The sequence below is a fragment of the Oncorhynchus masou genome, chromosome 11 (assembly GCF_036934945.1).
Source record: "Oncorhynchus masou masou isolate Uvic2021 chromosome 11, UVic_Omas_1.1, whole genome shotgun sequence".
In the NCBI taxonomy this organism is placed as follows: domain Eukaryota; kingdom Metazoa; phylum Chordata; class Actinopteri; order Salmoniformes; family Salmonidae; genus Oncorhynchus; species Oncorhynchus masou.
The window spans coordinates 53,712,491-53,856,669 of NC_088222.1; the positions used below are offsets into that span (position 1 = coordinate 53,712,491).

Here is a 144,179-nt window from a genome sequence, read left to right on the forward strand (position 1 = left end):
GAAATTAAGATAAAGAGGTCAAATTCTGATTAACAAAAAAAATTGAAGTAAGATAAAGAGAATATGATTTAGTAATCAGTGCTGACATCCTGTCAAATAAGTCTATAGGAGTTCCCTGAGAAGAGGTTTCTGTCATTAGAACTGGCAGGGACAAAGGTGAGTGGTATATTAGGTGGATGTACAGGATATGTAAGGTATGAATTTCCCATGATCCTATGGGCTTGGTTTTAGATGAGCCTAGAGGTCGACCGATTAAATCAGAATGGCCGATTAATTAGGGTCGATTTCATGTTTTCATCGGAAATCGGTATTTTTGGACAACGATTTCGCCGATTTTTACACCTTGATTTAATCTTTATTTAACTAGGCAAGTCAGTTATGAACACATTCTTATTTTCAATGACGGCCTAGGAACAGTGGATTAACTGCCTTGTTCAGGGGCAGAACAACAGATGTTTACCTTGTCAGCTCAGGGAATTCAATCTTGCAACCTTATAGTTAACTCGTCCAACGCTCTGACCACTTGATTACATTGCACTCCATGAGGAGCCTGCCTGTTATGCGAATGCAGTAAGCCAAGGTAAGTTGCTAGCTAGCATTAAACTTATCTTATAAAAAAAATCAATCATAATCACTAGTTAACTACACATATTACTAGTTTATCTAACGTGTCCTGCGTTGCATATAATCGATGCGGTGCGTATTGTTGCTCCAATGTGTACCTAACCATGAATATCAATGCCTTTCTTAAAATCAATAAACAGAAGTATATATTTTTAAACCTGCATATTTAGCTAAAAGCAATCCAGGTTAGCAGGCAATATTAACCAGGTGAAATTGTGTCACTTCTCTTGCGTTCATTGCATGCAGAGTCAGGGTATATGCAACAGTTTGGGCTGCCTGGCTCATTGCAAACTAATTTGCCAGAATTTTACGTAATTATGAGATAACATTGAAGGTCGTGCAATGTAACAGGAATATTTAGACTTATGGATGCCACCCGTTAGATAAAATACCGAACGGTTCCGTATTTCACTAAAAGAATAAACGTCTTGTTTTCGAGATGATAGTTTCCGGATTCGACCATATTAAATGACCTAAGGCTCGTATTTCTGTGTGTTATTATGTTATAACTAAGTCTATGATTTGATAGAGCAGTCTGACTGAGCGGTGGTAGGCACCAGCAGGCTCGTAAGCATTCTTTCAAACAGCACTTTCATGCGTTTTGTCAGCAGCTCTTCATTGTGCTTCAAGCATTGCGCTGTGTATGACTTCAAGCCTATCAACTCCCGAGATTAGGCTGGTGTAACCGATGTGAAATGGCTAGCTAGTTAGCGGAGTGCGCGCTAATAGCGTTTCAAACGTGGGAATATTGAAGACTCATGTTAAAAGGAACCAACAGCTTTCATATGTTCTCATGTTCTGAGCAAGGAACTTAAACATTAGCTTTCTTACATGGCACATATTGCACTTTTACTTTCTTCTCCAACACTTTGTTTTTGCATTATTTAAACCAAAATTGGACATTTTTCATTATTTATTTGAGGCTAAATTGATTTTATTGATGTATTAAGTTAAAATAAGTGTTCATTCAGTATTGTTGCAATTGTCATAATTACAAAGCAATTAAAAAAATCAAAAAAATATGTAAAGAAAATATGCAGATTAATCGGTATGGGCTTTGTTTTGGTCTTCCAATAATCAGTATCGGCATTGAAAAATCATAATCGGTCGACCTCTTATACAGCCTAACATTATCCTGCAAAATGTCTTGATAAACTTGGGAATTCATTTTTCTGTCCTGACCCTGAGGCAGCAAAGCAGCCCCAAACCATGATGCTCCCTCCACCATACTTTACAGTTGGAATGAGGTTATGTTGGTGTGCTGTGCCTTTTTTCCTCCACACACAGTGGTGTGTTTCTTCTGTCCACAGAACATTTTGCCAGTAACACACTCTTGCAAACTTCAGACGTGCAGCACTGTTTTTTTTAAACAGCAGTGGCTTCTTCTGTGGTGTTCTCCCATTAACACCATTCTTGTTTCGTGTTTTAGGTATTGTAGACTCGTCAACAGAGATGTTAGCATGTTCCAGAGATTTCTGTAAGTCTTTAGCTGACACTCTAGGATTGTTCTTAACCTCATTAATCATTCTGCGCTGTGCTCTTGCAGTCATCTTTGCAAGAAGGCCACTCCTAGGGAGAGTAGCAACAGTGCTGAACTTTCTCCATTTATAGACAATTTGTATTACCGTGGACAAATGAATCATCAGGCAATGCCTCTTGTGAAAAGCAAACTCAAATTATGTGAGGGTTTTTTATAGGCCAAGGCAGCTCTAACCAACATCTCCAATCTCGTCTCATTGATTGGACTTCAGGTTAACTGACTCCTGACTTCAATTAGCTTTTGGAGGAGGCATTAGCCTAGGGATTCACACAATTTAAACACTCATAGTGTAGGTTGGGAAAAGTACGTTTTCAATATAGACAAGAAAAATAAACTAATAACACACAACACACAAATTATTGTAAGCACACTATATTTGTCTATTGTTGTGACTTAGATTAAGATCAGATCAAATTTGATGACCAATTTATGCAGAAATCCAGGTAAATCCAAAGGGTTCACATACTTTTCCTTGTCACTGTATGCTCCCAGCAGGCCCAGTTATTCAGGAAAGCTTGCTCTGCCTTTCCGTTCTGACCAGCTATTCTTTATGTGTGGCATAAACACAACCAGTCAAAGTAGTAATCTGGTTAAACTAGTTCAAAAGTCTCCTGTTGGCTACTTGCGCACATTCATCCAAAACATACGGAACAAAAATATAAAATATCTAAAGTGTTTTGTCCAATGTTTCATGAGCTGAAATACAAGATCTCAAAAATTTGCCATATGCACAAAAAGCTCATTTCTCTCGAATTCTGAGCACAAATTTGTTTATATCCCTGTTTGTGAGCACTTCTCCTTTGCCAATATAATCCATCCATCTGACAGGTGTGGCATATCAAGAAGCTGATTAAACAGCATGATCATTACACAGGTGCACAAAGGCTACTAAAATATGGAGTTGTCACAACACAATGCCAAGTTGAGGGAACGTGCAATTTATATGCTGACTGCTGGAATATCCAACAGAGCTGTTGCCAGAGAATTGAATGTTCAATTCTCTACCACAAGCTGTTTCCAACATCTTAAAAGAGAATTTGGCAGAGCATCCAACTGACCTCACAACCATAGACCACGTATAACCACGCCAGCGCAGGACCTCCACATCCGGCTTCATCACCTGCAGGATTGTCTGAGACCAGCCACCCAGACAGCTGATGGAACTGAGGAGTATTTCTATCTTTAATAAACATTTATGGGGAAAACTCATTCTGATTTGCTGGACCTGGCTCCCTAGTGGGTGGTCCTATGCCCTCCCATGACTACGCCACTGCCCAGTCATGTGAAATAAATAAGGCCCTAATCTATGCATTTCAATTGACTGATTTCCTTATATGAACTGTAACCCTGTAAAATCATTGAAATTGTTACATGTTGCGTTTTATATTTTTGTTCAGTATATAATTCCAGAAGCCAAAATGTGCAGATTGTAGTGTTGAAAATGCAAACCATGTTGAAGCGCCTAAAGTCGGTTTTGCCTATTGGTTATGGTGCATTTGGAAAATTTGTTGCATACATTTTATATATTACATCAAAATGTTGAAAATTAGATGTGCACCAAACTGGTCATTGTCTGCAGCCGGCTCTGATTGTATTGTAGGTCTAATGAAACAGGCAGGGAGAGTTAGCTCATCCGTAGTGGTCTGTGAACCCTCAACCTTCTGGCCCGGAGCTCTGTGTGGCATCGACTGTGCCACAAAAGCATTCTGAAGTGGTAAAGTCGATATCCACGTTTATAAACACAGGGTCACTACAGTTGTTATTTGTGGCCATAAAATGTTGAACTGTCCCTTAGGTGACTTGGTGAGCGGTATCAGCAGTTTAATTAGCTGAAACTTAATTACTCTTCACAAAAAAATATCCATAAAGGCTAGAACACTTTACAATGCAAGATGATATCAGAAGCTTCCAGCTTTGTAGGCTAACTTTCCTTGCTATGCTAGCTGACAGCTAAAACGAACAAATTCACTGGCCTAGTAGTTTCTTGTTGATAATGTGCAAACCATAATGTAACATATGCTGGTTTCAAAGATGATTGCCACCAAAACATTACTAATCAACTTTATAAAAAATAAAAAAAAATAAAAATAGGTCTCTTTCTCACATCTCTCTAAGATGATCTACTGCCGCATCGAACTAACTGACTGTAGGACTCCGATGGGCAGATTTGGATACAAGGGATCTCAGAATTTACTTTTCGTAGCAGGTTAGGAGAATTTACGCATAAGGTTAGGATAATTACTGTAGCAGGTTAGGATCATTTTGTATTTATTTATTTTTCATTTAACTAGACAAGTCAGTTAAGAACAAATTCTTATTTAAAATGACGGCCTATCCCGGCCAAACCCCAACGACGCTGGGCCAATTGTGCACCACCCTATGGAACTCCCAATCACAGCCGTTTGTGATACAGCCTGGAATCAAACCAGGCTGTATCTAGCACTGAGATGCAGTGCCTTAGACCACTGCGCCACTCGGTATCGGGTTAGTAGAATTAATGTAGCACGTTAGGATAATTAGTTTAAGGGTTAGTTTTAGCTAAAACGAAGAAAAAAAAAACGTGATGTCAATTTGATAAACTGCATCCCAAGATTACTGGTTAAAGACAGTGCAAAATGTTTAAAAATAAGCTACTTCTACACAAATAAGTCCCAAATTTTAGAGAAACAGATTTCCATGAGGCTACAGATGACATCAGCCAAAACAAGCTCAATAACTCTATGCATGCACACACTCCTACTGAATACACATTCACCTGTATTGATTTACCCAGAGATGCCATTCAAATAAATTACCATTATGTTATGTCGTTAAATTGGTAAAAGTCAAATAGATTTAATGAATACATGGCCTTCTCTGAAAAATATTGACGTAACATTTTTCTAATGTAATGATGCCCAACGATTGCAAAGAGCTGTAGCTGAGTTTATGTCTGGATCAAGTGCCATTCTGTGCCTTTGGCTAATATGCCTTGTTTTTTGCTGTGGTATCGTTCTGGTATTGAGTATTGTGATACTTAACATGGTAAAGAAATGCTCTCATAACAGGTTAAATGCAGTAGGATGACAGATGGGCTCTTTCCGTAACTCAAGAAACTATGGGGGCAATCACATCTGCCAGCACAAGGCACAGTGAATGGGCTACTGTTGAGAATGACTAGACTGTTATGGATAGATAGCATGTCATGTCAATTTGGATGGTAGGAATAGGCCACATGGTTTGACTTTCCATGAATGTGGCATCATGCAATGCTCCTAAAAAAGGAACTCATAGCAGTTCGGCTTTAGCACAAAAGGGACATGACTAGCTATATGAGACGATAAGGCCAGAGTTGTAGTTTTTTCTCCAAAACAATCTGCTCTGGTATCGAAAAATGATATTTTCCTCGTCCTCAAGACATTTTCAGAAGGCAATAAGGACCTTGGAAAAGTATTCCAATGAAGATAAAAGCTCTATATCAATACCATATACAGCATTATCAAGTAAAACATGTTGATATTAAAATGATGTACAGGCAGAAAACGAAAATATTTTATAAGTAGGCTTGTGATAAGGAAATAATTTTGTTGACATTTCCTTATTGGGCCTCCGCTTAGAGAAGTGTTTCCATTTCACTGACAGAATGCTTATTATTTCAGATACATGGTGAGGGACACCTGGTCGGACAGTCCAGTCCAGTTTCTCTCAGTCAAACCTGGAATTAGAGTCCAAGACCCCAAAATAACTCGCTAACTGTAGCTGGCTTGTTACCACCAAAATAGTATCTATAAAGTGGGTTTTCTAACCATTGAGATGATATTAAATTCATATTCGAATAATTAATTATATGATACGAACACGAAAGCATTGTGCTACTTGCTAGCTAACTACCAATTATCAGCAGAATCGTTGACAAAATGAATCTTTACTTTCACTCTGACGCCAAACTAGCGAACCCGCTGTGGCTAGGATTGGAAACTGTAAGGTTAATGGTCACTGATGACAGATTAGATGATTAGGCCTGTAAAATTTTAACCCGGACTTCTATTTCTGACAGAGTTGGCTGCCATGTTCCTCATCTGACACCTTGGCAAGTCACTAGGCGGCACCCATATACCTCAGTCGGCGGCACAGCAGGAGCTGGTCGTCGACTAGCTACTGTAGCTAGGTGAAAGCTGAACGCAGATACTAATTCAGGTGAAAGCTAGCTACGTTAGCTCATATAGCTCCCTCTCAACATAAAACTAACCATAAAACATGGTAACTTCGTTTTGAATATTAAACATACCGTTTTGGGTTGCCGGCGGAGCCGAAATACAGTTGGGAGTAAACAGTTGTAACAAGATAAACACGAAACATTGAATTTTCCAGCTACGTCTCATCTTCCTGCAAGCCGCCATCTTGTTTGTGAGGGCTCATTAAGGGGCGTGGTTAAAATGCAAAAAGGTGACGTAGAACAGATGACAACCGAAACTGAACGATCCTTTGTACTTGATACCTGAGTGGGGATTAGGACTGTCTGATCAGTTGGAAAGGTGGCTTTATGTATACTGAACAAAACTATAAACGCAACATCAACATTTTTACTAAGTTACAGTTCATATAAAGGAAATTAGTACATTTAATTAATTAATTAGGCCCTAATCTATGGATTTCACTACTGGGCTGGGGCCCACCCACCGGGAGCCAGGCCCAGCCAATCATTACAGACAGAAATACTCCACAGTTTCATCAGCTGTCCTGGTGGCTGGTCTCAGACGATTCTGCAGATGAAGAAACCGGATGTGGAGGTTCTTGGCTTGCATGGTCACACATGGTCTGCGGTTGTAAAGCCGGTTGGACATACTATCAAATTCTCTAAAACGATGTTGGAGGAGTCTTATCGTAGAGAATTTAACAGTTATAGTCTAAAGTAGATATGAATATAGGCCTACAGCAAATCCAAGGTCTTTTATTTCCATTATCAATGCATTATGGGTGGGAAGAAAAGCAACGAGGCATTCAAGATGTTGTTCTTTATTTAACAGAGTAACAACGTCAGGTACACAGAGTTTGTCTGTTCCAACACCATCATCGGAAGACTAACATTCCTTGTAAAATCATTTGTGTTAAGAGGGATGTTGTATAGTGTGCAGGACAGGTTACCTTTCTATTTGGGAACAATTGAGGTTTGCCTTAAACTTCACAGACAGGTTAAGTATTCAAGAACATTGTTAATATATTTTTGCTATATGTAATACAAAATAATTCACACCAAATGCACAGACAGACGAGTCAAAAACAGGTTTGATCCTAAATGGCACCATATTCCCAAAAAAAGTAGTTAGTGCCTCAGAGCTAATGCTGCTTAAGTGAAGGACCACTTACCCATCCCACAATAATATAATATCTTAGACACTTCCCTTGTTTGTCAGAGGGTTTACAAGGAGAGAACTCTCCAGTACAGAGGAATATTTCACCTTGGCCAAGGAATGTTTATGTTGTAATCCAGTACCAGTGATCTGTTTAATGCAACAGCCCCACCATGTGGACAAAAAGTAAACTGTATGTTTACCAAATCCTTTAATTTTTTTTAATCTACAGTATCTTATTCTCTTATCCGCTTTGAAAATATATATAAATAAATTATTGTTTACATGAGACCTTAACAGATCTTTATCATTTTTACATTTTGCCGACCATTAAAACATCTTAGTTTTATTCTAAACTGGGCCCTGTATTCCAAAATGTTTTATCTGAAATGGTCCTGTAAAAGTGGAATATCAACTGTAGTGCGATTTCACCACGTGTGCCGCCTCAACCAAAGCACATCTACTGTAAGGGAAACAAGGTTGTGAGGATAGCTATTTGGTTGTTGTAAAAGGTTTGGGGTTGTTGTGTTCCTTGCCTTCTTATGCCTCAAACTCTAGGCCAAGGCCGAGCTTGTGCCCACCGGTGTTAATGTTTTTCCCATCCAGGAGAGCAGAAAGGGTCAGCTTAATGCCTGTAGACAGAGAGACAGAGACAATACATCAACAAGGGGGAGTAACAAGTACAGCTGTGGTGATCACGAAATTTCGTCAGCCGGTAATTGTCAAGTTAATATAAAATTAACATTTAGCATCTCCTGGCTTCCAGACCTTTGGAACATCTACATTTTTAAAAAGTCTAAATCCATGTAACATAGCCTACACCTTCACAATACATCCATTATTTATTTTATACAGATCTAAAGAAGCATGATATGAATAAAATGTAGGCTATTTCAGAAGAACAGAATAGCATACTCTGAGTTGCCCTTATGTTAGGTCCTGATCTGGCTATGCCAAATGGCTATAGGCTACACTAGTTCATTTAGCAGACAAGATTTGCTAAGAATTCGGGTGGCATTATTTGTATTTTATAGTATGAAAAATGCAATTGAAAAAAGCTGAATAAAATAGGATATTTTCTCCAAACTATTTGAGGGAGTGCGCACATGCGGCTATTCTGTGTTGAGCGGTTAACAAAGAAAGGTACTCCTATGCTTAATTTACAGTTATTAATATAACTTTAGTTGTTCTACATTGGGGTATATGTTTGATTTTTAAAACATTGTAAGGCTGCATGATGCGACTAATGATGATTTGAAAAAAAGTAGCTTGAAAGTCATGAGCTATGCCTTGTTACTTGTGCTGGCTGTACACGCTACATCAGTCACTCATTCGCACTTGATATTGCCTAGAATTTCACAGCGGCATCCCCTTTCTGTGGCCATAATGCACCCTAAAAAAATCCAGGACGTTTGTGGCCAGTGGCCGTTGTGCCCTTCTCCCTGAGTGCTGTGCCCTCCATCACGTGATCGGGTCTTTCTCACAAGCTACAAGTGAAGATCCACATCGGGGACACAACTGCACGCGTCCTTATCCAATTACGAGGTGCGTATTGAAGATATTGGAAGAACTGTCCACATTTACTTTGTCAGCCAACAAGATGAGTAGGCCTAACGAACAGCAAAAGCACTAGCCTGTCAATCTACTATTCCCCATCGTAAAAAGATTGACCTATTATATTCTAAACGAGAAATAAATATTCCAAACAGTCTGGGACAGTTGTGGGATTCGATAGATCCAAAATTAATACAACCACTAGCACCAAAAAAAAACGTTTTTTACACAATGTGGCTGACGCAACAAATCAGAACGTTTAGCTTTAAATGTTGATTAACTATTAGGCTATTTCTTCACATTATAGGCGCAGCAATGTGCACATGGTAGTAGGCTATAAGAGCAAATGTTCCATAAACAGAAAACACCATTATCAAGTGACCACAAATGCAATTTTATTATAAAAAGTGCATTTTTATGGTGAAAATTATCATCCCCAAACTTGAAACCCACGTGCTGCTTATGTATGCGTTAGGCTCTACACCCCTTGTAAAGCGGATTCATGTGCTTCATTTTAAGAAGTTATTTGGTCACTTAAGTTGTGATACAAACCTTATTAAAACATATAGGCCTATGGGCTAGGCTACTTGAGGTGTGCGACTGATTCGAAAAAGTCACACAAATTGATAATATATAATGCACAAGTGATAGGCCAACATTGTCACCCATTAGACTATTATTGATTTAATCTTGTCTTTACATATACTAAATAATATGTGAATGGATCCTTATCATGCACCTGTATCGAAACAGGCGCAGCGGGGGGAAAAAATACATGGAATCTATGCACTTAAATAGCCCACAAGGGTGCGTTCTGAGCCCTCTCCTGTACTCCCTGTTTACCCACAACTGTGTGGCCACGCACTCCGCCAACTCAATCGTCAAGTTTGCGGACGACACTACAGTGGTATGCTTGATTACCAACAACGACGAGACGGCCTACAGGGAGGTGGTGAGGGCCCTCGGAGTGTAGTGTCAGGAAAATAACCTCACACTCAACGTCAACAAAACAAAGGAGATGATTGTGGACTTCAGGAAACAGCAGAGGGAGCACCCCCCTATCCACATCGATGGGACAGTAGTGGAGAGGGTAGTAAGTTAAGTTCCTCAGCATACACATCACGGACAAACTGAATTGGTCCACCCACACAGACAGCATCGTGAAGAAGGCGCAGCAGCGCCTCTTCAACCTCAGGAGGCTGAAGAAATTCGGCTTATCACCAAAAACTTCTACAGATGCACAATTGAGAGCATCCTGTCGGGCTGTATCACCGCCTGGTAAGGCAACTGCTCCGCCCACAACCGTAAGGCTCTCCAGAGGGAAGTGAGGTCTGCACAACGCATCACCGGGGGCAAACTACCTGCTCTCCAGGACACCTACACCACCCGATGTCACAGGAAGGCCATAAAGATCATCAAGGACAACAACCACCCGAGCCACTGCCTGTTCACCCCGCTATCATCCAGAAGGTGAGGTCAGTACAGGTGCATCAAAGCTTGGACCGAGAGACTGAAAAACAGCTTCTATCTCAAGGCCAACACACTGACTCAACTCCAGCCACTTTAATAATGGGAATGGATGGAAAATATATCACTAGCCATTTTAAACAATGCTACTTAATATAATGTTTATATACCCTACATTACTCATCTCATATGTATATGTATATACTGTACTCCATATCATCTACTGCATCTTTATGTAATACATGTATCACTAGCCACTTTAAACTATGCCACTTTGTTTACATGCCCTACATTACTCATCTCATATGTATATACTGTACTCGATACCACCTACTGCATCTTGCCTATGCCGTTCTGTACCATCACTCATTCATATATCTTTATGTACATATTCTTTATCCCTTTACACTTATGTGTATAAGGTAGTAGTTTTGAATTGTTAGGTTAGATTACTCGGTTATTACTGCATTGTCGGAACTAGAAGCAAAAGCATTTCGCTATACTCAAATTAACATCTGCTAACCATGTGTATGTAACAAATACATTTGATTAGATTTGAGAATGGAGGACGCTTTTCCCTGTGGTTTATTTTCATGCCAGCCAGGTAGGCTATACTCCTGTTGTAAATATAAGCAATGATATTAGGGAAGTTGAGAAATAAATATAGTAGGCTTAGCCTATAGAAAGCTGATGCTCCTCTTTTTAATAGAGGCCATCACTCTATTGAAATGTTGCACAACATGAGCTCATGGGCTCTCAAGAAGTGTTTGATTAGATTTGCATTGATGTCAGAGTGATTAAAGGGACAATAGGGTGCTGTGAACGAGGCAGTTAGCAAGTTTGGTAGGCTACTAATGACCATTAGCAACATCAAAGCTTAGAGAAGCCTAATTACCGTGACTAAGTCATGTGGAATTTGCCTGCCTTCATTACTCGTGACCGCCGGTGTGGTGGTAATCCGGTCACCGCAACAGTCCTAGTGACAAGAACAGGGTCCATTGACTGGCTGAGGAGGTCAAAGATCAAGTGCACGCTGCTGTTCTGTCATTTCTTCCCAAAATAAAGTAGAAAGGTATTTCAACTGCACATTTAATCTACACTGGCATGGAGAAAAATAATATTTCGCAAAACATTTTAATAAAACATTTTAAAATTACTAACCAGGCTTCAGAGTCTGAGTGTATCCCAGGCCCACAAGGCTAGAGTTGTTCACTCTGGCCTGTTGGAGAAATGTATAGATTAGAAACAGGATTCAAAATCAATTTAAAAAATAGGACTCAAAATGTACACAACAATACTTCCACAGATCATTTTAAACTTATTAGCCTAGTAACTCCCTCTACCAGTCCCCTGAATGTGACCCCAGGCGGAGGTCATGTCTCAGCCAGTAAGAGGACTAGCTAGAGTGGCCCCTTACCGAGAAAGATGCGTCGGCATCAATCTGGTACTTGGCTGCAATGCCAAAGTGGGTGTTGCTGTTGCCAGCGGTCCAGGCCAGGTTGACTGCTGTCTCCAGCTGGTCGTTCACCTTCTGGTAGATGGAGCCCCCGAACTCGGTGCCGTCATTTCTGTCATAGGGGGAAAAAAAACGGTTGGTCATTATTATTATGAGAATGGGGAACTAACATGTATGCAAGTACATTGCAACATCACTATTCATTCCAGTATTCATGTTCAACAAAAAAACTGAAACGAGAACTGTTACAACTACCAAATATCACATGAACTGCAATCAGAAGATTAATATTCACAGTCTAAACTAGCAAACTGAGGGTACAAAACATTAGGAACACCTTTCTAATATTGAGTTACATCTCCCTTTTGCCCCCAGAAAAGGTCTCAATTCGTCAGGGCACGGACTCTACAAGGTGTCGAAAGCGTTCCTCCGGGATGCTGGCCCATGTTGATATTGATTCCTCCCACAGTTGTTACCACAGTTGCCATCCTTACGAACCTCATACCCAGTACGTACTGGTGTAATGATATGCTATGTTTAGCTACCTACTGTAACTTCAGTTGGCTACTAATAAGTCGGACTTGCCAGTGTATTTACTTTATGCTATCTAACCACCCAACATTTATTCACTTGATTATTCACATAATTTATAGTTTAGCTAAGTGGTAAAGTGGTTTGGGTGTCACTGTAAATTCACTCTGGCTACCTACTCCGATTTCAGAGCACTGTCTGACTGTGCCAGAGCGCAGAATAACTGATGAATTTACAAAAAGCTCAACACCCGTTGAATGTGGCCGGTGTCAGTAAATGTCGGCAAAAAAGTAATTAAATAGTTGCCAGCAGCACCATTACAGTTACCAACACTCTGGATAACTGCCTAACCAGCTCTGCTAGGGTGAGTAAAATGGTTAGAGTGAGGTGTTCTCTCATTTATGTCTGGAAGCAACTAGCCAGTTAGCTTAGGTGCTTGACTGCCAGTGTGTGGTCAGAACACTCGGATCATTCCTAGATCCTAATCCTCGGCCAGAGATTCTAGTATGCGCTCCAGAACACACTCTGACACTCCAGATTGAATTTACAAACACACCTGAAGTCTAGATAGTAATTTGTTATGCTAACAAGCAAGCAAGAGGTTGCATAGCAACAGCATAAACCTCCAGTAGACAAAGTATATAGTAAGTAGTATACACTCATTATGTAGTATACAGTATGTACGTATGTGTATGCGAACACAGATCAAGTCTCAATTGTCTCAAGGCTTAAAAATCCTTCTTTAACCTGTCTCCTCTTCATCTCCACTGATTGAAGTGGATTTAAGAGGTGACATCAATAAGGGATCATAGCTTTCACCTGGATTCACCTGGTCAGTCTGTCATGGAAAGAACAGGTGTTCCTAATGTTTTGTACACTCAGTGTATATCAAGGATCAGCTGTCAAAGGATTAAATAGCCATGTCTCAGAGCTAATTGACCGTAGCTCAAAAAAGTCAAAAAAGTGATCATGAATGGAAGGCCAGGTCGTGGCAGGAGGTTAGCTTACTATACTATCCTACCAACAAAGCCCTATGACAAATCCCATCACTGTGGGATACAGTGCCTTGCGAAAGTATTCGGCCCCCTTGAACTTTGCGACCTTTTGCCACATTTCAGGCTTCAAACATAAAGATATAAAACTGTATTTTTTTGTGAAGAATCAACAACAAGTGGGACACAATCATGAAGTGGAACGACATTTATTGGATATTTCAAACTTTTTTAACAAATCAAAAACTGAAAAATTGGGCGTGCAAAATTATTCAGCCCCTTTACTTTCAGTGCAGCAAACTCTCTCCAGAAGTTCAGTGAGGATCTCTGAATGATCCAATGTTGACCTAAATGACTAATGATGATAAATACAATCCACCTGTGTGTAATCAAGTCTCCATATAAATGCACCTGCACTGTGATAGTCTCAGAGGTCCGTTAAAAGTGCAGAGAGCATCATGAAGAACAAGGAACACACCAGGCAGGTCCGAGATACTGTTGTGAAGAAGTTTAAAGCCGGATTTGGATACAAAAAGATTTCCCAAGCTTTAAACATCCCAAGGAGCACTGTGCAAGCGGTAATATTGAAATGGAAGGAGTATCAGACCACTGCAAATCTACCAAGACCTGGCCATCCCTCTAAACTTTCAGGTCATACAAGGAGACGACTGATCAGAGATGCAGCCAAGAGGCCCATGATCACTCTGGATGAACTGCAGAGATCTACAGCTGAGGTGGGAGACTCTGTCCATAGGACAACAATCAGTCGTATAGTGCACAAATCTGGCCTTTATGGAAGAGTGGCAAGAAGAAAGCCATTTCTTAAAGATATCCATAAAAAGTGTCGTTTAAGGTTTGCCACAAGCCACCTGGGAGACACACCAAACATGTGGAAGAAGGTGCTCTGGTCAGATGAAACCAAAATTTAACTTTTTGGCAACAATGCAAAATGTTATGTTTGGTGTAAAAGCAACACAGCTCATCACCCTGAACACACCATCCCCACTGTCAAACATGGTGGTGGCAGCATCATGGTTTGGGCCTGCTTTTCTTCAGCAGGGACAGGGAAGATGGTTAAAATTGATGGGAAGATGGATGGAGCCAAATACAGGACCATTCTGGAAGAAAACCTGATGGAGTCTGCAAAAGACCTGAGACTGGGACGGAGATTTGTCTTCCAACAAGACAATGTTCCAAAACATAAAGCAAAATCTACAATGGAATGGTTCAAAAATAAATATATCCAGGTGTTAGAATGGCCAAGTCAAAGTCCAGACCTGAATCCAATCGAGAATCTGTGGAAAGAACTGAAAACTGCTGTTCACAAATGCTCTCCATCCAACCTCACTGAGCTCGAGCTGTTTTGCATGGAGGAATGGGAAAAAATTTCAGTCTCTCGATGTGCAAAACTGATAGAAACATACCCCAAGCGACTTACAGCTGTAATCGCAGCAAAAGGTGGCGCTACAAAGTATTAACTGAAGGGGGCTGAATAATTTTGCACGCCAAATTTTTCAGTTTTTGATTTGTTAAAAAAGTTTGAAATATCCAATAAATGTCGTTCCACTTCATGATTGTGTCCCACTTGTTGTTGATTCTTCACAAAAAAATACAGTTTTATATCTTTATGTTTGAAGCCTGAAATGTGGCAAAAGGTCGCAAAGTTCATGGGGGCCGAATACTTTCGCAAGGCACTGTACATAAAATAACTGCCAGTCTGCATCTGAGGGGACCAGAGAGACAGCAAGGGCTTGGGGCTGATAGTGTCCAGACAACGTCAGCTCTCATAGTTCAGAGCTGGAAACAAAATGTTAGTGACTCGTCGTTCAAAAAGCTCAGTTGGTTGGAGCATGGTGCTTGCAACAAAGTTGGGGGGTGTGCCGAAAATACAAAATACTTCACTGTAAATCATTTTGGATAAGGGTCTTAAAGACCATAAATATGGTCCCTAAACCCCATCGCTGGCTTACTGTCCGTGTTGTTGAGCCCCCATCGCTGGCTTACTGTCCGTGTTGTTGAGCCCCCATCGCTGGCTTACTGTCCGTGTTGTTGAGCCCCCATCGCTGGCTTACTGTCCGTGTTGTTGAGCCCCCATCGCTGGCTTACTGTCCGTGTTGTTGAGCCCCCATCGCTGGCTTACTGTCCGTGTTGTTGAGCCCCCATCGCTGGCTTACTGTCCGTGTTGTTGAGCCCCCATCGCTGGCTTACTGTCCGTGTTGTTGAGCCCCCATCGCTGGCTTACTGTCCGTGTTGTTGAGCCCCCATCGCTGGCTTACTGTCCGTGCTGTTGAGCCCCATCGCTGGCTTACTGTCCGTGTTGTTGAGCCCCCATCGCTGGCTTACTGTCAGTGTTGTTGAGCCCCCATCGCTGGCTTACTGTCAGTGTTGTTGAGCCCCCATCGCTGGCTTACTGTCAGTGTTGTTGAGCCCCATCGCTGGCTTACTGTCAGTGTTGTTGAACCCCCTTCTTACTTCCATTGTTTGCTGAAGCGCGGAGGCCTACCTGAACCATATTTTTGCATCTATACAATGACGGGGTAGGCAGTCATTGTACATAAGAATTTGTTGTTATCTGACTTGCCTAGTTAAATAAATATATCTACTCACACATTCGTGTGGAGCTGGAACTCGTCGGTCTTGTAGCCCACGGCGAAGTTGCTCTGGGTGACCCTGTTCTTCCCGGCCTCGAAGGTCATCTGGTAGCCGGCCAGCCAGCCCTCGTAGCCCACCACCGCCATGCCGTGCACAGCCGTCCCGTTAATGTCGTAGTCCACATCACACCCCAGGTTGATGTGCTCCCTCTTGTAGCCAGTCTTGATCTTACCACTCTTCTTGCTGGAGGTAGGGATATGAGAGGAATGAAAAACTTGTGAGTATGAGGTAATATAGGAATCACAGTGACAGAATGGCAAATACATCCAACAATCTACATTGAGCTGAGCAGGACAAAATAAAATGGCAACATGTATTGTGTGACATCATTGATTGCAATTAATTAACATTATGAAACAATTAAATGCTACCTTCCCTGAATTAATTGGATAGCCACTTCTTACCCCGTGTTTGGCGAGAAGGAGGAATCGAACGTCAGTTTAAGCCCTTTGGTCAACTGAAGGGAGAAGGTGAGAGAAAGATGGAGAGGATAAGAAAGCAGGAATGATTCATAAGTAAATTAATTTCAGAGGCAGACGGAAAGAACTATTAAGAAAGCATTGTTGCGTAATTAAAAGTTATATTGCTCTGAGCATTTCACCCCTTAATAGGGTGGGGGTCCTTAGGGAACAGACTCCCACACGAAGAAGACTAAACATGTAAAGTTATGTATATATTGTCTTAAAATATATAATAAAATCAATGAAACAAGTCAGTGACTGCTGATCTTTTTTATATTTACACGAAGGGATTACTCGTTGGCTTATAGCACCCTTCAAACAATGACAGATTGAAGAAAACAGAATAGAGTACACCCTGATCTAAAGAACACAGTCCTGACCTGGTCCTCCAGAGTGATCTCAGTGCCCAGAGTGTTGTCGGTGTTCCACTTCTCAGTGAAGGTCAGTCCGTGTTCGGCCCACTTGTACTTGGTCTCCAGGGTGCCGGCCACTTTGCTGGTCTCGGTGTTGGCAGAGCCCGTGCTGGTGAACTCCTGGGATTGGGGTCAAACAGCGGTCAGATGTGATCACGTTATTTTAGCATCAGACATTATTAGTGAGGATTTGGATGGCTGAGGACCACATTGGCACGTCACAAGTGACGGAGACAATCCGAGAGGTCTTTCACGGGTGTTGATGAGTCAGATAACTAAACAGAAGAAAAATAGAAAAACAACAAGTGTTGGTTCCATGTTTCATGAGCCGAAAATAAAAAAAAAAAGAAATTTGCTATATGCACAAATTGTTTATTTCTCTCAGATTTTGTGCACAAATGTGTTTACATCTCTACTGGTGAGCATTTATTCTTCCACCTGACAGGTGTGGCATATCAAGAAGCTGATTAAACAGCATGATAATTATACAGATGCACCTTGTTTTGGAGAGAAATGTGCAGTTTTGTCACAACACAATGCCACAGATGTCTCAAGGTGAGGGAGAGTGCAATTGGCATGCTGAATGTTCATTTCTCTACCATAAGGCTGCCTCCAATGTCATTTTAGAGAATCTGGCAGTACATTCAACCGGCCTCACAACCGCAGACCAGGTGTATGGCGTTGTGTGGGTGAGCGATTTACTGATGTCAATTTTGTGAACAGAGTACCCCATGGTGGCGGAAGGAGTTATGGCATGGGAAGTCATAAGCTATGGACAACAAACCCAATGCATTTTATCAATTTCAATGCACAGAAATACCGTGACGAGATCCTTAAGCCCATCGTGAGTCCCATTTTTTTTTATGGTATCTGTGACCAACAGATGCATATCTGTATTCCCAGTCATGTGAAATCCATTGATGAGGGCGGATTTCCTCATAACAACTGTAACGCAGTAAAATCGTTGAAATTGTTTAATGTTGCATTTATATTTTTGTTCATATTTTTGATATGACGAACATATCAAGGACAGCTTTCTTCCATCTACGTAACATTGCAAAAACCAGAAACTTTCTGATGCAGAAAAATGAATCCGTGCTTTTGTCACTTCTAGGTTAGACTACTGCAATGCTCTACTTTCCGGCTACCCGGATAAAGCACTAAATAAACTTCAGTTAGTGCTTAACACGGCTGCTAGAATCTTGACTCTAAAAAAAATTACTCCAGTGCTAGCCTCTCTACACTGGCTTCCTGTTAAGGCAAGGGCTGATTTCAAGGTTTTACTGCTAACCTACAAAGCATTACATGGGCTTGCCGTATATACCTGGTCCTGCCGTACATACCTACACATACGCTACGGTCACAAGAAGCAGGACACCTAATTGTCCCTAGAATTTCTAAGCCAACAGCTGGAGGCAGGGCTTTCTTCTATAGAGCTCCATGTTTATGGAATGGTCTGCCTACCCATGTGAGAGACGCAAACTCGGTCTCGACCTTTAAGTCTTTATTGAAGACTCATCTCTTCAGTAGGTCCTATGATTGAGTGTAGTCTGGCCCAGGAGTGTGAAGGTGAACGGAAAGGCACTGGAGCGACGAACCACCCTTGCTGTCTCTGCCTGGCCGGTTCCCCTCTCTCCACTGGGATTCTCTGCCTCTACCGCTATTACGGGGGCTGAGTCACTGCTTACTGGTGCTCTTCCATGCCATCCCTAGGAGGGGTGCGTCACTTGAGTGGGATGAGTCACTGACGTGATCTTCCTATCCGGGTTGGCACCCCCCCAAGGGTTGTGCAGTGGGGGAGATCTTCGTGGGCTATACTCGGACTTGTCTCAGGATGGTAAGTTTGTGGTTGAAGATATCCCTCTAGTGGTGTGGGGGCTGTGCTTTGGCAAAGTGGGTGGGGTTATATCCTGCCTGTTAGCCCCTGTCCGGGGGGTATTGTCAAACGGGGCCATAGTGTCTCTCGACCCCTCCTGTCTCAGCCTCCAGTATTTACGCTGCAATAGTTTATGTGCCGGGATGCTAATATATGCTGTTATATCTGGAGTATTTCTCCTGTCTTATCCGGTGTCCTGTGTGAATTTAAGTATGCTCTCTCGAATTCTCTCACTAATTCTCTCTCTATCGGAGGACCTGGGCCCTAGGACCATGCCTCAGGTCTGCCTGGCCTGATGACTCCTTGTTGTCCCCAGTCCACCTGGTCATGCTGCTCCTCCATTTTCAACTGTTCTGCCTGCGGCTATGGAACCCTGACCTGCTCACCTCTTTTGGCTCAAGGGGTATACAGACTGCAGTGGAACTTACCAGTCCATTATCTGACTTTGTTTTCAAGTCCAGCTTGATGAGACCAAAACCTGAAAGGCACGGAAGAAAATGAAATCAAACTGTTGTAATTACAACATATTCTATGAGTGCTTTTTACACTGATGATACATTCCTGTTCGGGTCATTGTTTCCACTAACATTCCTAGCAATCCCCATTAACGCATGGCCTCTGTTGTTTTCAAAATAAGCATGCCGTCTCTTGCAGACTTATTTTATCACTTCATAAACACAGTGCTTATGAAGTGACATAACGTAATAAAATGTGGAAAAAGTCTGAATACATTCCAAATGAACTGTAAACCATTGTTCAATAAATCCCTCTCTGAGAAATACCAGTCTAGGCTATCACACATTACAACTATTACATAACATTGATAGAGTTTATTGATTTGATGTGGTTTCTACTAGGGCTGTGACGATACCAGTATCACAATATTCTTTTCCAGAAATGTGACTCAGGATGACTACATAATGGATGTTTGTTTCCCAACATTTGGGCTGTTGTCCTAAAGTTAAATCTGCTTTGTTTCCTTGTCACGATACTAACGAGTCTCGCGATACTGGTATCTTCCCGGCCCTAGTTTCTACACTAGAGTACATTGTCACGTCAGGCACAGTTCACCGCCCCAGCTTCCTTCCCATCCATCCATCTCTGGGAGGCTGTGTGCTGGTCGTCCCACCCTCGCCTAGGGGGGAATTTACCTGGGAATCCCCACAATAAGGCCTAGACCTCAATAGCTCAGTACAGCTGTGTGTCTCTCAGTCAATAAGCTGCCTAAGGACAGCCAGTCTAAACTAGAGGGTTTACCAAATGGCTATAACACTAGGCTAGTACGACTACAGTCCACTCCTGATTCTCTGCAGGACAGGAGCAAAGGCTGAGTTGAAGAATGATCTAGGAAATAGTGGGTAGAAAGTAGTACTGCTCAGTGCTCACCGTATCCCTTGGTAAAGACATCCTTGGCGGACTTGCCAAGGTCAACATAGGTAGGAGGAACGGCCATTATCTGTAAAAAATAAAAATCATAAGAAAAAAAGCAGACAGCTTTGTGTTAGGCTACTGCTTAGCACAACGCGCTGTGAGATAGCAATGGGGCAATGGCATACATAAAGCATTAGCAGTGTGCTAGGCCTTCACTGACATAGCAACTGAGGAGAGAGCACTGCGTGTGGGGGAGGAGGTGGGAGAGGATTGAGGTCATTGATGGACGGGGTGGGCCGGTAGGGGGAGGGGCAGGCAGACAGAGGGGCAGACAGACATGCCTCACATCTGCCTGAACAGACTAACCCATTTGCTCTGACTCATCAGAAAAAGAGTGATGTGCTTGCCTTGCCAGGCTAGAGATTTCACAACAGCAGCCAAACCTGATACACTGGACTGACAGCCAAATTAAAACGCAAAACACAGAAGGGGCAGCTTATGAATCAATAAGTGATTTCTAAATGGAAGGTTAGACGTGATTTAATATTTGTTAGATGACCTCAACTCCACTCTTACTATACGAGAATGTGTGGGCAGAGACTTCAATGTTGAGTAACAGGAGGGAAAAATCTGCTTGTTGCAGATTCCAAAAAGGATTTCAGCATTAATCGTGCTTTTTCATCCAAGACTAGGCTTAAACTGGAACACTTGCCCTCTGCCCATGTGCACAATGCTAATTTTCAAATAGAATAGCCAATAGCCCAAATGGCTATTTTGTACATCAGCGCATGCCACATAGCCTACAGCCTCGATCACTTCCTTCCAACACTATTTAATAGAATATTAATGATAATTACTACAACTTTCTCCCGGTCATACACTTAACAAAAATTTAAATGCAACAATTTCAAAGATTTTACTGAGTTACAGTTCATATAAGGAAATCAGTCAATTGAAATACTTTAAATAGACCCTAATCTATAGATTTCACATGACTGGGAATAAAGACATCTGTTGGCCACAGATATCTTAAACTCAAAGGGTAGGGGTGTGGATCAGAAAACCAGTCAGTATCTGGTGTGACCAGCATTTGCCTCATGTAGCCCGATACATCTCCTTTGCATAGAGTTGATAAGGTTGTTGATTGTGCCTGTGAAAAGTTGTCCCATTCCTATTCAATGGCTGTGCGAAGTCGTTAGATATTGGCGGGAACTTGAACTCACTGTCGTACACGTCGATCTAGAGCATCTCAAGCATGCTCAATGGGTGACATGTTTGGTAAGTATGCAAGCCATGGAAGAACTGGGACACTATCCGCTTCCAGGAATTTTGTAGAGATCCTTGCGAAATGGGGCCCATGCATTATAATGCTGAAACATGAGGTGATGGCAGCGGATGTCACAGTATCTCTGTGCATTCAAATTACCATCAATACAATCCAAATGTGTTCGTTGTCCGTAGCTTATGCCTGCCCATACCATTACCCCATAGTGGTGGTGGGGTTATCTGCTCAAAGTTGACATCAGCAAACCGCTCGCCCACACGACGCCATATACACTGTCTACACCATCTGCCCGTATCAGTTGAAACCGGGATTCATCCGTGAACAGCACACTTCTCTGGCATGCAATTGGCCATCGATGGTGAGCATTTGCCCACTGAAGTAGGTTGCAATTCCGAACTGCAGTCAGGTCAAGACCCTGGTGAGGATGACGAGCACGCAGATGAGCTCCCCTGAGACAGTTTCTGAAAAACGATGTTGGAGGTGGCACATGTTAGAGAAATTAACATAAAATTCTCTGGCAATAGCATATTAATTGCATGCTCCCTCAAAACCTGAGACATCTGTGGCATTGTGATGTGACAAAACTGCACATTATAGAGTGGCCTTTTATTGTTCCCTGCACAAGGTGCAGTGATCAGGCTGTCAATGATCAGGCTGTCAATGATCAGGCAGATTTGTTCCCCTGGCGCCAAAGATGTGGATGTCGATTAAGGCAGTCCCCGCACCTCTCTGATTCATTGGGGTTAGGTTAAATGAGTTAGGCACATTTCAGTTGAAGGCATTCCGTTTTTAATACAAGACATCTACAGTGACCAACAGGCACTCGCTCGAAGGGGACCACGGTAGGAGACAGGAAGTGTCCAACATCAGGCATTCCAGAATACACACACATCCCGCTCACACACATTACAAAAATACACACACAGGAAGGAGCACTGAACCTTTGAGGATCATTATTGGTGGGAGAGGTTAGAATATTAGGCCATACAGAGAAGAATGTCTGTGGGGTCTTGAGGAATGTACTAGCGAGTCTACATAACCGGGTCTTCAAGGAAAGCCACACAATGTGTCCTTCTGGTCCCTCTTAGACAGAAATACTCCATTGCAGAAAGTCAATGAAATCTCATCAGACGATAAGCTTGTACTATAGCTAGACTAGATTTTTTTGCGTTGTTTAATTTTCAAATAAGCATAGCTGAACAGAAATGTTAAGGGAACGTCGACTGAAAGGACCTTGAGAAAGGAGATTGAGAACGTTAGCATTGTTGCATTAGACCCGTGTCAGGCAGGTGGTTTCACGTTCCACATGCACTAGAGAGATGGAAATGCAATGTACATGTTTCCCAGACAGTTGTCACAGAATCTGCAACCTGCTGCCTGGTACGAGCAGTTCTTCTGCCTGGCTGCCTGATGATGTCCAAGGGGTTATGCAACAACGCTGCAGACACATCACTGCTTGCGCTTGAACATCTTTAGCTTACTTGCTAACGAAGTAGAAAACTAGCTAGCTGCTGAGGTTAGCAAGCAATTGGTGGAGAGCGGGACAAGCGCATACACTGCACATGATTGCTGGCTATAGCGAGTAACGTTAATCAAATTGCAGAGAACAGTACCTAAACTCATTAAATTCAAATAATAATGCGTCAGGTTATTAGCTAGTTACTCGAGGCCATGTTCACATAGCCAGCTAGGCAGAGAGCTAACTCATCAGGCTAGCTAGCTGTATGCTGATCAGCATTTATCCTCCTGGACAGTTTCTAACGCAACGTTACTGGTTGCGTGGTGGATGAGCGTGCTACCTCTTCCGATTCAAGCCAAGGAAGAGGTCCATGTCTATCACAACAGGGATACAATAGTGCACCATAACATGCCACAATATTAGCTTCATTTCAACATACCTCTGTCAGTGCTTTCCAATCCTGCCTGAGGAGATTCCTGTCAACTAGACAACGGGAGGGGTGAGAGGAGGTGCCACAGCGTTACACACGCTTGAAGTCAAACAAGCTTATGAAAAAAAAGAGGCATGACTCTGGCGTTGTCTTGGTGGCGCACGCGCTGTTGATCGTTTGACGTCCGCATAGCGCGTCATCGGTAGGCTTCAAACCCCGCCACCGTTAACAGCCGATCTAGAATCAGATCGTCCCACCTCATCACCAATCCCCATCATTATGTGCTTATAACAAAACCGTCCATAGTCAACGGGTAGTCTAATCGCTGGAATGCAGGAATGTCGCATCAACGCTGCACAGGAGAAGAGCCAGGATGTTACGTTGAGTCGACTTCTGTACGGCACTATCTGTAACCCCAGCAAATCCTGCCTGTTTAACGCAGTTTAAACATTCAAAATGTGCATATTGTGAAGGCCTTTGTATGTGTAACCCTATCATGCAGTTGCTATTTTGAACTTTTTTTTGTCATATACAAATCACTCAGTGCCAGTTTTCATACTGTGTTCTGCATTCCTGTGAGCCTTATGAGTGTAGTGTATGGCAGCATGGGTGCAAAGCTTTTTGCGAAGTAGTGTGTAACTTGTTTTCATAGAATAGTGTGGAAGTGGTTGTGTGGAACCCTGCCAAACCCCATGACTTCCTCTGTCATAGTTAGGGTGCAGCTGGCAGCAAATACCTCCAGGTATTATCTAGTGAAAATAACTACAATGTCTATAGCAGTTCACTTTCGATGTCAGATAAGTTATATTATGCTCAAGATAACATTTTTTATATATATATTTTTAAATATTAATTCAATCGCTGGTTACAGTACGTGTCTATAGGCACACAGGTAACCCAGGAAGTAGAAATGCAAAGCTCGGCCAATAGAGAGCATGCTCATCTTTGAAACTATGATATGCACCTACGGTAATTATGTCTCCCTTTATCGAATTATGTTTCTATCTTTGCTGCTACGAAATAGGCAAAATACCCTACAAATAAAGACATTTGGAAAGCCGTTTGTTTTGCAATCCCAAATGTGCTCGAGTGGCTTCTAGGAGGGTTAGTAGCACTACAATATCTTCAGAGGACAAGGAGACCATGAAACTGCCTAATCAAAGAACCAAAGGAGAGGCCGCAAACTGAATGAGGGAATTGGAAGAGGCTTTGAGCTGTTTTGGCCAGTAGGTGACAGTGTAAGCAATGTAATGTGACTCCTCTGTTTCCAGAAAGCACAGTGAAAGTCTCCTCAAATTACAAAAAAAAGCAACTAAAAACTTCAAAATAATTTGATATGTTGTGGTAATCAGTCACTCTCGAAATATTCATATAGTATTTTCTTGAAGTTATTTGATTGATTAGAAAAGGTTAGTTACTCTATGAACTTAAAATATTTGTATTTCTAAAAAAGATAATCGATTTGGTTTCAATGTTAATGATAAGATGAATATACTGCTAAAAAATAACATATACTGTTGGGTTTTAGCTCAGTTGAAAAGTATAAGGAACATGTTGTATTTCTCTGACTAATAAACACATTCATATCACATAAAATAGCAACACCTCAAATTAAATAAAAAGTCTCAGCATTTTCAAATAATTTATGTAAACATTCTCATACTGTCAGCCAGAACATAACAACTACTATGAAAATGATTTCAGTGTTATGTAGCTACCTAACCATCTGATCGATTAATTTACATTTGCCTTAATCTTAATAGCAACATTTCAATTATTATTTTAATTGATAATACTTTGTGGCATTTATGTTATTTCATTTGAGCTAATTCCTCAAAGTAAGTAGGAGCTGTTTTTGTCATTTCATTTCTGTAATAATTGATTAATTCCAAGATAATATCATGCAGTGTTTGAGGCAGTTCTTTTGTGATTTTATTTTCCTTAAGATGGCTTGTAGTAAGTCATGTCAGTAAACAATAATTCATTATGTTAATTATAACACCAGAGCAGTTATAAACAGCATGATTCATAACTACCAAACAGTCTGTCATTGATGCAGAGACTCTTATATTTATTTATTTCCCAACAGTGACTGATTATTTTAATCAATTCAAGTTAGAGCTACAATCCTTAGTTGCTACATCCATTTTTGGACTTATAAATGTATGATATACACCAATTGATTCTTCAAGAATATAACTTGTAAATGCCTCATGAGCTTAGTTCAACTGTTTTACCACATCAGAACCCAAAATATAATCTTGTTTTGCTGCAATATTTGTAAACAATGTAAATGAAAAACAAACACTGTATAGCTTCAACATGGTTTAACTCAAAATGTTCTACCGTGGGATAGTTAGTCCTTGCATCCATAGCTCTGTCTATGAATTTAAGAGTGGTTGCATTTCTTAGTTTTCTTTCCCAAAACAGAAGCAGTTTTGTTATTGTTGTAATTAAGGATTCTAGCTTTGAGGTATTTCCTTCAATTCTTGCACTGCTCTTTTGTCTTGAACATGCAAAATTGCATTTTGTTGTTCTTGTGCCATTGAATGCTGAATCACATTTTACCAACAATTTCTCATTTGTCGCCTTTCAGTCGCCTGCAGATGAAGCCAAATTCATTTGAAAATGATCCTCAAGTAATATCTGGATTCTCCTTTCATCAAAGCCAACCAATGCACACTTCAAACAGCCATCACCAACTGCCAATCACGTATCTAAAGATGACAAACACAACAGAAAATGCTAATCAACCCAGGGCCCGCATCTACAAAGTAAATAAAGAAATTATAAACAGATGCCATAATTTACAACATATGGATAAATAAAGCACTATGTCATCTTTTTCAAAACAGTGGTTCAAGCGAGGTCCAAAACCCTCCCTTCCAACCAAGCCTCTCATTTGTTCACTGGAGCCTGGTGTATGTTGATGATTTTTCCATTCAGCACTGAATGGAAGTCCGCAACCCAGACTCTGGTTGTGTAAATAATGTTATTTTCCCCAAGTTCCTACTCAAACAGCCACTCTCCAAAGACCTTCGAACTTCAATTAACTATCGGCAGCGATTGAATATGGTAACTGACGTTTTTGAAGATGGGATGGTTTATAGTCTCGCACTTTTCTAAGTAAAACATCATTTCTATCAATGATTGGAAATGTTTTTTAGAGAGGGGGTGACACAGAATACAATAAGTAGTTAGCAGGAGATTCAGTCAACCTTTTCGTGACTTCTTGACTTTTTGAAATCCCCATCGTCCACTGTTGGCTGCCCTGACCTAGCACATAAAGTTAGTGAAGCCAAAGACAAGCTAAAACAATATGAAAGTTGTACTTTGAAAGGCTTTTTTTTTCTCTTCAGTTCAACGTCGCAGAAGTTGATAACATTATAGGGGGGGAAAAATGTGTGTGTTTCCTGACTGAACTTTGGTAGAAGGTACGAGAAATGTCAAGGCTTGACTGTGGTCAAAGCTGTTCTCGCATACGTACACACACACACACACATTTGAGCCTTGAGTCACTCTTGCTATGCCTGCTTGTTTTGTTTTGTTTTGTTTTGCTCTAAGTGTGAGAGACTGAGATCTTTATCTAGCTACCATGCACTGTGGTCCAAGGAATGCAGTAAGATGGGTAACAGACAGTTTCACAGTAGTGGAGAGATCTGTGCTGATAATTGGGTATGCTCAGACACACCTTTTTCCAGTATAGAACACGCTTTGTTGTGGGAACAAAAGTATTTCTGCAATCGCTCACTTTCTATTTCCCAAATCAAATAACAAATCAAATAACACTGTGGTAATAATTCCATAAATATGTCATCAATCTTTCTGTTTACTAATAGAAACATATGAAGGGCCAGGGTGTCTAGATTCATATTTTCAACACTAAACTGTGCTTGATCAGCAACAACTGATCATTCACACAATTAGGATATTTTTTTTGCCATTGATAATAACAGCACAGGTTTGGCTCAGAGAAGGGAGAGATGTTCAGCATTGACGTTATTGAACAACCGCTATGAAGTTCATCAGAGAGGCCTGCACCTCACTGTACCCAACATCAACATGTGTACTGAATATGTGATCATCTAATCAACAGATTCTCCATATTCTCCCCGCAGGTGTCTGCACATCAAAGGGGCAAAGGGTGGAATGGTTTCTCTATGCCTGCACTTACAACTGTGAACAAGCCTGGTTTTAACCCCCTAGACATGGCCAAGAAGAAACCTAGGAAATTGAATTTCCTTACTCTACTGCTGTCTGGTTGATGTGTTGGTATCATTTGCAACCTTTAGGTAAGGTTGGACAACAAAAGAAAAAGAGAAACAAAGCCCTAATTAAGATTCATTGTCAAGTAAATACTACAATACTTTGACAAGATGTAGCACAGAGAAAGGACAATTTAATCAATCACACTCAACCCTTTTGAAATGAACATATTTTCAAACGCAGCAAGCAGCAACTGAGAGGCCATAATGGATGATAACTTCCAAACTGTTATGCAGTGGAAACAAGCTTTTTGCTTGTTGTGTAACACCTTACTGAGAAATTTGCAGCTCCTTTATCTCAAGTGTAAAGAAATCAGACAACAAAAGGAAATGTCTACTCCAATGCTTGGCACTAGCTTTGAGGAGATAGACAGGAAACCTTAAATGCCAATCTTGCGTCTCTGAATAACGAACACACAGTACATCCTCAGACCGTCTTGTCACAACCCTAAAACAATACTTCTTATATACATACATCATTGCTTTTCCCCTCAGTATGAGAAATATCAGTCTCAGTCCATCATCTTTTATAGTTCCGAGAAGGAGACGTTGTGTTCCCCAAAGGCCCCAATAGATCCCCTTTATTAATTCTGGTCCTGGAAAACGAAATGACATATATTTTTTTAACATGATGTATTTCTGTCTTTCTCGTTCAAGTCACTATGGACTGTAAAGCCAACTTTAGTGTTGGTGCGTCTTTGGCCTGCTCAGTGTGAGAGTATCACATTTACAAAACTCTATATACAGTGGGGCAAAAAAAGTATTTAGTCAGCCACCAATTGTGCAAGTTCTCCCACTTAAAAAGATGAGAGGCCTGTAATGTTCATCATAGGTACACTTCAACTATGACAGACAAAATGAGAAAAAATCCAGAAAATCACATTGTAGGATTTTTAATTAATTTATTTGCAAATTATGCAAATGATGGTAGAAAATAAGCATTTGGTCACCTACAAACAAGCAAGATTTCTGGCTCTCACAGACTTGTAACTTCTTCTTTAAGAGGCTCCTCTGTCCTCCACTTGTTACCTGTATAATGGCACCTGTTTGAACTTGTTATCAGTATAAAAGACACCTGTCCACAACCTCAAACAGTCACACTCCAAACTCCACTATGGCCAAGACCAAAGAGCTGTCAAAGGACACCAGAAACAAAATTGTAGACCTGCACCAGGCTGGGAAGACTGAATCTGCAATAGGTAAGCAGCTTGGTTTGAAGAAATCAACTTGTGGGAGCAATTATTAGGAAATGGAAGATATACAAGACCACTGATAATCTCCCTCGATCTGGGGCTCCACGCAAGATCTCACCCCGTGGGGTCAAAATGATCACAAGAACGGTGAGCAAAAATCCCAGAACCACACGGGGGGACCTAGTGAATGACCTGCAGAGAGCTGGGACCAAAGTAACAAAGCCTACCATCAGTAACACACTACGCCACCAGGGACTCAAATACTGCAGTGCCAGACGTGTCCCCCTGCTTAAGCCAGTACATGTCCAGGCCCGTCTGAAGTTTGCTAGAGAGCATTTGGATGATCCAGAAGAAGATTGGGAGAATGTCATATGGTCAGACGAAACCAAAATATAACTTTTTGGTAAAAACTCAACTCGTCGTGTTTGGAGGACAAAGAATGCTGAGTTGCATCCAAAGAACACCATACCTACTGTGAAGCATGGGGGTGGAAACATCATGCTTTGGGGCTGTTTTTCTGCAAAGGGACCAGCACGACTGATCCGTGTAAAGGAATTAATGAATGGGACCATGTATCGTGAGATTTTGAGTGAAAACCTCCTTCCATCAGCAAGGGCATTGAAGATGAAACTGGCTAGGTCTTTCAGCATGACAATGATCCCAAACACACCGCCCGGGCACAGGAAAGAAGCATTTCAAGTCCTTGCCAGTCTCCAGATCTCAACCCCATGAAAATTTTGGCAATGACAAAGGTCAAACGTTTTCTGGAGGAATGGTCTTCAAAATACCAAACAGTGTTTTCACACACTTTGTTGGCTGACAAAGTATTTTGGCCCATTCCTCCATGCAGATCTCCTCTAGAGCAGTGAGGTTTGGGGGCTGTTGCTGGGCAACACGGGGTATTGAGATAAACTTTTGTTATTGACCAAATATTTATTTTCCACCATAATTAGCAAATAAATTCATTAAAAATCCTACAATGTGATTTTCTGGATTTTGTTTTTCATTTTGTCTGTCATATTTGAAGTGTACCTATGATGGAAATGACAGGCCTCTCTCATCTTTTTAAGTGGGGGAACTTGCACAATTGGTGGCTGACTAAATACTTTTTTGCCCCACTGTAGCTATCTCTTTCCCCAAAACCATAACTGCTTAGCCATGACAAAATATTTAAAAAACTGCCGTTTGGAGCAGATATGTGAAAACCAAGAGTCTGTAACACCATGCAACAACAAAGGCTATTATACCAACCACTGCTCCACCAACCACCATTCAAGACCAATACAATACATATATCAGTAGTAAAGATAAGAGGTCTATCTAGCCTCAATAAATATTTTCAGTTGTTCCAGTTTAGAAAATCAAGAAAAATAACAACAGTTGATATATGTGTGGTGAATCTCTTGGTGCCATTGCCAGAGCAACCCTGTAATCTAGCCCATCATAAAACCAGAACAGATTTGGTTTAGCGCTTCCAGGGTGCCATCACTTTAAATTATTTTGAGCCAATCAGAAGGCCTGGGAGAATACTGTTTGTTCCCAAGATTGATTCTAAACTAGATGATATACTGTGAGAAGCAGCCCATTCAAATCTATTTCTCACACATATGCAGACAAACTCTCACCAAACTCTCACTCTCCCAAATACACAAGTATGGTTTAGGGTTGAGTTTCCCCTGTCATTACAGGGACAAGGTTAGTTGACTATGAATCACACTCTTCAATGGTCATTGTTTCTTTTCTGCAAGGATTTAACCACCACACTATTATCACAACATTATCCTCCAGCTTCCTGTGTAACACGGTCGTAGATTTGCCTCCTGATAGTAGTTCCATGTAGTAACATCCCAGATTAAAGAAAATCCCAGCTACATGAAACCCAGATGTCATAAAGATGAAAGTACAGTGTGAGCATTTACATTTTAATGAGTTGCTGAAAGTTATGTCAATCTTTCAATAGGCTGTTTGAGTTTAAAAAAGGCAAAAGAGTTTAGCACCAGTTGGGACATTGTCACGTTCTGACCTTTATTTCCTTTGTTTTGTATTCATTATTTAGTATGGTCAGGGCGTGAGTTGGGGTGGGCAGTCTATGTTTGATTTTCTATGATTTGGGGATTTCTATGTTTCGGCCTAGTATGGTTCTCAATCAGAGGCAGGTGTCATTAGTTGTCTCTGATTGAGAATCATACTTAGGTAGCCTGGGTTGCACTGTTTGTTTGTGGGTGTTTGTCTATGTTAGTTGCTTGTGTCAGCACAGTCCTTATGATAGCTTCACGGTCTTTATTTGTTTATTGTTTTTGTAGTCAGTGTTCAGTTCTTTCTTTAATTAAACATTCATCATGAACACATACCACGCCGCATTTTGGTCCTCTGATCCTTCTCGCCTCTCCTCTTCAGATGAAGAGGAGGAAGATCGTGACAGACATCCAATCTCTGTTCTCAGTCTCTGAATCAAGTCAAAACCATCAAAGCCTAGACTTTAGGAATCTAAAGTCGGTTCAATCTCAGAACGTTTCCCGCGGCCTTTCATGTGTTGCCAAACATTTATTTGCTTTGGATTAGTTGAATTAACCCCACCTTTCCCTGTGTCACACAGAATAGCCCCAGTCACAGCGAAAATATTACAAGGCCCTCCCTCATATATCCAACTCAACAACCGGATTGTACCGTACACAGCTGCAAAATATTTAATATCACTGGATAATATTTTGTTTTTGTTTGACAAGTATATGGCCCTTTGAGCTGACAGTTCCCATGAGCACAGATCTGTACCCTTGGTGTCACCTTGGCAAAATGCTCATGATATCTTGACTTTACTGTACTTAAAGCTCTATAATACAAAGTGTAAGGGCACCAAAAGAACTGTTAAGTATCTTTAGTCCCAAGGCATTGAGTAGATTGGGCTGTTCTCATTCAATGTAAAATAAATTAGAGATGATGAAATTATGAATTATAGATATTTTTTGAGGGGGAAATTTGGAGATGATTTCTATAAGTGTCTTGGTAATAAACATGTAAGCAAACACCACAAACAGTTGTCAAAACATAATTGTATTGGAAAGCGGTTCACTATTGTGGAAAAAGTTTTGGGGATTCAAAAAAACTCAAGTGCAGACTCATCATTTGAGGCATAATTCTTTTGGCGTCAATGTTTTTTCACATGACAAATGATAAAAGAGACGTGTGAATATGTAATGTATTAGTGTTCCAACTGTAGTGAAATGTTGAATAAATACAATTTTCCTATTTCATATATATATACTATATCTCTTTCCATGGGTAAAAAAATATATCTGTTGCAGGGAATTGGGATCAATCCCAGATGGGACCAAATCATTTTTCAAAATGTGGTCAAATGAATCCCGTGGCTTCGAATGTAGCACTATAGCACATGCAAGTTCAGTTTGAGAGAACTTTCCTTCGAATGCTCAGGCAGAGACACAGACCAGAACAATAATTAAGACTTTAAAGCACTGTTCCTAAGTAATTATATCAAACCAAAAACAGAACAAATCACATATTTTATTTGTTGAAATTCGAAAGTTGGCATTGTGCTCTCTGAGCCTGAGCTGTGTTTTTACAGTCATAAAATGGGGCAAAAATCAAGTGTTTGTCCATCGATAGACAAGACCAGGTTGGTAATGTACAGTAGGCTACTGTACAACTAGTTTCCACTAATTCCCTTCTTGTTCCTCAAGGGGTCAGCCTTATTCACTTTGCTGAGTCCTGGGTCCTATCAATTATGAAGTTGCTCACTGACCAGTTCCGCACAGTACATTGGTACGATAAACGAGTCCTGCAGTTCTGAAAGAAGCAGTAGAATATTATATATAAACACATGAAATGTTTGACATGTTGACTACTTTGTGCAATGGTGTACTCCATGTAAATAATATGGGACACAACAGAGCTCTCGCTAGCCTACATTGATTAGCACCATTGGCACAGCCACAGTACATGTAGCTGCAGTGATTTCGTTTCATCACACATCTCATCGTCATTTACTTAGCCTTCACACCACTAATTCTGTCCCTGAGTGAGAAGTCAAGTCTGATCCTTGGCTTTCACCACTCCTCAGGCAGCCAATTAGCAACAGCTCTCTTAGTATTTTCCTTGTACTTCCATGGCTTTTGCCAGCTGGTTAAAAAATCTGGGATGTTTTCTTTCTTTTTTTCCTTTCTGTGCGACACTCCCCACTTTTGACCTTGGCTTCAGAGAGGATGTTTGGAGCCCAGTCTCTCATAAGTCTTGGAAATGAACAAGATCACACAGAGGAGTTTTCACTGTGTTCTTTATGACTCTGTGCTTGTAATAATCTCCCAACACTTTCAGTCCATTATCTTGTAAACACTACTGGTGCTGGCAGGATAAAGAGCTGAAAATCCACCCCTTTATTCATCTTCATGCTATTGTTCTTTTATGAATGGCTCGTATCCATTGCTTCTTGTGTCGGACAAAATCTGTGCAGAGCACAGGGGACATGTTGTACAATTTTCTCTATTCCTTTTCATGTTGATTGATACTCATGTATGGTCTTTGTGGATATCTTGTCTTGAAGGGAGACCCTGTGAACAGGAGTCTAATGGGGGATGTCCCCCCTGAGGATGGGCATGCGGTCTGCCATTTCTGCCATCTCATTTGCCTAAAGCAGGAATAAGAGCAATTCAGAACACATGAACAATTGCTTTCTTGCCTCTTGGTATCTTGGCAGGTATCAATTGGTGGCTTCTCTATAGGTCTTGGTACATTGGTACCCAGATCATTGGTGTGTGTGTGTGTGTGTGTGTGTGTGTGTGTGTGTGTGTGTGTGTGTGTGTGTGTGTGTGTGTGTGTGTGTGTGTGTGTGTGTGTGTGTGTGTGTGTGTGTGTGTGTGTGTGTGTGTGTGTGTGTGCACCTACATGCATGTGTGAGACTAAGCATGTATCCCCTTGATAGATGTATACATCCTCTACTTTGCCACATCAGTCCACTAACAGCGGAAAAAATGATCCCGGAATCTGCTGTTGACTGTCAATTCAAAAAATCCAACACGCCCACTCACCACTAGAAAGCGACCACCGTGAACGCACACATTTAATAGCTCTGCCATAAGTCCCGTGGAAGGCCACGCAGATCTTTTTCTATCTATGACATTAATTTGTTTCACTCTCCAAACCGAGAAAAAATAAACAACGCAATTGCGGAATTATAACTGCCATTTCTTCATTCATTGCGATGTATGACGCTGTAGTGAGACGGCTTATTTAGGTGGCTTTCTAAGGGACGTCATATTCATCTCCATGCAGTTTCATAAGTAATAACACAGGTAAATAATCAGAGTGTGCGCGCGTGATTTGAGCGGCGATCTAATGGGCCACTCAACTACATTGTAATAACTATATAGTTAAAAAGCGGACCCATATTTTCTTGTTAGTTGTTCTCATTGTACCACTGTTGCCACTCCACTAACATGCTGAAGTACACTTATTCCTTTTGTGTTTCCTGATGTCCGCTGATGCCTGAGCCCCCCTTGACTTCCATTTATGGTTTGACTGGGGAAGGGAGTCCGGGGGTCCTCAGGCATCAGCCTTCAGCTGCCCGCCACTGTGGTCAGAGCCTGCTGCTGGCCCACCAGGGTTCTCACGCTAGTCCTCTACCTCTAAAGAGGCACAAGCCCCAGAGCTCTGGCCACACACACACACACACACACACACACACACACACACACACACACACACACACACACACACACACACACACACACACACAAGGTGATATATGCTGTACATGAACACATATACATATGACACATGGTCATACATACAGACACACACACATACAAGTACACACAAATACACATGTAGGAGCTTTATGCACACACAAGCACATAGAGCACACACATTTTCATACACTCATACACAAACGTTTCTTTTCAATGTAAAATGTGACCTATATCCTGAGGGACAGACTTTAGAGAGAACATATCAAAACCAAATCAGACGTGACTTTCAAGATTGATTAGCAATTGAATGAAGCTCATCTGAGTCAATGGCACTCAAGCAACAATCCAAAGTGTTTATTAGCAGAGACTGATGAGGTTAAATTAGGGCTTTCATGGTATCTGTGATGTAGTTAGATTGTGCCTGGGTGAAAATGTAATCAGGAAGAGTTATTTAACAACCCACAGCAGACCTTGCTGGACTGTGGTAACAAAGAAAATGCTAATATCAGTAAAACCGCTAATATCATGTCAGGTGCCGAGGCAAGGCAGGGCTGACTCACTTTAGCGCAAATCCAAGCTACAATTTTGTTAATGAAAATAGTCAGTGACCTTAGTGTACTGTTGTGAAGTTGTGGGGAGGTGCCAAAAAAAGCTGCACTTACTTTTTTTTTAAAGAATTGCAACATTGGCATGTTGGCATAAGTTCAACAAGTAATGGAATAAATTCAACGAGGGGAAAAGGTGCTGTAGAAAAAAATATCTTTCCACTGAAGCGACTTGCTGCTTGTGCCACATCTTTGTACAAGCGTACATCGTTGTTTCAATCTAGTGTGTCTTTAAATAGCAGTGTGTGTGTGTGTGTGTGTGTGTGTGCGCATGCACGCCTGTGTGTGTGGAAGGAGCGAGGAGTGAATGGCTTGGCTCCACATCAAAGGCCCCTGCAAGACTCTGCATTAACGAGGCCCTTTGTTTCCTGCCTCACAGATTACAACAGGTTTCTCCCTCCACTGCAATGGTTCAGGCTCTGCTAGGGAGAGCACAGTAACCTCAGGACCCAGGCCTTTTCCTCAGTAACAGCCAACACTACAGCCCTGTAGAGTAGGGGAGAGCAAGGGTAGAACAGTCATCACAATACCCCACTCATAGAAATGAATAAAGATCATTGTGATCCAACTACTATACCTACATCTGGTCCATAGCAGATTCACCCGTCCATAAACTTCCCTATCCCTCATTAACTCTGCAACAGCAAATGGCTGCTCCTTCAGCAAACGTTGTGTGATGTGAGACAGTTGGGTTGGGGTGCGTCCCAAGTGTCACCCTATTCCCTATACAGCGTACTACTTTTGACCAAAGCCCTATGGACCCTGGTCAAAAGTAGTGCACTATATAGAGAATAGAATTCCATTTGGAACGTAGAGGTATGGTAGCTCCCATCAGAGAGCATTTTTAATGAGCCAGTCCAGCTCTTTTAACTGTAACATCTTTAGAAGCACATGAGCCAAAGCAGTCGCGAGACAAGATGGAACCACTCCAATAATGGTTTGCTGCTTTCTTCTCCTCAAAACAAGTCCTCCCTTTACTCAAAATGGGGCAGAAGTTTAGCTTACTTTTTTACATAGCATTTTACCTGCCTTCTTAACCTTTTTGAGAAAGGATTGGTCCAGCATTTAAAGTAACATCACTTTATTGAGCACATTGCATAATCACTGTTACATTCCTTATGGCTCCTTTTATGTGTTAATTAACTTCAGATTGGCTCGGCATTACAACGTACTCAGAGGGGACATAATGTATCAATAATGTAGACTTCGGAGATGTATTCAAATAGCGTTTGTGTAAAAGTCCTAGATATAACGTCTAAAAACTGTCCTGCATGCTAGAGGAGATAAACAGACAGAAAGGCAATTTTTCAGCAAACACCAGTTTAGAAAAGGAGAGAGAACTGACCAGGTCACAGCGACAATGTAGTAACCATGTATGCATCCCAAATGGCACCCTATTCCCTATATAGTGCACCACATACAGAAGGGAATATAGTGTTATTTGGGATGCATACAATTTACATAAACAATTCACTCATCCAATTGAATTATTGTCATTTACAGGGTTTCACATTCAAGGGTGCTTGATACTTCATTCATACTTGTGTTGAAGGGTGTCATATTTCATGGGGAAAACCTACTTAAAAATGTAGGCTGTCGAAAAGATTTAACCTACAGTTAGGAACTGTTTCCCTTCGATGTGGCCTAACCTCAATGAAAGGATGGGATTTAATTAGTTTGCTGCTTTAATGTGCCTGAAGTTTATTTAGAAAGCGGAGTATATCATTTTTTTGTAGGAACGGCAATTTATCCATTGTGCCGTAAAAATCTGTGCAAGAGAGAATGGTTTCCCTTACAAATGATTAAGAAATGGAAAAGGGGTTACTCAAATCCAAGTTTTCACTTGAAATCATTCCATGACTCCAAATTGTTTGAGCTTGCTGATATCTGAGAAGGGAAAATGGAAGAACTTTGGATTTTTGTTTGGTATTCCTCTTCTCCATCTAATTTCCCTCTCTGTTCATTTCAGCTGATGTTCAAAGCTTCATTCCGACTTAGACAAAAGTATTACATGAGTGGTTTAAAACATGACTTAAGTTTACAGAAGACTGCTCACTAGACCGTTGACTGGTGTGTAGGGTAGGAGGAGTTTGCACGTTTGGGACTATTCCATTGCTTCAATAGTACCAGTCAAGCTAAATCAAGCGCTCCTGAAGTATTTGATTAATGTATTTGACTCGTGTCTGCCCTGCTCAATGACTAAATGTAAATGAAATGTCACTTAATATGTCAATGTTGTTCACAATAGACAACAACGCACTAGAGATGACATATACAAACACAAACAAAGATACAAACACGTTTAACGCGTGTGGAACTTTAGAAATGTACGTTGCAGGATTCCACATCATTGTAAAGCCACATATTTTGCTTGTAAAGTGTACAACATCACCACCCCAGACATATTTCGGTCTTAAAAACGTGCTCTAAATTTAACCCCTAAACATTCAAGTGACTAATTTATGTGCCATTAATATTTGCATTGAGTTTCCATAAACTGTTGCCTGAAGCAATATTACCAATTGTACATATTTTTCTCTCGACATGAAGTGCTAGTGTCGGCAGACAGTGATTTTTGTTGTCTGTTTTCTTTCCTTTTTTGGCGTTTCCTGCCCCTAAGGCAGAGCAGAGAACTTACTGACATCTGACGTCACGTCTCCAATTCCCATAGAGGAGATAAGAGATGGGGATACAGAGGCTGGTGTGTGAGTGAGTAATGCACACACAAACACTGATAAGGAACGATTTGGAGTCCGACAAAGATAGATCTATGATATTAATCAAATCCAAAACTCACACACGGTCAAGTCCAACAAAGGAACGAGTGCATACGCCACCTCAAGGATATTTGAAACCAATGTGAGCAGGTAGAGACACACACACACACACACACACACACAAAGTGCCAAAGAATCAAGAACTTGTGAAGTAAGCCACATAGTGAAACTGGTTCTATGGAGAGAAAAAAAACAGCTGTGTATATTTAATCAAAGCGAATAAACAAGGAGTTTAAACAACTCATTTATAATTTAGATTTGCATACATTAAGCAGCTCATTTTAATCTTTTTATTCATATGCATGGCCGATATTGCATAAATATGCAGCTTTATGCAAATACTAGGCACATTTTCTGTTTGTATTTAATTCTATTTCCCAGTTGAGGTTCATCATTTTCATTCAAGGCAACAGATTAAGCCAAATATTAAGTCACAGCATGGGAGCGTATAAATATTTCTCAATTAAAACTCAGAAGACCATGCTACTGTATCAGCATGAAAAAAATGCGTTGATGTGAAGAAATTGAAGAGACAGATGCTTGTTTGACAAGATACCAGACTCCTAGTCTACATCTTTTCCCTTCCAAGTTGTGTTTTTCCATCAATCAAAATCCAAGTGCTGTCGAGACTAGCGAGCCATGCCATGTCTCTTTTATTGATGAGATTGAGTCTTTTTCTGATGGTACAGTGGATGTCCTTACACGTCTCTGGTGTTCTCACTACATAAATACAAATGTCAAATAAATATTTCTACAACTTCACCAAATGTTGGGAGAAGATGATTTTAGATGTTGTATCTAAATACACACTGTTTACGAAGGAATCAAGTTTTACACTCTACATCCCCGATCTCTCTCTCCTGTGTGTGTGTGTGTGTGTGTGTGTGTGTGTGTGTGTGTGTGTGTGTGTGTGTGTGTGTTTATAACAATATATAACAATGCTATAACAATGTTACACATTAGATAACGTTGTGGGAGATATCCATCAATGCACAATAATCTGAAAGATTACAAAGTGTCCCCTTTTGTTAAAAACAAGTAACTCTATCCATGATGAGGTGTTAAAACGTCATGAATGGGCTAATGCCCAGGTTCTTAGGTGATGTCTCTTTAAGAACTGTACCCTCTGCGGAAACAATTGTACAACCCCCAACAAGTCATTGAATCTGTCAATCACCGGTCGGCGCTCTTTGATGTTGGGAGTCCTCGCCTTGTCTTGAGCTCAAATGCACTATTTGTTGCTGCCTGGCTGCATTACATTCAACGTGCAGGGCCGCTCCACAGCAGAGCAACTTTTGTTGAGTTTTATACTTTGGCCGTATCTGAGTGCAACAAACTTGGGAGGTTTAGGTTAATAGAAAGTTTCGGGTTTTTTGTAAGGAGCGCACCGCTGATTAGGCTAGGACAATATTTTGTTATTTTCAAAGCAACATGCCTCAGCTCAGCAGCGGCGGAGGAGATGATCTCGGAGCGAACGATGAAATGATATCCTTTAAGGATGAAGGCGATCAAGATGAGAAAATTCAAGAAAACGCTTTCACAGAAAGGGACTTAGCTGACCTCAAGTCGTCTCTGGTGAATGAATCCGAGACGAATCAAAGTCCGAACGCAGCGGTAGGTACAAGAGAGATAGTTCTTATGCGCTGTTGGTAAGGTTGAAAGCGGTTGTTTAAGGGGTCTTGGTATGAAACTTTTGTCGCCTGGCCTGTTCAAAGTTATTCTCAGGTTACTAATCTATGTCTACTGTCATTGCTTTGGACACTTTCAGGCGGTCAGACGGGGACAGCAAAACGAACACAGAGGTTATCAAGAGAAACACCGGGAGCATCTAGACGGCGGTAAGAACTAACGTTAACAAACTCGCATATTTCCAGACAGCAGCTGAAGTAGGCAAATTGCATCGCAGTGAGTGAAATACGTTCCCTGGGATTTCTGACAATATTGTGTGAACATGCTTTCATTCCCTGGGCTACATGGGTTATGACATGGTAATAATGTTTCAAGTAACTTCATTCTGAAAGACCTAACTAAAACCAAAAGCATAATGTAGCCATAAGCTTTTACTTTAGGTTTATTTCTTGCCCCTATATGGGGCCAATTCTGTCAAAAACACAAATATTTTTTGGGGGCTGTGCTGAACCTCAAGGCAGGTAAGTTAAACGCTATTTAAAGTTTATAAGGAGCTCTAGTTCAGTATAAATGTTTGAATGTAATAAATCACCAAGATGTGTCCACTCATGCAATTACCTGAAAGGGAGTTGAAAAAAATATTCTGTGGATCAATTACCTTTTTTTTGGACAGCCTGTAAAGATGCATCACACATTTTGTTACCATCAACAGTCAAGACTTGAGAGATCAGTGGTTAGCCCGCTGTGGTGTGTGACAAACAACAACAACAACAAGGGATGGTGGTTTGTCTGTTTTTGTGATGCAAGATTAGGGCTGTCACTTTGTCACACAAATATGTGACAGTAGTAAAACAAGTCTGTAACCTAGAATCTGTCAAAGAACTCTCGGTCATTATTTGTTGAAAATACTTTTGCTGAGCTATACCAATTTTACCTACAGTAGGGCAACAACAACAAAAATGAAAGTCATTCAGAAGGTAAGTGAACATGAGAAAACATGTTATCTCACTTGTTGTTGTTGTTGGTCTCACTCCACAGTTTCCAAACATCAAGATGGAGGGATGTATAAAACAGCGTATCCGGGGTACCCGTTTCTCATGCTGCCTGACCCATACATCCCCAACGGATCAATGTCCCCATCTGTAAGTCCACATCACCTTACCTTCCACATCACAATGTGGAGTTCATCACTCTGTTTCATTATTATGGGTTGGTATTCCAGGTCAGGCGCACCATCAGTGAAACGTCTATACCTGAAAGTAAAATTGCGAGGGCAACAAACTGTAAGGGAATGAGAAAGTCTGGAAAAAGGGATTCCAAGCCACGTGTACTCCAGTAGATTTTGATTTCTGTACTGCCATGGTATTACTCTGATATGAAGTATACATCCGCACCCTCATGCAAGTTTGAGTATGGCCTGAATCAGTAGAAGATCACAAAACAAAGTTTATTTTGCACACACTGTTGTATGTTTTCTGTGTATTGGTATCTTATAACGTTAAAGGGAACTATGCATCTTTGATGAGGTGAAGCACATTCTGTTATATCTGCAATAAATAGAAGAACAAAAATGCTCATATTCGGCATGGCTTTTCTTTTCTTTTCTTACAGCATACTTTTCGGTCTTCTTTTCGGGTCATAACGTTTCTTTCATCAACACTCCAAGGGTTCTGAAAGAAACGCTCGCACAATCAGAAGCTCAAGTTGAAACGGGGTCGGATATGAGGCCTAGTCATGTTGCCACTCAAATGACCAAAAAGTATCAAGTGTGTGTTTTGTGCCTGTGTGTGTGTGAGACACAGAATTGTATACAGACCAAAAACAGTCTTCCAGTTGTTAGGCCCCACGTAGTGGCTTTATATGCCTCCAAAATGCATCAGACATTTATAAAAATAATGAACACATTTTATTGAGACGTTCTAAAGCTGTCATTACAAAGTAAACACAATACTCTGAATTGTTTTCCGTGTTACACCCAGAAACTAATGTGTCGCTACCTCTTTCTTCTTATAAATCAATTCCCCCGTTTTATCCTTAAATGCCCCGCAGTGCAAAGCACATAGGTTCTAAAGATTGTTTTGGGGATAAAGGGCACTTTCTTCCTTGTGTGTTTATGTGTCTCCACGGCTCCACACAATGCTCACTTGTTGCTCCCCTTGTAATTACCCGGCAGCAATAGCAGTACTGTAGCTGCAGATCTATCTACCTGCCACTTCAAAAGGAAGGGAGGATGGTGTAGATGGTGATTATTGCATGGGACATGGCAGTGGGGCGCGAGGGGAAACAGGGTGGTGAATCCCCTTCTGTTTGGCCTACCAGTTGTGATGTTTACGTTGAACAAGGTGATGCCTGTCTTCACCTTGCCTCACCCAGAGGCAGGCACTCTGCTTCTATCTCAGCTCAGGCGCTCTATCACCTCATTGTTTTAGCTGGGTTCATTTTGTCGGTTTTTGTCTTGGTTGATGCTTGTCTTTGTTATTTGTTTTGGTAGCAATTTGTGAATTTACCTCACGGGAAACTATGAAAGAAATATTCTCTGTTTTTTCAATTTATTCTTGTCTGTTGAACTTTTGTTTAGGCATGTCAAATGACCTTGTTAAAACTCTAGACTATCCACAGGGTAACAATTCATTTTGTTAAAATATATAAGACTAGTATTCGACTATTGAAAGGAGAATTTGAATCCATTTTGTTAAAAAATATGTACATTTCTTCAATTAGTTGAAATGCCTCACGAAACAGATTGTCTAATGAGCTGATTCTTCACCCCAGACAGTTGAATCGCACCCCTTATTGTTTTAGAATTAATGTTATTAACTCTTCAAAAGAATTTCACAAAAATCTATTCTCTTTACAGAAATGATTTTACAATGTGTAAAAAGAAAACACAAAGCTGGAAAGCGTGTTCCTTCTAAGCCAAACGGGTCCTAATACAATTGTTACAGCGTTGTTTCATGGGACATGCCAGGGAATTATGTTCTGGCTGTAACATTAATGTAGATATCAGTTGTCCTTCCAGATACAGTGTCAAAAGAAGGCGATTTGAGACAATCCCAGATGCTTCACTAGATTTCCCGAGCTTTTCTGTGAACAAAGCTTCCTCCTGAGTGTGTAGCGGTGACGCGAGAAGGGTGTAATGCTGTGGATTACCAGAAGACATTGTTTCATTTGAGGGGATCAGTAGAAGAGGGTCGTTTGAAGGAGCCAAACCCCTGCGGAGGAAGGGTTCTAAATGAGAGCCACCAGAATACACTCCTCCTGATCTGTCTATTTCTCTCCTCTCTCTCTCTCCCTCTTCATGGTATCCTCACCACAATACACTCCTCCTGATCTGTCTATTTCTCTCCTCTCTCTCTCCCTCTTCATGGTATCCTCTACACTCCTCCTGATCTGTCTATTTCTCTCTCTCTCTCTCCCTCTTCATGGTATCCTCGCCACAATACACTCCTCCTGATCTGTCTATTTCTCTCCTCTCTCTCTCCCTCTTCATGGTATCCTCACCACAATACACTCCTCCTGATCTGTCTATTTCTCTCCTCTCTCTCTCCCTCTTCATGGTATCCTCACCACAATACACCCCTCCTGATCTGTCTATTTCTCTCCTCTCTCTCTCCCTCTTCATGGTATCCTCGCCACAATACACTCCTCCTGATCTGTCTATTTCTCTCCTCTCTCTCTCCCTCTTCATAGTATCCTCACCACAATACACTCCTCCTGATCTGTCTATTTCTCTCCTCTCTCTCTCCCTCTTCATGGTATCCTCGCCACAATACACTCCTCCTGATCTGTCTATTTCTCTCCTCTCTCCCTCTTCATGGTATCCTCACCACAATGCACTCCTCCTCATCTCCTCAGCCGTCTCTCTCAGCCCATCGTCTCGCTCTTCGAATCTCCTTTGCGATCACCCCTTTCCTTCTCTTCCTTACCTTCTGTCTCGCTTCTACAAATACACTTGTTTTCTCTCCCCTCTTCTTCATTCCCTCTCCTCTTCTCCTTCTGCCCTCTATCCTCTTTACTCCCCGTGTCACTCTCCTCTTTATCTCCCCTCCTCTTTCCTCTCCCTCTCTATCTCCTCCCTTTCTCTCCCTCTTCTCTCTGATGGCCTTGCATCCCAGCGGGTGGTGAGGCCCCGGGTGGAGGATGTTTGCGGTGGGCTGTGCTCATGGAGGGCTAGAATGTCAGGACAATCATCAGAGCCCAGAGAGCCTGTGATGTGGAAGATGTGGTTCACCGTGTGGATCACAGGCGCTAACATGTCTAGCGGACAGACTGGGGCGGCTGTAAATCATATCCCACTTACCCCTGTTCAATTGGAACGTAACGAACAGTTCATCGCGGACGTGTTCACATTGTTTCTTCAATGTATTGAATCTTGAGCAAGTGAACATTATTAAAAGGCCAGCTCGTTGTTTCAAATATTGGATAGTGAATTTTCACGAATACTCTTAACTGAGCTTTTTGGTGTTCCGCTTAAATTCCGTCAGTCAACTTTTTGAGTATCGTCATACAGGAAACAGGATACAATCTTAAAAAAAAAAAAAACTTTACCAGTTCAGCCCTCCCTCTCCGTATCTCTCCCTCTTTCTGTCTGTGGGTGTGCCTCTGCATTGCTTCTGTGCTGAACTATCTGTGCCTTAAGTGTTAGTCCTTCCCCAGATCAAGGGATTCATTACAAGCAAAGCCCAGGATCGCACGTCCCCAGATCACACATCCTTGTCTGGCATTGTGAAGTGCTGTTTACACTGGCTTGTTCAACTAGCCCCTAGTCCCTAGGTAAACAATAGCAGAACACTGACTTAGGCCCTGTAATCCCTGCATACAAGCCCATGGGCTGGGGCTCTGTGCCTCTGACTGACAACGATAAGAAACTGTGGTGCTGGATTATGCTCCGCTAAAGAAAAGCAGCTTTTCCCGGCCCTCTTGCGCGTGCGCGTGTGCGTGCAAAAAAACTCCTTGGAAATGTTTGACTGCCCCAAAATGGCTCCTTATTATGTAATTTAACATTATATGAGATTATTGAAATGGACAAGGATGATGGTGGCGGTTCTGGCAGAGTAGCCGAATGAAAATCAAATCAAATCTCACTTTATTTGTCACATGCGCCGAATACAGCAAGTGTAGACCTTACCGTGAAATGCTTCCTTCCAAGCCCATAACCGACAGTGCGGCTCGAATAGATGTATGGACCGCAGTAGAACATTCAGAGAAAGCCGTGTCAGTCAGAGAATGTTTAGGACAGCAGGAAATGACAGAGAGGCTGCAGATTTAAATACAAATGATGATAAGGGGCCCTCATCCTCAGCTCTTTGAAGTAGTTGTCTATAAAGAAGCCTCAAGAGAAAATGTGTACAAGCCTATTTTAAGAGGCGGAAACATTTAGAAAATATAAGAAACCTGTTGAATCCCCTGAGGCGTTTATAGCTGTAATTATTAATGCACTTATTTCCTTGTTCCTCCCCACCCCAATTTTGAGTCCATTAAAGAGCTCTCCTGAAAGTAGTCTTTGACTCAAAATCACAGTTTCAATGACTAACATGTTTTATAACTCCACCGCTTTTTTTTTTTTACAAGAGTGCTACTCACGAATCTGAGAGAGTCTCAGTTGGAAGTGAGCGCCTCTAATAAACCCTCCTCTTTAGTCTACTAGAGGCTTCCGCCGCTCGCCGCTCGCCTTTGGGTCCCTGTTTCTATTTGTCTGCGAGGTCTTTACAGTTGGGGTGTATGTGGGGGGGTGAAGAGATGTTGCACCCAGGTGACTCATTGGCTGACGGGAGCAAACCAAACGGAGGCTCAATTGCTGTTGTTGACAGCCCAGATGCTCAGGTGGATGATAATCACACAGGCCGGCACAGCACAGGGGGGTTTAAATAGAACGGCTTCCTTCCTAGTCTCCACCTTGCAAGCAGGACTAAATATAGGCCTCGGGAACATGCGGTAGCCTGCTTTGTACACCTTTGATGTGTAATTATCGAATCGTTGACTTTTCCAAATTCCAATCCGGGGTTGAGGTCCCCCGTGTTACTAGGACACTGTAGTTGTAGACAGGTTCATATTGCTTCCTGTTGACCTACCTGAAAATAAATGACAGGGGTGTCTGCTAGGCCGCTCGAAGGTTAATGGTCATGTGACATATGGGAAGCAGGTTTTGTATCATTTCGTGTTACTGTACTTCATAGTGCCGTTACATGGCACTTTCATACAGCATCACCTTCCCCAGATGAATCATATTTTAAGTATATACACACAGCCTGTACTTTTTCATCAAAAGAGAGAGAGAGAAAAATCCCTCGGCTTATATAACCATAACTTTTGATTCTTGATGTCAGAGGGTGGTATCACTTTGATGTTTCAGGATGATGTTTCTGAAAAAGAGGGATTGCCGGGGAGGAAAAGCAAGAGGAACGAAGATGAAGGAGGCTGAACATAACATGCGGGCACCTTTGAGTTGGCCTGAGCTCTGTGCTATAGGGGACTGGAGATAATATAACAATTAAGGTAGATAGCTAGATAGGGAGGAGACGGTTCGGGTCGGGGACTGCAGTGTCCAGGCTGGGGACACTGTAACCTGGGTAGAGTGAGTGACAGTCTCCTGGGCCACTTGGCCGATTGTCTCCGTTTTAATGGCCTGCCTTCCTGGGCCACAGCTGTCTCATTCTCACCCTGTTGTGTCTGTGTCCCTGGCCAATTGGTATTTGTCAGGCTGGGGGTGAGAACTCAGCAGCGTGTCCCACCACTGGTGGAGGGCCAGGGGGAGATGGAGGAGGGTGGTGCCTGGGTGGGGGTGGTGGTGGTGGGAAGCTAGGCCCTGGAGGGAGGGGTGGGGGAGGTCACCCCTTCAGTGGTGTGAAGTTCAGGCAGGTTACCGTTGTTTTCCTGGGCGCTAGCTAGTAGAATACGAGTGACTGAGGCCTCCATTGTGAATGAAGCCGTTGTTTTTGGCCCGTCCACTGTGTTGTCATCTCATCTACAGCATCTGGGCGTTAAGATAGGAAATCAGTCTTCTGTTTTCCCAACTATGAAATACCAGTGTGTTGGGTGATGGGGTGTGTCTGTTCACAAAGCCTGTTAGAGAGAGAGAGACGGAGAGAGAGGGAGAGAGAGAGAGAGAGAGAGAGAGAGAGAGAGAGAGAGAGAGAGAGTCGTTATTGTGGGGTTTGTTGTCTTCTCTCAATCAATCACATTTATTTATAAAGCCCTTTTCGCATCAGCAGTGCAGAAACCCAGCCTAAAACCCCAAAGATCAAGCAATGCAGATGTAGAAGCACGGTGGCTAGGAAAAACTCCCTAGAAAGGCAGGAACCTAGGAAGAAACCTAGAGAGGAACCAGGCTCTGAGGGGTGGCCAGTCCCCTTCTCTCTTGTTGACAGGCATTTTATAGATGGGTGGCTGAATGGTTTCTGCATGGCCTTAGATGACAGGTTGCCATGTGCTCTCTCTTTTATCTGGCTCTGTAAGGAACTTTATGACCCGTTTGCTCTTGTGAGTCTTCTGTCTTGCATCCAAACTACCATGTGTGCTCAGAGAAGGGTGGGAGCTTTCATCTTGATGTGTCCGTTATTGCTCAGGTGGAATCCCCCCCCCTGACACATGAAAACTGTGTCCGTTATTACTATTGCCCTAATCCCTGTCATTTCACAGAAGGTCCATAGCATCACACAGTGAAGCATGTAACTGAATGCTGCTCGATGTTTCGTCTGAAAAGTTTGCGAGGGAAGTCGTAGTGGGTTGAGCTGTGTTGGACACACACACAATACTGTGTTGCTTGCTTCTACCCAATGTGGATGAGGCGTGTTATAAAATTGTGTGTCATGGACGTCATTCACAGTATTACAATTATGTGTTTGGGTGTAGGGCCTATCTTATTCTAAATGGTTATAGTTATAACAAGTGACTAGAAATGCATATATTACATACATTTAATTCTGTCACATGATTATGAATCACTGTACATTATTGCAAGCTGTTTTGGTGCCTTTCAAGAGGCCACACAGGAACTCAGCCCTCTGTCACAGGTTGTTCTGCCCACTTCTGCTGTGGTCATGTGACGTGCGTCCCCTGCTGGGACAGGCCCAGTCGTGGAGGAGCAGAGCGGCAGAACCACACAGCAGCAGCAGCAGGAGAGAACCAGACCAGAGTTGAGCGGTGGTGGTGTGTGGGTGAGGGTGTGGGTGGAGCTGCTGGTAGATGGGTATCAGATGGGGCAGGATTAGGTCACTGTGATCGCACCCATGTGTGCCTGCCCCATGTGGCTGGGGTGGCTCCACCGGGTCTGGGGCTGGGCACCGGCTCACTTAGGGTGCGGGGCCCGGCCTGGTGGATGGGTGGGGGAGGGGTAGCTGGGCAGTGCTGGTGGGCCGTGGCTTGACCCCAGCAGTGGGAGGTTCAGCCCAAGGCCTTTGCTGCATCCCTAATGGGCTATATAGGGAACAGGGTGGGCGTTTGGGACACACACACCTTGTCCCAGAGCTGCGCTGGGTAGCTGCACTGGCATTGGAAGTTGAGAAATGGAATGGTCACATGTTGAACTGTATTGTGTTGAAGGGGAGGTGGGAAGTGGAGTCTGTGGTGACATGCAAGGCTGGTGGATTTCTTGGCTTCAGCCTCGCCATCCAAGAAAGAATAGGCATGTTAGGGTATGTATCAGTAGCATCGAATCAGATCAAATCTAATCACGTTTTATTTGTCACATGAGCTGAATACAACAGGTGTAGTAAGACCTTACAGTGAAATGCTTACTTACAAGCCCTTTTTACCAACAATGCAGTTTTAAGAAAAATAAGTATTAATAAAAAACTAAAAAATAAACATAACAAATAATTAAAGAGCAGCAGTAAAATAACAGTAGCGAAGCTATATACAAGGGGAACCGGTACAGAGTCAATGTGCGGGGGCACCAGTTACTCGAGGTAATTGAGGTAATATGTACATGTAGGTCGAGTTAAAGTGACTATGCGTAGATAATAAATAGAGTAGCAGCAGCATAAAAGAGGGGGACAATGCAAATAGTCTGGGTAGCCATTTGATTAGTTGCTCAGGAGTCTTATGGCTTGGGGCTAGAAGCTGTTAATAAGAAGCCTTTTGGACCTAGACTTGGCGCTCAGGTACCGCTTGCTGTGCGGTAGCAGAGAGAACAGTCTATGACAAGGGTGGCTGGAGTCTTTGACAATTTTTCGGGACTTCCTGTGACACCGCCTGGTATAGAGGTCCTGGATGGCAGGAAGCTTGGCCCCAGTGATGTACTGGGCCGTACGCACTACCCTCTGTAGCGCCTTGTGGTCTGAGGCTGAGCAGATTCCACACCAGGCAGTGATGAGACGAGTCAGGATGCTCTCGATGGTGCAGCTGTAGAACCTTTTGAGGATCTGAGGACCCATGCCAAATGTTTTCAGTCTCCTGCGGGGGAATAGGCTTTGTCTTGCCCTCTTCACGACTGTCTTGGTGTGTTTGGACCATGATAGTTTGTTGGTGATGTGGACACCAAGGAACTTGAAGCTCTCAACCTGCTCCACTACAGCCCCGTCGATGAGAATGGGGGCATGCTCTGTCCTCTGTTTTCTGTAGTCCACAATCATCTCCTTTGTCTTGATCACATTGAGGGAGAGGTTGTTATCGTGGCACCACACGGCCGGGTCTCTGACCTCCCTATAGGCTGTCTCGGTCGGTAGTCATTTAGGCAGGTTACCTTAGTGTTCTTGGGCACAGAGACTATGGTAGTCTGCTTGAAACATGTAGGTATTACAGACTCAGTAAGGGACAGGTTGAAAATGTCAATGTAGACACTTGCCAGTTGGTCAGCGCATGCTCGGAGTACATGTCCTGGTAATCCATCAGGCTCGGGAGCCTTGTGAATGTTGACCTGTTTAAAGGTCTTACTCACATAGGCTGCAGAGAGCGTGATCACACAGTCGTCTGGAACAGCTGATGCTCTCATGCATGCTTCAGTGTTTTTTGCCTTGAACCGAGCATAGGAGTAATTTAGCTCTTCTGATAGGCTCGTGTCACTGGGCAGCTCACGGCTATGCTTCCCTTTGTAGTCTGTAATAGCTCGCAAGCCCTGCCACATCCGATGAGCATCGGAGCCGGTGTATTACGATTCAATCTTAGTCCTGTTTTGATGCTTTGCCTGTTTGATGGTTCGTTGGAAGGCATAGCGCGATTTCTTGTAAGCTTCCGGGTTAGAGTCCCGCTACCTTTTAGCTCAGTGTGGATGTTGCCTGTAATCCATGGCTTCTGGTTGGGGTATGTACGTACAGTCACTGTGGAGACGACGTCATCATTGCACTTATTGATGAAGCCAATGACTGATGTGGTGTACTCCTCAATGCCATCAGAAGAATCCCGGAACATAGTCCAGTCTCTGCTAGCAAAACAGTCCTGTAGTTTAACATCTGCTTCATCTGACCATTTCTTTATTGACCAAGTCACTGGTGCTTCCTGTTTCAGTTTTTGCTTGTAAACAGGAATCAGAAGGATATAATTATGGTCAGTTTTGCCAAATGGAGGGCGAGGGAGAGCTTTGTATGCGTCTCTGTGTGTGAAGTAAAGGTGGTCTAGAGTCTTTTCCTCTGGTTGCACATTTAACATGCTGGTAGAAATGAGGTAAAACGGATTTATGTTTCCCTGCTTTAAAGTCCCCGGCCACTAGGAGCACCGCCTCTGGATGAGCGTTTTTCTGTTTGCTTATGGCCGTATACAGCTCATTGAGTGCGGTGGTAAATAGACAGCTAAGAAGAATATAGATGAAAACTCTCTTAATAAATAGTGTAGTCTACAGCTTATCATGACATACTCTACCTCTGGCGAGCAAAACCTCTATAGACTATTAGATTTCGTGCACCAGCTGTTGTTTACAAATATATACAGACCGCCACCCCTTTTCTTACCGGAGGCGGCTGTTCTATCTTGCCGATGCAGCGTAAAACCCGCCAGCTGTATGTTATTCATGTCGTCGTTCAGCCACGACTCGGTGAAACATAAGATATTACAGTTTCTAATGTCCCGTTGGTAGGATATTCGTGATCGTAGTTTGTCTATTTTATTATCCAATGATTGTATGTTGGCTAAGAGTACTGATGGAAGAGGCAGATTACCCACTCGCCATCGGATCCTTACAAGGCGCCTCGATTACTCCCTCTCTTTCTCATGCGAATCACGGGGATGTGGGCCTTGTCGGGTGTCTGAAGTAAATCCTTCGTGTCCGACTCGTTAAAGGAAGAAAAAATCTTCCAGTACGAGGTGAATAATCCAGGTCCTGATATCTAGAAGCTCTTTTCGGTCATAAGACACGGTGGCAGAAACATTTATATACAAAATAAGTTACACATAATGCGAAAACACACACACATAGCACAATTGGTTTGGAGACCATAAAACGGCAGCCATCTCCTCTGGCGCCATTGTACTAAAGCCATAAGGCCATATGTTTGTGCTTGGCTATGTGTGGGTTCTGGTCGAGAGCAGGCTGGGGACAGTCGGCCCCATACTTACCAACATTAAAATAACTTTATTTGAAAGGTATTTTAGATTCATTTTCATTGAATTATAAACATTTTCGTGTTTGGAAGAGCATGTGACTGCCCTGTAAATCTTATGGAACAAAATCCCAAAGAGAGAGAAAGAGTAAAAGATTCCACTCCCGTGCAGACAGACAGGCAGAACATTTTGCCCATTTTCCAACTCCAATCACAACATGGAGTCCTGTTGTTCTTCATGGATGGAATTCATTTGTTTGTTTATTTTTCCATCATTGACTCCAAAGGGGAACTCAGCCAGTCTTTGTTCAACATTAAGAGCAATGCCCCCTAACATTTTCTTCTCTAACGATCTGATATCCATTACCATGTTCATTTCAAACCGTTTTTTTTTTGTCATCACAGTGTTTCTGAAACAACGTGTAGTTCGGCAAAGAAGACTATGAAATGAGTGACTGGCTGGGTGGTTAGACGGTGGTTTGTTTGAAGCGTTGAGCTGTATCATTCCCGTAGGTCTCGGTCTCAGACATTCCCTGAAAAGTAAGCTGATATGTTTTGTCAGAGCCGATTCCTCGTGTGTATACTCATCCCTGAGAAAGAGGCCCTGAGATAATGACACCCTGCCTACTACAGGCAGGGAGGGCTCTCCAAACACACATAGCCGTAAAAAAAAAGCAGGTGTGAGAAAGAGATAGAGAAATAAAGAGATAAATTACGTAACCAAGTTCATTTCTACTCTTTTATTTTTCTTAGATGGGAAAGCACACATGGTCCCATAAATAATGTGAATATATGCAAACTGGCCCATAGCTCCACCTACACAACAGCATGGGCCGAGGACTATGCATCCTTTAAGCGTGGTTCATAAAGATATTGGCAAGTCAAATTCAAGGTCTTTCAGGGACCTTTTCAAGCACTTCATTGTCATTTTCAAGGATGTCAATGTTATACAATTGTATAATTTATATAATTGTACATATAGGGCCTTATACCCCCTCCCGCCCTCCCCCCCTCCTCCCAAAGTGCATGCAAAAAGTGTCAACAAAAAAAGTAGGCCATTACCACTTTAAGAAAAACATTTTTGGGGGGGCCTTGCCAATACATTGCTATTCAAATTTCATTCTAAAACATGTGATGACTAAATAGTTTGGATGCATGGAGATGTTTCTGCCTATGTGGCCGACACAGGGTCACATAATAAAGCTGTGAATAGTTTGGATGCATGGAGATGTTTCTGCCTAGCTGTGAATAGTTTGGATGCATGGAGATGTTTCTGCCTATGTGGCCGACACAGGGTCACATAATAAAGCTGTGAATAGTTTGGATGCATGGAGATGTTTCTGCCTATGTGGCCGACACAGGGTCACATAATAAAGCTGTGAATAGTTTGGATGCATGGAGATGTTTCTGCCTATGTGGCCGACACAGGGTCACATAATAAAGCTGTGAATAGTTTGATGCATGGAGATGTTTCTGCCTATTCATCTCACATAATAAAGCTGTGAATAGTTTGGATGCATGGAGATGTTTCTCACCATCACATAATAAAGCTGTTTTTATAATGTTTCTGCCTAGGAAGTGTCACAAAATAAAAATAGTTTGGATGCATGGAGTTATTTTTAATAAAGCTGTGAATATTTGATGCATGGAGATGTTTCTGCCTATGGAAAGGCACATAATAAAGCTTGAAGCCAACAGATGTCCTCATAATAAAGAATAGGGATGCATGCATGGTCAATCCAAAATAAAAATAAAGCTGTGACATCTGCATTGGCCCGTACAGTATTTCCGGCGATGCGGCCTCCGCAGAAGTCAAGGGCATTCTGGGAGCTGTCATAAGCATCCAATAAATTGGTCTGGTCCGCCCCACTCGTAGGGATTCAGGGCTGATCTCTACACCAAATCAACATGCGAATTCTATTGAATATAGCTATGGTCCCCCTTATATCATAATGACATAAACAAAAATTGTAGATTATTATCAAAGACAGTGTAGGAAATTTTCACTGTTGCCCTAGTACATAGAAAGACCCACATAGTAGACTAACAGTGAAATGCTTACTTACGGGCCACGCAGAGAGAGAAAAGTTGAAATAACAGACAAATAATAACACGAGTGAGTGAGTAGGCGGGTGTGGTGGTAATTACCGACGCTGTACCCCAGCGTTGTGAGTGATGATGTAAAAGCCATTTCATCTCAAGAGCCCGAGCCTCTGTTGCTCCTCAGACCTCCACAAGTTAAACAAGAGGCATCCCAGTTCCGCCAAGCTGCTCGCTGCCTTTCAAATGTTATGGAATGTGGTTCACTCTGTGGTTTTCCCCCTATGATCGTCTGGAGCCAACTGGAAACCATTTCACGTCTTAAAATAGGGCTTTGCTTTTGGGATAGAGAGCAAGGTCTTTGTAGATATCAAACAAGCTGTGGCGGGTAGGAGAATGGAAAAAAAGAAAATCTTGCTTCAAAAAATAGCATCAAGATTTTTAATGGTGGACATGAAAGTTATTAACGTAAACGCTCTCCCCATTTCAGCTGGAACCGCAGCGCTCTGTGCCGCAGAGCTGAGCTTTTAGTGCCTGAGCTTAAAGGGAGGTTTTAAGGGAACAACTGTGTGTAGTGGATACAGAAGGGATGCATCCCAATTGGCACCCTATTCCCTACACAGAGCGCCAATTTTGACCAGAGGGTCTGGTCAAAAGTGGCGCACTGTGTAGGGAATAGGGTGCCAATTGGGATGCAGGCTGTGTGCTGTGGATACAGAGGGAGACCCTTTCTGCCTCAGAAGTGATGACGCCTGTTTGAAGTCCCTCCCACCCACCTCTGTCGCACCTAGGCTGGTTGCAGTCTGAGTTAAGAAACGTTTTGGTTCACTGTTAGGCTGTGAGACCTAGTTCAGGTGCAGGTTTCATAGCATGAAAGTGTGTGTGCTTGTGTTCACATGTGGTATATGTGTGTGTGCATGTGATGTGTTCATTTGGGTGGGTGTGTGTGTGTGTGTGTGTGTGTGTGTGTGTGTGTGTGTGTGTGTGTGTGTGTGTGTGTGTGTGTGTGTGTGTGTGTGTGTGTGTGTGTGTGTGTGTGTGTGTGTGTGTGTGTGTGTGTGTGTGTGTTTGTGGGTGTGCGTTCATTTTGGTGTGTGTGTGTGTGTGTGTGTGTGTGTGTGTGTGTGTGTGGCGTGCATGTGTGCATAGAGAACACAGTGATAGCGGAAGGGAGTTAGCAGTAAACATTGAGAAGCAGGTAACCGCGTATGCACCTGGTATACCTCACCGCAAACGACTTCAAACAGTCAGAGACACCTTCGCAGCACCTTAACCATTTCACAGCCATCCACGGCAGACAGCATTCAAGGAACAGCGCCAACAATGAACGCCTCGATGCCTTAATCAGTTAAGGCAGGGCCACAGCAAAACTTCCTTGTCAGACACTCCCTAACTAACTATCCGACAGGCCTATACACAGCCCAGCCCTACACAGTCCAGACCTGCACAGTCCAGACCTACACAGTCCAGACCTGCACAGTCCAGACCTACACAGTCCAGACCTACACAGTCCAGCCCTGCACAGTCCAGACCTACACAGTCCAGACCTGCACAGTCCAGACCTGCACAGTCCAGCCCTACACAGCCCAGCCCTACACAGTCCAGACCTACACAGTCCAGACCTGCACAGTCCAGACCTACACAGTCCAGCCCTACACAGTCCATCCAGCCCTACACAGTCCATCCAGCCCTACACAGTCCAGCCCTACACAGTCCAGCCCTACACAGTCCATCCAGACCTACACAGTCCAGCCCTACACAGTCCATCCCAGCCCTACACAGCCCAGCCCTACACAGTCCAGCCCTACACGGTCCAGCCCTACAAATTACAGCCCTGGAGAGTCCAGCCCTACCTAGTCCAGCCCTGCACAGTCCAGCCCTGCACAACCCAGCGCTACACAGTACAGTCTTACACAGTCCTTCCAGTCCTGCACAGTCCAGCCCTGCACAGTCCAGCCCTGCACAGTCCAGACCTACACAGTCCAGACCTACACAGTCCAGCCCTGCACAGTCCAGACCTACACAGTCCAGACCTCCAGTCCAGCCCTACACAGTCCAGACCTACACAGTCCAGACCCACACAGTCCAGACCTACACAGTCCAGCCCTGCACAGTCCAGACCTACACAGTCCAGACCTACACAGTCCAGACCTACACAGTCCAGACCTACACAGTCCAGCCCTACACAGTCCAGACCTACACAGTCCAGACCTACACAGTCCAGACCTACACAGTCCAGACCTACACAGTCCAGACCTACACAGTCCAGACCTACACAGTCCAGCCCTACACAGTCCAGACCTAGCCAGACCACACAGTCCAGCCCTCCAGCAGTCCAGACCCACACAGTCCAGACCTACACAGTCCAGCCCTACACAGTCCAGCCCAGCCAGACCTACACAGTCCAGACCCTGAGTCCAGCCCTACACAGTCCAGACCTCCAGACCTACACAGTCCAGCCCTACACAGTCCAACCCCTACACAGCCCCCTACACAGCCCTACAACCCACCCTACAGTCCAGCCCTACATGGTCCAGCCCTACAAATTACAGCCCTGGAGAGTCCAGCCCTACCTAGTCCAGCCCTGCACAGTCCAGCGCTACACAGTCCAGTCCTGCACAGTCCAGCGCTACACAGTCCAGTCCTGCACAGTCCAGCTCTACACAGCACAGCCCTACACAGTACAGTCTTACACAGTCCAGCCCTACACAGTCCAGCCCTACACAGCCCAGCCCTACACAGTCCAGCCCTGCACAGTCCAGCCCTACACAGTCCAGCCCTACACAGTCCATCCAGCCCTCCAGTCCCCCTACACAGTCCAGCCCTACACAGCCCAGCCCTACAGTCAGCCCTCCAGTCCATCCAGCCCTACACAGCCCAGCCCTACAGCCCCCTACACAGTCCATCCAGCCCTAGCCCCCACAGTCCAGCCCTACACAGTCCAGCCCTACACAGTCCAGCCCTACACAGTCCAGCCCTGCACAGTCCAGCCCTACACAGTCCATCCAGCCCTACACAGCCCAGCCATACACAGTCCAGCCCTACACAGTCCATCCAGCCCTACACAGCCCAGCCATACACAGTCCAGCCCTACACAGTCCAGCCCTGCACAGTCCAGACCTACACAGTCCAGCCCTACACAGTCCATCCAGCCCTACACAGTCCAGCCCTACACAGCCTAGCCCAAAGGAGTCCAGCCCTACACAGTCCAGACCTACACAGTCCAACCCAGCCCTACACAGCCCAAGCCTACACAGTCCAGCCCTACACAGTCCAGTCCTGCACAGTCCAGCTCCTGCACAGTCCAGCCTACTACACAGCCCTACACAGCCCTACACAGTCCAGCCCTACACAGCCCAGCCCTACACAGTCCAGCCCTACACAGTCCAGCCCTGCACAGTTCAGCCCTACACAGTCCAGACCTACACAGCCCAGCCCTACACAGTTCAGCCCTACACAGCCCAGCCCTACACAGTCCAGCCCTACACAGTTCAGCCCTACACAGCCCAGCCCTACACAGCCCAGCCCTACACAGTCCAGCCCTACACAGCCCAGCCCTACACAGTCCAGACCTACACAGCCCAGCCCCCTACACAGTCCAGCCCTACACAGTCCAGACCTACAGTCCAGCCCAGTCCAGACCTGCACAGTCAGTACACAGCCCCTACACAGTCCAGCAACCAGACCTACAGTCCAGACCTAGTCCAGCAGCCCTACACAGTCCAGACCTACACAGTCCAGCCCAGCCCTACACAGTCCAGACCTACAGTCCAGCCCAGCCAGCCCTACACAGTCCAGCCCTACACAGTCAGCCCAGCCAGACCTACACAGTCCCCTACAGTCCAGCCCTACACAGTCCAGACCCTACACAGTCCAGCCCTACACAGTCCCAGCCCTACACCAGTCCAGCCCCCTACACAGTCCAGCCCTACAGTCCAGCCCAGCCAGCCTACACAGTCCCCTGCAGCCCCTACACAGTCCAGCCCTACAGCCCTAGCCCAGCCAGCCCTACACAGTCCCCTACACAGCCCTGCACAGTCCAGCCCCTACACAGCCCACAGTCCAGCCCTGCACAGTCCATCCAGACCTACACAGTCCAGCCCTCACAGCCTTCCAGCCCTGCACAGCCCCTAGCCAGCCCTGCACAGTCCAGCCCTGCACAGTCCAGCCCTGCAGTCCAGACCTACACAGTCCAGCCCTACACAGCCCAGCCCAAAGGAGTCCAGCCCTACACAGTCCAGACCTACACAGTCCAGCCCTACACAGTCCAACCCAGCCCTACACAGCCCAACCCTACACAGCCCAGCCCTACACAGTCCAGCCCTACACAGTCCAGCCCTACACAGTCCAGCCCAACAGTCCAGTTACACAGCCCCTGGAGTCCAGTCCAGTCCAGCTCTACACAGCACAGCCCTACACAGTACAGTCTTACACAGCCCAGCCCTACACAGTCCAGCCCTAAGGAGTCCAGCCCTACACAGTCTAGCCCTACACAGTCCAGACCTACACAGCCCAGCCCTACACAGTCCAGACCTACAAATCCCAGCCATACACAGCCCAGCCTGACACAGCCCTGCACAGCCCAGTCCAGACCTACACAGCCCAGCCTGCACAGCAGCCCAGCCCCTACACAGCCCAGCCCTACACAGTCCAGCCCTCCAGCCCTACACAGCCCAGCCCTACCAGCCCTAGTCCAGCCCTGCACAGTCCAGCCCTACACAGTCCAGTACAGCTTCCCAAAGGAGTCAGCCCAGCCAGTCCAGCCCTACACAGTCCAACCCAGCCCTAGCCCAGCCAGCCCTGCCCTACAGCCCAACCCTACACAGTCCAGCCATCCAGCACACAGTCAGCCCAGCCATCCAGCCCTACAGTCCAGCCCTAAACAGCCCTTCAGTCCACAGCACAGCCCTAGTCCAGCCCAGCCCTACACAGTCAATGTCCAGCCCTACACAGTCCAGTCCTGCACAGCCCAGCCATACACAGTTTAGCCCTACACAGTACAGCCCTACATAGTCCAGTCCTGCACAGCCCAGCCCTACACAGCCCAGCCCTACACAGTACAGCCCTACACAGTCCAGTCCTGCACAGCCCAGCCCTACACAGCCCAGCCCTACACAGTCCAGCCCTACACAGTCCAGTCCTGCACAGCCCAGCCCTACACAGCCCAGCCCTCCACAGTCCAGTCCCCAGCCAGTCCAGTCCATGCACCCCAGCCCACACCACAGTCCAGCCCTACACAGTCCAGTCCTGCACAGCCCAGCCCAGCCATACACAGTCCAGCCATACACAGTCCAGCCCTGCACAGCCCAGGCCTGCACAGCCCAGCCCTACACAGTCCAGCCCTACACAGTCCAGCCATACACAGTCCAGCCCTGCACAGCCCAGGCCTGCACAGCCCAGCCCTCCGCAGTCCAGCCCTACACAGCCCAGCCATACACAGTCCAGCCCTACACAGTCCAGCCCTACACAGCCCAGCCTAACGCCTCTCTCTGGCCACTCACACTCTCTCATACATCAAACATTTGATTCTGTGAGTCTCTGTGTCAGAATATTTTGTCTCCGTCTTTTTCCTGTCCAAAGATGAAATAAGAAGGTTTAGTCCGTGGATTTAACTGATGTTAACTGAGGAACCAGCAGAATGAAGAGATGAGAAAACAGCCCTTGCCTTAATTGTCTAAGAAAAGTGAGGAGAGAGGAAACCATAACTTAATTAGGTCTATAATCAATAGCCTAACTGTTAAATGTGCCTGGCTATGAAAATCATCCATATATATCTAAGTATGTGAACATCCCTTCAAATGAGTGGATTTGGCTATTTCAGCCCCACCATTGCTGACAGGTGTATCAAATCCCACAGCCATGCAATCTCTATAGCTTGCAACACTCACTACCGAGTTCCAAACTGACGCTGGAAGCAACGTTAGCAAAATAACTGTTCGTCTGGAGCATCATGAAATGGGTTTCCATGGCCGAGCAGCCGCACACAAGCCTGAGATCACCATGCGCAAGTGCCAAGTGTTGGCTGGAGTGGTGTAAAGCTCACGGCCATTGAACTGGAGCAGTGGAAACACGTTATCTAGAGTGATGAATCACGCTTCGCCATCTGGCTGCTAAATGACAGAAATGTCATCAAACAGTGTGCTTAAAGCATCAGACAAGCTCAGTGAATATAGTTGATTTGATTAAAAAACATTTATGTTTGTCCAAAGAACAGATAGCCCTAATATACACAGGGTAGCAGTACAGAGTCGATGTGCAGGGGCTCCTTGCACTCTACCTCTTTCTCTGCCTCTTTAGTTTACATGGTTGCCACCATTTCCTCGACGTCCTCTTCCTCCTTCAGAGGAGTACATCAGCTGTACCTTCTTCGGTGTCTTTCCAGGGGTACGAGGTAATTGAGGTAGATATGTACATATAACTAGGAATAAAGACACTCGGAAACAGGATAGATAATTAACAGTAGCAGCAGCGTATGTGATGAGTCAAAAAAAGTTAGTGAAAAGGGGTCAATGCAGATAGTTAAATAGTTAACCAAACAGCTACCCGGACTAAGTATTTAGCAGTCATATGGCTTGGGATTAGAAGCTGTTCAAGGTCCTGTTGGTTCCAGACTTTGTTCATCGGCACTGCTTGCCATGCGGTAGCAGGGAGAACAGTCTACTACATGGTGGCTGGAGTCTTTGACAATTTTTTGTGCCTTCCTTTGACACCGCCTGGTATAGAGGTCTTGGATGAAAGCGAGGGCCCATGCAAAATATTTTCAACCTCTTGAGGGGGAAGAGGCATTGTCTTGGCCTCTTCACAACTGTGCTGGTGTGTGTGGACCAAGATAGATTCTTAGTGATGCGGACACCGATGAACTTGAAGCACTCAACTCGCTCCACTACAGCCCCGTCGATGTAAATGGGGGTGTGCTCGGCCCTCTGTTTCCTATAGTCCACGATCAACTCTTTTGTCTTACTGAAGTTGAGGGAGTGGTTGTTGTCAAGTCCAATCCAATGTATTTAGAAAACCCCTTTTTACATCAGCAGATGTCACAAAGTGCTTACACATAAATCCAGCCCCAAACCCCAAAACAGCAAACTATGCAGATGTAGAATCACACTGCCAGGCCTCCTGACCTCCTCCGTGTAGGCCGTCTCATCGTCGTCGGTGATCAGGCCAACCACCGTTGTGTCAGCCAACTTAATAATAGTGTTGGAGTCGTGCTTGGCCACGCAGTCGTGGGTGAACAGGGAGTAGTGGAGGGGACTAAGCACGCACCCTTGGAGGGCCCCTACCATCATCACCTGGGGGCGGCCCGTCAGGAAGTCCAGGATCCAGTTGAAGAGGGAGGAGTTTAGTCCCAGGGTCCTTAGCTTAGTGATGTGCTGGAGGGGACTATGGTGTTGAACACTGAGCTGTAGTCTATAAACAGCATTCTCACATAGGTGATCTTGTCCAAGTGGGCAGTGTAGAGTGCAACACAAAGTTGCTTCATCTGTGGTTCTGTTGGGGCGGTGTGCGAATTGGAGTGGATCCAGGATGTCTGGGATGATGGTATTGATGTATTGGTATTGAGACATGACCAGCCTTTCAAAGCATTTCATGGCTACAGAAGTGAGTGCTATGGGGCAATAGTCATTTAGACAGGTCACCTTGACGTTCTTGGGCACAGCGTCTATTTTGGTCTGCTTGAAACATGGTAAAGAAACGACTGATGTTTACAACGCACTGGGAGAGCGTGTTTTCAGTGTCTTAGCTGTCACTGATCTGTCATTGATCCACTGATATTCATATGTGAACCCCCCCCCCCTCCCCCCCAGTTTCTAAATCAGTGAGGATCCTCAGCAGCGTCTGTCTCTGAGGAGCAGCAGGTGCCCTGGTGACTAAGAGAAAGAGCACTCTGTTGTGTTCCTGGAGGCTTCGGCCACTCACTGCAGTTGGTTGTCTTTTCTGAATGGGAGCGCAGACAGTGAATGGTCTTTATCAAGTCAAACTGACTGGGAGCACAGAAGTCAGCTGCGTCCCAAATGGCAACCTATTCCCCACATAGGGTGCCATTTGGGACGCACGGACGACTCCCCGGCGTTTTACGCTCCCACTTGCTTCATCTCCTTTCCAGAACGTGTCCAACGCGGGAGATTTACAGCAGCTAGTCGTATTTGAATGAAATCATTGTGACTGGGGACCCAGAGCCCCCTCTCTGCGGTCCAAGTCTCAAAGGGACGCCATCGTCTTCCCTCTCCTCCCTTCCATCCCGGGGGGGGAGGGGGGGGTAGAAAGAGGGCTCCAAGTTAATGTGTCCAAATTAGACGTCACCACTTTGCCTTCATTAAAAGCAGAGAGCTATCCCAGCTCAAGTAGATTTCCCTCCTCATTAATTCAAGCCAACCCAGGGAATACTGTTTTCAATTATACATTCATTAACAAAACATTATGTCAATGTGATACATTTTTGATGAGGGGAAACAAGGGAGATGACTGTTGATGTTTTTTAGGTTAATTTTACCACAGGGAAGGAAGAAAGTCCCGAAAGTCCCTTATGCCCGTAGTACGCTCTGCTTCTAATGCAAAGTTTAGAAGGGGACATGATATGTATAGGGTGCGTAATGTTATTTAACTTAAGTGATATAATGAGCTCATGTTCATTATTAGCACTTAAACAGCCTGATACCTTTTGTAGTGTTTGTTTCAGGCCTTATTTTCTTCGATCCTGGGTTAGTTCTTTCGCCACCGTCCCAGAGAGAGCTGCCTTCGAGGGAATTGCATGGGCGGCATGGAGGAGGGCACAATCAAAGCCGTCAGACACAGCGCGTTTCAAACGGATTGAGATGGAAGACTCACTGATCCACGGCTGCTGTGTAACAGTGTTGTGCGGGAATGTGCACGCAGCATAGGGCTGAGTCCCAAATGGCACCCTATTCCATATCTGGTGCACTACTTTTTGACCAGGGCCCCATAGGGTGCCATTTAGGACATAGGCAATGTCCTTCCTGCTAACTACCATGTGATGACGTGCATGAAGGATTTTCCTCTATAGGACATGTTTTATGTGATCGTGATCTCTGGTCTTTGTATTGCCCAGTGAACGTTACCTTTCGAATGTACAGAATACTGCACCTGTCTAGGCGTTGCGGCTTGGAAGTTGTGTTAAGACTCCGTCTAGATGGTTTTGCCTGCAGCTTGTCTGTGTGCCTCGCTCGTCTCGTCGTTTACAGTGGTGTGAGGTTAAACCTGTTGTGGTTCACCATGGAAAATAAAGGGTCTGACACGCAGTGTCACTGTGTGACAAGTGAGCAACACAAACACAGCAGTTCGTCGACCGGGCACAGTGCGCCGGAAAACTTTCAATGGTCCGATCCGCTCTTGGCCTCAGCCCTTGCTACTGCTGCTGTCACAAAAGGAGCAAAATGTGCAAATACCTATTTTATTTGACCTTGACAGGTTATTTTGAACCCGGTTGTCAGGTACTATCCTATCTTCGACCTTGCTCTTTGTTGTATGTCCATCCCAGCACCTGTGGCCCCTCAGCTCTGAATGAAGAAGTGAGTTAAATGCAGTGGATAAAAAAAATGCTCCCTTTCCCAGAAGGGACAGCACTAACTCCTTGAATAAGAAGGTAACAATGTCAGATGTTAGCATTGTGTGCTGTGGTCATGTTTTTTGTTGTTGTTTTGCAGCAGTGGGGGGTCTTCAGTTGTGTAATGGATCAGGTGACGTGAGTGAGTGATGGGTCTGTGTCAGCAGTCAGCACCATCCCCACTCCCCAGCAGCCTCCCTCCCAGCATATCCCAGCTCCCAGGTGCAGTAGCAGGGAGGGAAGCCTGCCTGGAAGGAGTGGGCTCGGCCGGCGCTGTAAAGGCAAACACACCCGTCTTTTCCATGTTGCTATTGGAGCGTGATGAAACAAGGCCGATGGACTTATCCCAGGCAGGGAGGCAGTCGGGTCCCAGGCAGGGAGGCAGTGCTGCAGGTCCCAGGCATCTGAGGACCACACTGTGGCCTTAAAGGAGGCTGACAAGGGAGGCTGCTCCTGGCAGGGAGGCAGTGCTGCAGGTCCCAGGCAGGGAGGCAGTGCTGCAGGTCCCAGGCAGGGAGGCAGTGCTGCAGGTCCCAGGCAGGGAGGCAGTGCTGCAGGTCCCAGGCAGGGAGGCAGTGCTGCAGGTCCCAGGCAGGGATGCTGCAGGTCCCAGGCAGGGAGGCAGTGCTGCAGGTCCCAGAGCAGGCAGTGCTGCAGGTCCCAGGCAGGGAGGCAGTGCTGCAGGTCCCAGGCAGGGAGGCAGTGCTGCAGGTCCCAGGCAGGGAGGCAGTGCTGCAGGTCCCAGGCAGGGAGGCAGTGCTGCAGGTCCCAGGCAGGGAGGCAGTGCTGCAGGTCCCAGGCAGGGAGGCAGTGCTGCAGGTCCCAGGCAGGGAGGCAGTGCAGGTCCCAGGCAGGTCCCCCAGGCAGGGAGGCAGTGCTGCAGGTCCCAGGCAGGGAGGCAGTGCTGCAGGTCCCAGGCAGGGAGGCAGTGCTGCAGGTCCCAGGCAGGGAGGCAGTGCTGCAGGTCCCAGGCAGGGAGGCAGTGCTGCAGGTCCCAGGCAACTTTTTGAGAGGCAGGGAGGCAGTGCTGCAGGTCCCAGGCAGGGAGCCCTGCAGGTCCCAGGCAGGGAGGCTTTAGGTTTTCCCAGGCAGGTGAAAAGGCAGTTACACAGTGAGGTCCCAGGCAGGCTTACCCATGGCAGGGAGGCAGTTATTTGTCCCACTGATTATCCCAGGCATCGCTCAATGCCACCCTTTTGCTAGGCAGCTTGGCAGTGTCCCGAGAACCGCTGGCAACCTTGTTCTCTAGGGAGGGTAGTGTCCCAGCCAAACGGCCCTGAGCCTGGAGGAGTATAACCCAGTGATGACAGTGGTTCTCTGTGATGCTGGACCACAGGGGGGCCCCCTGGGGCTGGGAGTGCTGCTCTGTGGTTTTGCCCTCGTTGGGTTGGCTCACTGCCGACGGAGCTCTGCCGACTGCTGGAAGACCGACTGCTCATGGAGAAGCTGACTCTGCTTTTAGAAGTGGCCAGTCAGAAAGGCGGGGCACTAAATAGGGAATAGTGCGCCATTTGGGATGCACCCGGTGCAAGTCACTCCTGCTACACAGAAGTCAGGGGAGAAGCTGCCCTTTCTGCCTTCACTCACTGGACCAGCCTGAGGTTTCCACCTCGCACAGCCGTGATGAGCAAAGGTCCTGAGCTGCTCACAAGCAAAACGCTGCCCATCTAACTCTGTCTCGTCTACAAGGTCTTAGCAGCTGTCATTAAGGGTTAAAGACATGCTGGGGATGGGGATGACTCTCCCCTGTAGGTCTTTGCGTCTCCGGTGCCCCTGGATATAAGGGAGAGCTTGAACATCTCCTGAAGATTAAAGGCACACAGAGATGGAATGACACGAGCTAATAGTGTACAAAGGCAGGCAAATGGAAAGGCTTTAATTGACGTGTGTGTGGGGACAGACACACACTCACACATTGACCCTCGTGACGAGCAGCGCGCCCTCAAAAGGATCTGTGTGTCCGGTCGGTGTGTCTCAGTGCCATTGATCTCTTTAATCAATTGATCTGGCTCTTGTTCGCCACTCAAAATGCATTAAGGTGCCACTCCATGCACCTTGATAGCTCTGTTTGGTTGGTGGCCTTTTTTTATGCTATTATTTGGTATAAACATGATGAGGGTTTTTCGAGGGCTCATAGAGTACTTGCAGTGTGTGGATTTTCTTAGTGATGCACCGATATTACATTTTTGGCAGATGCCGAAATTTGATATTATCCTTGCCAAAAAAACGATACCGATAACCGATGTGTAACATTTTAGCGGCTTTTAAGCATTCTAGTACAGTTAAATAGTTAACACACACACATGGACGCAGTGGTCTAAGGCACTGCATCTCAGTGCAAGAGGCATCACTACAGTCTCTGGTTCGAATCCTGGCTGTATCACATCTGGTCGTGATTGGGAGTCCCATAGGGCAGCTCACAATTGGCCCAGCGTCGTCCGGGTTTGCCGGGGTAGGTCGTCATTGTAAATAAGAATTTGTTCTTCACTGACTTGGCTAGGTACATAAAGATTACACACACCACACTGGCCAAAAAGTTATTTTGTTGGCATTTACGCATGTCCCCATTACCAGTAAAACATAATCAAAACCTATTTCTTTCACCTACTTGCTGTGCTATTTTCATGGTTCTTTTGTTCAGTTGTTTATTTTTTAACCAAGATTGCATCATACTGTACATGTCATGCAAAGTTTCAGCTCTGTCTGTCCGTGGCCTCATCCTCGGTGTGCACTGTCGCTGTGTCCGTTTCCATCTTGTCCAGCTGTGTATGTAACATTTCATGTAAACCCTGTTTCTTGTCTGCATCAAAGTAGCGATCCTTGTACATAGTATCGAGCATGGTGGTGAAGAGAGAATGCCACCAAATTGCCTGTTCACAGCCTTTGTGGGCATGTTTGCTGCCGGGGAAAACTGTTGTCAAGGGCAACTGTTTCATTCGCAAATGTGGGCCAGTAAAAACATCCACCTCGTCGGGAAAAGGGGCCATCTTCACTCCATAGAAACCAGTCAGCACTAATGTTGCACACTAGCTGCTAGCTAACTGTTTAGCTTAACATTGACAAAGTCAGAATAGGCATGTGCACTCCACTGTCATGTGACAGAATCGGTAGCGCTACAATTAGGAATTAGAATACGAATACTACACTGAACAAAAATAGAAATGCAATATGTAAAGTGTTTGTCCCATGTTTCATGAGCTGAAAATAAATATCCCAAAAATGTTCCATACACACATAAAGCTTATCTCAAATGTTGTGCACATTTGTTTACATCCCTGTCAGTTTAGTTGAGCAGGCGTTTCAATGCCATGACAGAGGGTATCACGTCTGCTGCAGACGCAGTTGATGAGCTTATTTCTCCAGTCAGTTGTTCGAATGGAGCTGGGAGTGTGTTTGTTTCCAAGTTTCAAACATGTTGTCAAATGCCATTGAAATGGCAGCAGCGGTACGACAACCAGCATATTCATGAGCAACGCAATACGACTTTCCTCAGTAGGAAACCCTTGACGACCCACTGCTGTCAGACTCACCATGCACATGGGGCTGATATCGCTGATCCAAATGTCAGTCGTGAAGCTAATAGCAGTGACTATGTTACTGTGTTACTCCGCTAGGGCAACTTATGAAAAATAGTGTACCGGTGCTCGACCAATCGGCGAAAGCCAACATCACCCACGACAGAGAACGGTTGATTGTCAAGGGCAATGAATTCCATTATCTTGCCGTTAATGGATTTTTCCTTTGAGTTGTCTCGCTGACATTTCCTTACTCTTTCAGATGACTGCTGGAATGACTTGCTGACTGCTCAATTCACACAGCAGACATTGTGGACGAGGTTAGGAATGCTGTGTTGCATGTGCAGCGCAAAATTGTAGGCAGCGTCATTATGTCATGTACCTACGTTGTGTACAAAGATATTCTCATCTTTCTGTGCTATATAGGCAGGCACGTCAGCTTTGACTTCGATTTTGCACATCGGCGTTAAACTAGATATTGGCATTTTTAGCTAATATCGGCCGGTCTGACATGTTCACCGATATATTGTGCATCCCTAGATTTTCTATTACAAATTAGATTTTGTAATAAGAATGGTTGGTAATGAGACGTGGTGAAGAAGAGAAATAGGCGAGTTGATTTTGAATCCTGCCTTCTTCATAGACCAGGGCGGCTGTAGATGTTGACAACCTGTTGTTTATTCATTTTGTATTTTCTGCTGCAACTAACTTTATGGTGCCTCAAATGCATTTTGTAGATGTAGTGACGAAAACGAGAGATGACATTGTTTGCATGCGAAGCCAAATGACTGGCTCATGTGCTCACTGGATAGAACAGAGACATCAAATTACAAGGAGACGTATGAACTAAGAATGTGTTATTTGTGTGTCGTGTCACCTCTACTTTGTGTGTGGTCGGGCTCTTCTCTGTGTTGCTCTGAGGTCTGCTCAATCTCATCACAGATGTTGCGTTGTGTGAAACACCAAGAACAGAACGGTCTTCACCAAACCCCTTGATAATATGGGCTGTTTGACGTCACGATGAAGATCTCATATACTCGAAGGCCTGGCTGTGTCGTGTCATTCTCACACACCGTGTCTTTTCTCCTTTCTTGTGCTGGATACAGCTCTGAATACATAAAGGTGGGGATGCTCATCTGACAGATCTGAAAGCTTTTTTTATGGTGCCCACTGCAATTGTTTAGGGGCTTTCCCTGCACTCAACATAGCTCCTAAATCCAAACTGACATTGGTTATCTTAGCACGAAAGACACTCTACACTGTTGCGAAACTCTCCGTCCCTTGAAGGAAAACCGTTGAAATACTGTACGCATGCATCACTTTGACAAACTTGTCATAAATACTCACCACAATATTCCTCGTCTGGAGTGATGTCAGGCGATGGTATTTTTTAAATATGAAAAGCCATTGGTAAAATGGGAACAGCATGTCGGTCCCAGCTAGGGGAGTTCTGGCTTGCAAATATACAAGCGATTCCAAAATATTATTTCATAGACAGAACCCACAGGACAAGGCTCCTTCGAGCCGTCTTCTTCTTGGTTGAGTTCCAATGATATCTGTGGCCACATCAGAGCGTTGGGCCCTGTGATATCTGAGCCTGGTGGCTTAAATTGGAATGGCTGGTGGACTTAAAGCCTACCATGAGGTCCAGCTCTGGGAGACTGGTCAATGATGTAACGCTCATTCAATAACAAACCATTAGCCTTCCAGGCAGGCACACAACGTCTTTTTTAACGGTCCCGTTTCCACGGGGGGACGGACTCTTTCCTTCTTTCTTTCTCTCTCTCTCTTTCTTTCCATCTCGCTCTCTGTCTTTCTTGACTCTCGTCACCGTTCTCCCCTCACTCAAAGGCTTGAACAAACAAACAGCGCGGGGTTTGAGTCTCAAATCTATAATTCAAACCAGTCAACTACTGTGAGGATGTTTCCTAGCAAACCGTCAAGATGCCTCTCGGGGTTTGAGTTCAAATCAAGGAACGGCATGTTCAAAACTTTTTAGGGTTTCCCTATATGTTTTAAACCATCAATCAATGTTTATGTAATTCATCACGCATCAACTATAGGGTGTGATTATATATGTAGGCAGAGGTTTAGTGTAATTTTTTTTAGGTGAGGGAGCGCAACAAAAATAATGAATGATGTCATAATTTCTCAATCAAAGTTTGTACCGACCGACTATAGAATATCATTATAGAATATGCATGAAATGCATCCCCCAATTGCAAAGTCTACCTATGCCCACACATACTGTCTCAAGAAAAAAACTGATATTTTTAATACCCTCAAACACAAAGTTAGCCATACCTAATAAAAAAATAGGCCATCATCACTGTCAAGAAATCTGGACGTTTTTCCGGTGAAATGTCCAAACTGCATGCCAATCATTTGATCTGAATCAGTTTCATGGGAATATGCATTGAGCTCTTCTGTTCAGCCAAAACTCACTGTTGAGTTTTGGCCGCATAACACATTTCTGGGGACTATTCAGTTTATGTTAAGAATTAACTGAGGTGATTTTGGTGTGACATATTATAGGCCTGCTATGCTGCAGGATATGCTGTTATATTCCGTTCTGTTATGTAAAATACAAATTAATCATTATGTGATCTTGCGAGACTTTGATTCAGCTTTGATCGAACTTTACTCAACGAGCACCATTGTGAGAAGTGATAGTCTTCTATTTGTAATAATAATAGATGTAAGTGATGAGTAGGACTGTTAGGGGCGTAGGGAACAGATCTTGATGATGAGGGTTATTTTAAGCGATGTGTGGTGCTGAAAGGACAGCACCGTAACCAAGTGGTCACATATCGTTCTGGGTTCCATTGCGCAGGAGGGAGTTTTATGAATGTCAAGTCAGACACGCGGTGAATTTGGATCCTAGATCCTAGATGTCGTTAGTGGTAATTAAATAGAATTTATTTAGAATTTATCCAAATGAATTTTCCAGAAATATTTTGACCTTGAATATTTCGCATCCTCAAATTGAAAAAAGGGAGGGTACGGCATGCGGCAACATCCCTGTTGGTAGGGCCACTAATAGATTGTGGTGGACAGGGTGGCAGCAGTCTAAGGCACTGCATCGCAGTGCTAGAGGCGTCACTACAGTCCCGGGTTCGATCCCAGGCTGTATCACAACTGACCGCGATCGGCAGTCCCATAGGGCGGCGCACAATTGACCCCAGTTTAGGGGAGGGTTTGGCCGGTGTAGGCCATCATTGACCCCAGTTTAGGGGAGGGTTTGGCCGGTGTAGGCCATCATTGACCCCAGTTTAGGGGAGGGTTTGGCCGGTGTAGGCCATCATTGACCCCAGTTTAGGGGAGGGTTTGGCCGGTGTAGGCCGTCATTGACCCCAGTTTAGGGGAGCGTTTGGCCGGTGTAGGCCATCATTGACCCCAGTTTAGGGGAGGGTTTGGCCGGTGTAGGCCGTCATTGACCCCAGTTTAGGGGAGGGTTTGGCCGGTGTAGGCCATCATTGACCCCAGTTTAGGGGAGGGTTTGGCCGGTGTAGGCTGTCATTGACCCCAGTTTAGGGGAGCGTTTGGCCGGTGTAGGCCATCATTGACCCCAGTTTAGGGGAGGGTTTGGCCGGTGTAGGCCATCATTGACCCCAGTTTAGGGGAGCGTTTGGCCGGTGTAGGCCATCATTGACCCCAGTTTAGGGGAGGGTTTGGCCGGTGTAGGCCGTCATTGACCCCAGTTTAGGGGAGCGTTTGGCCGGTGTAGGCCATCATTGACCCCAGTTTAGGGGAGGGTTTGGCCGGTGTGGGCCATCATTGTAAATAAGACTGTGTTCTTAACTGACTTGCCTAGTTCAATAAAATAAAAAAAATAGATACGTCCATGTTCTAACTTCAGGTGAATCAAGGGGCTTAGGATGTGTCTCAACAGGGGGTTTCCTCACAGGCTTAAGTTGATGTTTAATTAAGTTACTTTAAGCTAAGACGTAGCAGAACACACACCATCCGCATCTCACCTCCTCTGTCTGTCCGGCAGCAGCAGATCTGCCTCAGAGCAGTGCAGTGCCGGATGAAGGGGTTCGACTCTCACACACACACATGGCTGAGAGGAGTGAGCCGGCACAGATTTCCACAGAGCGGGGCCTCGCAGCCTACCTGCGGACGGCACACACCGTGCAGGGACGGTAACCATGGGAACGGTATGCCTTGTTCCAGGCGGCCGTAGAGAGGGCCCAGCCCAGCAGGTGGGCTCTGAGATACAAGAGAGAGGAGCAGCTCGGGGCTGTGTGGAATAGGGTAGGAGGGAGGGAAGAGGAGGAAGGAGAAGGGGAGGGCATATCCACTGGAATCACTTCAGCCACAGGGGCAAAGAGAATTAATCAGACAGAATAAATTATGACATGAAAGAAGATCATCCACCCCCCTTCTCTGTGCATGCATTAAGCAGCCATGTTTCCCTAATCCCCACTATTTACTACTGCATCTAACTCTGGATGGACAGGGATGATGCATGCGGTTTTGGATAGATAGAGGATTTGGGTGTGTATGGACTGTTTTTGCTGGTTTTGAATGGATTGATCCATTTCTCCTGTGTTGAGTTTAACGATAGCCATCGAACTGAGCAGATGGAAAGCAGATTCAGGGACAGCGTAGACTTCATCTGTGTCATGTCAGTGTCAATGGCTAATCAGCACGAGTTTGTTGTGCTTTGAAGAACAGGGAGTTCAGGGCCTAGTTCGACAGCTCGACAGACAGTGTTCACCTTCCTCAACAGTAGGTGCAGGGTGTTGATGGAGTTGGAGTCTATCGATAAGAAAGATGTTTTGTATGGTTTATAAACGATTTAAATAAAATATATTTTTGTAAAGACAGAAAGAAAGATCTCTCCAGATCTTTCAGACCGATGCTGGAGCAATGTTCTGATTGGTCAGTTGCCTCACGCCTGTTTTGTCCACCAATGATTTGTTCATCTCGACTGGGTAGATGTTAGGCTGGGGAGAACATTCCCCTCCTCCTTCCTTCAAGTCCTCTACCATCCTCCCCTCGGGAGGAAGAGGGTCATCTCTAAGGTCAAAGTAGAGGGAAAGCTCTCTCAGACGCGATAGATATCAAAGGCATTGTCTGCGTTCCATATGCCACCCTATTCCCTTTAGAAGTGCCATTAGGTTATTCATTAGCATGGCTTTGTTTGTCAACACGGGAAAGCAGAATTGACCATTTACACTTCATAGACTGATTCATGGCACGGGAACTTGTGGTGATGTTTACACAATTCGGTCATCATGCCGTTCTCTGGGGGGGCGTTAAGATGTCTGAACTGAAAGTGACCTCTTGGACTGAAACAGTTACCACTTCCATACGGAACACAGGGCTGCCATTCTTATTTGCAATTTTCCATACGCACGCACACACACACACACGCACGCACGCACACACACACACACACGCACGCACGCACACACACACACACACACACACACACTCTGTTAACAGATATTAGTGGTCTACATGTTTTCTATCCAAATGTAGTCCATAGCTCAGTGTCTTTGAAGTACCCCCCCATCAGAGACTCTCCTCTCTTCTCCCAGTCCTTTGACGTTCCCACCATTTAACCCATAAGAGTCTAAGCCCTCTGTCTAGGCTGGGGGAGGGGGGGTTCTACTAAAGCTTAATTGTTTTAAGAAGGTCATACCAAGGATCATTTTTCTATTTGATTTTGAATTTTAAGACCCCTTGAAGTATGAAAAGTAGTATACTGCTATTAGCCCATACAAACACATTGAATTACAGATTCACTATATGGAACAACAGATAGCCCCCCCCCCAAAAAAACATCAAACGGAAGTTTCTTCTTGAAGTGTCTGTTCTATGTCTGAGAGATAAACTACACAACCAAAAGTATGTGGACACCTGCTTGTTGAACATCTCATTCTAAAATCATGGGCATTAATATGGAGTCGGTCCCCCTTTTGCAGCTATAACAACCTCCACTCTTCTGGGAAGGCTTTCCACTAGATGGTGGAACAATGCTGCTATAACAGCCTCCACTCTTCTGGGAAGGCTTTCCACTAGATGTTGGAACATTGCTGCTATAACAGCCTCCACTCTTCTGGGAAGGCTTTCCACTAGATGTTGGAACATTGCTACTATAACAGCCTCCACTCTTCTGGGAAGGCTTTCCACTAGATGTTGGTACATTGCTGCTATAACAGCCTCCACTCTTCTGGGAAGGCTTTCCACTAGATGTTGGAACATTGCTGCTATAACAGCCTCCACTCTTCTGGGAAGGCTTTCCACTAGATGTTGGAACATTGCCGCTATATCAGCCTCCACTCTTCTGGGAAGGCTTTCCACTAGATGTTGGAACATTGCTGCTATAACAGCCTCCACTCTTCTGGGAAGGCTTTCCACTAGATGTTGGAACATTGCTACTATAACAGCCTCCACTCTTCTGGGAAGGCTTCCCACTAGACGTTGGAACATTGCTACTATAACAGCCTCCACTCTTCTGGGAAGGCTTTCTACTAGATGTTGGAACATTGCTACTATAACAGCCTCCACTCTTCTGGGAAGGCTTTCCACTAGATGTTGGAACATTGCTGCTATAACAGCCTCCACCTCTTCTGGGAAGGCTTTCCACTAGATGTTGGAACATTGCTGCTATAACAGCCTCCACTCTTCTGGGAAGGCTTTCCACTAGATGTTGGAACATTGCTACTATAACAGCCTCCACTCTTCTGGGAAGGCTTCCCACTAGAAGTTGGAACATTGCTACTATAACAGCCTCCACTCTTCTGGGAAGGCTTTCCTCTAGATGTTGGAACATTGCTGCTATAACAGCCTCCACTCATCTGGGAAGGCTTTCCGCTAGATGTTGGATCATTGTTGCTGGGTGTCACGTTCTGACCTTTATTTCCTTTGTTTTGTCATTATTTAGTATGGTCAGGGCATGAGTTGGGGTGGGCAGTCTATGTTTGTTTTTCTATGATTTTGGGATTTCTATGTTTCGGCCTAGTATGGTTCTCAATCAGAGGCAGGTGTCATTAGTTGTCTCTGATTGAGAATCATACTTAGGTAGCCTGGGTTTCACTGTTTGTTTGTGGGTGTTTGTTTCCGTGTCTGTGTTTGTTTGCCACACGGTACTGTTTCGGTTTTGTTCACGTTTATTGTTTTTGTATTAGTGTTCATGTTGAGTTTTTTCATATTAAAAACATGGACACTTACCACGCCACATCTTGGTCCGATCCTTGCTACACCTCCTCAGAAGAGGAGGAGGAAAACCTTTACACTGGGACTTGCTTCCATTCAGCCACAAGAGCATTAGTGAGGTTGTGCTCTGATGTTAGGAGATTCGGCCTAGCTCGCAGTCGGCGTGCCTGGCTCGCAGTCTGCGTTTCAATTCATCCCAAAGTTGTTTGATGGGGTTGAGGTCTGGGCTCTGTGCAGGCCAGTCAAGTTCTTCCACACCGATCTCGACAAACCATTTCTGTATGGACCTCGCTTTGTGCGAGGGTGCATTGTCATGCTGAAACAGGAAAGGGGCTTCACCAAAATGTTGCCACGAAGTTGGAAGCACAGAATCATGTAGAATGTCATTTTATGCTGTAGCGTTAAGATTTCCCTTTACTGGAACTGAGGGGCCTAGCCCGAACCATGGAAAAACTTTATTTTTCCTCCACCAAACTTTACAGTTGGAACTATGCATTGGGGCAGGTAGCATTCTACTGGCATCCGCCAAACCCAGATTTGTCTGTTGGATTGCCAGATGGTGAAGCTTGATTCATCACTCCAGAGAATGCTTTTCCACTGCCCCAGAGTCCAATGGCGGTGTGGTGATCTTAGGCTTGTGTGCGGAAACCCTTTTCATGAAGCTCCAAACGAACAGTTCTTGTGCTGACTTCCAGAGGCAGTTTGGAACTTGGTAGTGTGTTGCAACCACAATTTTTACACATCTAGCGTTTCAGCACTCGGCATTCCTGTTCTGTGAGCTTGTGTGGCATAACACTTCGCGGCTGAGCTGTTGTTGCTCTTAGACATTTCCACTTCACAATAACAGCACTTACAGTTGACCAGGCCAGCTCTAGCAGGGCAGAAATTTTACAAACTGACTTGTTGGAAAGGTGGCATCCTATGACGGTGTCATGTTGAAAGTCACTGTTATTATTTAACATAAGTATTCAAACCCTTTACTCAGTACTTTGTTGAAGCACATTTGGCAGCGATTATAGCCTTGAATCTTCTTGGGTATGACGCTACAAGCTTGGCACACCTGTATTTGGGGAATTTCTCCCATTATTCTCTGCAGATCCTCTCAAGCTCTGTCAGGTTGGATGGGGAGCATCTCCTGCATTGTCTTGGCTGTGTGCTTAGGGTCGTTGTCCTGTTGGAAGGTGAACCTCCGTCCCAGTCTGAGGTCATGAGCAGGTTTTCATCAAAGATGTCTCTGTTCTTTGCTCCGTTAATCTTTCCCTCGATCCTGACTAGTCTCCCAGCCCCTGCCACTGAAAAACTATACATTTGCAACAAGAAATTATACATTTGCAACAAGAAAAATTCACTTTGTCATTATGGGGTATTGTGTGTAGATTGATGAAGAAAACATTGAATTTAATCCATTTCAGAATACGGCTGTAATGTAACAAAATGTGCAAAAAGGGAAGGGGTCTGAATACTTTCCGAATGCATTGTACTTTTGTATATATAGTGTATAAGAAATATCAGGACACATTTGTTTCATTTTTTAAACTTGTATTTGACCCAATATTTTGGCACTAAACAGTCTCCATATTCACTTCCATCCATGTTTTCAACTGGTACCGGGGGACCGTCAGACGAGTCTTGTGAGACCTGTGGGCGTCCTACAGAGAAACAACCGACGTACGTGTTCGTGAGAGTCTCACCTTTCCACCGAGGGTGAAATTATGTGTAGCCCAAACTATTCGGGCGCTACAGAAAGGAGTTGGCAGATCGGCTGTACCAACTTCAGACAAGTCCCAAGACGCTTGTGGGGGCCGTAAAGCAAAACAGAGAAAACCATCATGTTCGCGAGAGTCTCACCTTTCCATAGAGGGGTAATAGTAGTTTTGTTGGCCAAACCGTTTGTACGCTACGATGGGATTGTGAGAAGGCCGATTTTCGGGATGTCTCATGGTCTGACAAACACCACTCCAGCTCTTGTCATATTTCACCACAGATGCAGCAGTGTGAAATAGGCGGATGTGATGGATTGAGATGCATCCAATGTAAAAAAACAACAACAGATATCTCTACCTGAAACTGACAGATTTTAATTGGGATTTTTGATTTTTGTATTATGCTAATTTGATTGCAGCCGGCCTGGACATCAATTTTAGGGGATCAACAGGGCAACAGTAAACATTTGGTCCCCATTTCGTCCCCAAATGATGCACCAATTGAGATATCGCATGTGACTAACACATTTCAATGGATTACTATAGGTCCCTCCTTGGGCCAATCATTGTAACGTTGTAAATGACGCATCTCTATGGCAACACGCATCCGTCACCCTAGTTTTGTCCCAAGTGCTATATATTTGTGGGGGACATTAGAGTCTACTAAGTGTGTAGTGGAGAGGACATCCACTCCGGCAGGGCAGGGCCACACCCCACCCCCGGCAGTGGGACGCAGCTGACTACTAGCTATGCTGTGGGAAGGTCTGCCTGTCCTGATCAACCTAATTCTCATATATCAGGCATAGATAGGACTCGTGCCTAAAGGCGTCTGCAGGCTTCCCAACGAAACAGTTCGGGAAGAGTTTGTGCATTTATTATGACGACGTTTTGTGACGTTTGTGTTAGTTTTGGACTTCGGTTAGGGTTTTGCAGGCTGTTCGAGCACACAACATTTTTTTCTCAAGGCCCGCGGAAGTTCGAGAGCCGAAGTCTACGCAGCTTCGTCGGTAATTGGTGAACAGTAGGGATTCTTCAATAAAGACTATGTTGTCATAGGAACGAGATGCGACTCGTTTTTATGCAAATTTTATCATTGAGTAATACTGCACCAAACATCTTAGTTAGATGTAAAATCTCCTCGGGCAAAAACGTAAAACAATTATGGATCGATTTCCTGAGTGATCTCAGATTAATTCGGACAATTTTGGAGAAGTTCTCTTGACGCTTTTTTTTCTCGTTCTTCAAGGAAGGTCTTTTATTAACCTCTTGAAACTCTGGGGGCGCAATTTCATTTTTGGATGAAAAACGTTCCCGTTTTAAACAAGATATTTTGTCACAAAAAGATGCTCGACTATGCATATAATTGATAGCTTTGGAAACACTCTGAATTTTCCAGAACTGCAAAGATATTGTCTGTGGGTGCCCTAAAACGGGAGCTACAGGCAAAACCAAGATGAAACGGCAACCAGGAAATGAGCAGGATTTTTGAGGCTCTGTTTTCCATTGTCTCCTTATATGGCTGTGAATGCGAGAGGAATGAGCCTGCCCTATCTATCGTTTCCCCAAGGTGTCTGCAGCATTGTGACGTATTTGTAGGCATATCATTGGAAGATTGACCATAAGAGACTACATTTTCCAGGTGTCCGCCCAGTGTCCTCCGTCGAAATTGGTGCGTCATTTTCAGCTGCTGGTATTTTTCCATGCGATTCTGAGGGGAAAGCAGGCTTCCACGAACTGCATATCAATGAAGAGATATGTGAAAAAACACCTTGAGGATTGATTCTAAACAACGTTTGCCATGTTTCGGTCGATATTATGGAGTTAATTCGGAAAAAGTTTGACGTTTTGGTGACTGAATTTTCGGTTCGTTTCGGTAGCCAAATGTAATGTACAAAACGGAGCGATATCTCCTACACAAAGATTCTTTCAGGAAAAACTGAACATTTGCTATGTAACTGAGAGTCTCCTCATTGAAAACATCCGAAGCTCTTCAAAGGTAAATTATTTTATTTATTTGGTTATCTGGTTTTTGTGAAAATGTTGCGTGCTAAATGCTACGCAAAATGCTAAGCTAGCTTGCAATACTCTTACACAAATGATTGATTTGCTATGGTTCAAAAGCATATTTTGAAAATCTGAGATGACAGTGTTGTTAAGAAAAGGCTAAGCTTGAGAGCAGGCGCATTATTTTCATTTTATTTGCGATTTTCAGAAATCGTTAACGTTGCATTATGCTAATGAGCCTGAGGCTTTATTCACGATCCCGGATCCGGGATGGGGAGTATCAAGAGGTTTTAAGGGAGTATGCGAGCACACTCGTTCGGTTCGCTTAGCCGACATCGGCTAGCCGCCAGCTGAACTGGAGCATGCAGACGCCTTAACCCACCATACCTATCCATAGAATCCATTGATCCATGGATTCCATTTCTATTGCCTTATCTCAGTTTATTATCTCACCTTGTTAGAGATCACCCATCTCTCTGTCTTTTCTTCTTTTTTCTCCTCTCTCTGCTGTCTTTCCCTCGCTCCTCATCCCCCTTTCTTAATCTATTGTCTCTCCTCCAGCACTCTAATGCCAGAGCCCTCGGTTTTCTTGTATTCATCTAGAACAGGGATGACGGTAACCACGTTTCTATCCAACCTTTTTACGCGAGTAAAGTACATGTCGGATACATTATATAATGACAGGCCTGATGGAAACAGAACATTTGTCAGGAAAATGTCCAAAATGTCGACAAAAACAAAATAAGCGAGACAAGGTAGGATCTTTTTGTGTCTGTAAAATGAATTATTCAAAAAATGTTGGTGGAAACGCTTTTATACGCAAATATTTATATAATAACCATCATGTCGAAGTAAACTTGGGAGTCACGCGATGACCTGTTGTGTGGTCCTCCCACTACGACTTGTCGGGAAATCATGCAGTTTGTTAGACAGATCAAATAAATTATGATGAACTTCACAGGGTGGTGAAAGTGCAAGGTGATAAGCTTGATGCTCCTTTCCAATAAATGTCGAGGGTCTTATTCTGGTGCCATGATCATCGATGCTTGGCTGCAATTTGACTAATACAAATTATGTCGCTCTTTTGTCCATAATAATCTCATCAAGTAGACTATACCCGCACTGTATCTGCGACCTGTTGGCTAGAGTGCCAATACCAGTGTGCCAATACACCACGTGTATACCACGTGCTATATAATGCTAAAAAAATGTTAGAAAACCATCCGTATTCGGTACATGGGAATTTAACCTAAAAATATATTTTCATGTGAATTACATCATCACGCACAGCCTTTTATCCCCCTCAAAATGAATTTGATCGAAACACGTCTCTGGTGGGGATGCAGATTTTAGACTATTTGCATGAAAATATGTCGCCAACCTAGCTAGTGATACAGTATAGAGGGGGTTTTCATTGACAAGGGTAGCTGTGTTCAGTTTGGGAAATCAATAAGTCTATTGTGTCATCGACCACAACATAAAGCCTGATGGGAGTTTTTTTTGATGTGCTGTGGTATTTCCCAAGGGGGCGCAAGTTCTGTTTTCCTAAACCACCTGTGAGTGAAAGCTGTCCCAGGCGCCGTAAAGGTTTCACTATGATTCGCAAAGTGCTGAATGGATTGTCTGTTCAGCATCACTAGACCATTCAACCACTGACTGAAGGGATTTGATTCAAGGGGATCTTTAAGAACATTTCAAGGGTGTCTTTTCCCTCAGTGTACGGGATTCAGAAAAGTTTAGATGGTACAATGATTCTCTACACTATACATTTGTCACATAAACTGAAATTAGGTGAACTATTAACATTTTTGCAACCAGGAAACTGGTAAGTTTGTAATTTCCACATTAACATTTCAGACTTGATTTGCCCTAACAAAAAAATGACCATTAATTATAATACACATAATAATCCATCACATTTTTTGTCGCTGCAGGATTATTTTCCTGCTGTAGCAAACTGGCTCAAATTAAGATCCTACATCTGTATAAGTCTTGACATTTCAAACAAACAATGAACACCCAAGAATAACCACACACGTCATACTTCTGACTTTCGAGCCACTTTGACAATGCTCTTATTTCACCGCTTACTGTCTGGTTCTGTGTACAGAACGCCACGAGACAAACAAATATGTCTGGTTCTGTGTGTTAAAAGGTTTATCTATTGTGTTGATAAACCATAAAGAGGAGGAAGTGACGATTTCCACCAGGATTTATGATTCTGTGGTCATCTCATTTCCCTTAATTCTGTGTCAATATTTTTCAGCAATAGTTACGGATGACTCCTCTGATAATATAAACGAGAAGACCATTAATTCGCTTTTAAAGCATGATCATTAAAGACCATTTCAGTGGAGCTGAACACGTCTTTATTGTGGTCTGTTTGTGCTCATTTAGATGGAGATATAATTCCTCTGCAAGTCTGTGTATTGAGTTGGCCTGGTCTGTCTGTCTGTCTGTCTGTCTGTCTGTCTGTCTGTCTGTCTGTCCTTCAGTTCCGTATATTGTTCAGTTAAAGACAGAATGGCTCGGCAATGGAGCATTCCCATAGTGCTGCTAGGAGGTAACACTTAAGATACTAGATCCCTTATGATCCGCCTCCTGCCCTACCAACACAGCCCAGCATCTGCCCACCAGCATACCATAGATGTCCACTGTGATGTGCATTGGCTGTGTGTGTGTGTGTGTGTGTGTGTGTGTGCGTGTGTGGAGGGGGGATTTAGTATTTTAAACATGGCTTCGTTGTTATGTCTGCCCAGGCTTTGATGTTCTCCAAACCTCCAACTAAGTGCCGCTCATTTTGGGTAACTCTGGAGAGGGAGAATCACTTCCAGATTGGGCTTCCTACTCTGTGTGATTGGGTGTTGGGTTATAATGGCAGGGAGTGGCAATGACGGGGAAGGGACGTTAGGAGTACCTCTGCCTGACCGTCAGCCACTAGACATGGGCTCTGGGCACTGGATACATACACATGCAGAACGCATGTACGTACACACACACACACACAAACACACACAGGGTTGGGGAGTAACGGTTTACATGTACAGTGCCTTGCGAAAGTATTCGGCCCCCTTGAACTTTGCGACCTTTTGCCACATTTCAGGCTTCAAACATAAGGATATAAAACTGTATTTTTTTGTGAAGAATCAACAACAAGTGGGACACAATCATGAAGTGGAACGACATTTATTGGATATTTCAAACTTTTTTAACAAATCAAAAACTGAAAAATTGGGCGTGCAAAATTATTCAGCCCCTTTACTTTCAGTGCAGCAAACTCTCTCCAGAAGTTCAGTGAGGATCTCTGAATGATCCAATGTTGACCTAAATGACTAATGATGATAAATACAATCCACCTGTGTGTAATCAAGTCTCCGTATAAATGCACCTGCACTGTGATAGTCTCAGAGGTCCGTTAAAAGCGCAGAGAGCATCATGAAGAACAAGGAACATACCAGGCAGGTCCGAGATACTGTTGTGAAGAAGTTTAAAGCCGGATTTGGAGACAAAAAGATTTCCCAAGCTTTAAACATCCCAAGGAGCACTGTGCAAGCGATAATATTGAAATGGAAGGAGTATCAGACCACTGCAAATCTACCAAGACCTGGCCGTCCCTCTAAACCTTCAGCTCATACAAGGAGAAGACTGATCAGAGATGCAGCCAAGAGGCCCATGATCACTCTGGATGAACTGCAGAGATCTACAGCTGAGGTGGGAGACTCTGTCCATAGGACAACAATCAGTCGTATATTGCACAAATCTGGCCTTTATGGAAGAGTGGCAAGAAGAAAGCCATTTCTTAAAGATATCCATAAAAAGTGTCGTTTAAAGTTTGCCACAAGCCACCTGGGAGACACACCAAACATGTGGAAGAAGGTGCTCTGGTCAGATGAAACCAAAATTGAACTTTTTGGCAACAATGCAAAACGTTATGTTTCGTGTAAAAGCAACACAGCTCATCACACTGAACACACCATCCCCACTATCAAACATGGTGGTGGCAGCATCATGGTTTGGGCCTGCTTTTCTTCAGCAGGGACAGGGAAGATGGTTAAAATTGATGGGAAGATGGATGGAGCCAAATACAGGACCATTCTGGAAGAAAACCTGATGGAGTCTGCAAAAGACCTGAGACTGGGACAGAGATTTGTCTTCCAACAAGACAATGATCCAAAACATAAAGCAAAATCTACAATGGAATGGTTCAAAAATAAACATATCCAGGTGTTAGAATGGCCAAGTCAAAATCCAGACCTGAATCCAATCGAGAATCTGTGGAAAGAACTGAAAACTGCTGTTCACAAATGCTCTCCATCCAACCTCACTGAGCTCGAGCTGTTTTGCAAGGAGGAATGGGAAAAAACTTCAGTCTCTCGATGTGCAAAACTGATAGAGACATACCCCAAGTGACTTACAGCTGTAATCGCAGCAAAAGGTGGCGCTACAAAGTATTAACTTAAGGGGGCTGAATAATTTTGCACGCCCAATTTTTCAGTTTTTGATTTGTTAAAAAAGTTTGAAATATCCAATAAATGTCGTTCCACTTCATGATTGTGTCCCACTTGTTGTTGATTCTTCACAAAAAAATACAGTTTTATATCCTTATGTTTGAAGCCTGAAATGTGGCAAAAGGTCGCAAAGTTCAAGGGGGCCGAATACTTTCGCAAGGCACTGTAAGGGATTACAACAACAAAACGGTAACTGTAATCTGTTACGTTACCAGCAAAACTATTGTAATCAGATTACAGATACTTTTGAAAAACTAGATGATTACTTTTCAATTCAGAAAGGATGTTTGCGGAAAAAATATTTGACACTGTTTTTTTCAATGACATTCAAATCTCCATTGAAAAAAGGCAGAAGTTTAAGTTTGTTCCACCTGAGCGAGTCTGACCACAAGTCAGAGACCACTATGATGACACACCAAATGTGTTTGATGGATCACAGGAAAAGAGCAGGAATAGGCTTATAGGCTACAGTCCAAGCTATGTCTTCCAATGGTGCGACTGCTGTCGGCATCCAAAGATGATCCAACTTGAATAAACGCTTGGAGGTAAGGATGACTGCAGTGGTGTAGTCTATGGCGATACGGATATCACTTATTATTGATATCTACATAGCGCATTGATGTCAAATTTGCTCTATCAACAGCTGCATAGTACGGATCCCAGCCTATGGAATAAAAGTGATACTTTTATTGCTCAATTTAATTCATGCTGATAAAAAAAATATATATATATATATATATATATATTGATTCTTGAGGAATATAACTTATAAATGTCTCATGAGCTTGGTTCAACTGTCACACTCCATGAGCACCCAATAAATAAGCTTGTTTTACTCCACTGTTTGTCAACAATGTAAATGCAAACCAACACTGTATAGCCACCAAACATGGTTTAAATAATAATTTTGAACAATTTAAACAAATGTTACTGAGTTTGGGTAATCCAAAAGTTACGTTACTGATTAACATTTTGGGCAGGTAACTAGTAACTGTAATGGATTACATTTAGAAAGGAACCTACTCAACCCTGCACACACACACACACACACACACATGAAACTGTCTCAGTCTTTTTATAGAAACCATAAACGTAGTCATCCAGAGAACTTTTGAAATTATTTCCACCCCTGGCCTGGACCCATATATAAACACATAGCCAGTTCCGGGATCAAAAATAACGTGAAAGTTTCAGGTCTCATTTTGAAGACATCCTGTGCCACCTCAAACAACCCTTTCACTCTCTCTGCACTGCTGTCGGGTGTGGGTTATTTCCCTACCTTTCGATTCAGCCTCTATACCCCTGCTCACCCAGACCTCCAACCTGTCTCTCACCTTTCAGTCAGTATGTGTTGAATGTGTGTGTATGTTTATGTGTTGGTGGGGGGGGGGGTAGTGTTGAGAGAATGTGCGGATGGGGGTATGTAGGTATTGTTGAAAATGTATGGGTGTGTGTTTGGGTGTGTGGGTAGTGTTGAATGTGTGTCTGTATGACTAATGCTACAGCCCCACCACAGCGAGGCTCTGGCTCAGTCTGTCTCAGTGTGGTTCAGTGTGGCAGTGGTACAGTGGATTGGTAAACAGTCACAACTGTCTCCCATCTCGCTCATCTGTGTACTTGCCTGTCTATGTCTGCAGCCCAGAGGCTCAACCTGGGATTTCACGGGGGCCACATATAGACTACACTGTATGCGGTGGGAACAGGCTCTCTATTGATTTGATTTGATTTTAGATGACATTACAACCATAGTTGTCTTCTGTACTTAACAGAATGGTAATTCATGGTAACTTGCAATTGATTCACACGGGAAGGGAGTGTTTTGTCAGTGGTACTTTATGTGTTCTCCTCATTCATGTCGTGACAATGTTACAAAAATATCAAAACTAGCTTGTCCCTGATTTGGATTGGATCTCTTTACTTTACAAAAATCGCTTTTTTTTCACCTACCTGAAAGCCCCAAAGACCATTCAATCGAAATGATTCTACTTCATTCAGCCATGAGATATAACAGAGGGTAGACCTAGAGGAGGAACAGAGAAGTGAGTGTGTTTTAATCTAAATAGAGAGATTAAAGACGTTACTCTCAAAGCATTCTGGCCGTGCTCTAGAAAGGACCCCCTAATTTCCGCTTCAAAAAACCCTACTTAGGTCTGTGAAAACCAAAGAATACATTATGCGCAAAGTGTTTCATCAGCATAGGGAATGAAGCGGCAGAGACAAGGGTCAAGGTGTAGCCTATTGGCCACCGGGGGTGGGGGGGGGGCCATCATCCATCATTAATTCCCAGTGATGTCTCAAACACCATTACCTCTTTTATTTAACACCGGATTCCTGTTCAAACACAACCCCGCGCCAGATAAAAGGCAATAACAATATGCTAATAGATGTCCTTTTAAGTGAAATTAGATTACTGCAGGAGGAGCACTGTGCATTTGCCGTACTTTAAAAAGGTTTAATATCTAATTGGAATTTTGTCTTTGATGTTATTGGAGTCCGAAGATTGTCGATTGGAGTTGGATTGAAGTCTTGCGTTAATTTCACTTCTCTTTGGGTGCATGCGCACTTTTGTGCATACGTGTGTGTTCATTTGCACTCGCTCCTATGCGTGTACGCACTAGTCTGTCTCTGTTACAACGACAGAATCACAATTATGTCTAAGTTCTGTGTGTGTGGGGGGGGGGGGTAAATAGAGGAGGGGTTAAATAGAGGGAGGCTGATAATTATACGTTAAAGGAGTGCACTCATTTGGTCTCTGCGAGTGTGTGTAAAGGAACACACATAGTGAACCACTTCAAGGACGACTAATTGCCTTTAGGAAAGGCGAGACATCAAGAAACTGAAATATAACATTGTGTGGCGACTCTAATGTTACAAGGAAATGGTACGTCAACCTCAGACCTTGAGACGGAACCCGTGGTCCTGGAGAGTTTTCTGGTCTCTTACAGGGAGGGAGGAAGGGGAGAGAGAGAGCTAAAGAGAAAGAGAGACCTAAAGAGAAAGAGAGAGAGAGAGCTAATGAGAGAGAGAGCTAAAGAGAGAGAGCTTATGAGAGAGAGAGCTAAAGAGAGAGAGAGAGCTTATGAGAGAGAGAGAGAGCTAAAGAGAGAGAGAGAGCTTATGAGAGAGAGAGAGCTAAAGAGAGAGAGCGAGAGAGAGACCTAAAGAGAAAGAGAGAGAGAGAGAGCTAAAGAGAAAGAGAGAGAGCTAAAGAGAGAGAGAGAGCTAAAGAGAGAGAGAGAGCTAAAGAGAAAGAGAGAGAGCTAAAGAGAGAGAGCTAAAGAGAGAGAGAGCTAAAGAGAGAGAGAGAGAGCTAAAGAGAGAGAGCGAGAGATAAAAAAGAGAGAGCTAAAGAGAGAGAGAGAGAGACCTAAAGAGAGAGAGAGAGAGAGCTAAAGAGAGGGAGAGAGCTTATGAGAGAGAGAGAGCTAAAGAGAGAGAGTGAGAGAGAGACCTAAAGAGAAAGAGAGAGAGAGAGAGCTAAAGAGAAAGAGAGAGAGCTAAAGAGAGAGAGCTAAAGAGAGAGAGAGCTAAAGAGAGAGAGAGAGCTAAAGAGAGAGAGAGCTAAAGAGAGAGAGCGAGAGATAAAAAAGAGAGAGCTAAAGAGAGAGAGAGAGCTAAAGAGAGAGAGATAAAAAGAGAGAGAGCTAAAGAGAGAATGAGAGAGCTAAAGAGAAAGAGAGAGAGAGCTAAAGAGAGGGAGAGTGAAAGAGAGAGAGAGACCTGAAGAGAAAGAGCTAAAGAGAGAGAGACCTAAAGAGAAAGAGCTAAAGAGAGAGAGAGACCTAAAGAGAAAGAGAGACCTAGAGAGAGAGAGAGAGAGAGAGAGCTAAAGAGAAAGAGAGAGAGACCTAAAGAGAAAGAGAGAGAGAGCTAAAGAGAAAGAGAGAGAGAGACCTAAAGAGAGAGAGAGAGAGCTAAAGAGAGAGAGTGAGAGCGAAAGAGAGAGCTAAAGAGAGAGAGAGCGAAAGAGAGAGCGAAAGAGAGAGAGAGACCTAAAGAGAAAGAGCTAAAGAGAGAGAGAGAGCTAAAGAGAAAGAGAGAGAGACCTAAAGAGAAAGAGCTAAAGAGAGAGAGAGAGCTAAAGAGAGAGAGAGAGACCTAAAGAGAGAGAGAGAGCTAAAGAGATAGAGAGAGAGAGACCTGAAGAGAAAGAGAGAGAGAGCTAAAGAGAGAGAGAGAGAGCGAAAGAGAGAGAGAGACCTAAAGAGAAAGAGCTAAAGAGAGAGAGAGAGAGCTAAAGAGAAAGAGAGAGAGAGACCTAAAGAGAAAGAGAGAGAGAGCTAAAGAGAGAGAGAGAGAGAGAGCTGAAGATAGAGAGAGAGAGACCTAAAGAGAAAGAGCTAAAGAGAGAGAGAGACCTAAAGAGAAAGAGAGAGAGAGAGACCTAAAGAGAAAGAGCTAAAGAGAGAGAGAGACCTAAAGAGAAAGAGAGAGAGAGAGACCTAAAGAGAAAGAGCTAAAGAGAGAGAGAGACCTAAAGAGAAAGAGAGAGAGAGAGAGCGCTAAAGATAAAGAGCTATAGAGAGAGATATACCTAGAGAGAGAGAGAGCTAAAGAGAAAGAGAGAGACCTAAAGAGAAAGAGAGAGAGAGCTAGAGAGAGAGAGAGCTAAAGAGAAAGAGAGATCTGAAGAGAGAGAGAGAGAGCTAGAGAGAGAGAGAAAGAGAGACCTAAAGAGAAAGAGCTAAAGAGAGAGAGACCTAAAGAGAGAGAGAGAGCTAAAGAGAAAGAGAGAGACCGAAAGAGAAAGAGAGAGAGAGAGCTAAAGAGAGAAAGAGAGAGAGCTGAAGAGAGAGAGAGACCTAAAGAGCTAAAGAGAGAGAGACCTAAAGAGAGAGAGAGAGCTAAAGAGAAAGACCTAAAGAAAGAGAGAGAGAGCTAAAGTGAAAGAGAGAGAGAGACCTAAAGAGAGAGAGAGACCTAAAGAGAAAGAGAGAGCTAAAAAGAGAGAGAGAGACCTAAAGAGAGACCTGAAGAGAGAGAGAGAAAGAGAGAGAGACCTAAAGAGAAAGAGAGAGAGGGCTAAAGAGAAAGAGAGAGCTAAAGAGAGAGCTAAAGAGAGAGAGAGACCTAAAGAGAAAGAGCTAAAGAGAGAGAGAGAGCTAAAGAGAGAGAGAGACCTAAAGAGAGAGAGAGAGAGCTAAAGAGATAGAGAGAGAGAGACCTAAAGAGAAAGAGAGAGAGAGCTAAAGAGAGAGAGAGAGAGAGCAAAAGAGAGAGACCTAAAGAGAAAGAGTTAAAGAGAGAGAGAGAGCTAAAGAGAAAGAGAGAGAGAGCTAGAGAGAGAGAGCTGAAGATAGAGAGAGGGAGACCTAAAGAGAAAGAGCTAAAGAGAGAGAGAGCGCTAAAGATAAAGAGCTAAAGAGAGAGAGATACCTAGAGAGAAAGAGAGAGAGAGCTAAAGAGAAAGAGAGAGAGCTAAAGAGAAAGAGAGAGAGAGACCTAAAGAGAAAGAGAGAGAGAGCTAAAGAGAAAGAGAGACCTGAAGAGAGAGAGAGAGAGAGACCTAAAGAGAGAGAGAGAGGGAGCTAAAGAGAAAGAGAGAGAGAGACCTAAAGAGAAAGAGAGAGAGAGAGCTAAAGAGAGAGAGAGACCTAAAGAGAGAGAGAGAGAGCTAAAGAGAAAGACCTAAAGAGAGAGAGAGAGCTAAAGAGAAAGAGAGAGACCTAAAGAGAAAGAGAGAGAGAGACCTAAAGAGAAAGAGAGAGAGAGAGCTAAAGAGAAAGAGAGACCTGGAGAGAGAGAGAGAGAGAGAGACCTAAAGAGAGAGAGAGAGAGATAAGAGAAAGAGAGAGAGCTAAAGAGAGAGAGAGAGAAACCTAAAGAGAAAGAGAGAGAGAGCTAAAGAGAGAGAGAGACCTAAAGAGAGAGAGCTAAAGAGAAAGACCTAAAGAGAGAGAGAGAGCTAAAGAGAAAGAGAGAGAGAGAGCTAAAGAGAGAGAGAGAGAGCTGAAGAGAGAGAGCTAGAGAGAGAGACCTAAAGAGCTAAAGAGAGAGAGAGCTAAAGAGAGAGAGAGAGAGAGCTAAAGAGAAAGAGAGAGAGAGACCTAAAGAGAAAGAGAGAGAGAGCTAAAGAGAAAGAGAGAGAGAGAGAGCTAAAGAGAGAGAGAGACCTAAATAGAAAGAGAGAGAGAGCTAAAGAGAAAGAGAGAGACCTAAAGAGAAAGAGAGAGAGAGAGCTAAAGAGAGAGAGAGACCTAAAGAGAGAGAGAGAGCTAAAGAGAAAGACCTAAAGAGAGAGAGAGCTAAAGAGAAAGAGAGAGCTAAAGAGAGAGAGAGAGAGCTGAAGAGAGAGAGCTAGAGAGAGAGACCTAAAGAGCTAAAGAGAGAGAGAGCTAAAGAGAGAGAGAGAGAGAGAGCTAAAGAGAAAGAGAGAGAGAGACCTAAAGAGAAAGAGAGAGAGAGCTAAAGAGAAAGACCTAAAGAGAGAGAGAGAGCTAAAGAGAGAGAGAGAGCTAAAGAGAGAGAGAGAGAGAGCTAAAGAGAGAGAGAGAGAGCTAAAGAGAGAGAGAGAGACCTAAAGAGAAAGAGAGAGAGAGCTAAAGAGAGAGAGAGAGAGCTAAAGAGAGAGAGAGAGAGCTAAAGAGAGAGAGAGACCTAAAGAGAGAGAGACCTAGAGAGAGAGAGAGAGAGAATATATATATATAGAATATACTGTAGACCACGTGGTTTGTCAGATGCAAAACATACTCCTGAGATCCAGTGTTAGGAGGTCTATGTTTGATGTGATCAGGTGATAGAGGGGAATGTTGAAAGTATGTTTTAATGTGTGTCGGCGCGCGTGGAAGAACTGCCTTAAAGTGATAAGGCATTCGCTTTGTAAAACAGCAGGGGGCACCGTGAAGCAGTAGGACGAGCCTCTCTCAGTAGCGCTGCTGCTGGAGTCTTCAGAGCAGCGGGGAAAAAATGGAAAACTTTTTCATAAATATGTACATACACATGGAAATCAATGCCTCTGCCAAACCTTCACACACACACACACACACACACACACACACACATTGAATAAATATGAAAGGCTCTGCTATTGCAACTATGTCCAAGAACGGGCGAATACCTCCAACATGGTAACCACTGTGACATATCATATGTCAAACAGCATGCTGTTAGCATTAGAAATAACTGGATTTCACGTAAGTTATTGAAAGCCATTTGTAAACAGAAACATGAAAGCAAACAAGCTCTCACGCAGCCTCCCTTGATCATCAAAGGCCTATCGATCAAATGTACCCCCACACCCTCCACCCCTCCCCGAATCCCCAGCCAACCCAATGGGAGCAAATGTATTCAGCCTCCAAAGCACATGTTTGTTCCAAACCATGCTTAAAATGACGACCGCCTCTCTTTCTCTCTCATTCTCTCTCTTTCTCTGTCTCTCTCTCTCTCTGTCTCTCTTTCTTTCTTTCGTGCTCTCTCTTTCTCTCTGTCTTTGTCTCTCTCTCTGTTGCAGTCCAACAAAGTTTCGGTGGTCCAGCAGTCTCACGGGATGCACCCCCTGACGTCCCTGTTGCCGTACAGCAATGACCACTTCAACCCCAGCCCCCCTCACCTGCCCACAGACATGAGCCAGAAAGGTAGGTCATTCATCTCCCTCATTATCATCTCTCTCATTACCATCTCCCTCATCATCATCTCTCTCATCACCATCTCCCTCATAATCATCTCTCTCATCACCATCTCCCTCATAATCATCTCTCTCATCACCATCTCCCTCATCATCATCTCTCTCATCACCATCTCCCTCATCATCATCTCTCTCATCACCATCTCCCTCATCATCATCTCTCTCATCACCATCTCCCTCATAATCATCTCTCTCATCATCATCTCCCTCATCATCATCTCTCTCATCATCATCTCCCTCATTACCATCTCTCTCATTACCATCTCCCTCATAATCATCTCCCTCATCATCATCTCTCATCACCATCTCCCTCATAATCATCTACCTCATTACCATCTCCCTCATCATCTTCTCTCTCATTACCATCTCCCTCATCATCATCTCCCTCATTATCATCTCCCTCATAATCATCTCCCTCATTACCATCTCCCACATCACCATCTCTCTCATCACCATCTCTCTCATCACCATCTCCCTCATTACCATCTCCCTCATAATCATCTCCCTCATCATCATCTCTCATCACCATCTCCCTCATCATCATCTCCCTCATAATCATCTCCCTCATTACCATCTCCCACATCACCATCTTTCTCATCACCATCTCTCTCATTACCATCTCCCTCATCATCATCTCTCATCACCATCTCCCTCATAATCATCTCCCTCATTACCATCTCCCTCATCATCATCTCTCTCATTACCATCTCCCTCATCATCATCTCTCTCATTACCATCTCCCTCATCACCATCTCCCTCATCATATCTCCCTCATTACCATCTCCCTCATCATCATCTCCCTCATCACCATCTCCCTCATCATATCTCCCTCATTACCATCTCCCTCATCATCATCTCTCTCATTACCATCTCCCTCATCATATCTCCCTCATTACCATCTCCCTCATCACCATCTCCCTCATAATCATCTCCCTCATTACCATCTGCCTCATCATCATCTCCCTCATCGTCTCCCTCATCATCATCTCTCTCATTACCATCTCCCTCATCATCATCTCTCTCATTACCATCTCCCTCATCATCATCTCACTCATCGTCTCCCTCATCATCATCTCTCTCATTACCATCTACCTCATCATCATCTCCCTCATCATCATTTCCCTCATCATCATCTCCCTCATAATCATCTCCCTCATCATCTCCCTCATCATCATTTCCCTCATTACCATCTCCCTCATTACCATCTCCCTCATCATATCTCCCTCATTACCATCTCCCTCATCATCATCTCTCTCATTACCATCTCCCTCATCATATCTCCCTCATTACCATCTCCCTCATCATCATCTCCCTCATCACCATCTCCCTCATCATATCTCCCTCATTACCATCTCCCTCATCATCATCTCTCTCATTACCATCTCCCTCATCATATCTCCCTCATTACCATCTCCCTCATCACCATCTCCCTCATCACCATCTCCCTCATTACCATCTCCCTCATCATCATCTCCATCATCGTCTCCCTCATCATCATCTCTCTCATTACCATCTCCCTCATCATCATCTCTCTCATTACCATCTACCTCATCATAATCTCTCTCATCACCATCTCCCTCATAATCATCTCCCTCATTACCATCTCCCTCATCATCATCTCTCTCATTACCATCTCCCTCATCATATCTCCCTCATTACCATCTCCCTCATCATCATCTCTCTCATTACCATCTCCCTCATCATATCTCCCTCATTACCATCTCCCTCATCACCTTCTCCCTCATAATCATCTCCCTCATTACCATCTCCCTCATCATCATCTCCCTCATCGTCTCCCTCATCATCATCTCTCTCATTACCATCTACCTCATCATCATCTCCCTCATCATCATTTCCCTCATCATCATCTCCCTCATAATCATCTCCCTCATCATCTCCCTCATCATCATTTCCCTCATCATCATCTCCCTCATCATCGTCTTGAGAAGGACTGTGGACTATTGTCTTACTCTGCTGTGGTGACTGACAGGAGAAGTCAGGCCTTCCCCCTCATCACCATCTCCCTCATCTTAACGCACACTAGCCAGATGAGTGGGAAGGCCTGACTTCTCCTGTCAGTCACCACAGCAGAGTAAGACAATAGTCCACGGTCCTTCTCGATTCACATTTTATATGGCCCTTATTTCACCTGAATCTAATTGAAGTAGTACTTCCACCTGAATTTGAACAACAATGCTGAAAGAAGAATATGGTTCCCCTTCACCATCTACTTGGGCCAATGTCTCTGTGGAGCCTCTCACTTCTCTTAAGTCATACCTGTACTGTGCCACTGCTGTGACCTTATCATGAAAAACTATGGGCCCTTATTAATAGCATATTACTTGGGTCTGGAGGTTTTCCTGGTCAGTTCACGCAGTCATGGGAAACCCCTGGCCCTGTGTTGTGCTGCTGCCATCTTTCCCCAGCCTCCACACACACACACACACACACACACACACACACACACACACACACACACACACACACACACACACACACACACACACACACACACACACACACACACACACACACCCATGGTTCCTGAACTGCAGCGGTGGAGCCGAGCAGCAGCTGCAGCCCAGAGACAGGGGCTACATCCCAAATGACACCCTTTTCCTTATAGGCCCTGGTCAAAAGTAGAGCACTAGCTGGGAGAAATGGTGCAGCCCAGAGACAGGCCCTTCTTTCCAGTGAGCCTCCGGCGGTCCCACCACCGCACTTGAAGTGGTCCCTTCCCCACGAAGGGCTGCTTGCCACACAACCCCCTCTCAAACACACACACACACGCACACAGCTGGGAGCAATTAGGGTGACAATCACCCAGGGCCATCTCGGCAGCACACAAGGAAGGTTCTGCTTGGCACGCTACTCTTACACAGTCGCTCGCACACTTGGCTCGCATAGTCCCTCACAGACCCGCACCCACCGCGCTCACTCCATCACTCTCCTAAACATCTCCCACGAAGATGCCACTCAAACCCAGAGAGAGAGAGATGACAAATGTGTTTGAGTTCATCTTTATCAATTCAATGGATCCAATTCATTTTCAGTGGGATGAAAATGCCATTTTAACCCGAACACAGCCGGAGTCACACTTTAATTAACAAGCCAATGAAAATGTCCTCTTGCATCACTCCGCCTTACGTCCTTCTGACACCATCTCACCTCGCCCCTATTGCTGTGCTACATCCTCTTACCTCAGACATCATCACACCTCACCTCTCTTACCACACACCCTTGCGCTGCAGGCCTACCTCAGTATCCTCACATTGATTTCCCACAAGTACCTCACTTTGCAGTGTGCAGAGACTGCAGCTGACAATCAGTCAGAGTTTCCAGCAGCTTCTCTGACAATAGTCCCTCCAAGCACTCTCCATGCATTTCCATTAGCCCACTCAGCCAGCTAGTCTGTCTGCATGTCAGTCAACCTGTCAGTCAGTGATTCACTACAGACATGGACTATTAGTCATTCGGTGTCAACCATCGTACCAAACGATCAAAGTCACACCATGTTGTCACGTTTGTTTACGTGTGCAGCTTCGTCTGCACTAGGGTGAAGTACAGAGTGAAGAATAGAAATGTACAGGAGAAACGAAAGCTACTGTAATGCACTGTACTCTACAGGTGTTTCTCTTTGGGTCTTTTTTCAGGCACAGCACCAGAGCTACTGTCCAGTCATTTTGGATTCCGATACAATGACAGTTTCTCTTTCTGTGGTTTTGGCTACAGTAACTGGTTGTCAGTTTTGAGCCGTGGATCCTAAAAACATATCGAGGTTTTTGGACTACGTTGTTTTATCTTGCACCTGAGAGATACAGTTAACTGAACGACCTTGTGTCTGATATAATTGTTGACCTTGTGTCTGATATAATTGTTGACCTTGTGTCTGATATAATTGTTGACCTTGTGTCTGATATAATTGTTGACCTTGTGTCTGATATAATTGTTGACCTTGTGTCTGATATAATTGCTGACCTTGTGTCTGATATAATTGTTGACCTTGTGTCTGATATAATTGTTGACCTTGTGTCTGATATAATTGTTGACCTTGTGTCTGATATAATTGTTGACCTTGTGTCTGATATAATTGTTGACCTTGTGTCTGATATAATTGTTGACCTTGTGTCTGATATAATTGTTGACCTTGTGTCTGATATAATTGTTGACCTTGTGTCTGATATAATTGTTGACCTTGTGTCTGATATAATTGCTGACCTTGTGTCTGATATAATTGTTGACCTTGTGTCTGATATAATTGTTGACCTTGTGTCTGATATAATTGTTGACCTTGTGTCTGATATAATTGCTGACCTTGTGTCTGATATAATTGCTGACCTTGTGTCTGATATAATTGTTGACCTTGTGTCTGATATAATTGCTGACCTTGTGTCTGATATAATTGTTGACCTTGTGTCTGATATAATTGTTGACCTTGTGTCTGATATAATTGTTGACCTTGTGTCTGATATAATTGTTGACCTTGTGTCTGATATAATTGTTGACCTTGTGTCTGATATAATTGTTGACCTTGTGTCTGATATAATTGTTGACCTTGTGTCTGATATAATTGTTGACCTTGTGTCTGATATAATTGCTGACCTTGTGTCTGATATAATTGTTGACCTTGTGTCTGATATAATTGTTGACCGTGTGTCTGATATAATTGTTGAACTTGACCAAACAGTGTTTACTACATTTTAACCGATAAATAAAGCAAAAGTGACATTTCATTTTGAATTTACCTGAATAGATTCAAGTTAAAGTTAAATGTAGGTATTTAAAATGTAAAAAAGGCTAAGTATTGAAGTTAAGTGCGTCATAAACGCATTAAATATCAAGCGGGGTTAAAGTTGTTTCTGGAGACCTCTTAATTTGTCATAACTGTGTTGGGAGAGTAGAGATTGAGACTGCAGAGTGGTCTGTAGACGAGGGACAGAGGCTTTTTTAGGAGGGAGGGAGGGGCGAGAGAGGTACATTCCAGTCCTTCAGATTCCTAAATGATCCAGTCCAGAAACAGGCCTGCAGCGACGGCAAATTACAGTAATCTGCAGCATTCTTCTGCAACAAATATAGGTTACCTTCGGGTTGCGCTTAAGTGCTAGGTGCTCGCTGTTGACAAAGGACTTCCTTTGAAAGGCAGAGAGAGAGCCTTTTTTGTTTTGTTTCGGGACGCTGCTCTTTTATGTCGGCCGACTGGATAATGGAAAACGTCCCGTTTATTAAAACCATTTCGCTGCCTGGCGAACGTCAGTAGGGTGGGTGTCTGTGGAGCGGGGTGAAGTAGTGAGTGGGGTCCTAACCTCACAGGCTTCTGATTGACTGACACATCATGGGAAGGAACTTGTAGCTTGGATCAAGATCCCTCTTTTGCCAGGAGACAATTGTTGGTGGTGTGATGCAAGCAGCAGGGGCCAGACAGTAAAACTGCTTGCCCTAGGAGAAGATGACGTAAGCTCAGAATGTCAAAGTCATGTTCACAGGAAACTGGCTGTTTACTAAGGAGTGGAAACAAAGAACATAGTTCACGGCTCTGAGTTTCTTCATTTCACTTGGTAGTGGTTCAACAGGATGCTGGAGGGCTGACTTTAGGCCTTAGTTCTCGTACATCGTACATCAACACCCCCTTGACCCTCCCAGTAGGGGTGTATGAGAATGGGGGAGGTTGTGTGTTTGACCTGTGTGTGTAATGGTAGGTTCCCAGCCAGGTAATGAGGCCCTTGCTGAGTCAGGGGCCCTGAGTTAACAAGCCTGTCGTCTCCTGTGTGTCCCCTCCAGGCGTTCACAGGCCCCAGTCCCAGGACATCTCAGGCTTCTACTCCCTACCTCAGGGCGGTGTGGGACAGATGCCCCCCTCCATGGGCTGGTAAGTCTCACGCACGCACACACACACATACACACTCTCTCTGTCGTGCACACACACACACACACACACACACACACACACACACATATACTCTCAAGTACACACACATACTCTCTCGCACACGCACATGCCGCATACACACACACACCTTGACTACTCACCACTATTACATCAACCAATCCAGCTTCACCTCAGCCACTCAATATTTTTTTTGCATGGTGTTCTTCAATGGAAGCTTCTCCAACATAATCCAGGTAGAATCAGGAAATCCCCAGGGCAACTCTCTAGGACCCTTACTTTTTTCAATCTTTACTAACGACATACCACTGGCTTTGTGTAAAGCCATGTATGCGGATGACTCAACACTATACACGTCAGCTACTATAGTGACTGAAATGATTGCAACACTTAACAAAGAGCTGCAGTTAGTTTCAGAGTGGATGGCAAGGAATAAGTTAGTCCTAAATATTTCTATAACTAAAAGCATTGTATTTGGGACAAATCATTCACTAAACACTAAAACTCAACTAGGTGACTAAAATGCTTGGAGTAACCCTAGATTGTAAACTGTCATGGTCAGAACATATTGATACAACAGTAGCTAAGATGGGGGGGAGTCTGTCCATAATAAAGCGCTACTCTACCTTCTTACAGCACTATCAACAAGGCAGGTCCTACAGGCTCTAGTTTTGTCGCACCTTGACTACTGTTCAGTCGTGTGGTCAGGTGCCACAAAAAAACGACTTAGGAAAATTGCAATTGGCTCAGAACAGGGCAGCACGTCTGGCCCTTTGATGTACACAGAGAGCTAACATTAATAATATGCATGTCAATCTCTCCTGGCTGGAAGTGGAGGAGAGATTGACTTCATCACTACTTGTATTTATGAGAGGTATTGACATGTTGAATGCACTGAGCTGTCTGTTTGAACTACTGGCACACAGCTCAGACACCCATGCATACCCCACAAGACATGCCACAAGAGGTCTCTTCACAGTCCCCAAGTCCAGAACAGACTATGGAAGGCGCACAGTACTACATAGAGCCCTGACTACATGGAACTCTATTCCACATCAAGTAATTGATGCAGCAGTAGAATCAGATGTAAAAAAAACACCTTATGGAACAGCGGGGACTGTGGAGCAACACAAACATAGGCACACACATGCATACAGACACACAATAACATACGCACTATACACACACCTACACATGGATTTAGTACTGTAGATATGTGGTAGTGGTGGAGTAGGGGCCTGAGGGCACACAGTGTGTTGTGAAATCTGTGAATGTATTGTAATGTTTTTAAAATTGTGTAAACTGCCTTAATTTTGCTGGACCCAGGAAGAGCAGCTGCTGCCTCCGCAGCAGCTAATGGGGATCCATAATAAATACAAATACAGACCACTTCATCCCACACAGTTAGTAGCTCCTATAAAGATGGTTATCGTGACAAATTTGGTGATTGAATAGTTCACTTCCTAAGATACAAATGCCCTGATTCATTGATCATATCTAGCCAAGAGTTCCACTCTCAAAATGAAACTACTGTCTTCCTTGCCTTCCCGGCCTCTAAGGCACTATCACAGAATGTGGATACGATGCCAAATCAGAACATGTTTTAACTCCCATAATCTCACACACGCTGTGGCTAACAATCCATCCATTGACTTGAGCTCAACTTTACAAATCCATGTATTAAAAATCTGTAACTGGCAGAATAACTTAGAACGAATCCCCCTGAACAATTGTGGGCTTATCTTAAATGTGATGGGGATTTGGTTCACCATAATAGAATGACAGCTAATGCTACTTCCATTCACACCCATGCTGTGTGTCTTTAAAGCTGGTGGAGGACTTTGGCACTCCCTAGACAGGCTACGTCCGCACGAGGCAGAGGTCTGCTATTTCTCTGGGCTCTCTCTCTCACTGACTTTTATTTCAAACAGTTAATGGTCACTGTGGAGTTTCTGTGGTATTGTCAACAAATCATCTTGTTTACAAACTCGTAATCTTCTTAGTGCAGATTATGCATTTGTTTGGTTTTCTTTTGTCCCTCTTTGTGTGGGGAAAGAGAGAGCAAGGAAAGGGGATGACAAAGACCTGGATGTGACTCACTCCAGCCACCGTATGGCACGTGACTGGGGCCTGGGAGGATGTGTATTGTCTTCTTTCCACATGAAGCTAGGCAGCCCACTGTAGGCACAGCCTAGCAGATTGCAGTACATTTCACAGTTCATTTGTTTCAAAGAAGTTCAGATACAGGTTTAATTTTTTTTTTTTTAATGGATTGAGATTTCTCTATAGAGTTTGAATAGTTGGTACTCTTAAAGGGACATGAGAGGGACAAATCACAAATGTATCGGTATGCAAATGCACAGGAAAACCCCATCTGCGCCACAACACAAACAGGAAATGTTCTCTCCCCAGCAGAGGACAGACAGGGCTGTGGAGAGGAGAGGTGTTAGTTGGGTCCTGGATGTAGATGTTGCTCCTAATGGGCCTGTTGTCTGGGATTAGCAAGTGAATCCCTCCCTGAGAGAAGCCTCTGGACCTGGGAGCCTCCCTGACACTGAGTCTCCTCTGCCTTCCTTGATCTCAGGGACCTCCTGGGGCTGAGGAGGGCTGGGAAAGGGGGTGCTGCTGCATATCAAAGATTCCTGCCCCCCCCATACATCCATCCACCACCCTTCACACAGTCATGTTATACAGGTGTAGAATCTTAATTTGACCAGTTTCTGACAGTAGGAAAATAATCCTGTAGCAACAGGAATTTAGAATTATTTTCTGGATTATAATTAATGGACATTTTTGTAGTGGTTGATACATTTTTTGTTAGGGCAAATCAAGTCTGAAATGTGATATTGGACATTAAAAACATTAAAAACATTATAAACCTTTTTAAACCTTGAGTACACTATACACAATAGACATGGACGCCCTGTTCATGACTCCTAAGAAACTTTGCAGTATTTTGTTTTTTTGTGTGTTATAACATCTGCTAAATATATGTATGCGACCAATAACATTTTATTGGATTTGATTTGAAGTTTGCATTTCCTGCTGTGCAAAGCAGGGTGATCAAATTAAGATCATACATCTGTACATACAGCAGGACCCTTAGTGAGGTTAGCAGTGAAGGTAGCCAGAGATAGGGTCATGGAATATTGGATGACGGTAATTGGCAAGACAAATGTCACTGTAATAACCGTTTGAATAAGGAAACGAAGCACGTCCCTCAACCGATCTTTCTCTCTTGTAGGACGTGGAACTCATATTCAAATTTGAAAACACATTTTTTTATATCACTGCACTCTCGTATGACTCTCCATGAAATAGGAAGAACAACTAAATAGCTAAATTTTTACAAATGTGACAGTAATTTAATAGTTTGCAATTGTGAGAATATAGAAACATACCAGTGGCTATCTCCTGCACCAATTCAGGACGTTAGTTGCCAGGCACCTCATCAGCTGTGTAGCTAACTGTTAACTTAGGCTCCTGACATAGTTAGCTAGCTAGTTAGCTAGCTTTTCCGTCACTGACATAAAAAGCTTACTTAGCCTGTTTCAATTACCCTAAAGTTGTAGACATGCAGCCCCACAATTAAGAGGAACCGACTGTTATCAGAAATCAGTCCGTAGATCAGAATGTTTCTCCGCGATCGTTGGGTCAGCTGAGCACAGCAGATGACTCAGGAGGCTACTGCAATGACTCGCGAATACTCATAATGATGTAAGCATGTAAGCATTAGCACTCCATGAACTTGACAAAAATCACATGATCAAAGGTCATGAAGTTTTGACAGCAGTCGCCTGCAAGTTTCTGCAGTTGCTCTTCACCACCTTCATCCTGCAGCCATCGCCTGCGTTGTATATACTTTCAGTTTCTGCGTGTGGGGTGTGAGTGTGTTCTTTTTGTAGGGTACGAAAATGTGGTTTCTGTTTGTGAATGTACATTTGTGTATATGCAATTTGGCCAAAAGAATAATGAAATTAATTCAGCTTATTTCTATTGTATGTAAAGAATCCAAACAGTACATCTCTCCACAATAGTGTAAAATCTTCATAAATGTGTTCAATTATAAACCTACTGATGTCTTGCCACAGTTTTCTTACATGCATACAATGCTAAAAAAGATGAAACACTGTTTCTGGGTGGTCATTACAAAAGGAGCAATTTGAGTGGATGTTTTCCTTAAACTTCTTCATGTAGTGGTTGGCAGGATAATATTTCTGAATAATTTTAAAGGAAACTTCCTTCATTTTGTTAACAAGTAGGTATGTGTGTGGCATCATCCAAACTTTTTCCCAACAGATATTATCAATAAATCCATTCCAATAAGGCCTGACATAAGGTCCTGCTGAAACAAGGATCGTATCGCTCTGTTGTTGAATGGACCAAAAGAGAAACAAATATGCACCTCTCCGATTTCACTCCTCGTCTTTCAGTTGGTGACGTCACCCGCGCTGAGAGCTAGAAGTAGTTGTTTCCCTTGCTCTGCAAGGGGCACAGCTTTTGTGGAGCGATAGATAATGAGGTTTCTTGAGTGGCAGTTGGTAATGTGTTCAGAGGGTTCTTGGCTCAAGCCCTGGTTGGGGTGAGGAGAGGGACGGAAACAATACTGGTACATTAAGATGGACTTAACTCCATAACCAGTCATGATCAAGCCCCTCATTAGCTAGCTAGTACACAGACTGAGAACCCAGACTGCCCGTATATACCTATAGCAGGGCTAGTCAACCAGGGTCTGCAAAAATATATATATTTTTTTAAGTGTTGTTTTCCCCCACCAATGTTTTTATGGATATCGCTAGCAATAACAGAATAAAGTCATTTTGAATTACATACCTACAGTAGAACATAGGAAAATATATTATTTCTAATGGTGTCGACTTCATTTCTAACCTCCTAATATTGAGCAAATTACACTTATTGGAACCAATGACACTCCCTGGATTATCTGACATAGGCTTTGAGAAAGCTCCGAATAGGTTACCAGTGAAGCAAGTGCCACTGGCTGCTGGGAAGCTTTCTTGACTTTGACAAAATGTTTTGCCAACACATGGCTAACCTTTGTTTAACCAGCAAAACAGCTGCTCTTAGCGAAAATGTGTTTGGAGATACCTCTCTAGGTAATAGGCTGTGTTAGAGTTTACACTTCCTCTTCCAATTATAATGTGGGGAGGTCAAAATAATGAAAAATGATTTATGTTGATTACTTCGCCTTGCCATGTTCGTTCACCTGATGATAAGATGCAACGTGAAAAGCATTTTTTTTTTGCTAACATATGATGGAGGTCCCTGGCATGGTATCAAACAGATGGTTTCTATGTGTTCCATGCCATTCCATTTGCTCCGTTCCAGCATTTATTATGAGCCGTCCTCCCCTCAGCAGCCTCCACTGGTCTAAACATATTGTAAGAAGTTAGGCAGTGAAGATTTGGTCAGCAGCCTAGTTGAACCCTGTTGCATCCCTATTTGTCCTCCCAACCACAGGCAAAGTCAGCCTGTCTATCCCCTGTCCTCATGTGGATTCAGACAGCACTACTCCTCCAGTCTCCCCAACAGCTCTTCCTACCCCAGGTACAGTATGAGCTGAGCCGCTTCAGTCTGGGGAGGGAATCGCAAAATACATACCCCTTCCAGACCAATGCTTCTACTCCTCCCACCTACCATGTGCCCTTCGCTATTGCCTTGTACAGGTGCCTCCGCAATGTGTGTCCTGTCTTTCTGTGTGTCAACTGCTAAAGCAAACCCTGCAACTGTGTGGGGACACACATGAAGAGACAACCCGTCTGTTGTCCTGGACAGAAGAGTGAGTGCAGCAGTGTGTCTCCAGTTGCTGTGACAAAGAGAGACGCTATAAACCACTGCAAACTGTCTGCTGTTGACTGTTGTTATTTTAGGCAAAGGCTCTGTCATGAGATCTCTCCTCTGTTACTGTACCTGGCGAGCCAAACATGCTAGCTCAGTTAGCTTCAGAAATATATCCAACTGGAGACATGGTTCACATGTCAAAGCGCATTCTCTATTTCCCATCAGTTCAGGGTGAAACTGTATGATTTTACACTAGAAGAATAATGTCTTTTGTATAAATCAGAAAATACATTTAATGACCAGCTATATAAAATATGAATTTCAGGAAATCAAAAACACACATTTCCAACATGGCAACTAAAACGTTCAGTAAAGTTTCAGTAAATGGCACTTTTCAGTCCCAATCCAATAATGAATAAATAGATGTCATCACCAGTATGAATCTCAAAAAAATAAAACACTGAAAAGAAGCCTTTAATGAAACACGAATTAAAAACGAGAGCAAGTATATTCATGTTATCTACTGTATCTACAGCGCAGCCTAGCTTTTGTCTAAGTGTGACCACAGCGCCACCTGCTGGCGTTGGATGAGACTTCTCACAGTCTTAACGCTCCTGAGAGGACTGCCAGGAAGCCCATTCTCTCAGGGCCAACCAACCGCCCGCGTGCTTCAGCGCTTCATGGTCACGTTGCCGTATATAAAGACAAAACATATTGTCTGATGCTTTGGTCTCTGTCTCTCTTTGTCTCTCTCGCCCTCCCTCTGTCTCTCCCCTTCTAGGTTCTCTCACTCTCTGATGCTAGGGCCAGGCATGCACTCAACAGGGATCCCCCATCCAGCCATCGTGCCACCTTCAGGCAAACAGGACCATCATGACCATTACGACAGGAACGTGTACGCGTAAGTACCCCCATGGTGAACCCCTGTCTCTACAATGACTCCTAGAGTGAGACACACGTGTCTGTCAAAGGAGATGTGTTTCTCTGTGTGCTAGCTACATGGCATGTAATACTGTAGTATATCATTGATGCATTGAAAGTGTATCAAAAGCTTAGATGGATGAATAGCGCCTTGTTGTTTTGATGTTCTTGTGTACATATTCACCACGGGTGTCCCTGTTGATCTTGTTTGTTTTGCTCTGCTCTGCCCCCCCCCCCAGTAAGCCACACCAGGAGCCCAAGCGGGAGAAGGAGCCTAAGAAGCCAGTGATCAAGAAGCCTCTGAATGCTTTCATGCTGTACATGAAGGAGATGAGGGCCAAGGTGATCGCTGAGTGCACGCTGAAGGAGAGCGCTGCTATCAACCAGATACTTGGCAGAAGGGTGAGCAGCGAGCGCACACACACACACACACACTAAAACACACACACACATCCATGAATACTCATGCAGCAAAGAGACTCATTCCCAAATCCCTCGTCTCAACCCCTGCTGTTGATTTCACACATGAGAGATGGACTTGAGAGGAATATCTCAGTAATGTGAATTACTACGCTGTGAGTTTCCCCCCTGCGCGACTGACTGCTGCATATGATACCATTGACCAAGATGCAGAAATATCTCAATGGGATGAATATCATCAAATCAAATCAAACTTTATTTGTCACATGCGCTGAATACAACAAGTGTAGACCTTACTTTCTTACTTACAAGCCCTTAACAACAGTGCAGTTCAAGAAGAGTTAAGAAAATATTTACCAAATAAACTAAAGGGGGGGGGGGCTGTTCAGGAGCCTTTTGGACCTAGACTTGGTGCTCCGGTACCGCTTGTTGTGCGGTAGCAGAGTAAATAGTCTATGACTTGGGTGACTGGGTGGGTGATGTACGCACTACCCTCTGTAGTGCCTTACGGTCAGATGCCGAGCAGTTGCCATACCAGGCGGTGATGCAACCAGTCAAGATGCTCTTGATGGTGCAGCTGTATAACTTGTTGAGGATCTGGGGACCCATACCAAATCTTTTCAGTCTCCTGAGAGGGAAAAGGTTTTGTCGTACCCTCTTCACGACTGTCTTGGTATGTTAAGACCATCATGTGTGAACACCAAGGAACTTGAAACTCCCGACCCGCTCCACTACAGCCCTGTTGATGTTAATGGGGGCCTGTTCGGCCCGCCTTTTCCTGTAGTCCACGATCAGCTCCTTTGTCTTACATGATGTTGTCTGTCTCAGAACTTTTCACAGTGGCCCTCATCTATCCAATGTCAACTATATCTTGTGAAATGATTAAATAGTATGAATAAGTTGGTAACCCGTTGTATAAAAGTGATAATGCCCTCGAAGCCGGTGTTTGGAGTATGTCTTGGCACAGTTTGCCAATATATCCTCCAAACACCGGCTTATCGGGCATTATCACTTAATTAGAGCTCTAAGGAGAATAATGAAAGACATTGAAGGTGTGTAGCGCGGAGTGGAACTGACCTTCCACAGAGTTGCATTACTTTCCAGAGAACGCATGGAGCCCCGAGCTGATTGTCCCTTTTATACCATGACTATAATTTAACACATTTACCATTAGAAATGGGTTCATTTGCTGTTGGAAATGTGTTCAGCTAGCAAGTTTACTAGATAGCTACAGTAGTTGCCATGGTAACCAAACAAACAGACGTGGTAACCAAAACGTCAGTCCGAGCTTGCTATTATGAAAATCTAATTCAACACTACCAATACTGTTTTCAATTTGACTTTTGCTTTCAAAAGCAGCTCAAACAAAACATGTAAAAATTAACTATAGCCATTGAATTCTACCACGCAAACATACCGTGTGTTATAAGGGAAAAAATGCACGCTCTAGAATGCATTTCAGAAAGGAGTATTCAGCAATGCCATGGTATAATTAAGCAATAAGGCCCGAGGTGGTGTGGTATATGGCCAATATGCCAAGGCTAAGGACTGTTCTTAGGCTCGACGCAACACGGAGTATACCACAGCCCTTAGCCGTGCTATATTGGCTATATATCACAAACCCCTGAGGTAACTTATTGCTATTATAAACTGGTTACCAATGTAAGCAGGTAGCCTAGTGGTTAGAGTGTTGGGCCAGTAACCAAAAGGTTGCTGGATTGAATCCCCAAGCTGACATGGTAAAAATCTGTCGTTCTGCCCCTGAGTAAGGCAGTTAACCCACTACACCCCAGGCACTGAATACATAGCTGTTGATTAAGGCAGCCCCCTGCACCTCTCTGATTCAGAGGAGTTGGGTTAAATGCAGGAAACACATTTCAGTTGAAGGCATTCAATTGTACAACTGACTAGGTACAGTGCCTTGCATAAGTATTCACCCCCTTGGCATTTTTCCTATTTTGTTGCATTACAACCTGTAATTTAAATTGATGTGTATTTGTATTTCATGTAATGGACAAAATAGTCCAATTTGATGAAGTGAAATGAAAAAAATGACCTGTTTCAAAAAATGTGTATGTATTCTTCACCTTTGCTATGAAGCCCCTAAATACGATCTGGTGCAACCACTTACCTTCAGAAGTCACAAAATTAGTTATAAAGTCCACCTGTGTGCAATCTATGTGTCACGTGATCTATCACATGATCTCAGTATTTAAACACATGTTCTGAAAGTGGCTCTACAAATTATTGACTTTGGGGGGGTGAATAAGTAAGTTTTCTGGTTTGTTTCACGATAAAAAAATATTTTGCATCTTCAAAGGGTATATCAAAGGCATGTTGTGTATATCAAATTATACAAACCCCCCAAAGATCAATTTTAATTCCAGGTTGTAAGGTAACCTGGAAAAATGCCAAGGGGGGTGAATACTTTCTCAAGCCACTCTATCCCCCTTTCCCTAATTAGAGCAGTAAAAATAAATGTTTTGTCATACCTGTGGTAAACGGTCCGATATACCACGGCTGTCAGCCAATCAGCATTCAGGGCTCGACCCACCCAGTTTATAAAACAATATACGGTGCATTCGGAAAGTATTCAGACCCCTTCACTTTTTCCACATTTTGTTACGTTACAGCCTTATTCTAAAATGGATTATATAAATAAAAATCCTCATCAATACCCCATAATGATAAAGCAAAAACAGGTTTTCCGAAATTTTTGCAAATGTTTCAAAAAAATGAAATATCACATTTTCATAAGTATGCAGACCCTTTGCTATGAGACTCAGCATTAAGCTCAGGTGCATCCTGTTTCCATTGATTATCTTTGAGATGTTTCTACAACTTGACTGGATTCCACCTGTGGTAAATTCAATTGATTGAACATGATTTGGAAAGGCACACACCTGTCTGTATAAGGTCCCACAGTTGACAGTGCATGTCAGAGCAAAAACCAAGCCATGAGGTCAAAGGAGTTGTCTGTAGAGCTCCGAGACAGGATGGTGTCGAAGCACAGATCTGGGGAAGGGTTCCAAAACATTTCTGCAGCATTGAAGATCCCCAAGAACCCAGTGTACTGTAAGAAGATAAACACATTCCCTCAGCCCTCCTAGCCTCAACAGTTGTCATTGTGCATGTCATTGTCTAGGCCACGTGTCACAAACTCAAGGCCAGGTGCCGGATCCAAATAAAACGACATTGAACTGACGAAAACCAAAACAAACTGTGTAGAAATGGTAATGGACCAACATTTCTAGGATCTTCACTCTGTCCAGCTTGACAACAGTCATTGAAATGAAATATATACGGTCAGGGAGCATCGAAAATTCCAAAAGTGATGGATAGAGGACTATATTTTGCTAACGATGGCGAGATAATATATTCAATTTTAAGTGCGGCCCTCCGGACCTCAATGAAGACTTAATGCGGCCCGCGGGGAAAATGAGTTTTACACCCCTGGTCTAGGCTAATGAACAAAACCTAAATGGTATTTTTATTGTGTGTGTGTGTGTGTGTGTGTGTGTGTGTGTGTGTGTGTGTGTGTGTGTGTGTGTGTGTGTGTGTGTGTGTGTGTGTGTGTGTGTGTGTGTGTGTGTGTGTGTGTGTGTGTGTGTGTGTGTGTGTGTGCGGGTGCATTCTTGTGTGTGTCTTCCCTGCAGTGGCACGCTCTGACCCGGGAGGAACAGGCTAAATACTATGAGCTGGCCAGGAAGGAGCGGCAGCTACACATGCAGCTCTACCCCAGCTGGTCCGCCAGAGACAACTACGTAAGGCCCGCCTTTTCCTGGTTACACACACGCAGCATGATCACCCCACCCTGCCACCTGTCAATCATTGAGGCTAGTGGCTACACATAGAAATATCAACATATTGTATCTAATCATATTTATTTGGCGCATTTCCAGAGTTGGTCACGTATCAGTGCAGACATTGTTAGAGAGACTAGTTTACGACCATATTGTTATAACCAGCGTTATAACCTCTATGACCAGTGTTATAATCTCTATGACCAGCGTTATAACCTCTATGACCAGTGTTATAATCTCTTGGCATGCCATTCCTTTAGAGTGGGTTTTGAGAATGAGATAGAGCGTACTGGACATTAGTTGGTCAGACATGGCTGTTCAGCACTGTTCAGTGAGGTGATTTAATTGGCTGTTGAGTGCTTTGCTGTTAGGGACGCATGACGAGCTCCGCTTTTATTACACATAGCATTACACAGTCAGCTGCAAACCTCCCGCTCCCCTCTCATCTCTGTATTACTATAATAGGTTTTTTAACCACTGGTAGTTATATACATGGAGGGCACCTTTGTACTGTTGTAACTGGACCTTAGTATAAGTGCACTGTCTGTGAAATCTGTAATTAGTAGTGGGCTTGTAGACTGAGTTAAGAAGTAGTGTAGCGAATCTCTTGCTTCAAATACTGTGCAGATGAATATGATGTGTATTAGAGAGACATGTCTCTAAGAACATCTCTGTTATGTGTGTTAGCTTAATGCTGCTTAACTACCCTTTTGTGCTGTGCTCAATTGTGAAGTTGCTGTTGAATTCTTCCAGGAGGCGGGCCTTAGAGAGGGCGCGGGGGAAAAGAATAAAGCTGATTGGGTAGGGCACACATTTTACCCCACTTACCCGCTCTACTAACAGCAGGGTGGCTTTGGCTTGCTCTCCTCCTCAGGCGGTGGGGCGGTGGGGTTCGGACTGTAGAGAGGGAGAGGACAGCTGGGAGCTGGGCTGGAGAGGCTTTCTGGGCTTTGGGGGACCATTATTAGGCTTTACCTCCCTTAGGGCAGGCACAGAGGGGTGGAGGTGGCTCATGTTATTTAAGTTATGCTATGTCTCTGGATGTGTTTCTATGGGAGGTGGTTTTCCTGGACTACATAATTGCCAATGTTCGCTCACCCCATATGAAAACAGACCGGATGAGTCACAAAGGGAGAGAGAGCTCACTTTCTTGCTTTCCTGGAGATCTTTTACACAGCCTATTTTCCTTTCCTTGGCTTGATAAAGTTTTGGGGTTTTGTATCATAACACACCATAGGGGCTTGGCTCTCTCATTTCTCTCTGTCTCTTGGCTGTGGATAGTCAGTTAGCTGGTTAGGGTAAAGAGGGTTACGAGCTGGTCGTGGTGGCATTCTCAATGAGGTGAAATGTGCATGAAGCTTTTACTGCAGCATCTGATTTAGTATCAAATCAGATGACTATGATGCAACGTACTGTGGATAATGTTTTTATGTGAAGGTAAATGTCACTATTTAACACTTGAATGTATGTTTCCATGCATGTTTCTTTCTTCATATTTCAAAGATGGAAAAATACAGCCAGAGACAATATTGTCCCAAAACACATTAGAACTACTGGCAACTCTATAATAATAGAATAGAATAAAATAGTAACGCTTTATAGCAGTGGTATTCCAAGTCGAGGTCGCGACCCCTTGATAAGAAATGGAAATGCAATGAATTAAAATGACCCATTTTTAAGGTTGTGCCATTACATTTGGGGTGAGGTGGGGTCGTGAGAATGTCTTGGGGAAAAAATGGGGTCCCCAGAAATTCTGGCTGAAAAAATGGGCTCGCCGCTGAAAAAGTTTGAATACCAATGCTTTATTGTGACCGTATAGATGACACTTTATTTGGATAGTCCCAAGCAGATCGTTGGTAGACGTTCAGTAGATACTACCAACAACAATGATAATAATAATCATCATACATTTATTGTATATAGAGCTTTTAATTACAAGTCAAATCTTAAAGTCGCTTTACAAACAAAATAATACATTTTAAAAAATTACAAAACAAATATAGGGATTTGGCAGTTCTTGGGCGAAGGTCTTCCACAACTTTAGATGAAAGGCAATTCAGAAATGTAGTATCTTGAGAGGAGGGAGCATAGATGGTACAGCCAGGCAGGGAGATAGAGACATCAGACAGACAGGCCACAGAGCTCTTCATCAGCCCCCTCGTCATACTCAACAGTCACAGCTCTTCCTCCTCCGTAGGTACACTCTTAGAAAAAAGGGTTTCAAAAGGGTTCTTCGGCTGTCCCCATAGGAAAACCCTTTTTGATTCCAGATCTGTGAAAAGGGTTTTACATGGAACCCAAAACGCTACTATTTGGAACCAAAGGGGTTCTACCTGGAACCAACAAGGGTTCCTTCAACGGAATGGGGACAGCGGAAGAACCGATTTGGGTTCGAGATAGCACCTTTTTTTCTAAGAGTGTATGATGGATCGTCCACTACTGAAATGTACCACGCACCTGGGTGATGCTTCGGCACTGTAAAACGCCATTAAGACCCACCTCAGCAGTGGTTCAGAAAAGCAAAACGAGCCTTTAGGAACTGGGGCAGGGGGTCAAAAATCATTTTAGCTAGCTTGCCAAGCCAAATATAAACTGGCTTGCCATAATCAGGCCTGCAATTTCATGGGTCAGCACCAGATATTTCAGTTGATCCATTTTTTATTTCACCTTTTTTTAACTAGGCAGGTCAGTTAAGAACAAATTCTTATTTTCAATTACAGCCTAGGAATAGTGGGTTAACTGCCTTGTTCAGGGGCAGAACGACAGATTTTCACCTTGTCAGCTCGGGGATTCAATCTTGCAACCTTTTGGTTACTAGTCCAACGCTCTAACCACTAGGCTACCTGCCGCCCCATTTATCAACAAGTTATCAAAAACCCAAAAAAGTTTGATTCAAATATGCAATTAAAAACACTTAAAAACAATAAATATGTACAATATTTACAGAGCTCTCTGCCTAGGCTACCTCACGGCGCCATGGCAACCACGGAACGCAGCAACTTAATAATTAATATATAATATTATTATTATTATTATGTATATTATATTATATTATTATTAACTAATTAACATAAGATGTTCAATAACTGTCATCAAAATGTCAACTAACTATCCACTAACAACAACCCTCAACTTAGAAAACAGTTGCTTATCAACAGATAGTTTGTTAGCAGACGATTTTATCCAAAGCGACTTAATCATGCATACATTTGACATATGGGTGGTCAAGGGAATCGAACCTACTACCCTGACGTTCCAAGCGTCACACTCTACCAACTGAGATACAAAGGACCACTAGCTCTGCTACAGTCTAACCCCTTCCCAGACACAAGCCAGAAAACCCGGGTAGTCATGTGATCTGTTAGCAAAACAGGAAGTCAAGGTCCACCTACGCAGTTGTGGGGTTTTCTTCCGCAAGCCGTAACCACACACACACAATGCTTTAGGGAGCAGTGAGGGTAGATGCGTCTAGGCATCCAAGAGCTGTTCCCACATCCTCTCCCCAATATGAGACTTTAGACTTTATGACTCTCTTCATGTGAACAACCCCAACCATACTATTAAGGCCCCACTGTATAGCCCATGGAGTTTACAGCAATATTACTATAGATCATTTGAGTTCTTTGCCTTCTCTTCTCTTCTGCTGTCATCGTAACTTGTGGCCTAAGTGATCATAAAGTGCCCTCAGACCCCCCTTCCACGACTTGTGAATTGGGCCGTCTCTGGTACAGTTGACTTAAGTCTCATGAACATGGTGAATATCACGACGTGGTTCTCCCATGGTCTTCATCGAGATGTCACTGACAGATACTGTCCCGGTGGTGTATAGGACCCCGTCCCCCCTACTGACTCTGAGCGTTTGGTCGTGTGTTCCAACAGGGCAAGAAGAAGAGAAGAAAAAGAGAGAAGCAGCAGGACTCTACCACAGGTAATGTTCAATTAACAACCTTCAACATCCTCTCAGGCCAAACCACCACGCTTCAATACAATATACCAAAACTTCAAGCCCTATTCTAGCGTTTGAAACAACTTCACTGGTCGACTATCCTCTACTCAGACTGTGTCTCTGCTACTCTAACTAGCCGAGTTTGAACGCATGGCAGACTTCCCACTTGAAGTGTTCCTCTCTTCCCTAGTGTCCTCAATGCCTGTTGTGAAAGGAGCTCCTGCTCCCTTTACTCTGTTCTGGCTGCAGTTATGGGTTGTTGTTGTTGACTCCTGCTCAGTAATTGGGGACTAACAGTCTGGTTTGATGGCTCTCTGATTTACCATCTCTGTCAATGCATCAACGTCTGCCCTGACCTCTTTATCTGATCTGCTCTGCTCTCTCTCACTCTCACTCTCTCTCTCTCTCTCTCTCTCTATCTCTCTCTTCATCTCTTCCTCTCTTACCTTACTTCTTTCCTATGCGCATGTTGCCTTGTGCTCAGACCCTGGCTCTCCTAAGAAATGCAGAGCTCGCTTCGGCCTCAACCAACAAACGGACTGGTGTGGTCCCTGCAGGTGTGTATCTCTCGCCCTCTCGCTCTGCTACCCCTCTCTCCCTCTGTGAGCGTGCCTCAGCCCACTGCTGTGCTCTGCTCTGCATGCACTCATCTCACTAACCCTGTGACCCACGTCGCCCCCTACAGGTAGAGAACCCCAGCGTACTGGGGTGTCAGGAGGCTGTATTATTGGAAACTAAAGCTGCTTTGCTGGCTGGTGATGGGCTGGGTGTCTTCTCAGGGATTTGTGGGGGATGATGGGTGATGATGATCAAAGGAAAGTGGGAGAGAGGTCCTGTAGGTCTGAGGGGAGGAAAGGGATTCACACATAGAGTTGAAGTCGGAAGTTTACATACACTTTGGTTAGAGTCGTTAAAACTCGTTTTTCAACCACTCCACAAATATCTTGTTGACAAACTATGGTTTGGCAAGTTGGTTAGGATATCTACGTTGCGCATGACACAAGTAATTTCTCCAACAATTGTTTACAGACAGATTATTTCACTTATAATTCACTGTATCACAATTCCAGTGTGTCAGAAGTTTACATACACTAAGTTGCCTGTGCCTTCAAACAGCTTGGAAAATTCCAGAAAATTATGTCATGGCTTTAGAAGCTTCTGATAGGCTAATTGACATAATTTGAGTCAATTGGAGGTGTACCTGTGGATGTATTATTATTATTATTATGTATTTCAAGGTCTAACTTCAAACTCAGTGCCTCTTTGCTTGACATCATGGGAAAATCAAAAGAAATCAGCCAAGACCTCAGAAAATAATTGTAGACCTCCACAAGTCTGGTTCATCCTTGGGACTAATTTCCAAATGCCCGAAGGTACCACATTCATCTGTACAAACAATAGTACGCAAGTATAAACACCATGGGACCACGTAGCCGTCATACAGCTCAGGAAGGAGACGTATTCTGTCTCCTAGAGATTAACGTACTTCGTTGTGAAAAGTGCAAATCAATCCCAAAAAAACAGCAAAGGACCTTCGAAAGATGCTGGAGGAAACAGGTACAAAAGTATCTATATCCAGAGTTAAACGAGTCCTATATTGACATAACCTGAAAGGCCACTCAGCAACGAAGAAGCCACTGCTCCAAAACCACCGTAAAAAAGCCAGACTACAGTTTGCAACTGCACATGGGGACAAAGATCGTACTTTTTGGAGAAATGTCCTCTGGTCTGATGAAACAAAAATATAACTGTTTGGCCATAATGACCATCGTTATGTTTGGAGGAAAAAGGGGGAGGCTTGCAAGCCGAAGAACACCATCCCAACCGTGAAGCATGGTGGTGGCAGCATCATGTTGTGGGGGTGCTTTGCTGCAGGAGGGACTGATGCACTTCACAAAATAGATGGCAACATGAGGATGGAAAATTATGTGTATATATTGAAGCAGCATCTCAAGACATCAGTCAGGAAGTTAAAGCTTGGTCGCAAATGGGTCTTCCAAATGGACAATGACCCCAAGCATACTTCAAAAGTTGTGTCAAAATGGCTTATTGACAACAAAGTCAAGGTATTGGAGTGGCCATCACAATGCCCTGACCTCAAACCTATAGAAAATTTGTGGGCAGAACTAAAAAAGCGCGTGCGAGCAAGGAGGCCTGCAAACCTGACTCAGTTACACCAGCTCTGTCAGGAGGATTGGGCCAAAATTCACCCAACTTATTGTGGGAAGCTTGTGGAAGGCTACCCAAAACGTTTGACACAAGTTAAACAATTTAAAGGCAATGCTACCAAATACTAATTGAGTGTAGATGTAAACTTCTGACCCACTGGGAATGTGATGAAAGAAATAAAAGCTGAAATAAGTCATTCTCTCTACTGCCATTCTGACATTTCACATTCCTAAAATAAAGCAGTAATCCTAACTGACCTAAGACAGGGAATTTTTACTAGGATTAAATGTCAGGAATTGTGAAAAAAACTGAGTTTAAATGTATTTGGCTAAGATGTATGTAAACTTCCGACTTCAACTGTAGCTGTTCTCTGCTTAAAACAGATATTTCTTGATTATGCTATTGGTAGAAATGACAAAGCAGGCATTTTTTATTTTTATTTACAGTGGATGGAGGATCAGTCATGCTCATCATCAGTGACTTTTTTTTGACCAACTCAATCTCTTCTCCTTTATTCCTTTACACATCTGCACACTCAAAGTCACATCATTGCAGAGGTATCTGCCCTGCCTTCCCCACCATGCCGTCACATCATGGAAATCTCCTGACCACTGTGCGTGTTGTATGTGTGTTGTGCTGCAAGAGAACAAAGGGAGGTGAATGTGGTTAGAGCGAATCCTGAGCACACACAGACACACACAATCTCGCACCGCCGCTCTGCACTTTGATGCCATTTCTCATGCTCATCTGCCTTCAACTTTCTCCATTCATGCGGTCAGGCAGTGCAGCTTTTGATAGTGAACTCTGACATTTAGAATCGCTCTCTCTTCCTCCACATCTCAAAATATTTCCTCGCACCTTCTCTTTCGCAGGCACTAAGTGACTCATGTTGGGTTCTGGTAATAATCATGGGATAAGGCGTGACGCTTTGGTATTAACGAAGAGGCAAACAACCGTTGTTCACTTTCAATTTAGCTTAGAAAACATTTCTAATGATCACGAGAACAAACACAAAAATCATTCATGATTTGAAGGAAATGGTGGTGGATCTATGAAAACATATTTGATGGTATTCAATGGATTTGCTCTTTTGGCTTCTTCAAACTCAATTCAATCATGTTGAAAACAGTAAAAGAAAGTTCATTTTGGTGACGCTTTGCATCCACGCTTTATTCACAGATAACTCTCTTGACTGTTCCTAGGAGGAAAAAGAAGTGCATTCGATACCTTCAAGGAGGATGGTGCGCCAGCCCCACTTCTTCCGATGGAAGCGCTATAGACTCGCCCCCCTCTCCCGTCGACGGCGTCCCCCTCAGCACCCCTCCCTGCCCAGCTCGCCCTCGCCTGCTTCCCCCTCACACATCCCTCTGCACCCCCAGCCCAGCAAACAACACACACCCCATATCCTCTCCAAACCCAAGACCACAGAACTCTCTCTCAAAGCTTTAATAGAATCATCCCAACAGCACGACAATCTCAATCATCATCATCATGACTGTACCCTGCCCAAGTCTCACTAGCCAGCCTCACCTGTCCTGTCCCCTCACACTTCCTCGCACCATCCCAACACCCCGCCAGATAGACAGACAAAGCCCAACGTCAACCGGAATAAACAAGGAGTGGGGAGCAAAACGCTGGAGAAAAGACCTTCACCACAAACATCCAAAAACAATGACAGAGCTCGTTGTGTCTGGGAGAGGATGCCATTCACATCAATATGACTAACTGACTTCTGACTGATTTACTCAGTGCTCATGTCATTTTAATATTGCCGGGATGATAACTGCTTCTCTTCCTCACTGCCTAAAATCGAATTGATTCCATTTCCAAAGATTTTTACAGAGGAGTATGGTACTCCTCCTTTTCATAAGACTTTCACACGTGTCAAAGGAACCTTTTCCAGAATAGATAGTATTTATATTGATTAATGATGTCGTATAAGGTTGAAGCTTCAAGGTAGTGACAGTGTTTTTCACTGTGTCGACATGTTCGTCTCCCCTCGGAGAGACTCATCTCTATGTTATGTTCATTTGTTTTAGGCACTTCCTGCTTGTCAGTCAAATTCTTGCTCGATACATTATTTTGATGTAGTTCCCCTCACAGAGAATTAAAACATCATTGGTGTTTGTTCATAAGAATGCAGTTTGGGAGATTAATTTGTTTCCTGGTGTCAAAAAGCCTCCATTATATAAAAAAAAATGAAATTCGGCAGTCCTAAACTGCCTCTGTCTGACTGAACATTCTATAATCCGGGGTTTCTAAAACTATGGGTCAGGACCCAAAGTGAGACTCTGGGATGTTAGAGGTGGGTCGCAATTTATGAGAATACATCTACATTCATACACTATTTCTTAATTTGGCTCAATGGAGGACGATTTGAGTCTCAAGAGGACTGTTAATTTCTCATTTGGGTCTCGAGCTGAAAAAGATTAAAGAACCCTGCTGTAAACTAAAGAGCAAATGAGTACTATATTTCATTGTGTTGTAAAGCTGTTGAATTCGCTACATAAGATGTTTGGTTATGTAAAAGAATGAACTTTTTTTTCTCCCAAAGTTGTTTCTTCAGTCTCTAATTTCAGTTTTCCACTAAAAGCAATATTTAATTTATTTTACACCCGTCTTCTCAAGAGAAAAACACATTTTGTGCAGAAGTTTTGCATTAGCTTTTCCTTTCATTGAAGTTATCAGAGCTGTGTCAATCCTTTTCAGTGTGTTCATGTTCCACCTAAGTGTACCAAAAATATATGTGAAAAACAATGGCTTTAATTTACTGCTTGCAAGTGTCAAACCCTGCTTACTTTGGAGATACTGTAGGCGGTGTACAGCAAGGCTTTTCTGTTTGTTCAATCAATGTCTAGTCCATCAGAGGGTGCTCTAATAACACACATCTTAGATTTGGGGACTGCTCGTATCAAAACGACCACACATAAAAAAGGTGTACTGATGTCTGTCTTTTCAAAAAAAATATGTTACACATTGAAAGACTTCTGCCTTTGATGTGCTCATTTTTGTTCGATGTATTAAAGTATTTTGAAATTCTGGATCAGTTTCCTCACTATTTCCCCATTAGATGTAAAATCACAAACAGCAGACAGACACATTAATTTAAGTCATTTATTAACTCCAGGAATTCAATGGTTGTTAACCCTATATGTCATCTTCAGAGCAGAACTGAGAAAATATTCCAATAGTACTAAGCTTGGTAAATACCATAAGTTCAGTGACAAACAGATCACACACTTACTTCTTCGACAAGCACTTCCAATCCACAGGACATTTTGCACATGTTTACCCCCACTTCAAATCTCCTACGACAGCTTGTCTCCGTATCATGACTAAGAAGACAGCACAGAAGAGGCTGCATTTACAAAATTCTGCACTGCGCTATCATTTCAGTCAAAAAAGCTATTTATTCAGTTGACTCAAAAAAAAGAAGGATATTCGGTAAAAAAAAGACAACTATAGCAATTCAAAAAAGGAGTTAAATTGTAAAGACCAGACTATGCATCTCATGTGAAGTAACATTTGTAAAAACATGAAATAGCTTATTAAATTATTTTGCACAAGCAATAGAAATGGTCATGCTGTGGAGTACATAGGGGGGGGCTCTAATAGACTATGATGTAATATTAACACGCATGAACAGCGCAGTGCAACCAGTTAATGGAACAATCCTTTCAGTGTGTTAGTGTTGGCATGATCCTCCTTTATTTCTCTTCACACCACTGGTTCTCCTTGCGTACCTGGGAGGGGGGGGGGGGGCAGCACACACTGTCACATGGCTCAAATGTGTATTATCACAAGGCAGCTCCGCATTCAGGACTGCGGTTCTGCCCTAAATAACACCGTATTCGTTTTATATACTACTTTTGACCAGGGCCGATAGGGCTGGTCAAAAAAAAGGTAGTGCACTGTGACTGTGTAGGGTGCCGTGTGGGACATCCTGAAAACCACAGGCCGTATTACCTGGGCTTCCTCCTCCTCTGTGAAGTCATTTTTGATATTGAACGTCTTCCTGATCTCCTCTGGGGTCTTGCCTTTTATCATGTTGGCCACCGTCTTGCAGGTGACATCTAGCAGTCCTTTGATGTCCAAATAGTTTGCGGCCTAAACATTTAAAAAAATACAAATAATGATGATAATAATAAAGGATGGAAAGAAAACAACTGCAAGTACTGCCTTTCAAGTGAACTACTGCAGCCCTGGGCTTAGGCCGAGTAAACAGGTCTCGGGAGCTGGGTAAAACCTACTCCTCAAATGACAGACTTGTGTTACAGTTCCTAGAAGCCCTGAGCGCTACAAGAACATATTGCGCAAATCACTGCACAAGAGCTGCTTGTTTAACTTCATATGCACATAGCTGATACTTCCTGAGCCGCTTACACACAGGAAGAGAAAACGCAGCCGTCTCCATGCGTTTCTACGCAAAGCCGGTGGCAGATTTGCCTCCCACCTCGGCGGCAGCAGCACAGAGAGGGACGGCACATGCACAGGGAATTTCTCTAACACTCAAATATTTGCCACCTGTTTCTCCCCTCGGTGACCAATCAAATTACAGGGGGATGGATCCCTTTTTCTGGGGTGTTTCATTGGATAATCCAGTGGTTTCATAGTGGAGGCGTTTTGTACCACCAGAGTTTAAGATTTTGGATAAAGTGTCGGCAACTTTGACTGTGGGTGTAAGGCTCTTTAGTAATGACCGACTACTACCTCCAGTTATCACTTTATTAAGCACCTATTAGCTTAACTGGTGTGGTATGTTCAGCTAAGCCATTGCCTAAATTCAAGACCTGAGACACTTCCACTTTGTGTGTGTACAGGTGTCACACTGTTTCTTTGAGTGAGTGGCAGGGGGGTAGGTACACACCAGAATGAGTTCGAAGAGGGTCCCTTGGTCCACTTTGAGGAATTCCTGGTCCCAGACGGGAATGTCGTCCGTCCTCTTCTCCTTGTTCTCGTCATCCTCGGGGGGAGGGGGGTCGTCTTTATGGTGGGTGCACCACTGGATCACCTGGAGGGAGGAAACTGAAGTGAGAAAGGAAACATGAAAAGGAACAACTATTCCTAGGGCACAGTCCGTGAACCAGACGCGCCGGGGCATCCATCTCCCACGGAGTTCAGTTTCAGAGGCCTAACACACATGCCCTTCTGTTTAGAGCTGTATGCTTCTGGCAGAGAGACATGCTATTCTACAGATGTAAGAAACAACAACAAAAAACAACATTAATTAAGTCAGGCAGACAATGTATAATTGTCTGACCATGCAAACATTTCCCCAAACAAAATGTAATTCACTAGCCACAAGGATACAGTTGCTGAACAAAGCAGCATAAACAACATCAGCTTGTCCCACAGTTGGAGACATGCACAAGACAGCATGGAACAATTCAACTGGCAGATGGAATAACAAAAATCATCTTTAATCCCACATCCCTTCACACAGTATAAATCCAATGAACAACGTCTACACCTTCAGCAGACAATCACACCATTTGATTTCTAGAGATTCGGACAGGCACAGATGACCAGTTTCATTTGTTCTTTCACATTGTAGACTGTGCCCTTAAGGCCAACTATCCCAACCATCTGTCCGCGAGCAAGGCTGCTCCTGTAAGTCGCTCTGGATAAGAGCGTCTGCTAAGTAATGTAATGATCGAGCATGGACCCTCACAGTGCCTCCCACATAGGTACGGATCCCTGTTACAGGTTTGGGAAAGTCATTCTGCCTACACGTTTTGCTTACATTGGTTTGAATTGTGCACAAATGTTTCACTTCCTGGAAAATCATCTAGTAGAAAAGGCTAAGAAGGGTTTGGGTTCAATTGAATAGTGCCGCTATGGATAGAAGTGACGTGCAACTAAACTGATAAAAGTGGAAATAGAGATAAGATAGCCCCAGCTCTGGTTGGGAGGAGGCACTTTACCTAAGGTTATCAATGTCCAACTCCCAACAGTTTGCCTGTCCCTCAGTCCATTGCACCAGATATGGGATAACTGTCAGACAGTGAGTCCACTTGCCTTCTTGAGGATGGCTGCATTCACATTCGGGAGGGGGACTGGATCATCATCTCCTTCATCATCCATACCCAAATCTGTCAAAGACAACCATTAGACAAGCACACAGATACTGCCAGACCGTTTTGATAGCTGTACTTTAAATCAAATTGTATTTGTCTCATGCGCCGAATACAACAGGTACAACACCTTCCCACAAAATGCTTACTTACAAGCCCTTAACCAACAATACAGTCCAAGAAAGAGTTCAGAAAATATTTACTAAATAAATCTTCAAATAACAAGATTTTCGCATTAATAGGGTGTCTAATCAAAAATGCATCTTTTGACCAATGGGTAAAATAATATGTTAATTTTGTAGATGATCCTCTATGAAAACCAATGTTCCAAGCCTCAAGTCTATATCCAATCAGATAAAATGTTATTGGTCACATGTGCCGAATACAACAGACAAACTTTACAGTGAAATGCTTACGAGCCCATTCCCAACAATACAATTAAAAAAAAACTAATATTTGCACCAAAAAAAAGGAAACAGTAACACAAAATAACGAGGCGATACACAAGGAGTACCAGTACCAAGTCTATGTGCATGGGTACAAGGTAGTTGAGGTAATACAGTATGTACACGTGGGTAGGCAATCAGGATATAAGAAACTGAGTAGCAGCAGTGTGAAGTGTGAAAGTGGTTCTATGTGTGAGAGAGTGTGTGTGTGGCGTCAATATGCTTGTGTATGTTTTGTGTGTGAGCGTATGTAATGTGTGTGTTGGAGTGTCAGTGTAGTATGTGTGAGTGTGTGGGTAGAGTCTAGTGAGTGTGCATAGAGCCAGTGCAAAACAATTCAGATACATAAATAATAAAGGAGGTTGATGTAAACTGTCCAGGTGGCCATTTGATTAACTATTCAGCAGTCTTAAGGCTTGAGGGTAAAAGCTGTTCAGGTGCCTTTTGGTCCCAGAGGGTACCACTTGCCGTGCGGTAGCAGAGAAAAGAGACTATGACTTGGGTGGCTGGAGTCTGACTATTTTTAGAGCCTTCCTCTGACACCACCCGGTATAGAAGTCCTGGATGGCAGGGAACTCTGCCCAGTACATCCAGTGATGTACTGGGCCGTACATGATGTACTGGGCCGTATGCACTACCCTCTGTATTGCCTTGCAGTCAGATGACAAGCAGTTGCCATACCAAGCGGTGATGTAGCCAGGCAAGATGCTTTCATTGGTGCAGCTATGTAACTTTGAGGATCTGAGGACCCCCGCCAAATCTTTTCAGCCTCCATTCAAAACTTACTGGGAGTTACAAGTTACCCTTGTTGGTTGGTCAAAATTAGCATGACTAAATCAATGGAGGCCAGAGAAGAAGAAAAACATTCCCAAAAATATGAAAAACAGCATTGTCAGCTAGGCTGGATGCTGTGCGAGAATTAAGGCTACCTGACAGGGTCACCGTTGAACTCTTCATCTTTCTTCTCAAATCCAGAGGACATAAAACAATATAGGAGGTAAGATATATATCGATTTGAGACATGACGAAGTGTTTTCATATTTTTGTATACACCGTTAAAACTCCAATAACCTTTGATGGGATTAAGGTAGTTTCATGGGGTTTGGACCATTGGTTTTCTTAGGAGTAACAACATAATTAACATGTTTTACCCACTGGTCAAAATATGCGTTTTGATTTGAACACCCTACTCATGTTACAACCACATGATCACAACAGAGTACATCGCTACATTACCTTCCAGCATTGTCTTTATTGTAACAGACTGCTTTGCTATTTCCACATCCACCTCAAAGATCTCGCCATCTGAGCTTTGCAGTTTAATTGTGGGCATCTGTAAAACAGGAAAACGTTTGTCAGTTTCAGGCTTCGCGTTAGCTTGCGGGGTAATGAACTACATTTTATGAACTACGTTTTATATAGGGTGACAGGCGAGCCCTGTATTCGGCTTACTGACAAGGGAACAGTTACGCTACCTTAGCTGCGTTGGCTAAAGTTAAGGTGGCTAGTTAGCCATTTCCAATCCTAGTTCGATAACGTTACTGTAGTCAGACAAGTAACGCCAGTTAATAGGTACCCAAACACTTGCCAGCCAAGTTCATGTTTCGGTAGACAGGCACGTTAGTTAACTAACTAAGTAGTTCTACCTAGCTACGTTACCAGTTCACGCAACTGACTGTATAACGTTAGCTGGATAACGTTAGCTAGCTTCACACGCTAACTCAACATAGCTATCTAGCTTCGATTCCAGTCTGTTTCATGAACTAGGTACAGTAGTTAGCATTAACTTGCTTGGTTACTAACTACACATGCAGCCTTGGCAACTGTAAACAACCAGGATATCTGAAACAGGCATAGGCTGAAATTAGATTCAATACTAGCGCTACACTGTAAGTGGCAATAATGTCAGGTAACAGTAAGCTAACTAGTTAGCTACGTTAACCTTAGCTAGTCGTTGTCAGCTAGCACAGCAGGCTAACGACGTCGTCAGCAAGGCCTCGTCTTAGCAACCATATTCAAGTCATTTATATTTTCATTTAAATATAGGAATACTACATTTAAAACACAAATTATTTCACCAATACATGCAACTAAATGGTGGTTACTTACTGTGATTTTTTTTTTAAAGCAAATCTAGAGATAAAATATTAAACGTCAACAGGGCCAGAACGAAGCACAGGCAATCGCTGGAACTGTGCTAGCTGCGCTTTGTCAAATGGAGCAGGTCGTCTTGTGATATGCCTGTGAGTGATTTCCCCCATTGACATTAAGACAGAATTTCACGTAATATTTATTAACATGATTGTCTTCTAATATTATTTTTGTAATATTTTGTGCATTCTGTTCATTTTTGCGTCCAAAATATATACAATTATAGTATTATATGCACATTGTTGCTCTTTCATGATGTGTACTGCTCAGGTTCTGTCAATTTGTCCCAGCACAAAAACAAATTACCGTAATTGTTTTACTCTCTTTGTGCAGTCATATTGTTAGCCAAGATGTTAGTATTTTTTTAATGCCATGACAGTAATTGTTTAATGTAAATATGCCTACACTTTGTTGTTGCCTTACTTGAATAGTAGGCCTATGAAGTTTGCATATAACATGTAGCTATAAATATTATGTAAAATAGTATTCACAACAATGATCACTGATTCACAATCACACCTTTACCTTGACCGACATTCCGAGTTGTAATGTTGAGTCCTGCCGTGAGATGGCACTCTTTCCACATTATTTGTATATTATTATTTCCATGGTATTTTCTTCACTTATAATATTTTGGTGGGTGCTTAATATTTGCATTATATTCATGTGTGGATTGGAAATGTGTTTTTTTTGCATATACCAACTCCCCCTAAGACACCCTCTGAGAGTAGGGTCACGGCCAAGACCTGTCATTATCAATGGAGCATTTTTTTATTTTTTTATTTAACCATGCAGGCCAGTTGAGAACAACACAATAGAAAGAATCTATATACAGTGTGTGCAAATGAGGTAAGATTAGGGAGATAAGGCAATAAATAGGCCATGGAGAAGTAATTACAATTTAGCAATTAAACACTGGAGTGATAGATGTGCAGAAGATGAATGTGCAAGTACAGATACTGGGGTGCAAAGGAGAAGAAGAAAAATAACAATATGGGGATGAGGTAGTTGGATGGGCTATTTACAAATGGGCTATGTACAGGTGCAATAATCTGTGAGCTGCTCTGACAGCTGCTGCTTAAAGTTAGTGAGGGAGATATGATTCTCCAGCTTCAGTGATTTTTGCAATTCGTTCCAGTCATTGGCAGCAGAGAACTAGCTTTTGAAAAAACTAGCCTTTGCTTTCCTAACTGCCTGTGTATATTGGTTCATAACTTCCCTGAAGTTGCATATCGCGGGGGCTATTCGATGCTAATGCATTACGCCAATGGATTTTTTTTTGTGCTGGTCAAGGGCAGTCAGGTCAGGAGTGAACCAAGGGATATCTGTGTTCCTGGTTCTACATTTTTTGAATGGGGCATGCTTATTTATGGTGAGGAAAGCACTTTTAAAGAATAACCAGGCATCCTCTACTGACGGAATGAGGTCAATATCCTTCCAGGAAACCCGGGCCAGGCCGATGAGAAAGGCCTGCTCGCTGAAGTGTTTCGGGAGCGTTTTACAGTGATGAGGGGTGGTCGTTTGACCGCAGACCCATTACGGACGCAGGCAATGCAGCAGTGATCGCTGAGATCCTGGTTGAAGACAGCAGAGGTGTATTTAGAGGGCAGTTTGGTCAGCATGATATCTATGAGGGTGCCCGTGTTTACAGATTTAGGGTTGTACCTGGTTGGTTCCTTGATAATTTAGTGTTAAGTGCCTTGTCAAGGGCACATGGGACAGATTTTTCAGGATTTGAAATAGCACACTTTCACTTACTGGCCCAACATTCTAACCACTAGGCTACCTGCAACCCTTTATCAACAGTAACACATTCTTATGGGAAATAAGTAGTGAACAGGTTGGACCATTAGAAGTATTTATCACTACCATGTGATACAAATTATCAGTGTAGTTATTACTTAGCTATGTAAAATTAGAATGAGTGTAGTAGCAACAAAATACATATATTCAGCATCCATGGAAGCTTTATTCTTCACCCTTTCTCCAAAAATCAATCATGGTTTTGGTCATTTTATGTAGGCATATGACTTACATACAATGCATTTGGAAAGTATTCAGACCCCTTGACCTTTTCCACATTTTGTTAAGTTACAGCATTGCTGTAAAATGTAATGTCCCCCCCCCCCCTTCAATCTACACACAATAATGACGAAGCAAAAACAGGTTGTTATTTATTTTTTGCCAATGTGGAGTCTCGGCACTGGACGGACAATTTCTTCAACCTCATGGCTTGGTTTTTGCTCTGACATGCACTGTCAACCGTGGCACCTTATACAGACAGGTGTGAGCCTTTCCACAGCATGTCCAGTCAATTGAATTTACCACAGGTGGACTACAATCAAGAAGCCTCTCAAGGATGGTCAGTGGAAACAGGATGCACCTGAGCTGAATTGAGGGTCTGAATACTTATTACATATACCTATTTCATTATTTGCAAAAATGTTCTCCCCGTTTTTGCTTTCTCATTATGGGATAGTGTTTAATTTTAGAATAAGGATGTAACAAAATGTGGAAAAAGTCAAGGGGTCTGAATACTTTCAGAAGGCACCGTACATCACCATAAGCCTTGGTTAAATGTCCATCAGTAGTGTCAGATGACGCAAAGTCAAGTGAATAAACCAACACATCGCACAAGTCAAGGAGCAACTTTATTATTGAACTGGATCCTTTAATACAGAAACTAGATAATCATGAGTGAGTAGTGTATGTGACCATTTTCACAATGGTATTTTTCAATCAGTCTGCCATACACAATTGAATGGGCATCTGTTTAAGCAAGTTTGTCCTCAAGTGTACCAGAGATTAACCCATCAAAAAGCTGCTGACAGAATCTAAAATAAAACATTCTGTAGAATGAAACAGCCAACTTCTGACTTACGTTTAAATGTTCTTAGAATGTGTAAAAAAAAAAATAGTGCAAACAGTGTTTTTCTTTTTACATCTGAAAATGTGGGGACTCACAATATAAGCCATGGTACATTGGATTGAATACGTTTCAATTTACAAAACTTGGTTGCCGTGCTCACCTTGAGATTTAAGACCGAGTAGAGCTAGTGGAGTAAGGAATTGGGGTTGTGATCTTGGACATTATACTCTTCAGCATTTCGTAATAAATATATGGCACACACCGTTTGGTCCATGTACACATATTTTCTGAATGCTTAAATAGAATTGTGTGAATACAATTATGTACATTGATGTTTTGCCGTGTTCCCCCTCTCGTGTTGGATGCTAAAGGTATTTTCATAAATCATGGCAAAACTGGACAGTACAAGGGGTGAGGTTTTACAGGAAGTAGTCTGGGGTGCGACGGGTGACATGAGGTTCTCCTCTACGAGGCGCCGGGTCAAACTGCAGGCTGGAAAAGAGAAACACATATCACACATCTTGTTTTTCATCAACAATCCTGTTCAGAGTTGATGGACCATCATTACATATACAGTTCTCACTCACTCACTACTCAATGTGTATTTATTACTACGTGTTTTACTTGTCTATTTCTCCCTGCATTGTTGGGAAGGGCCTGTTTTATTAAATATTTTACCTTTATTTAACTAGGCAAGTCAGTTAAGAACAAATTCTTATTTTCAATGAAGGCCTAGGAACAATGGGTTTAACTACCTTGTTCAGTGACCGAACAACAGATTGTCACCTTGTCAGCTCGGGGATCCGTTCTTGCAACATTTCGGTTACTCGTCCAACGCTCTAACCACTAGGCTACCTGCCGCCCCAGTAAGTGTTTTACTGTTAGTCTACACCTGTTGTTTACGAAGCATGTGACAAATAACATTTTACTTAATTCATTATCCTCCAGAAATAAGAGTCCCTTGACGGTAGTTCACCAAACTGAGGAGGAAACACTTCTTAGGGTTGGTCATGTATGGAATGGTAATCAATATGCTTACAAGGAGTATTTCAGGGTGTCGTCGAGTTCCATGATAGCTGCCTGGTTACCACAACGGTAACAGTAATTTGGTGCACTGAATATTGTCACCACGTTTCGCTCGTGGCACCAGTTGTAACCCTGTGGAAGAAAACAGGAGAGCAGCGGATCAGTAGTAAATGCAGAAACCTGAGACGTGCAAACAGACAACATTTGACATATTCAACAACCTGAATGAGGCGGCTAACATGTAACCAAAATGGTTTCACACTCATACACTTCACCATGGTCACCTTTTGACATTTCAAGCATGGAGAATCTGCGACAGACAGCTTACCTCCATAACCAGCTGATGAGCTCTGGACACCAGAGTAAGACGGTTGGCATGGTTGAATGTCTCAGATATGTCCTGGCCAAAGGTGTAGCCAGCCCCCCTGGGGGAGATGCCCCAGCCCCCACGGTCATCTGGGTCTGACCACAGCAGGTCACACATGGGGCCCTGGAGAGGAGGAGACGCATGTATGAAGTCATAAAGATACAGATAAAGATAAGGATCCAATATGATGAGTAGGATGGAAAGTTGCCTCAATAAGCTTTTGTGTTTTTCCACCTAATAGTTGAGGGCAAATAAACTGACCCTAGACCTGTGTCTACAAGCCATCTGCCTAGCACCAATGAGACAGCAGAGCATGCTCAGAAGCAGGGTTGTTGAGCCATGTACCTCATGTGGAACTTCCTGCAATCGGTCCAGCGCTCGGATGTGATCCAACGTGTCTATGGACGGAGACAGGCCCCCGTGAAGACAGAATATCTTAGAAGAAAACAGAAATGTTACTTGAATTTCAATATTGGTTTTGACAGAGACATAAGTGAACATGTATTTACAGCAGCAGGTAAAGCACAGATCACTTACATGTAAAAGGATCCATGAGCACCAACGTGTTCATAGGAGCATATCAAACTGGGTGTCAAATGAAAGCTAAGGGTCTACATCTTTGAGAAATGCAAGCAGATACATTTTTTCAACCATTTGATCTAAAAAAAAAAAAAAGGCATGGCTTTGATTTCTGGTTCAAATGATATAAAACGGGTCTTTGAAAGCATCTACCAGAAAAAGTCTGAAAAACGGTATTAGAAATACATCAAAAACGTTGAATACCCCTGACAACTAATAAACATTTACAAAGCAAGGTTATGCCATTGCACAGCCATAGGCTTCTACAAGCAAGTGTCACTGCTGAGGTTACTGCCTTTTTGAAGACTGTATTTCACAATATAATCAAGGTGGTATTCCAGTTTCAATAAATTCATAAAATGGCAGTTGCTTTTTTATTGACTGAATATACACTGAGTGTACAAAACATTAAGGACAACTGCTCTTTCCATGACAGACTGACCAGGTGAATCAGGTTGAAAGCTATGATCCCTTATTGAGGTCGCTTGTTAAATCCACTTCAAATCAGTGTAGATGAAGGGGAGGAGACAGGTTGAAGAAGGATTTTAAAGCCTTGAGACATTTGAGATTGTGTCTGTGTGCCATTCAAAGGTTGAATGAGCAAGATACAATATTGAAGTGCCTATGAACGGGGTATTGTCAGTGCCAGGTGCACCAGTTTGTGTCAAGAACTGCTACGCTGCTAAAATTCATGCTCAACAGTTTCCCGTGTGTATCAAGAATGGTCCTCCACCAAAAGGACATCCAGCCAACTTGACAACTATGGGTAACATTGGAGTCAACATGGGCCAGTATCCCTGTGGAACACTTTTAACATCTTGTAGAGTCCATGCCCCGAAGAATTGAGGCTGTCCTGAGGGCAAAAGTGGGGTTGCAACTCAATATTAGGAAGGTGTCCTTCAATGTTTTGTTAAGTCAATATATTTGGCGCAATTTAGCAATTATTATCTGTAATGGCTATGATAAATTAGGCAGTGTCGCATTATGCTGGCATGGTTATAATGTGCACATATTTCTCCCCTTGTGCTCTAATTATTATTTTTATTTGAGTAAAGAAAATCACGCAAGTACTCACTGTACAAAAATGTAAAATGCCCATCCCTAACCTGTGTCCACGGATGTGATTTCAATGTCCACAGACGTCATTTGTTTTGGCCTGGTACGGCCTTGATTTGGCCCAAACAAAGGCGTCCATGATTGGTTCAGATTTGGTCCGGCGTCACCAATCGTAGACGTCTAGGTTTCACAAGTTTGGACAGCACAGTACAGTGAAGCACAGTAAAAAAAAATAAACAAATTAAAAAAAGAGCACAGTATAGTTCAGTACAGTAGAGCACAGTAAAATGTACTGTACTATACTAGTACTCTACTGTGCTGCCCAAACATCTATGATTGGTTCAGATTTATTCTGGACCAACCAAATTTGGTCTTGTTTGGGGCGGAGCTCATTAGAATAATAGAGTGTGTAAAATAATAACCATATACAGGGATCTACATTTATATTTTTCATTGGTAACATTGATAGTTAGGAGTACCACATTCAATTTAGGAGCACCAAAAAAAGATATATATTTTTTTAAATTGAGATAAAGCTTCTACTGGGCCTATATGAATTCTAGCCACTTTTGAAGCACATGTAGTGGCCTAGAAACTAATATGTAACACTTTAAATGCATGTGTGTCTTGTTTTGCACACTTTGTACAAAATAATAAAGCGCAGTACTACAGGATATTTCTTAACGTAGCTCTTTATTAGCTAGCTATAACTGGCATGTTCACGTATTGCCAACCACGATCAAACTGACCATGACTTAACCATTTGGGTGGTCTTAACCAATCATAGCACAGTATGATATGGCGGTAAAATGCATCCAATTACAATTCAGTATGTTGACACATGAATATTACACCCCCCCCTTCTTTTAAATCAAAAGAAATGTTTACATATTCTAAGCGATTTTGAATACACGCTCTGTAGTTTGAACTCAAGGTAAGTAACCATTTATATTGCATACTATACCAACTGAATCAGACTCAAACAATGATGTTACTTTTCAAACAAGGGATTCTCAGCAACTCAGCTTTCACTGTAGAAATAGCATCTTAACAATTAAACAAATACAATACCAAAGCATTTCAAGTGAACTTTCTATAACAATTTACAGTCTGGAACTCTTAAGGCAGCGATCCACCTACACCCTTTGACATGTCACAGGACTAGGACAGCTCTGGGCTTGACCGCTCTTCCTGACCTTGTGCAATATGATGCTGAGCATGCTTCTGTCAGTCAACAGCTCTTGTGGTGTTGTAGGTAAGTATGGTTGGTGTATGTTGTGCTGTGTGTGTGTTTAGTCCATCACATTCTCTTTCAGGGGAACAGTTCATCTCAACAGTGTGTTGTTCTTTTGTGTTCAGTAGGTGACGACTGCGGCGGTACACCGCTCCTTCTGCGGTGCGGATGTGATATGAACGTTCAGTGTCGGCTGGCTGGATGACGACTGCTGGCTTCGAGGCCATGCTCCTGGATTCTAACTGACTCTCTGTCGTTCAGTGTCAGCTGGCTGGATGACGACTGCTGGCTTCGAGGCCATGCTCCTGGATTCTAACTGACTCTCCGTCGATCAGTGTCAGCTGGCTGGATGACGACTGCGGGCTTCGAGGCCATGCTCCTGGATTCTAACTGACTCTCCGTCGATCAGTATCGGCTGGCTGGATGACGACTGCTGGCTTCCAGAGGCCATGCTCCTGGATTCTAACTGACTCTCCGTCGATCAGTGTCAGCTGGCTGGATGACGACTGCGGGCTGAGGCCATGCTCCTGGATTCTAACTGACTCTCCGTCGATCAGTATCGGCTGGCTGGATGACGACTGCTGGCTTCCAGAGGCCATGCTCCTGGATTCTAACTGACTCTCCGTCGATCAGTGTCAGCTGGCTGGATGACGACTGCTGGCTTCGAGGCCATGCTCCTGGATTCTAACTGACTCTCCGTCGATCAGTGTCAGCTGGCTGGATGACGACTGCTGGCTTCGAGGCCATGCTCCTGGATTCTAACTGACTCTCCGTCGATCAGTGTCGGCTGGCTGGATGACGACTGCTGGCTTCGAGGCCATGCTCCTGGATTCTAACTGACTCTCCGTCGATCAGTGTCAGCTGGCTGGATGACGACTGCTGGCTTCGAGGCCATGCTCCTGGATTCTAACTGACTCTCCGTCGATCAGTGTCGGCTGGCTGGATGACGACTGCTGGCTTCCAGAGGCCATGCTCCTGGATTCTAACTGACTCTCCATCGATCAGTGTCGGCTGGCTGGATGACGACTGCTGGCTTCGAGGCCATGCTCCTGGATTCTAACTGACTCTCTGTCGTTCAGTGTCGGCTGGCTGGATGACGACTGCTGGCTTCCAGAGGCCATGCTCCTGGATTCTAACTGACTCTCCGTCGATCAGTATCGGCTGGCTGGATGACGACTGCTGGCTTCCAGAGGCCATGCTCCTGGATTCTAACTGACTCTCCGTCGATCAGTGTCAGCTGGCTGGATGACGACTGCTGGCTTCGAGGCCATGCTCCTGGATTCTAACTGACTCTCTGTCGATCAGTGTCGGCTGGCTGGATGACGACTGCTGGCTTCGAGGCCATGCTCCTGGATTCTAACTGACTCTCCGTCGATCAGTGGTGGTAGTGGTCTAGCTGACCTGTCGCTTTGTTGTTGTTGTCCTTGTGCGCGGTTTCCATGCATTTCCTTGTAGCTGACGACCTTAGGTTGCAGCTGCTGGTTGGTGCTGGGAAGGATTGAGCGAAGTCTGCAGCTCATCAACATCTGGGCTGGTGATTTGAAGTTGTCAACTGGAGTGTTGCGGTATTCAAGGAGACTGAGGTAGGGATCTCGTCTGCTTTTGCTTTGTCCATGAGTGATTTAGTGATCTGAGTGATCTGCACACATTTTTCAGCAAGGCCATTACTTTGAGGGTAATGTGGGCTTGTGGTGACATGTGTAAACTCTCATGCTTTTGTGAAGGATTCAAACTTATTGGATTTGAAACAGGGCCCATTGTCAGATAAAGTCTCTACAAGGCTGCTTTCAGCTTGTATATCATAGCTGCAGATGTGGTGCTGTGAAGCTTGTCGAGTTAGAAGTATCTGCTGTAGTAGTCCACTGTTACGATGTAGTCCTTGTTGTTCCAGGTAAACAGACCGGTTGCCACGACCTGCCAGGGTCGGTCTGGGATACAGTGGGGTAACATTCTTTGGTGTTTGAGGGGCGTCGTTCAAGACATATGGCGCATTTACCAACCATGTCCTCTATTGGTTTGCACATTCCGGGCCAAAACAAAAATGTCCCGTGCTCTGTTTGCACTTTTCCATGCCCATGTGTCCAGCATGGATCTTTGTCAAAATCTCTTCTCTGAGACTGGTAGGAATGATGACTTTCTCTCCTTTGAAAATGATTCCGTTGATCTGTGATAGTACCATCACGATGGTTCCAGAATTCTGAGACGCTGTGAGGGCATTTTCTCCTCTCCTCAGGCCATCCATCCTGTATGACTTTCCTCAGCTGTGCGAGTTGCGAGTCTTTTTCTCTTTCTGCTTGGATCTCCTTCAGTTTTGTGTCACTAACTGGTAAGTTGCTGTACACAGTGTGCACTTGCATGTCCATGCCTTCACTGAGGCTAATGTCCTTATGGGTAAGACACTTCCTGGAGAGTGTGTCTGCGACAGGGATGTCTTTGCCTGGACGGTGAGTGATTGTGAAGTCATATTTTTGTCGTTGAAGGATCATTCTCTGTAGCCTTGGCGGGGCTGCGGCTAGTGGTTTCCCCATGATTGACTCAAGGGGCTTGTGGTCGGATTCCACAATGACTTGTCGTCCATATATGTACTGATGGAAGCGTTTACATCCGAACAGAATGGCATAGAGCTCCTTTTCGATTTGAGCATAGTTGATTTCACAGTCAGAGATTTGGGAGCGTAGCCGATGGGCTTTCCTTCTTGCAGTAGCACTGCACCTGGTCCATACTTTGACGCGTCCATTTGGAGTCTGAGCTCTTTATCAATGTCGTAGTAGTCAAGGATTGGTCCTGGTTCTCTCGTGATCAAGTCTTTCACATTCTGGAAAGCAACGTCGTGTTGCTTGTCCCAGAGAAACTCACTGGACTGCTTTAGCAATTGACGCAGGGGTGCATTAGCATTGAAGAGGCTGGGTGCGAACTTGGCTAAGTAGTTGACCATGCCAAGCACCGTTTCCAGCTCTGCATGATTCCTTGGTGGCTCCAAGATCTTCTGTGGATCTGGCTTGATTCCAGTCGCTGTGAGAAGATGTCCGAAGTAGCTGACCTCTGTAGCGCTGACTGTGCTCTTCTCGGGGTTGAGCCGGACTCCTCTCTCTCGGGACCTTTGCGGCATCGGAGGGAGGTTTCGGTCGTGCTCCTCTTTGGTTCGACCATAGACAAGGATGTCGTCCACAATTGCCACAACTCCGTCGAGTCCTTCGTACACTTCGTCGATCTTTCGCCGAAACTCATCTTGGGCGGAGATAATCCCAAAAGGCAGGCGACGGAACCTGTAGCGTCCAAACGGTGTGTTGAATGTTGTGAGCTTAGATGACTTCTGTGAGCTTGATAGTCCAGTAGCCGGATCTAGCGTCCATGACACTGAAGTAGTGTGCTCCCGCTAGCTTGTGTGTGATGCCATCTAGCGTCGGTAAAAGGTAATGGGGGCGTTTGATAGCCTTGTTCAAGTCTCTTGGGTCGAGACATACTCGGAGCTTGCCTGTGCGTGGCTTCTCCACCACTACTAACGCGTTCATCCAGTCAGTCGGTTCTGTAACCTTGGTGACTATGTCAGATTGCGCCATGCTCTCCAACTCTTTCTTCAGACAGGCACGGAGAGCAAGGGGAATCTTTCTCGGTGGGTAGACCACAGGGGTTGTGCCTGGGTCAAGGTGAATGGTACATTCTCCTGGTAATAATCCTATTCCTGTAAAAACATCAGCAAACTCCTCCAGTAAATTGTCTGTCTACTGGTGCTGTCACTGATAAAACTAGCTTGATGAGGTCCATGAGGTCTAAACAAGCTTTAAGACCTAGCACTGCAGGTGCTCTAGTGTCAACAACATAAAAGTCCAACATCATGTCACTTTCCTTGTATTTGCATTTGAAAGTGCATGTGCCTTTTACTGGGAGCTGTTCACCACCATAACTAGTCAGTTTGCGCTGTAGCTCGCACTCAGATGTCAAGCAGTGGTACTTATTCAGAGGAATAATGTTTACTTGTGCACCAGTGTCTAGTTTGAACTTTAGCTCTGTGCCTTGTGTTCACGTGATGCGCTTGCGCTGCCGCGCAAAACGGTTTCCATCTGAGCCTGTGCTTGCTCGTGAGATCTGGCTATGTCGATAGCTTTGTCCAGCGTCACCTCAGACCCAACATTCAAAAGTTTCTCACTCGCGGTGAGTGTATTCCAAATACAATACGGTCCCTGACCATCTCATCCTTGTTTGCATAATCACAGTCTTTCACAAGCAGGCGCAGCTCTGTCACAAACTGTTCAAAAGACTCGCTAGCTCCCTGTACTTTCTCATGGAATTTGTACATGGCGAAAATCGTATTGTCTTCGGCGAAACATATGCTTCAAAACGATCGTAGTATGTTTTCAGTACCTTTGATTCAGTCTCGGTAAGCGTCCATGTGCTGTAAATATCTCTCCCTTTTTCACCGATCCAGAGGAGCAGGGAGCTGCATTATTCCTCTTCTCTTTCCTTCAGAGGACCCGTGAACATTAGCGCCACATGCTGTTTGTACTTACGCCATGCATCGGGTAAGTTTGTTGACTCCCAGTCCATTCGAGGTGAAGGAACTCCAGAAAAATCCATCTTGTAAGACCTTTTCCTCTGACACCATGTCTTGTTTTGCACAATTAATAAAATGCAGTACTACAGGATATTTCTTAACGTAGCTCTTTATTAGCTAGCTACAACTGGCATGTTCACGTATTGCCAACCAGGATCAAACTGACCATGACCTAAACATCTGGGTGGTCTTAACCAATCATAGCACAGTAGGATATGGCGGTAAAATGCATCCAATTACAATTCAGTATATTAGTGTCCATTATAAAATTATACGAATACCTGTAATTGAAATTACAAAGTCACTTGTGGAATTTCTTTCTCTGCCTTCAAATGTTTGGATACCAATGAGGTAACATGACTGGACGAAGTGTAAACGAATGGTTATCGACGTCGACACGCGAGTAGTTTTAGAACAGAGCACGACATAGTTTATGAACGTAAAATACAGTCCCGGAGGTCCGTTTTAGGAAGATAAAAAATGTTGCGGTGGTAATATGGGGTCGGGTCTTTTGACGTGGTTGGGCAAGAAGCAAACGGTGTTCGCGGTAGTTATGGTGCAACCATGACGCTAACAAATCTGTAGCCCTCAGAAGCAACCGTACAGAGAAACGTTATCACTAAAACAATTCTGGGAGAGCTTTTTTTCATAGTCACACAGTGCTCCCAAAATAAAACTCCTGGTCACACAGCAAAAGTTGTCACACTATAGAGCCCTGCCCATATATGCAAAGGATGATATTGCATATTTCTATCTTTGTGTACCTATTTAGTATACATCATGAAGCGAATGACATTCCTATCCACAATTATGCTATGCATTTCTGTGTAGTACAGAACAGGGACCCGTGATGTAAATCCATTTCACTTACTGTAGCTTCAAACTCATGGTGTCATGCCATAGCTGATATCATTCTTTCTGTAGACATCTTTAAATCTTAATTCGGAGTAGATATTTAACAGTTCTTGGCAAATGTGGTCGCATAATCTTATATATTTTTTTAGAGATTATACCGTAATTCTGTTACTAAACTTTGTATCTGCACAGTTCTTCCAGTAAATGTGTTTTTGTGAAATTTGTGTAAATTGTTCAAACGACTCCTTATGCATATAGTTGTATGGATTGTTACACTTTGAAAGCAATTGTTTGGCATACATTTTTACAAATAACCATTTTAGTCATAGAAGATTCAACTACATTTCAAATAAAAATGCGAAACCTCTTACCTGAGTATCTACTAAGGCAGTGAGGGGAAGGTAATCGAAGAGGTCTGTGAAGTATTTCCATACGTTTGCGTTGCCATACTTCCTTAGACACTCGTCATAGAAGCCGTACACTTGTGTGATCTGTCTGCTTTCGTGGTTCCCCCGAAGGATCGTGATGCGTTCACGGTACCGAACCTGTGATCAAATGTTAAAAATACAGGGAATTACAAAACAGCACTGTTCAATGGAGACGAGGGCATTCTGTAAATGAGTGTCTCTCAGCATTACATTGCTTTTGCAGCACAAGGCTCCCCCCGTGTATAACTAACCATTCAGCTCTCTCATTAGTCAAGTTAAAAAGTGTAAGGTAATTCAAAACTTTCAGGGGCGGTTTCCCTGACAGAGATTAAGCCTAGTCCTGAAGTGAAAAACATTTGATGGAAATTCTTCATTGAGTTTGCTTTTTAATTCCAGGACTAGACTTCATCTGTGTCCGGAAAACTGGTCCCCAGTGTACAACTACAACAACTTGCCTTAAGTGCTACAAGTAGCGTGACAGTTTCTACAGAGTAGTAGCCTCGGTCCACGTAGTCTCCCATGAACAGGTAGTTTGTGTCTGGAGACTTCCCTCCGATTCTGAAGAGCTCCATGAGGTCGTGGAACTGGCCGTGGACGTCTCCACACACTGTGACTGGACATCGGACCTCCTGCACGTTGGACTCCTTGGTCAGAATCTCCTTTGCCTGGACAAAACATAACACACAAACATCATAAGGCTGTGTTGTGGGCTACATTGCATTACGTTTCAGTCCCCTCTCTTCCCAATTGTCATCTTCCCAAGACATAAATAGACGAATGACATTTGGCAAGCTAGTTGAATGCCAAAGCAGTTCCTAGAAACCATTGGACTGTGTAGGGCAGCTCTAAGAACAGCTCTGCCTGCTGGGCGCAAAGCCGGTGGTCCAGGACTGTTCTTTAATGAAAGAGTGATCGCATGCAAGGCTGTATGTTGTCAATCTCTCACTCTCTCAAAACATATCAGTGCAGGTCTTTGATACAACTTCTATGCTAAACAAATTGTCCGCACACACACACCTTTCCATAGGCCCTTGTTGACAATGTTGTTAAACATCAACCTTTCCAAAAAGGAAGGGCCTTTTTGGTGTGCGGCTGGGATGATAAATGCAGGCAGTACAACACTGAGGGTTTAACCTGTTAGCAGCCATGACAGGTTAAGTGATTGTAAGGAGCTTTTAGAACTGAAATCCCATGTTGAGAGTAGAGCAGGGGTATGTGTCACTGGGTCAAGATGAGAGAAATAACTTTTGATCTCAGCTCAAGGCAGCACCCCGAGGGGGATAGAGTCACACTGGCAGATGGACGCCAAGGAGAAAGAGTGACCAGGCCAGGGCGAAAGAGGACTATGGTTAATGACCTAATTGCCCACAAAACAAGCCGGCTCCATGTGCCCTCACAACTATGCCGCATCAGGCCTTTCAATTAACTGCTGGCTGGGGTTTCTATAAAGCCATTCAATCGTTCGGCCAAAAGGCAAATTCTAAATGCGTATTAAATAAATCTGATATTTTTCTGAATTAATTTGAGTGGGAATTGAAGAGTCAGATAGGGCCAAGACTGGGAAAAAATGTAGGTCAATGGGACTCTAATCTTGGTTAACCCAGAAGTAAAATCTTGCGTGATTTGGTCAGATACATGGGTTTACGAGAGATTAGTGGGACTCAGAACCTCGGTAAAAAATGATATGCACCCGAGTTAACACATCCTAGAATATAGATCCTCTTAAATCAGTAACCTGAACCAACTGATCTAGGTATGCCTATACACCCCGAGTTTACCAAACTTAAGGAACACCTTATTGAGAGGCTGACCCTCAGTGCTGCTTTCTCCCTCTGCTGAGAATGACCATCAGATGCAGGCACCATCAGTCCAGGAAAATAAAAAACAAATCTAATTATTGAAATTTATGCTCACTCAGCTGTGCCTCACAAGTAATACAACAACGGATCAATTACCGGTGTGATCATATAAACTACCTACAAAATGTTTAAAATGGCTCGAACAATGCATTGGCAGGTCAATTCAAGCAAAGCCAAAATGCGGTCATGTATTGGGCCTATATAGGGCTGTTGCGGTGACCATATTACCGCCAAACCGGCAGTCACGAGCCATGAAGGCAGTTAAATTCCACATGACCGTTTAGTCACAGTCATTAGGCTTCTCTAAGCTCTGATTCAGCTAATGGTCATTAGTAGCCTACCTAACTTGCTAACTTCCTGGTACTCAGCACTCCATTGTCTCTCTAAATCACTCTGACATCAATGCAAATGTAATCAAAAATCTAATCAAACACTTCATGAGATCCCATGAGCTCAAGTTGGACAAGATTTCTATAGGCTATGCAATTGCGTGAGAAAACAGAGTGATCTGATGTGATTGGCCTGACTGAAACATGGCTTAAGCCTGATGAATTTACTGTGTTAAATGAGGCCTCACCTCCTGGCTACACTAGTGACCATATCCCCCGTGCATCCCGCAAAGGCGGAGGTGTTGCTAACATTTACGATAGCAAATTTCAATTTACACAAAAAAAAAAAAGACGTTTTCGTCTTTTGAGCTTCTAGTCATGAAATCTATGCAGCCTACGCAATCACTTTTTATAGCTACTGTTTACAGGCCTCCTGGGCCATATACAGCGTTCCTCACTGAGTTCCCTGAATTCCTATCGGACCTTGTAGTCATAGCAGATAATATTCTAATCTTTGGTGACTTTAATATTCACATGGAAAAGTCCACAGACCCACTCCAAAAGGCTTTCGGAGCCATCATCGACTCAGTGGGTTTTGTCCAACATGTCTCTGGACCCACTCACTGTCACAGTCATACGCTGGACCTAGTTTTGTCCCATGGAATAAATGTTGTGGATCTTAATGTTTTTCCTCATAGTCCTGGACTATCGGACCACCATTTTATTACGTTTGCAATTGCAACAAATAATCTGCTCAGACCCCAACCAAGGAACATCAAAAGTCGTGCTATAAATTCACAGACAACACAAAGATTCCTTGATGTCCTTCCAGATTCCCTCTGTCTATCCAATGACGCCAGAGGACAAAAATCAGTTAACCACCTAACTGAGGAACTCAATTTAACCTTGCGCAATATCCTAGATGCAGTTGTACCCCTAAAAACATATCTCATAAGAAACTAGCTCCCTGGTACACAGAAAATACCCGAGCTCTGAAGCAAGCTTCCAGAAAATTGGAACGGAAATGGCGCCACACCAAACTGGAAGTCTTCCGACTAGCTTGGAAAGACAGTACCATGCAGTACCGAAAAGCCCTTACTGCTGCTTGATCATCCTATTTTTCTAACTTAATTGAGGAAAATAAGAACAATCCGAAATTCCTTTTTGATACTGTCGCAAAACTAACTAAAAAGCAGCATTCCCCAAGAGAGGATGACTTTCACTTTAGCAGTGATAACTTCATGAACTTCTTTGAGGAAAAAATTATGATTATTAGAAAGCAAATTACAGACTCCTCCTTAAATTTGCGTATTCCTTCAAAGCTCAGTTGTCCTGAGTCTGCACAACTCTGCCAGGACCTAGGATCAAGAGAGACGCTCAAGTGTTTTAGTACTACATCTCTTGACACAATGATGAAAATAATCATGGCCTCTAAACCTTGAAGCTGCATACTGGACCCTATTCCAACTAAACTACTGAAAGCGCTGCTTCCTGTGCTTGGCCCTCCTATGTTGAACATAATAAACGGCTCTCTATCCACCGGATGTGTACCAAACTCACTAAAAGTGGCAGTAATAAAGCCTCTCTTGAAAAAGCCAAACCTTGACCCAGAAAATATAAAAAACTATCGGCCTATATCGAATCTTCCATTCCTCTCAAAAGTTTTAGAAAAGGCTGTTGCACAGCAACTCACTGCCTTCCTGAAGAAAAACAATGTATACGAAATGCTTCAGTCTGGTTTTAGACCCCATCATAGCACTGAGACGGCACTTGTGAAGGTGGTAAATGACATTTTAATGGCATCGGACCGAGGCTCTGCATCTGTCCTCGTGCTCCTAGACCTTAGTGCTGCTTTTGATACCATCGATCACCACATTCTTTTGGAGAGATTGGAAACCCAAATTGGTCTACACGGACAAGTTCTGGCCTGGTTTAGATCTTATCTGTCGGAAAGATATCAGTTTGTCTCTGTGAATGGTTTGTCCTCTGACAAATCAACTGTAAAATTCAGTGTTCCTCAAGGTTCCGTTTTAGGACCACATACATACATACATACATACATATATATATATATATATATATATATATATATATATATATATATATATATATATATCCTCTTGGGGATGTTATTCGAAAACATAATGTTAACTTAAACTGCTATGCGGATGACACACAGCTGTACATTTCAATGAAACATGGTGAAGCCCCAAAATTGCCCTTGCTAGAAGCATGTGTTTCAGACATAAGGAAGTGGATGGCTGCAAACTTTCTACTTTTAAACTCGGACAAAACAGAGATGCTTGTTCTAGGTCCCAAGAAACAAAGAGAACTTCTGTTGAATCTGACAATTAATCTTAATGGTTGTACAGTCGTCTCAAATAAAACTGTGAAGGACCTCGGCGTTACTCTGGACCCTGATCTCTCTTTTGAAGAACATATCAAGACCATTTCAAGGACAGCTTTTTTCCATCTACGTAACATTGCAAAAATCAGAAACTTTCTGTCCAAAAATGATGCAGAAAAATTAATCCATGCTTTTGTCACTTCTAGGTTAGACTACTGCAATGCTCTACTTTCCGACTACCCAGATAAAGCACTAAATAAACTTCAGTTAGTGCTAAATACGGCTGCTAGAATCCTGACTAGAACCAAAAAATTGGATCATATTACTCCAGTGCTAGCCTCCCTACACTGGCTTTCTGTCAAAGCAAGGGCTGATTTCAAGGTTTTACTGCTAACCTACAAAGCATTACATGGGCTTGCTCCTACCTATCTCTCTGATTTGGTCCTGCCGTACATACCTACACGTACGCTACAGTCACAAGACGCAGGCCTCCTAATTGTCCCTAGAATTTCTAAGCAAACAGCTGGAGGCAGGGCTTTCTCCTATAGAGCTCCATTTTTATGGAACGGTCTGCCTACCCATGTCAGAGATGCAAACTCGGTCTCAACCTTTAAGTCTTTACTGAAGACTCATCTCTTCAGTGGGTCATATGATTGAGTGTAGTCTGGCCCAGGAGTGGGAAGGTGAACGGAAAGGCTCTGGAGCAACGAACCGCCCTTGCTGTCTCTGCCTGGCCGGTTCCCCTCTTTCCACTGGGATTCTCTGCCTCTAACCCTATTACAGGGGCTGAGTCACTGGCTTCATGGTGCTCTCTCATGCCGTCCCTGGAAGGGGTGTGTCACCTGAGTGGGTTGATTCACTGATGTGGTCATCCTGTCTGGGTTGGCGCCCCCCTTGGGTTGTGCCATGGCGGAGATCTTTGTGGGCTATACTCAGCTTTGTCTCAGGATGGTAAGTTGGTGGTTGAAGATATCCCTCTAGTGGTGTGGGGGCTGTGCTTTGGCAAAGTGGGTGGGGTTATATCCTTCCTGTTTGGCCCTGTCCGGGGGAGTCCTCGGATGGGGCCACAGTGTCTCCTGACCCCTCCTGTCTCAGCCTCCAGTATTTATGCTGCAGTAGTTTATGTGTCGGGGGGCTGGGGTCAGTTTGTTATATCTGGAGTACTTCTCCTGTCCAATTCGGTGTCCTGTGTGAATCTAAGTGTGCGTTCTCTAATTCTCTCTTTTGGAGGACCTGAGCCCTAGGACCATGCCCCAGGACTACCTGACATGATGACTCCTTGCTGTCCCCAGTCTACCTGGCCGTGCTGCTGCTCCAGTTTCAACTGTTCTGCCTTATTATTATTCGACCATGCTGGTCATTTATGAACATTTGAACTTCTTGTCCATGTTCTGTTATAATCTCTACCCGGCACAGCCAGAAGAGGACTGGCCACCCCACATAGATTGGTTCGTTTCTAAGTTTTAGCCTTTCTAGGGAGTTTTTCCTAACCACCGTGCTTCTACACCTGCATTGCTTGCTGTTTGGGGTTTTAGGCTGGGTTTCTGTACAGCACTTTGAGATATCAGCTGATGTACGAAGAAGGGCTATATAAATACATTTGATTTGATTTGAGTGATGGCCTCTACTAAAAAGAGGATCCCATTAGCTTTCTATAGGCTAGGCCTACTATATTTAATTCTCAACTTTCCTAATATAAGGCATATTGCTTCTTTTTACAACAGGAGAATAGCCTACTTGGCTGGCATGTAAATGGACCACGGAAAAAGCAGCCTCCATTTGCTATTTATGTCTTTTTTCCCCCCGCTGCCCCTGTTTCTAGACAGGTGCATGATAAGTGGTCCATTCTAGATTTTTTTTAAATCATATTATTTTGTATATTTGAATACGATATTAAAATCAAGAATAGTCTGATGGGTGACAATATTAGCCTATCACTTGTGAGTTAGATATTATCACTTGTGAAATGACACCCAGCATAAGAAACAATTCCTTTTTTTTCGCAACTTGTTTGAAATCAGCCCCACACCTCATGTAGCCTAGCTCATAGGCCTGCCTATATGTTTCAATAGGGTTTGTATCACAACTAAATTGGCCAAATAACTTCTTAAAATGAAGCACGTTAATCCGCTTTACAAGGGGTGTAGAGCCTAACTGGCATATATACGCAGCTCTTGAGTTTCAAGTTTAGGGAAGATCATTTTCACCATAAAAATGCACCTTTATAATTAAATGTTTTTGATAACGTTTTCCGCTAATGAAACAGTCACACTTATAGCCTATTACCATCTGCGCTTATAATGTGAAGAAATAGCCTAATAGTTTATCAACATTTCAAGCTAAATATTCTGATCTGTTGCGTCGGCCATATTGCGTAAAAAAATGTATTTGATGCTATTGGTTGTATTAATGTGGGATCTGTCGCATCCCACAACTGTTCGGAATATTTATTTCTCACACAGAAAAGGTCGGCTTTTGTTCTATGGCGGATAGTATATTGACATAGGCTAGTGCTTTTGCTGTTCATGAGGCCTACTCATCTTGTTGGCTGACGAAAAGTAAATGTGGACAATTCTTCCAATATCTTCAATACGCACCTCGGAATTGGATAAGGACGCGCAGTATCTGAGTGGGATGCTTCAGATTGCACAGCACTCAGGGAGAAGGGCACAAGAGGCACTGTTTTACAGCCACAAAGGAAATTCAAGGCATTATCACATGCTTGTCAAATTGTGAATGAGACTATGAGTGTGTACAATCTGCCCAAAAAACAAAGCAGAGCTCATGCCCTTCAAGCTACTTTTTTCAAAATCAGTCTCATCATGCAGCCTTACAGTGTATTAAAAATCAAAACATATAGGCCAACGTTTGTACGACAACTAAAGATACATTAATAACTAAATTAAGCGTATAGGAATAACCATTTATTTGTTAACCACTCACAGAATAGCCACGTGCACACTTCCTTAAATAGTTGATAAGATATGAATATTTTATTCAGCTTTGTTCAATTGTACTCTTATATATCCCATTTAGCAGACGCTTTTGTCCAAAGCGACTTACAAGTCGGCTGGGGCCACTACTTTTACATATGGGTGGCCCCAGCGGGAATCGAACCCACGACACTTGGCGTTGCAAGCGCCATGCTCTACCGACTGAGCCACACAGGACTCTTCATACTATATAATATAAAACAATGGCACGACATTAGAAATCTTGTCTGCTAAATGAACTAGTGTAGCCCACAGCCATTTGGCATAGCCACATCAGGACAACTCAGTATGCCATTCTTTCCTTCGGAATAGACTACATTTTCTTCATATCATGCTTCTTTAGACATGTCTAAAATAAATAATGGATTTATTGTGAAGGTGTAGGCTATATTACATGGATTTATTATTAGAGACTTTTTTTGAGTGGCTTGTAGGCTGTGTGTGGAAGCCAGCAGATGCTAAATATGTTTGTTAATTAACAGTCAATTACCGTGATACCGACAGTTAAATGTGTTTGTTAATTAACAGTCAATTACCGACAGTTGTTTGCATTAACACATTTAAAACTGTGTTAATGTTGCATAGGCTTACATTTTTGAGTCATGTTAGAAATTTAAAAAATAAATCTGAGCGGTAGAGGTCAGCTTGCACCGACTCAGAAAGTGATCGACTTGAAAAAGGTTGACCACTGTTCTAGAGTTTAACACTATAAAAATGTCCCTTCAAAGTTGCAATTGTGTACATTTCTAGACATCTTTGAAAAGTGAGTGTAGTAAATAGCATTTCTTTGTCCTAAAGGGGCAGTGTTGTATTTTGAGACAGGCTAAATAGCCAATAGGCAGAGGGTAGCATAATATGTCTCTGAGTCTCTGTAATAATGGTATGGGAATAATAATAATGCATTTTATTTTGTAATGTGGTTTCTTGCATCAAACCATTTTCAGTTGGATAAACAAGTTAATGTCAAGCATGTTAAAGTTTCATGGAATGTAGGCCTACATTGAACACCACACATTGGCTGTAACTGTAGGATGAATGACAGAAAAGCTATTTCCATGTTAAAATGCTTTTCCATGTTTTGATGGTAGGCCACTCCGGTAGACCGACTTTATGATCAAAACAGTCACAGTAGCCTACTTGGCCACTTAAAACAAACTTAAAGCGGGTACAGCCTCAGTGTTCACAGTAAATGCCCGCTGGAAGTTTCACAACGTTCAAGTTCACGCTCAGCAGACCTGAAATTTGCTCAGTGCTGAAAAAGAAATGTCGGGAACATTTCTAGTCAGTCTACGTCATGGAAAGAGTAGATGTTTATAATGTTTTATATACTCAGTGTTTATTGAATGGATGACTTAGCAGGTTACATAAATTGCTCCACCCCTCATAACCGCATCTACTACAGGACTGCTTATTCAGCGTTAGCTAGAAACCTTTGGCCTAGATTGTTGACTGTGAAAACAAACTACTCAACAACATGGTGGATGCCACCATCTTTGCATTTAACCAACTGACTCTACCTTTAACCTTCCAAGGTGTCAAAAGGGTACTCTGTCATCACTCACAACTGAATGTTCTCAGCACAAAAACACATTAACCATCACACGGGGGCAATCAGTAATTCAGAATCCAGTGATCCGAGTTTGATTCTCTTGTTGACCGCTCTGAGTAATACACAAGCAAGAGTCTACCTGAAAGTCTGAGTCTGGTTTGCATGTGACGTTTTGTTGTTTCAGAGCTCCTGCTTCTCTTGGATCGTAACACTGAAGTCTCCCGGTGTAAGAAAATGTTTTAAATACAAGAAACAACAGCTTTTCAATGTGTTATGAGTGGGTTGCTGTGATGTAAGAGCTTGCTTTTCTCACTCTCCCCCATTCTTTAATTTGTATCCCAAGACAGAGGCTATTCCACCAGTGTTATATTGGAGTCACAGAGCCCAGCCACAATGTGGTGGTGATGCAACTCAGAAGCATTCACATCTACGGCTATTTTTACACTCATTGCGCATTCTGCTGAACACATTACCAAAAGTCACAGGGGATGGATGCATCAGACATCTCTGAGCAAATGTGTGCTCTCAAACCACACACACACACACAAACTACCATTATGCTTAGGCCTACCAATTTGGAGCTGTGAGGGACCTGCTCGATTATGTGCTCAGGAGTTAAGACCGCTGATTAAGCAGTTGACAACTCAAGAGTTTGACTTGATGAAGTGACAAAACCCCTTTACTTGAAACAAATTAAAGTTAATTCCTTCTAGCCACCTGCTTTTGACTGAGACTGAACTCCACAGGCAAATAGAACGTGATCGCCGACACCTCGTGGCTTAATATTACAAATTTGGCAACGGGGAATTCTAGCCAAGTACCATATCCATCCGTACCGTAATCCTGGCCTCTAAGGCATCTCTGGACAATAAATCACCTGTTTGTAAACAAGACAAAACAAGAACGCGAATAGGATACACGGTTGTAGGACAGACGGTATTTAAGCAACCTAGTGAAAAGGGCATCAAGGAAGATTGAGGTTAAATCCTTGCTCAGACCGTTGGTGGTGTACTGATGATGTGATAAACGGACCCAATTCTGGCCCCATCCCATAAACTTTCTCCAATTTAGGATGGATGAGGCGAGTGTGTGCGCTTTACAAAGGTTCTTAGAGGGTACGGTTCAGGGCCGACCCGCCTATTAGGCAGGATTAGGTGGCTGCCGAAAGCGTAAGATTGAAGAGGGCTGCATTTTCCCAAATAAACTGGCCAAGACGCACCTCCAACAACCCATAAAACACTCGCATAATTCTGCCCCGAAAAACAAAGAACTTCTCGCCCAGTGGCACATGTGCTATTAAGATGAATGCCG

General features: G+C 43.6%; 5 protein-coding genes across 17 annotated transcripts in view; 1 reads left to right on the forward strand and 4 right to left on the reverse strand.

The window, feature by feature from the left end:
- Positions 1-6,568, reverse strand: part of LOC135548830 (proteoglycan 4-like) — a 29,491-nt gene extending 22,923 nt beyond the window's left edge. For both annotated transcript variants that reach the window (XM_064978798.1, XM_064978797.1), the window contains exon 1: positions 6,432-6,568. In XM_064978798.1, the coding sequence (XP_064834870.1) occupies positions 6,432-6,543 (112 nt within the window). In that variant the 5' untranslated portion in view covers positions 6,544-6,568. The remainder of the gene's footprint in view (positions 1-6,431) is intronic.
- A 575-nt stretch (positions 6,569-7,143) lies between these two features.
- On the reverse strand, positions 7,144-23,566 carry LOC135548832 (voltage-dependent anion-selective channel protein 1-like). 3 transcript variants are annotated; one of them, XM_064978801.1, is made up of 10 exons: positions 23,451-23,566; positions 22,748-22,785; positions 20,283-20,352; positions 19,325-19,374; positions 16,988-17,140; positions 16,551-16,603; positions 16,102-16,329; positions 11,933-12,083; positions 11,677-11,734; positions 7,144-8,126 (listed from the first exon to the last, which is right to left on the reverse strand). In XM_064978801.1, the coding sequence occupies exons 3-10, from the start codon at positions 20,347-20,349 to the stop codon at positions 8,035-8,037; spliced, it is 852 nt and encodes a 283-aa protein (XP_064834873.1). In that variant the 5' UTR covers positions 20,350-20,352; positions 22,748-22,785; positions 23,451-23,566; the 3' UTR covers positions 7,144-8,034. The 3 variants fall into 3 exon arrangements, with proteins under 3 accessions (XP_064834873.1, XP_064834871.1, XP_064834872.1); XM_064978799.1 differs by lacking the exon at positions 22,748-22,785; XM_064978800.1 differs by lacking the exons at positions 22,748-22,785; positions 23,451-23,566 and adding an exon at positions 21,491-21,512.
- A 15,607-nt stretch (positions 23,567-39,173) lies between these two features.
- On the forward strand, positions 39,174-115,195 carry tcf7 (transcription factor 7). 10 transcript variants are annotated; one of them, XM_064978806.1, is made up of 13 exons: positions 39,174-39,597; positions 39,752-39,821; positions 40,651-40,754; positions 89,036-89,159; positions 94,988-95,075; positions 100,575-100,661; positions 101,677-101,796; positions 102,056-102,218; positions 105,893-106,000; positions 106,793-106,840; positions 109,919-109,967; positions 110,470-110,542; positions 113,334-113,421. In XM_064978806.1, the coding sequence occupies exons 1-13, from the start codon at positions 39,415-39,417 to the stop codon at positions 113,335-113,337; spliced, it is 1,221 nt and encodes a 406-aa protein (XP_064834878.1). In that variant the 5' UTR covers positions 39,174-39,414; the 3' UTR covers positions 113,338-113,421. The 10 variants fall into 10 exon arrangements, with proteins under 10 accessions (XP_064834878.1, XP_064834874.1, XP_064834876.1 ...); XM_064978802.1 differs by lacking the exon at positions 106,793-106,840 and having other exon boundaries at positions 113,357-115,195; XM_064978804.1 differs by lacking the exon at positions 100,575-100,661 and having other exon boundaries at positions 113,357-115,195.
- Positions 115,196-115,254: 59 nt separating this feature from the next.
- Positions 115,255-120,898, reverse strand: LOC135548834 (S-phase kinase-associated protein 1). Its single transcript, XM_064978813.1, has 6 exons — positions 120,784-120,898; positions 119,911-120,007; positions 118,173-118,246; positions 117,022-117,165; positions 116,121-116,261; positions 115,255-115,897 (listed from the first exon to the last, which is right to left on the reverse strand). The coding sequence occupies exons 2-6, from the start codon at positions 120,005-120,007 to the stop codon at positions 115,862-115,864; spliced, it is 492 nt and encodes a 163-aa protein (XP_064834885.1). The 5' UTR covers positions 120,784-120,898; the 3' UTR covers positions 115,255-115,861.
- Positions 120,899-123,457: 2,559 nt separating this feature from the next.
- The window catches only part of LOC135548835 (serine/threonine-protein phosphatase 2A catalytic subunit alpha isoform-like), a 24,840-nt gene continuing 4,118 nt past the window's right edge, over positions 123,458-144,179 (reverse strand). The window contains exons 2-7 of the mRNA XM_064978815.1: positions 134,247-134,456; positions 133,735-133,908; positions 125,433-125,522; positions 125,049-125,210; positions 124,734-124,852; positions 123,458-124,186 (exon numbers count right to left, since the gene is read on the reverse strand). Of these exons, the coding sequence (XP_064834887.1) occupies positions 124,114-124,186; positions 124,734-124,852; positions 125,049-125,210; positions 125,433-125,522; positions 133,735-133,908; positions 134,247-134,456 (828 nt within the window). The 3' untranslated portion in view covers positions 123,458-124,113. The remainder of the gene's footprint in view (positions 124,187-124,733; positions 124,853-125,048; positions 125,211-125,432; positions 125,523-133,734; positions 133,909-134,246; positions 134,457-144,179) is intronic.

What these genes read in the sequence shown, in the direction of transcription:
- LOC135548834 (XM_064978813.1), bottom strand. Translation starts at nt 120,007, where the DNA reads ATGCCCACAATTAAACTGCAAAGCTCAGATGGCGAGATCTTTGAGGTG. An exon ending in ATGCAGCCATCCTCAAGAAG is followed by an intron (nt 117,166 to 118,172) that starts GCAAGTGGACTC and finishes TCCTCCCTCCAG; the next exon opens with GTGATCCAGTGGTGCACCCA. An exon ending in CCCTCTTCGAACTCATTCTG is followed by an intron (nt 116,262 to 117,021) that starts GTGTGTACCTAC and finishes TTAAATGTTTAG; the next exon opens with GCCGCAAACTATTTGGACAT.
- tcf7 (XM_064978802.1), top strand. Translation starts at nt 39,415, where the DNA reads ATGCCTCAGCTCAGCAGCGGCGGAGGAGATGATCTCGGAGCGAACGAT. An exon ending in ATCAAAGTCCGAACGCAGCG is followed by an intron (nt 39,598 to 39,751) that starts GTAGGTACAAGA and finishes GGACACTTTCAG; the next exon opens with GCGGTCAGACGGGGACAGCA. An exon ending in TACGACAGGAACGTGTACGC is followed by an intron (nt 101,797 to 102,055) that starts GTAAGTACCCCC and finishes CCCCCCCCCCAG; the next exon opens with TAAGCCACACCAGGAGCCCA.
- LOC135548832 (XM_064978799.1), bottom strand. Translation starts at nt 20,349, where the DNA reads ATGGCCGTTCCTCCTACCTATGTTGACCTTGGCAAGTCCGCCAAGGAT. An exon ending in AGATCACTCTGGAGGACCAG is followed by an intron (nt 16,604 to 16,987) that starts GTCAGGACTGTG and finishes TTCTCCCTTCAG; the next exon opens with TTGACCAAAGGGCTTAAACT. An exon ending in ATGCCGACGCATCTTTCTCG is followed by an intron (nt 11,735 to 11,932) that starts GTAAGGGGCCAC and finishes TTTCTCCAACAG; the next exon opens with GCCAGAGTGAACAACTCTAG.